We start from the raw sequence: 113,035 nt of genomic DNA, 5'->3' as shown, positions 1-113,035 counted from the left end.
AGAGCTCCTGCTTTAGTAAATAAACATCTCACCCACCATGCAAAGACAACATTTTTCAAATTGAGTTACTTTTTAATGTAAAGCTTTAGCCAGATTATTTTATGCCTTCATAAATATAAATATTTTTTCCAAAAGTATTTTTAAAAATAAAATATCACTCCTTATTGTTCAATAGTGCATGTTAATGTAAATTGTTAAGAAGAAGGACCTTATTGCAAACATCCTTGAATATTATTGGTGGTATTGTACTGATACTTAATATATATTATATCATTTATTTTTTCATTAATAATACACTTCTTTATGTTTACTTTATAGATGAAGGTTCAGAAAATATACTTTCCAAGCCAATTTTGTTTTATTGTCTCAGATGTGAAACATGTACAAAACTTTAAATATATATACATAATTACATAATATATAATCATATAATTATAACAATATGATTATGCAATACAATAACAATATAATGCAATAATTATTATAATTATAATTTATATATAATTATGTAATATTAATATTAATCAGTATAATAATATAAGCTCTAGGTTATGATTTCCAACCTTTTTTTTGGTACTGGGGAGTGAACTCAGGGGCAGTTAACCACTGAGCCATATCCCCAGCCTTTTTTATTTTTGATTTTGAGACATGGTCTTGCTAAATTGCTTAGGGCCTACCTAAATTTTTGAGGCTGGCTTTGAAGTTGAGCCGCTGGGATTACTGGTGTTCACCTATTTTAATGCACCCATGTCAATTTCATTGAAATAATCACAGACTTGAAAACTTCAAATTTAGTCAGGCTCAGTGGTGCATGCCTGTAGTTCCAGAGACTCAGGAGGCTGAGACAGGAGGATCAGGAGTTCAAAGCCAGCTTCAGCAAGGGTGAGGCGCTAAGCAACTCAGTGAGACCTTGTCTCTAAATAAAATACAAAGTAGGGCTGGGACAAGGCTCAGTGGTTGAGTGCCCCTGAGTTCAATTCCTGGTACAAACAAAACAAAATAAAACAAAACAAAAAACCTTGGAATTTACTGGATTAACAGCATACAGTTAAACACATGGCAGAGCTGGAATCTGAACCTAGATATATTTGACTAGAAACCAAAACACTATCCTGTCCCTGTATATGGTCCACAGAAACCCCAAACATAACATGTCCAAAGTCAAACTCATTTCTCCGAAATCCCACCTGACTGATGTTTTCCCTACTAGGTTCTCTTATTTAAGGGCACTACTGTGTACCAAATTGCTGAAGCCAAGTATCTTGGAATAATCTTAGACTTTCTCTCATCACCTCCTTTTCCCCTACCTCCACCAACCTCTCTCTTCCAATCCCCACTTTCTTTTAAAAAATCCATCCCATCTTCCTACTATGGCTTTAGGTTAGCCTGACAGCACTTCCTTGCTATATTATTATAATGGCTTCCCAACTCGTCCATCTGCTTCCATTCTTGTTTTTTGATTTATCTAAGCCAAATGTTTATGGGCCCAGTGCCCATGTGGAGATGAATAACACCTCATTTATCCAGAGGTCAGTCTTTCAGTTGATTCCGTCTTTTATTTATTTTGGAACTGGGGATTGAACCCAGAGGAGATTTACCACTGAGCCACATCCCCATCCCTTTTTATTTATTTATTTTTTATTTTGAGACAGGGTCTTGCTAGGTTGCTTAGGGCCTCATTAATTTGTTGAGGCTGGCTTTGAACTTGAAATTCTCTTCCCCCAGCTTCTCAAACTGCTGGGATTACAGACATGTGCCACTGCATCCAGCTCAATCACCTATGAGGAAAGGTGTAAGGAAACCCCAAATATCAATTCCAAACCCATATTAGGCTGAGTTTGTCATTTGGTGGTTTATTGGCTTCCTATTTAAAATGAAGTTCGCTAGCTTAGTTTATGATTTTTTTAATAGTCTGCAGCAGATTCAGAAGCAGTAAACTTCAGTGCTTAAGTACTGCTAGTGAATAGCCATTCAAAGCTTCACTAAGAATCTTAAAGCAGCAACATCTGATCACCAAGTAGCTAATGCAAAATCCAGAATCACAAACCCTGTGCAAGACCTGCTGAATCAAAATGTACATTTTATAAGGTCCTTAGGTAATTTGTAGGAACACTAAAGTTTTAGATGCACTGAGTTAAAGCAAATTAGAAAATCAAGCTCCAACAAATTGTGGGTAATAATCATGTTTCCAATAAGACCCACATAGGCATTGTAAAAAATAAGCTGTTAAGAAATTTTAGATGACTGAATTGCTTTTTTAAAAAAGTTGTATCAGGAAATGTTCATGAAAGTTCTACAATGCGTTGGTTATGACCTGGGATATCAGTTGGAAACAGCTAGAAAGGGAAATTGACACTAAACATCCATACCAAATCCTGTTTATAATATTCTCTAGCTATTAAAATTCATAGGTGTACCTATGGGTGTCTCACATTCATGAGATTGGTTTACATAGAAAAAAGTTGAGAACTAGTAAGTGTTTCTTGACCTTTTAACCAAATTAACTGTGATATTAGGGGCTAATGAATATCTCTGGAGGTCAAAGTACCCACCATAATAATGAATTTTTTACTCTCATGCTGTATATTAATATAAATTTTAGCTGGGCATTGCAGAGCACAACTGTAATCCCAGCTGTCTGGCGGGCTGAAGCAGGAGGGTTCCAAGTTTGAGGCTAGCCTGGGCAGCTTAGTGAGACAATATCAAAATAAAAATTAAAAATAAAAGGGTTGGAGATGTAGCTTAATGGTAGGGTTCTTTGCCTAGAATATGAGAGGTCCTGGGTTTAATCCCTAGTACCACAAAAAAATTTATATTGTTTAATGTGTTTAAAATACTAAAAAGTTACTTCACATAGAAGCAATAGGCAGGGTAAAAAACTAAAAAAAAATTATATCTTTTTAAGTTCTTTAAGATCCTTTAAGTTCTTTAAAATATTTCATAAATGAATAAAAACTAGATGTAGGTGGAATAAGGAATGCTCAAAGCATTCCAGTTGTCTCTATAAAGATACTTTTACTGTATGACCTGGAAACCATGTGTGTTTTTAAGATAACAAAACCTGAGTGAGTTCCATTAAACATACAGCTAATCAAAAAAACCCTTTCTTTTTTTTCCTTATCATGTCCAACCGCAAGAATTGTATCCTAATTAGAAAAATTAATACTCCATGTATGCATAATATGTCAAAATTTACTCTACTGTCATGTATATTTAAAACGAACAAATAAAAAACCCCATCTTTCTTAAATTGGCAATTCTCTATACAGAAAAATATTATCTAATGCCACAGGTAAAAGAATCAGCTAATACTTGGATTATTATGTGACAGTATATAATAAAAAGTCTGATGGTCAAGCTAAAGTATATCAAATGATAAAAGAGAGGTAGTAAGAAAATCCAAGGTGGCATGGATTTCTTCTACTTGCTATATACCCAAGAGAATCCAAAACACATATGCACACAAAGACTTGTATGTGGATGTGCATAGTAGCAATATGTATAATGATCAGAAAGTTGGAATAATCTAACGGTTCATTTCATTAACTGATGAGTGGATAACCAAATGTGGTAAATCCATGTAATGGAAGATTATTCAGCAATGAAAACAAACATATTACTGATATATGCTACAACATGGAGGAACCTCAAAACCATTATGCCAATGGGATGCCAGTCACAAAAGGCCACATATTGTATGATTCTATTTATATGAAATGTCCAGAATAGGCAAATCTATTGAGAACAGAAGTCTCTCATGAGTCACAGAATTGGTGATTGATTGTGTGGGGCTCCAGCCTGGGAGCAGGTATTGACTGCAAATAGGCATTTTGGAACTTGGGACAATGGAATCTTTAAAAACTGGATTGTGATAAGAGTTGTATAACTCTGTGCATTTGCTAAACACATTTATAATGAGTACATTGTTATGTAGATTACATATCAATACAGCTGTTAAAATTTCAACAAGGGCAAAAATGCTCCCCCCAAAGAACCCTTATGAAACTTGAAATAAAATGAACTCTAAGTATATAGGCACACATATGCCTCTCTGGCATATTTTCATGTAAGATGTGTACATTTGGTTTGATAATCATGGTTCTGAGGTATTCCAAGCACTTATGTATTCTTCACATGTTTGACAAAAGAAAGAGATACACTTAACTCATTAACAACATCCTAATGATCACACAAAGAAAAGTTTGCAGGAAAAATTTTAAGTTACTAAAAGATTCTTGTCATGGGTAGTATAAATTAGGATTGGTATCAAGATCTTTTTTTAACATCAAATTACTATTAACTTCATTATTGACTTTGCTAATGTCTAAAAATTCATTGTTAGTTCAGTGATATTATAATTACAGCACTTACTTTCTATGTAATAAAATATGTAAATATACATTATAAGTTTTAGTTTTGGGCCATTTACATTCAACAAATTCTTCCAAAACGCAGGCATATTATATATGAAAAGTTAGTATATGATAGCTAAATTAAATACCAGACACAAACTTTTATTGGAATATTTTATTTACATTTTATATTTAAAGAGAATCAATACAAATTGGGATATATTTACAGCATTTCAAATCAGTGTACAAGAATGCAATGTTTTCATTCTACATTCAGCAAACAAAAATACATGTCTATTCTATTTTTGTCTAAATTATGCTGGAATTTGCACTGGAAACAAAACGAAAAGAAAAGACAAGCCACACAGAATACAAATAAAGTGCATTTTTAAATAGCTCTATTTAACTTTGGTGGATGAAGCTTCAAACTTTGTATTAAGGCACCTGGAAGTCTCCCCCCCATCAATTCTTTTTCAAACACCAAGAATTCACAAAAATTATAGCTACATGTACAGAATTTTTGTTTAATGTAATTTTAGCCCATTAGGCCAAATGTAAACTCAATTGTCAAAGTTAACGTTGTTTGGAAAACATTTTCTATAGATTAATTTTACAGACATTTTCTGTAGACTAATTCATGCACAAGTCAATCAACAATTTTTGTGTGACTTACTGTCATTAACATTTTCAAATAGTATGGTGGTTTACATACTGTGCTTTTGAAAATGCTATAAGTTTGAGAAATAGTTATGCAATATTTCTGTAAGAAACCTCTATAATCTTGTGCCAATTGGTGTCACAATATATCAATCAATCAATCAACCAATTCAATCCACATTCTCTGATAAACTATGCTTGATACTCTCATGAAGTACATTTAGCTTAATTTTAAAAAGAAGTAAAAGTTAAAATAAATATTTTGCTTTAATTTTGCTCTATCAACTTAATGATTTTAAATAGATATTTCATGAAGTACTAGCCTAAATTTGCATTGCTTTTTACATTAAAATTCCAGATCAATATAAGCACCTGGAGGAAAAACCCTGACACATATAGCCCAAGCTAAAGTAGTATTATTTTAATTAAGATGCTATCATAAAATAAAGTGATTATAGCTACTCCACATTTTAAAAGCAATATATTTTTATAAGAAAAATTGTTATAAATGAAAAACATGATTACTTGAAGACAGGTTTGAATGTTTAAAAATGTTGCTATCATTATTTTAGTGAGAGGAAACTTGCCTATGAAAAACATTATAATGAGTTTGTGGAAAAAAGTTAATAGGTTAAATATTTTAAGCCATTTAACTATAGTATAATATTAGTCATCTCAGCACTTTCAATATCATTTTTACTTTATTAGGTTTATCCAGTTCATTTATAGTAAACTAAGTCCTGATTGGCAGTCCTGTTATTACTAAATGTTCAAATTTTCTATTTACACAGATTTTATGATTTAATCTCTCGCACAGCAGTTTCTTGATCGGGAGTTTCATCTTCTTCAAAGGTTGGGTTGTCAACATGAGGAACTACATCCACTGCCACAGAACTTGCTTCATGGTTTACCAGCTGTAGATTTTCATCTTTGAAAAGAAATGATATTTTAGGACAACATCACCCTTCTATTAAGACAAAATTAAACATTCTTTTCCAAGGAACCTTTCTTATTTAATTCAATTATACTTTGGTTGTTACACTCGCTCTCTGCTCCTCTAGTGATTATTGATTAATGCTATGTTCTACATAAAGCATGTATATAGCATTATTATGTTGACTTATAATTATTTATTTTGATTCGTGTATCTGTGCTTAATTTATATCTAGATTATAGCCTCCTTAAGAGGAAAAGTTACATCTTTTATTTCTTTTCTACACTAAACACAACAGTTCTTAAACCTGATTGCATATTGTTAGCAATTAGGCACTACTAAAAATTATTGAATCTTTTTTTTTTTTTTGGTGGTGATAGTGTAAATCAATCCCATTAGCTCACACATATTAGGTAAGATATTTACCACTGAACTATACCCACCAGGCATGGTGATGTACACCTGTAATCCTAGCAATTTGGGAGGCTGAAGCAGGAGGATCTCAAGTTCAAGGATGGCCTTAGCAACTTAGCAGATAAGCCTAAATTGATGGACATTCTGCAAAAAAACTGATAGGTAGTCTTTGAAAGTGTCAATGCATGAAAGACAAAAACAAGGAACCATTACAGACTGGAGATTAAGGAGGTAGGAGATTAAATGTAATATAGGATCTTGGGACAGAAAAAGGACATTTATGGGTCTGTTGAAATTTGAGTAAGGTTGGTCTGTATTTTAGGTAATAATATTTCATCCATTAACTTTCTGGATTGGATGACTATATACACTTATGTAAGATGTTAACATGTGGGGAAACTGGGCATATGAGTATTCTTCAAATGATGTTTCAAACTTTTTTTCTGTCAGCTAATCTAAAATTATTTCAAAATTAAAATAAAAAATACTTGTACTTTGGCCCCATTCTTTATAGATTCTGATTTAACTGCTCTGAGGTAGAAACTAGGCATCAGTAATGTTTAAAATATCTCCAAGTGATTCCTATGTGTAGCCAGGGTTGGCAACTAGGAGTCTTACTCCATCATTCCCAAAGTGTGATCCCCGGACCAGCAGTATCAGTATCATTTGGAAACTTATTAGAAATTCACTGTCAAATACTATCCCAGGCCCACTGAGTCAGAAATTCTGGTGGTGGGCTCTTTGTTTTTAACAAGCCCTCCAGGTGACTTGATGAGTACTTAAATTTGAAGAGCAGTATTATTTGTTTGTTTGGAAATGGGGATTGAACCCAGAGGTACTTAACTACTGAACTACATCCTTAGCCCTTTATAATTTTTATTTTGAAACAAGGTCTCACTAAGTTGCTTAGGGTCTTGCTATGGAAACAGATAGTAGGGCCTTGCATACAAACCAAATTTATTGGGAGAGGAGTAGCAGGGATGGGCAAAGATAATGGCTCAAACTCTGTGGAATTAAGGTTGGAAATTCAGGAAAAGAATCAAGAAAAAGGATACTGAATCAATAGGAATGGACAGCAGGAAGAATCTAGGGTATCCTCAATTTCTTGTTTGGGACACCTGCATGGTTGTTACCATTATTCATTCAGGAAAGGATTATAGGAGGAACATGGATCATTATTTCATTTGCTTTTCAAATTCTCTGCAAAAGCAGTTCAACCCATTCCCCACCCCACCCCCACAAGAACAGAACAGAACACACAAGGAGCTTGGAAATTTTTTTGAACCTCAGCATAGGTGGAATTATCGTGTTCACTCTCTTTTATCTTCACTGAATTCTGTTACCACACAATTATAGGAACACAACATCATCTGGACAAATAGACTGTAGTTCTCTATTATAGCTAGAGTAATCAATAGATTATTAAGATTCTTATGACTTATACTCAAAAATGGCTGAAGACTAGATTACAAGAAATATACGCTTTGCTTTTGCATGGTAGTATCCCTCATGACTTCTTCAGAAATGATATGTATGGCACTGATAAGCCTACAGAGGGCAAAGGTTTTTGTCAGAGGAAGCTGAAATTTTCACAAGCCATCTTTTTCTTCTATATTTATGCTAAAATTAGATTATCTCAAAATAATAATTGTGGAAAATCTTTTTTTTTTTTTTTTTTTGTATCAGGGATTGCACTCAGGGGCACTCAACCACTGAGCCATATCCCCAGCCCTATTTTGTATTTTATTTAGAGACAGGGTATCATGGAGTTGCTTAGCACCTCACCATTGCTGAGGCTGGCTTTGAACTCACGATCCTCCTTTCTCAGCCTCCTGAGCCACTGGGATTACAGGTGTGTGTCACTGTGCCCAGCTGGAAAAACTTTTTTTTTTTTTAAGATATTTTTTAGTTGTAGATGGACACAATATTTTTATTTTATTAACTTACTTTATGTGGTGCTGAGGATTGAACCCAGTGCCTCACACATGTGAGGCAAGTGCACTACCACTGAGCTACAACCCCAGCCCTGGAAAAACTTTCAAACCAACAGAAAACAAGAAAAAGTTTGAGTTTAAACAAGGGGAAATAGTTCTTATAGGTATCTTTTCTCTTTATAGGGAAAAAAGTAACAAAATTCTCTAAATTTTCTCCATTGGTATATAAAACTGCTAAGTTACAATACCAGTTCACATGAATTCCGAATATAATAATCAAATTTAGTTTCTAAGTTTATTCATTTCACGGTACACAGTCAACAGGTGGCAGCACATACCATCTTAAACATAGTTCCTATCTACAAAAGATGGTTTCTGAGAAGTTGGATATAAATTGAGCTTCAGTAAATCAGATTCCATTTTATCATTTCAGGATTCCTTTATCATACTTTCTGATTTATCTGTAATAAGCAATGGCTTCTAGTTTTATTTTTGATACCTGGGATCAAACCCCCAGAACCTTAACTACTGAGCCACATCCCCAGCCCTTTTTATTTTATTTTATTTTATTTTAGAGACAAGAGTGTCACTAAGTTGCTTACAGTATTGCTAAGATACTGAGGCAGGCCTCCCAACTTGTAAGCCTCCTGCCTCAGCCTCCCAAGTTGTTGCCACAATGCCTGACAAACAATGCCTTCTAAAATTTAAAGTTAAAATGAACTCCTTAGCCTCAGTAAGTAGTTAATAAGTACATATTTCAATGGGTCAGAGGGATGTTTCCCTTTTTTTGTGAATAATACTCATTCCTGATGCATTTCATCTATTTCAGGGGCTTTTGAATTTGTATATACATTAATTAAGGCAGGAGTACATTCTTCCTTGCATCATTTTAAGAAGAAAAAAACCTGAAATTTGTTAATGGGTGAATGAAAAAAATGTTAAAATGTAGGAGCACTCAGATGAACATATGATCCAAAGTGGATCATCTGTGAGTCATTTGTTGCCTTTCAGTATGGTGCTTACTTGCTGACTGCACATGTTCCTCCAGGGGTGGTTCATCTGTTCCTTGAACTGAAGCATATCCAGATGACGCAGTCTCACTACGATTATCCTCTTCATGGGGAGAGGCACTATTGGATGCGTCATTGGATACAGGGACTTGTAAGGAAACTGATCCATCTTCAACATCCACCTTTGTAAAGCATTTGAACAAGTTAAGATTATCAGAGTACATACTTTTCTTCATACGTCATTATAAAATTTCTTCATAAGTGATTCATTAGAACAATATTTCATAACCTTTTAACCTATAATATCTTTTGATAATTGTTATGGTTTGAGTGTGAGGCATCCCCCAAAAGCTCACATGTGAGACAATGTGAGCGGATTCAAAGGAGAAATGATCAGGTTGTGAGAGCTTTATCAGCAAACTAATCCCTGATTGGATTAACTTAGTAACTGAAGGCAGGTGGGGTGTGGCTAAAGGAGTTGGGGCATTAGGGGCATGGCTTTGGGGTTTATATTTGTATTTGGCAAATAATATAATGGAGAGCTCTCTCTGCTTCCAGACCATCATGTAAGCTGTTTCCCTCTGCCACATTCTTCTACCATGTTGTTCTGCCTCACCTAGAGACCTGAGGAACAAAGCCTGCTGTCTATGGAGTGAGACCTCTGAAACCATGAGCCCTCAAATAAACTTTTCCTCCTTTACAGTTGTTCTGGTTGGGTCCTTTTAGTTATAGCAACAACAACAACAAACACCGAACTAAAACAATAATTATAAGAAAAATCCCCCTCTTGCTGGCCCCAGTCAGAGCAGTAATTGGGTCCACCAATGGGCTGCACATCTGATGTTCATTTGAATGATCCCATCACCTCATAACATAATGCCTGATACCACATGGGCACTTAAAAATACCTATGTAACTGTATCTATATACGTATCATGCTATCCCCTAATAGAAATGAGGAGTGCTGTTATCCATGTATCTCTACAAGTTATGAAGATTTTATTGAGCTTGATTTTTATTTTACCTTAAAAAGTTTTTTCACTTACCAAATATGAAATTATAATTTACTATCTATTACATATTTTTTTCAAATTACACATGCTCATTTAACAAATTTGGTCACTATGCAATAATATAATGGAAGCAGAAAGGAGGATGACAAGTTGTTAGTTTATATGATCATCACTTCAAATTCTGACTAAATGATAAGTCCATTTGAGTAGAGGGAGGAAGAAGGAAAATGGAGATGGTCAAAGATGCAACCTCACTCACTATCTCTATGATATAAATATGTATAGTTTCAGGTGTAAACTATATGTCTAAAAATAATATTGTTATTTTCCTGAATGCTCATGCACATAAATAACATACTGCTTAAGTTCCTTAATATAAATAGTAAAGAGTGATGTTTACCTCAATTCCCAAAGCTTTGAGAATGTCACATTTGCACATGGGGCAAGTCCTATGTTCTAACAGCCATGGGTCAACACATGTCTTATGGAAAATATGGCTAATAAGGGAGAAAATGCATAATTTAGTTATAAGATGTAACACAACAACACTTTGCCTAACATTTATTAGCAGGCTGTAGCACAACTTTACTTAGTCTTTGAATGGATGCTTTTTTCTTTTAAAAATGCACTATTAATACAAAGAACAAGCCACAGAAATAAAAATTGAAATTTCTTAATATAGTACTTTTAAATATAAACCATATTATTTTAGTTTCAAAAAACTATTTTCAGTACACATTACTTGAAAATGCCTAACAACCTGAGTTAAGACTGTTCAAATGTTACACAATTGAAATTGTAAATTCTTTAATTGTAAAATGGTATAGTCGTTCTCAACAACACAGTACAAAATACTGTGTACAACATGATACTGAAGCTTTAACCAATATAATATGTTCCAAGAACACTTCTATTCAACAGCTAAAAGAAAGAGTGGTAAGAGTCTTAAGAGCAATCTTCAGGAAAGGATAATTAAAAAAAAAAAAAACCTTGAGTGAAGACTTCTAAATTGGTGCTTATAAATCTATTTTATTTTTTATCAATGGAATTATTATAATGCATTTAAAACCAAATAATCTAGTATTGCCTTTGTGTGTGTGCATGTATGTGTGTGTAAGTGTGTGTGTGTGTATGTATGTGTGTGTGTTCTGCTGACTAATTCTCAGTTGTGTATGAAATCAGTTCAGAATAAATTGTATTGGATTGTGGAAAGCATACAATTTGACTTCTACCAATTTCAGTGTTATTTTTTTTTGTGGTACTGGCAATTGAACCCAGGATTGCTCTTTCACTGAATTGCATCCTCATCCCTTTATTTTATTTTGTATTTTGAGTCAGGGTCTTGCTAAATTGTCTGATGAGCCTCAAATTTATGATCCTCCCACTGAGTAGGTATGATTAGAGTGTCATTAATTAAAAAAACTCCTTTATATTTAATTGAAGATACACACTTTCTCTGCACCAGTTAGGAAACATTCAAAATAGTTTTCCCCATCACAATCATTTTGTGAGTCAGCAATTTTTTATTGATGTTATAAAAGAACGTCAAACTTACTTGCAGGTTAAGATGCGCACCAAATCATTTGGTTTATATAATTCAATACACACAGCACAACTATCTCCATCAGGACCAATTTCCTATGAACAAATAGTTATTGTTACTCTGGTAGATAAGAGAAAATGAGTTAAACTTTGGAGTAAGATTGGACTGTCCATATAACTAGCATAACTTCTTATAAATGTAGAAGCATCTTATCACTAAGTGACTATGTAAAGTTTCAACAGGTGATTTAAATTTATTTGGGCTTAAAAAGGTAAAAAGGATAAAGTCAACAAAAAAGGGGAACAGAACAAATAAGGTCATATACATTGATTTAGACTCTTTTTCCTGATTTTGGACTTCATAAAACATCATTTGCATAAGTTCTATAGCTGTTTTCCCATTTTTAAAAATTAAGGTATAGTAATTCACATACAGTCTTTTAGTATACAGTTCTGCAAGTTTTGACAAACATACACAGTCACTTACTCCCCACCACAATCAAAGTAAGAATAGTGCCATTACTCTAGCAAATTCCTCCATACCTCTTAGTAATTAATACTTTCTCTCACTTTTAGCTCCTGGAAACCACTTTCCAGTTTCTACACTTTGGGCTTTTACAGAATATCATATAAATAGAATCATGTACTATCTAGTCTTTGAGTCTTGTTTCTTTCACTTCACATAATACTTTTGAGATTATCCATGTAGCTGTATATATCCATAGGGTTCCTACATTCGTTTTATTGCAAAATGGTATTCCATGACATAGGTATGCCAAGTTTATCCATTCACCATTTGAAGGACATTCAGGTTCTTTTTAGTTTGGGGAAATTACAAAAAAAGCTGCTATGAGCAATTGTGTATAGGATTTTATGTGAAAATAGGGGTTTCTCTCCCCCTTTTTCAGTAAATATCTAGTATGGTTTAAAAAAAAAAAGCCGCTTGCATTCCTTGACTTATGGCCTCTTTCTCACATCTCTCCAGTGTCTTGCTTCCACTGTCACTTGTTCTACTGTGCTATAATAAAATCCTTCTCTTCCTCTATCTTATAAGGACACTGTGATAATATTTAGGACATTTTCATATAATGTAAAATAATATCCCTGTCTTTATTTCCTTGAGTTAATCATATCTGCAAAATCATATCTGCCACATAAGGTAACATTCACAGGTTCCAGGTATTAGGACTTAGATATCTTTGGTGGACATTATTCAGCATCAAACAACTTTTTAAAAAGCCAATACGGTTCATAAAAGGCAAAGAAAATATATTGGAAGAACCTTTTGTTTGAACAATGGTTTGCTAGTATTGCTTTAAAACAAACAGCATTTTAAAATAATAAATGCACCTTGTCTCCTTGTTTCAGTGTACGTAGTTGAAGCCTTCCAATAGCTTTTTTAGCATCTGCCTTTAATTGTCTCTGTAATAAAAAAATCAGATATTAGAAAAAGTAATTTTAAAGATGCATGGTTTAAAAAGGTGGAGTGTATTAATTAACATTTATCAGGTGAATGTCAATGAACAAATGAATTTTAAAAGATAAAATTTAATTAACCATAATAAATGCCTCATTTATCTGTTATCAAGCAGCATTTTTCAAATTATTGAAACTATTTTACTTATTACATTTTCCTATTTTCTTAAATAGTGTCTTTGGGATGGTGATGATAAAGCTACATGTCCCTATTCCAAATGGATTCAGATGCTATAAATTTCCAAATCATTTTTCATGTTTTAAAGTGCAGAGTACCTTAAAGTAAATATTTTCCAATTTTTCCCTCATTTTTTTTTTTTTTTGGTACCGAAGATTGAACCCAGGGGTGCTCAACCACTGAGCCATATCCCCAACCCTTTTTGATATTTTATTTAGAGACAGGGTCTCATTGAGTTGCTAAGTGCCTTGCTAATTTTCTGAGGCTGGATTTGAACTGGCAATCCTCCTGCCTAAGCCTCCTGAGCCACTGGGATTACAGGTGTGTGCCACCATGCCTGGCTCCACATTTTTATTGGTACATTATAGTTGTACATAATGGTGGGATTTGTTGTTACATATTCCTACATGCACACAATAGCTGTGGATCAAGGACAGCTGGTGCAGAGATACAATGTTCATGCAAATCCCAGTGATCCTGCTCAGGTATAGGTCAAGGTTCTGTTCCTCAAGTGATCCCTTTCTTTTTTTCCCACATTTTATTGGTACATTGTATAGTAGTGGATTCATTGTTACATAACATTACATTATATGCACATAATACAATTTGGCCAGTATCATTCCCTAGTATGTCTCCTTTCCCTCCTCACCTCCCACTGCTGTTCCCTTTCCTCTACAGATCTCCCTTTGATTTTGATGAGATTCCTGCCCTCCCTTTCTTTTCCTTTTTCTCTGTAGTTTCCACATATGAGAGAAAACATACAACCCTTGACCTTCTGAGTTTGGCTTATTTTGCTTAACATAATGTTCTCAATTCCTAGCCATTTTTCTGCAAATGACATAATTTCATTTTTATTTATGCCTGAATAAAACTCCATTGTGGATTTTTTGTTTGTTTAAGTACTGGGGATTTAGCCCAGAGGTGATTTACCATTGAATTACATCTCCAGCCATTTTTATTTTTTGAGACAGGGTCTCACTAAGTTGCTTAGGGCCTAAGTTGCTGAGGCTGGCTTTGAACTTGCAATCCTCCTGCCTTAGCCTCCTGAGTCACTGGGATTACAGGCATGCACTGCCATGCTCAATTCTACTCTGTGTATATACCACATTTTGTCTCTCCATTCATTCATTCAACTTCAGCTGGTTCATAGTTTGGCTAATGTGAATTGTGCTGTTATAAACATGGTTATACATGTGTCACTATAGTATGATGACTTTAATTCTTTAGGATAAGTACTGAGGAGTGGTATAGCTGGGTCATGTGGTGGTTCTATGCCTAGTCTTTTGAGGAAACTCTATGCTGATTTGCATAATGTTTGTACTAATTTACAATCCCACTGACAGTGTAAAAGTGTTCCTTTTTCTCCACATCTCCTCCAGAATTTATTTCCGGGTCCTTTTTTGAAATGCGACATATTTGGTGGAAAGTGCATAGGAATTTAATTCAAATGGACCTTGATTAAAAATCTGATTTTGTCACTTACTCAATGAGTAATTCTAGACATTTCACTTAATACTTTCACCTTATTTACTTGAAAATATTTGGTTTAAGGGGAAAATGCTGTTTATAACCTCTATTGCCTAGTAAGGAGGATGGATTCTGAGAATAGCCACCTTTGTTTCACTGGGCACAAATCTAGAAACATTTGGAAATTCAAAGTCAAGTCCAAGGCTCACTTAGAGAACTCACACTAAAAATTATGCATCATTGAATCAGAAGTGAATTTGGGGTATGGGAGGAATAAAAAAGGTGAGGAAAATATTATGAATAGAGAGGAATCATTGAGAGATTGTCATATGTGGGGTAAACTGTCCAAATGAAAAAAAATATCCCAGGTAATATAAGATAATTAGTATTAATATGGTGTACTGTTGCAAAGAAATCCTTCCCTTCCTTTCCTAAAATCTACTGTATACAAAAATGCCTCAAGTGAATATATGTGTAAACTGAACTAGAGCTTAGGCTTCACAGCTGGGTGGATGCTGTGTGGAATATAAAAATAGTATGTTCAGAATGGCAAGATGATAAGCAATCTTTCTATTTTAAACTGTAAAAAGAAAAAAAAAACTTAACAGAAATTTAGCAAAAAGTAAGTGCTCAGAACCAGAGGTCATTGTAAGAATGTAAGCTTCTTCCTTATGCCCCTGTAAAAATCCCCCTCCCTACCAGGGTCACCAACTGACATCTAGGTTACATGAAAATTAGAGGTAATGCAAGTAGAGTATCTAATATAATGCCTATGATATAGCAGATGTTCAATAAAATGTTTATTAAATGAAAATATAAGCTACCATTCATAAGTAAGCATTAATGGGTACTTGTAATATGTCTATACATATTTTTAGCAATCATATTTTGGAAGGGGATCGTCCATAGTCCAGGTAGATAAGGAAACTCCTTAATGCCCAAACCTGTCTCCTATATAATATATATCATTTTGTGAAAGGTATTTGGCTTAAAGCTAAGGAAATTACTAGCCAAACTATTTCCTTACTGTCACAGGAATAGCAGCAACCTCTTAAATTGTTACCTGAGCAGCAAGTAGAGCTAGGTTCTAAGTAGAAAAGAGGTGCTAATGAAAGCCCTTTCACTCCCATTTTGGGACTTCATTGTGAGTTTAAAAGGGGTTTCTATGATGGGTCTTTTTTTGGCACAAGTATCTTCCGTTCTGTTTTTGTTGCTTGCATTATAAATAAATAATAGAGGAATGGTGAATGGAGGACACTTAGGATCTTCAGATCACCTAGGAAACATTTATTGTGACAGATAAGAAAACTTAAGCCTAAAGGGGAAAAATGTCTTGATTAAAATATCAGAGTTGGTGGGGCTGGAATTGTGGCTCAGTGGTAGAGCACTCACCTAGCATGTGTGAGGCACTGGGTTCGATCCTTAGCACCACATATAAATAAAGGTATTGTGTGCAACTACAACTAAAAAATAAATAAATATTTAATAAAATAAAATAAAATATGAGAGTTGGTTACTGTCAGCCCCACTGAAGCTGAGAGTTACATAAAGGAACCCACCTGTGGCTTGGTGTAGGAAGCTACTACTTCTAATACTTCCTTATATTTATACAGTTGATATTTTAAAATCATTTTTATATCCATTACTTCATTTATTCCTTATGACAATCCCCTAAAGGAGGTAAGAATCTCATTTAAAGATAAGCAACTAGGCTGGATGTGGTGGTGTACACCTGTAATCCCAGTGGCTCAGGAGGCTGAGGCAGGAGGACTGCAAGTTCAAGGCCAGACTCAGCAATTTAGTGAGCCCTAAGCAACTAAGTGAAACCCCATTTCAAAATAAAAAGGGCTGGGGATATAGCTCAGTGCTTAAGTGCCCCTAGGTTCAATCCCTGGTGCGCGCGCGCGCACACACACACACACACACACACACACACACACACGCAGCAACTAGAAGCTTGGAAAAGTAAAATAACTTGTCCAAAAGGGCATGTAGTGATAAAGTAAGGATGGTCCAAAATACACAAATCAATAAATGTAATACATCACATAAATAGAACCAAGGACAAAAATCATATGACCATCTCAATATACGTAGTAAAGATCCTCAACAAAATTCAACACCCCTTAATGATGAACACCCTGAAGAAAATATGAATAGAAGGAACTTACCTCAACATCATAAAGTCTTTATATGACAAACCCCAAACCAACACCAAACTGAATAAGGAAAACCTGAAAGTATTTCCTCTAATCAGGATCAAGGAAAGGATGTCTACTCTCACCACTCCTATTCAATGTAGTTCTTGAAACTAGCCAGAGCAATCAGGCAAGAGAAGGACAGGAAAAGGGATATAAACAGAAAAACAAGTCATCTTTGTTTGCTAATTACATGACCCTATATCTAAAATACCCCAAATACTCCACCAGAAGACTTTTAGAGCTGATAAACAAATTCAGCAAAGTAAAAAGATTCAAGACAAACATATAAAAATCAATAATTTACCTACACTACAATAATGAATCTACTGAGAAAGAAATCAGGAAAACTATCCCATTCTCAATAACCTCAAAAAACGAAATACTTGGATGTTAACCAATGGGGTAAAAGACCTCTATAATGAAAATTACAGAACTCTGAAGAAAGAAATTGTAGAAGACACTAGAATGTTGAAAGACATCCCACACTCTTGGATACGCAGAATTAATACTGTTAAAATTGCCATATTATCAAAAGCGTTCTACAGAGTCAATGTAATGCCCACCAATATAGGTATTCTACACAGAAGTAGAAAAAACAATCTTAAAATTTATGTGGAAGAACCAAATATGCAGAATAGCAAAAGCAATGTTGAGCTAAAAGAGCAATGCTTAATCACAGCATCTGATTTCAAATTATAGTACAGGGCTTGGGTAGGGACTCAGAGGTAGAGCGTTTGCCTAGCATGTTTGAGGTAGTGGGTTCGATCCTCAGCACCACATAAACATAAAATAAAAATATTGGGTCCACCTATAATTAAAAAGTAAATATTTTAAAAAAATTATAGTACAGAGCCATAGGAACAACGACAACAACAACAACAAAAAAAGAGCAAGGTACTGGCAAACAAACAAACAAACAAACAAAAAAACCCCCCAAAAAACAGACAAATAGACCAATAGAACAGAATAAAAACAAATCTCCATAGCTATAATGATCCGATTGTTGATAAAGCTGCCAAAAACACATTGGAGAAAAGACAGCCTCTTTAACAAATGGTGCTGGAAAACCACATGTAGAAAATCCCTATCTCTTACTCTGCATAAAAGTCAACTCAAAATGGATCAAAGATCTAAGTACAAAACTGGAAACGTTGCAACTGTTAGAAAAATAGGGTAAACACTTCAACATATAGGCATAGCTAACCACTTCCTCAATAAGATTCCTATAGCTCAGGAGATAAAATAATCAACAAATGAGATAATGAGAGGTCATCAAATTAAATAGCTTCTGCATAACAAAGGAAACAATTAACAGTGAGGAGACAACAGATAGAATGGGAAAAAATACTTTTTTTTTTTTGTACTGGGGAATGAACCCAGGATCACTTTCCCACTGAGTTATATCCTCAATCCTTTCTATTTTTTCTTTTGAGACAGGGTCTTATTAAGTTGCTGAGGCTGGCCTTGAACTTGCTATCCACCTGCCTCAGCCTCCTGAGCCAGAGGGATTACAGAAATGCACCAATGCATCCAGCAGAGAGAAAAATCTTTGTCAGCTTCCAACAAAGGATTAAAAACCAGGATGTATAAAGAAATCAAAGAGCTCAACATTATAAAAGCAAGTAACACAATCAATAAATGGGAAAAAGAACTCAACAGATAGTTCTCTAAAGGGGAAATACAAATAGCCAACAATTATATGAAAAATGTATGACTTTCTTAGCAATCAGGGAAATGCAAATAAAAACTACACTGAGATTTCATCTCATTCTTGTTAGAATGACAGTTATCAAGAATATAAATAAAAACACATGCTGGTGAGGATGCAGGAAAAAAGGAACTCTTATATACTGTTTAAGGGAATGTAAATCAGTAGAACCACTATGAAAATTGGTATGGAGATTTCTCTAAAAGTTGAAAAAAATAGATCTACCCTATGATCAAGCTATACCATTCTTTGGTATTTGTCCAAGAGAAATGTCAGCATACTTTAGAGATACATGCATACCCACAATTATTGCAGCACAGTTCACAATGATCAAATTGTTCAATCAGCCAAGCCGTCCATCAACAGCTGAATGCATAAAGAAAATGTGAGATAGATACATATAGATATGTAATGGAATTTTATTCAGCCATAAAGAAGAATGAAATTATGACATTTGGAGGAAAATGGATGTAACTGGAGACCATAATTTTGAACTAAGTAAGTTAGACTCAGAAAAGTATCATCTCTTTTTTCTCATATGTAAAAGCAGAACAAAAAAAATCAAGAACAAAAAGAAACTCCAAGATATCAAAAGGAAGAACAGTAGGATAGAGGGAGAAGAATAGGGTAGGAAAGATACTGGGGAGTGAAACTGATCAAATTATGTTTTGTTTTTTCTAGTACTGGGATTGAACCCAGTGGTACTTTACCATGAGCTACATCCCCAGCCTTATTTATTTATTTATTTATTTATTTATGTTACCAGGGATTGAACCCAGGGGTGCTGATCCACATCCCCAGCCCTTTTAAAAAAATATTTTGTTTACAGACAGGGTCTCACTAAGTTGCTTATGGCCTCACTAAACTGCTGAAGCTGGCTTTGAACTCATAATCCTCCTGCCTCAGCCTGCTGACCTGCTGGAATTACAAACATGCACCACTGCACCTGGCTTTGTTTTTTTTTTGTTTGTTTGTTTGTTTGTTTTGTTTTGAGACAGGGTCTTGTTAAGTTGCTTAGGGCTTTACTAAGTTGCTGAGGCTGGCATCAATCTTAAAATTCTCTTGCCTCAGCTTCCAAAGTTACTAGGTTTATAGGCATAAGACATTATACCCAGCTCAAATTGTTTTTATCCATTACAAATATGCCTCAATGAAGTCCACTATTCTGTACAATTAATATGCACCAATAATAGGAAAAAACCTAATAATTAAAAAGGGCATGCAGACTTTAAATGATATAACTGGTAGTGGAACTCTGATCTTTATATTCTAAGAGTCCATTACAATCTAACTATCCAAAATTCAGCTATCTTTTGATGTTTTACCAGTTTTTTTTGGGGGGGGGGGTACCAAGGATTGAACTCAGGGGCACTCAACCACTGAGCCACATCCCCAGCCCTATTTTGTATTTTATTTAGAGATAGGATGTCACTGAGTTGCTTAATGCGTTGCTGTTGCTGAGGCTGGCTTTGAATTCACTATTCTCTTGTCTCAGCCTCTGGAACTGCTGAGATTACAGGCATATGTCACCGTACCTGGATACCAGTTTCTTGATTCTGTGGTCTGTCAAACTGTGACAATCCTTTCAATGAACCACCAGTCCTGGCCTGGCCTAGATTTCCAAACTTCACTACTTTCTTTTTACATAGATCATGAATTATTTAGACATTGAGAAGAGAAAAAGCAAATGAGAAAAAAAAAAGTAGAGCCACTAAGAGAAAATGGATGTGTGTTATGGGGAGGCAGTAGTGTATGCGATAATATGTCTCTGATAATCATTTTGCACTTTGTCTTCAAAGCACTTCAGATTTAGGTTTAAGCAACAAGTTCTGTAACCCAATTGGGGAAACATCTGGTAATGAAGTGATGCCTCTCCAGGGGTATTGACTTGATTAAGTCTATACAGTCTGATTTCTCAATCCAAAATATTTAATTCAACACAATATAAATGCCTGAGTCTCCAGTGCTAACACTTATCAATTTATTAGGAATGAATGTCAAATATATAACTTACTTAATTATACCTAATATTTTAATGCAAATTAATTTGAGGTGCAGGATCAAAGGCAAACTCAAAAATGTCTGAGTCTACTCCCAGAATAACAGTAAAACTTAAATTAGACCAGTGCTAAAAAAAAAAAAAAAAAAGGTGGTGGTGGAAGAAGGGAGAATACCAAAAACCTATAGGGCAAAATCCAAGATGCCAGAAGATGTTAAACAAGAGATTTGTTTAATCATTAAAACAATCTCAAGAGAATTTGCAGCATAGCACAAAACAATATTTAATGAAGTGTCCTTTAAATAAAACTTTAACAGGAAATTTTGGAATTCATTGTGGTATATTCATACACGCACACAGCATAATTTGGTCAGTTTCATTCTGTATTTCCTCCCCTTTCCCATCCTTCCTACTTACCCCCTTGATCCTCCTCCTCTATTCCACTGTTCTCCCTTTCATTTCATGAGATTCCCCTTATTTCTAATTCCATATTTCTCTATGGTTTCCATATATGTGAGAAACCATATGGTTTCCATATATGTGAGAAACCATTTGACCCCTGACTTTCTTAGTCTGGCTTATTTCACTTAGCATGTTCTCTAGTTCCATTCATTTACCAGAAAAATACATAATTTCATTCTTCTTTATTGCTGAGTAATATTTCATTGTGTATACATGCCACATTTTCATTATCCATTCATCTGTTGATGGGCATCTAGGCTGGTTCCATAATTTGTGTATTGTGAATTGTGCTGCTATAATCATTGGTATGCACATGTAACTGTGGTAAGCTGAACTTCAGTTCTTTATGCTATGTGCATGTATGAATATATCACAATGAATTCTACTTTTATGCATAACTATAATATACCAATTAGAAAAACAATAAATAAATAGAAGGAAAATCAGTAGAGAAGGAGAATGGGAGAAGGAAGAGGGGAGGGAATGAGGAAGTACTAGAGATTAAAATGGAGAAAATTAAGTTCTATGCATTTATATATATTTTAAATGAATCCCATTATTATGTATAATTATAATGCTCTAAGAAAACCATTTTCAAAAAATGAAATTTGGATATTTTCAATATCTTCTGTTGAGTTTATATAAAGAAAAGTCATTTCCTTTAAATATGGATGTGAGACAAGTGATTTTGGTGAAATGAGCTTCAATGAAGGTTACTCATAAAATTGCCATTGGTACTCAAAATATTTCACTCTCACACTGATAGCAACACTTCCAAGATACAATCCTCCCTCTAAAACACCAAAATATGACAACAACATTAGGATCAAATAGTTTATATATTAAATATGATATATTATCTGCACAATATCATTTAACATTTGAGTGCCCAATTATTCCTCCACATTTAGAGAGAATATTTAGCAATGCAAATGGTAATTTATCTTATTCCTTAAAAATCAGAACTTCAAGAACATTTCTACCTTATTATACAAATTAGACACTTACCCAGTGCTTTGCCAACATATCAGAATTCCCTTCTACCCTATACATTTCAGTAGCCCATGGTTTCCACCTCTTATCATATTCTATAATTGCATTATTTATTTGTCTTTTCCCCCTCCTAGATTGTGAGTAGCTAGAGGACTGGATCTTAGTATTTTAAAACAATTCCCATAGTGGATAGTAATTGCTCAAATAATATTTTCTAAATTTAGAAAATATAAACAGATTTTCAGGGTTTTCTTGTTCTTCCTTTTTGTTCAAACAAGACTCCTCTCCATTTTACTTATTTGCTTTTCTTTTTCTGGTACTGGGGACTGAATTCAGGGACACTCCACCACTGTTCTATCGCCAGCCCTTTTTATTTTGAGACAGTTGCTGAGGTTGGCCTCAAACTTGTAATCCTCCTGTCTCAGCCTCCTAAATTACTAGGATTACAGGCAGGCACCACCAATCCTGGCCAATTTTGCTCATTTAAATCCTCAAATCCACTGAATTTGGGAAAGAAGGGTTTAGAGGGAATTTATTGGGCTCCTACCATGTGTCAGTTTCAACTCTATGATTTTTACATGTGTCATTGTGTGTAATTATTAACAACCTTGTAAATAGGTATTTTAATGTACAAATTTTATAGGCAAGAAAAGTAAGCTTATGAAGCTTGAATAAAGTCCAGGCAGATGGTTAGTTGCAGAGCTGTGATTCAATTCAAGCACAGGTTCTATCTGGCTTTAAAACCCATGATCTCTCCACTATAGTACACTGCTTCCATTGTGCAACAGCAAAGAAGCCTTTAAAAGGCTTCACATTCCATGAGAAGATAAATGAGAGAAATAGGAGGGAAAAAACCCTCAAAGTTAGCTATTACCCAATCTTAAAATTCTTTGTAAATTGGCTACTCACTATAATTTCTGAAAAATTTTAAAATAAGTATATTATACCAACAGCCTCTCTCCTACTTCTCAATCTTAAAAAAATACCTGGTGTCAGAAGATTTGGCAGTTGAGTTGAAAACTAAAACTAAGCTGGTTGTTGGCCAATTTTCCTAACAGAAGCTTAATGTGACTACTCTGACTAGTCAAAAGCTTTGAAGGCTCTAGCCAATTTTTTTGTGTATATATATATATATATATATATATATATATATATATATATATATATAGTTTTCATTTTGTTTTGCTTTTGCTTATGAGTGGGAGTTCAGTGGGGCTGAAAATGAAAAATGAAACCAATTCTTATTCTTTATTATAATGTTAAATTTTAAAATTGTAGTAAATGCAAAAGTATTCTACTTAGTTCATTTGTGTATTTATATCCAATTAGGTAAAATATATGCTTTAGTCTGGTGATTTGCCAGCCTGATTCTTGGTCACAGGGCATTTATCTTTCAGCTTAAATGAAATTCTCACGAATAACATTAGTTATGCAGGCAAACCTAATTATTTTATAGAGGCAGGGTATGCAAAAGCAAGAAAAGAGGGTAAATACAAGCAAACTAGATTTTCCTGCACGTAAATCACCTCATTTTAAAAATAAACATTTTCATAAATTTGGCTCAGAGTTTGTAAAGCAAGCTATTTAAAATCAAGAATTATAGTAAGAAGATTCTTTTCTTCTTTTTTTCCTCCGAAGGTGCTGGAAATGAAACCCAGGGGTATCTACTACTGACCTACATCTCCAATCCTTTTTTATTTTTTGAAACAAGGTCTCTCTAAGTTGCTGAGGTTGTCCTCAAATTTGTAATCCTCCTGCCTCAGCTTTGGGAGTCACTGAGATTATAGGTGTGTACTACTGCACCTGAATTCCTCAAATATATTCTTGAGAATTAACTTGAGGTCTGAGCTATGTGGTAGTTGGTGTATATGAAAAATTAAAGAAATTTGTTCTGTACAAGAAAACCTATGTATAATACTTGAATAAAAGTATTCCTACAGGAAAGAAGAGGTGCAGGCTATTAAACAGCTTCCCACAAATCTGTGGAACCTCAGAGAGAGATACATAGGAGTATAGACCATTCCCATAAAGATAAGCACTATGAGCAGTGTACAGAAATGCACTGTGAGGAAAAGTTGGGGAGAAAGGGAGAATTTGACTCAGTAAATAGGTTATTTCTCAGATTATAGCCTTTTATGAAGAGAGACAATCAACACCTTTAGAATTAGCAATATAATTGCAAGCTGGTACACTCTGACCAAACTTAGTCCTTGACAATCCCTTTTTCCCCACCCTCAGCCTCTGAAAACTACATTTCTGTTCTATGCTTCTATGAATTCAACATTTTATGAAGACAATTAAGTTCTGAGGATCTGATGTTTTACTTGAAATTTGCTAAGAGTAGATCTTAAGTGTCCTCACAACACACACACACACACACACACACACACACACGTAATTATGTATAACTGTATGGTGATGAATGTGTTAATTTGATTGTGGTAATAACTTCACAGTGTATAATGTATGTCAAATTATCATTTTGTATACCTTGAAAAGATACAATTTTCATTTGTTAATTACACTGCAATAAAGTTGCAGGGGGGCAGGGAATTAGTGATATAAGCCAGGCATGGTAGGGTGAGCTGTAGACCCAGCCCTCTGGAGGCTGAGGCAGTAGGATCACTTTACCCAAGAACTTTAAGACCAACCATGGTAACTGTTCTGGTTTGAATCTTAAGTGTCCCTCAAAGGATCATGTAGTAAAGGTTAGGTTGCCAGCCTATGGCACCACAGGTAGAATCTTTAGGAGGTGAAGCCTAGTGAAGGAAGTTAGATCATTGAGGGTGTGTCCTTGAAGAAGATATTAGGATGTCAACCTCTTCCCTTTTTCTTGGCTTCCTGGTCAAAAGTGAATAGCTCTGCGTCACCACATGTTTCACGCCATGATGTTCTTTCTACCTTGCTACAAGCCCCAAAGTGACAGGGGCCAAATGACCATACACTGAAACTTCTGAAACCATGGGCCAAAATTGACCTCTCTTCTTTTAAGATATTTATCTCAGGTATTTTCTCACAGTGACAGAAAGAGGACTAACACAGTAACCTAGTGAGAAAGAAGTCTCAAAAAAGAAATAGTGATATAAATGAAGAATTAAATAAGTAAATCTATAAAAATTGGGACCCATTTTTAGTCTCCTTTTGATTGATGAGAAAGTCAGAAAAAAGATTGTAAAACTAGATCTCACTTATACAAGTGTTTATTTAACCTGCTCTATATAAGAGCCACAATTCTCATGGTCTTGTAAAAGGCCCTGAAAAATTCTCAAATTTAGGCAGGAACAGATACATACATGCAAACACACCAACCACATATTTGTATATGTTGAGAATAGTATAGTATGCAGATATCTGATGAATCTCCCAGTTAATTTCATGTACTACTGGAATAGAGAAAACTAAATGTAATTGGGAATATTTCAGATAATTTTAATAATGCTTAAAGTTCAAGAATAATTTTCAAGATATTAATGTATCCTAGCCCATCCTCATCTAGAAATGAATAGTAGTAGTGTTATTCTCTTATATCAAACTATATGGACATGGGTGGCCCAAACAAACAGTTTGAGTATCAGGATGAGAGATTTGGATTTGTGGGCTGGTTACTATGGGTTTCTTATTAGCAACCATCCATGTTACCTGAAACTCAGGTCCCCAACACTGACTTGTGCATAGCATCAGTATGAATTGTTGTACAAAGCAAACTTGACAAACTGGTACAACATGGTCCACTGCCTCAGGTGTATATAACATTATCATCAATCACTATCATACGGATCACTTTGAGGGCCACATTCCCATGGCTAAGATCCAATCAAGGCTACCTTTAGGGACATGCAAGGAGTAAGCAGATAGTTCTGCTGTTATTTCTTTTTTTTGCAATCTACAAAGCAATCAGTGCAGTGTCAATATAGTATTTATATAAATACTATATTTTATATAACATTTATTTACTATAATTAGCATTTATATGTGCAACAGTATACATACATTATATATAAATATATTTATATATAAATATTTCTTACTTATACACTATTTATATATACATGTTATACTTCTACTATTATAGTACAGTATTATATTTATATAGTATAGTATTTGTATAACATATATATGTATATAGGTTGAACAACATTATATAAACCTAATACTTGTAGAAGCATTCAAGTGGTAGAAACAACTCCCAAAGGTACAATTTCTCCAGTCCATAAGACCATCACAAATATCTTTATATTGTTGTACTAATTTAGTTATCCATTTACTCCCCTGATCTATGGCCACTTGAAATTTGTGATAAACTTGTGCAGAGCTATTTAATAATATAAGAAACTAAGTCATTTTAATTCTTCCTTCAGCTACTCACTCTCCATTGGTATCACATCCTGAGGAGGTTTTAGTTCAATTAACTAATCCATTTGATTACCACATGATTGATTTATATAAGGTAGATGAATTTTACCATCAATACCAGTATTATAGCATATCACAGCATGGTTATGAAACAGTTTGGTTTAGCTACAAAATAAATCAGGAAGTATCAGAGAAGTGTTTATTAAACCTTCCTAGAATAATTGGCCTTTGTTCATATACCAAATATTAATATGGACAAGTGTTGTCACCAGTAGCAATGATTCTGTCATTTCTAAGTTCCATGTTAGCTGGGGACACATTTTCTATGACATGTCAAGTCATTACCTCTGGGGACTTATTTGAGCACTTAGTCATCAAAACTTATGGTTATACATTTATCAGTTTCCCTGAAATTATATATCATGTATCATAATATTTAGAAGGAAGAGATTCCTGAATACGTTATTTTTCCTAATATTCTAATGCAAGTTTCCATAACTCACTTCAACACCATTTCTAACAGTAAATGTAGATAATGGAGTTAAATGTTAAATGATAGTTGTAACCATCATGTATATCAAGCTCTGTTTTTAAAAATAAATCAAGGGTCATGAAAATTAAATATATAAATGATAATGTAGAACTTTCAAATATTTATAAGTAAAAGAATAATCAGCCATATATTTAATTCTTTTGTCCACAAATGATAAATTGATACAATCCATTAAGTAGTAAAAGATGCCCTTTCAAAAGCCTTCTATAATAGAAGTTTCAATGCTATTCTTGACCAAGCCTACAGAGGTTAATTTTTCATAAATACATTACAAACTATGAAAATTTCTTAAATGAATGATGAGGTCAGGGCTACATGTTCAATGAAGCTTCTGCAACACCAAAGATTTTTTATAAACTTATTACTTGCTGACTGATTCAATATAATAGCAGTTACAGTACCAAAACACATAACCTACAGTAAACATAGAGAAACCAAACCCTCTTGTCATTGTTACTGTTGAATAGTTAGTCATACAGGATAGCAATTTCTTTCCCACTTCAGAGATAAAAAACAGTATAACATACAAATGTGAAATATTAACTCAATGTGAAGCTATTAAGTAGCCTAGCAAAGGAATTTGAAACATGCTTTTGACCATAGCTAGTAACAGGCTGAACCTGCCACCAATGTGATAAGTGACTTCTGTGAGAAGGACAGAAGTCAAATAACTTTAAACACTGAGATAATCATCACTTTTAAAAAAACCATATATAATATCTAATCTTTATGAAGTTTTTTAAATTAAATTTCAATTTCTCATCTGTTCTTAGACTCAACATTCTTCCTATTAGAAATCCTCATTGATCCTCCCACCCTTGGTTGTTCTTTGCTTTTCAGAAAGAGTGCTTGGAGTGGACAGAAATTCACTGCCTTTGGAGAAACTTCTCAGTACATATAAAACTGTATTCTGTTCAATCTACTGAAAGAGCATCTGAAAGGCCATCAAACATTCTGGAGAAGTAGCACACCATTCTGCCATTGTGTTGAGAATATCTGAAGGGAAGAGGAGTAAGCAATGATGGTGGTATGGACTGGAGCAAGTGTAAGATGTAATTCTGGATATATAATGGAGGTGGAACCAATGGAGATTATGTGGGAAGTGAGAAAAAAAAGAAGTAAAAATAACCTAAGGTTTCTGGTCTGGGATCAAGAAAAAATTCTTTTGAAAATAGGAGCATAATAGTATGTTTTTGTGTTGATGGGAAAGATCCAGAGGAAACACTGTTAGTGGTAGGACAGTGACACAGAACAACTGCTGGAGTAATGTTCTTTAGTATACAAAAGACTAAAAGGATCTTGTGCATGAGGGAAAGTGGACCTTTTCAAGGGAACAGTTCATCCACAGTAACAGAAGATAGAGCAAAGCAATAGGACAAAGACTTAAATGCACTTAGATGGGTAGATGTGGAAGTACTTTTTTTAAAAATATATATTTTTAGTTGTAGTTGGACACAATACCTTTATTTAATTTATTTATTTTTATGTATTGGTAAGGATCAAACCCAGTGTCTCACACATGCTAGGCAAGTGCTCTACTGCTGAGCCACAACCCCAGCCTGGAACTTATTTTTTGATTGCTTCAATTTTTATCAATGGAACAGTGAGAATAAAATTGTTGGATGCTTAAGGAGAAAGAAAAAAGTAAGATTACTCGCCTAGGAAAGTAGGAGAGTAAATGGCTAAGAAAAACATAATATGATTAATGGGCAGCATTAACGGTCATAAATTTGAAGTCAGATCAGTCAGTATAGCTGTAAATGTTTTTCTGCTACTTTAGCTATGCAAGGTGCAGACAGTGTAGGTGGCAAGTAGGATTTAAGAAGGGTTGGATTTTGCTGGCAAGTACAGACAGCCCTCTATAACCATGAGTTCTGCATGCTTGAATCAACCAAGCTTGGATTGAAAATAATCAGAATAAAAAATTGTGTCTCTAATGAACATGTACAGATGATTTCTTGCCACTATTTCTTACAAAATACAATACAACTATTTACATAGCGCTTACATTGTATTAGGTATTAAAAGTAATTTAGAGATGATTTAAAGTATATGGAAGGATATATACAGGTTCTCTACAAATACTACACCATTTTATATAATGTAACGGATTGCCTATGTGCAGATTTTGGTATCCATCTGAAGGTCCTGGAACCAATCCCTCATGAAGACCAAAGAGAAGACTGTGTAACAGAGAGTATGGCCAAGGGAACTGAAGATGTATGCTTGGGAGTGGTCATGCATACATCTGAATAAGGCTGTATGAAAAAGGACAGAATGAGGATATCAGGGGGGTAAGAAATAGTTTATAGGTGCCAGGATCAAAACCACAGAATCATGGGCACTTCCTTGTTCCATAATACTTTGGTATTTTGGCTCTATTGTTTCTATATTTTGTACCTTTTATGTAATAATGTTACACTATGCTAGATATTATGAATATGTCATGGTTTGGAGCACAACTAGATCTTTAAACCTGCCTTCTCATGAAAGCCAGCCTAGTGTCTTTCTTCAGCCTCACTGTCACATGCAAAGGCACATATATATGTAAAATAACAGTGGTTATCTTTGGGCAGAGATTACAGATATTTTGATATGTTGGATTTTGGGAAGGATTTTTCCTTTTTACCTTCTAATGTCTAAATTTTCTTTATTGAATATGAAGGCTGTTATAATAAAAAATATTTATTTAAAAGGACATATGTATTTACACCCATTTATAATTAAATTCTGGCTGCTTCCTTAATGAGGTGTTAAAGACTTAATCAGGCAGGATTAAATTCCTTGACAAATTAAAAAAATAAATGAAGATGGAGGCTGACATAAATTTTAAACTACTATATTTTATAAAACATATATATAGAGATCTTTGTCTAGCAAGGGAAATATATTAAAATGCAAACGGGAAGAGAGGAGCATTACAAACCTGCTTCCTGCTTTGAGCTCTTGCATTCCGTAATCTTCGAGCAGAATAAAAGATAAAATAGCCCACAGTTGCTGCGGTAATGATAAAAAAGGACACAGAAACAAAGAAAATTGAATAGTGATTCACCCAAGGGCCATGTTTTTTTCCTACTTCAATGACCATTGTTACTTGTATGCCTTTTTGAATAGACTGTAGAATTTTTGTTCCTTTCAGATTGCCAATCATGATTGCAACAATGTCTCCTGCACCTGTAAGTAAAAGAAAAGAAATTCAGTTTTATTGTTTGACACTCTTAATACAAAATCCAACTGCTAAAATTATTTAAAATGAGACACAATGAGACAAAACAAGTTTACTTATTCATTCAATTAACATTTATCAATCAACTACTATATACATAAAAGTTGTAGGGGATATAAACATTCATGAGGCTTGGGTACTGATTCTAAGGTCCTCACAGTTTAGTAAGGAAGCTATTGTATATAGCAGGTAGCTCCCCTCTCCTCAGATTAATAACCCATAATTTAAGAGTATTGTCTTTTGGGCCCAATTTGCATTTTATATGAAGATTTCTTTAATGACAAATAGACCCCTAGCTCATAGACAATAGGACTTATGTTCCAGAGAATTTGAGATTTGGGAAATATAAAAATATTCAGCTATGCATCTCTCAATTTGCAGGGTGATAGATTATCATATGTATTCACTAGTAACATATATAAGGATTTACATGTCAGGATAGTAATGTGAGACACATAATGTATGTAAACCAAAATGTACAACTTATTTATGTCCATGATATGTCATTTTTCTATATCCTTAACAGCAATATAAAATTTGTCCAAGGTATTTAAGGTTTTACATTGACGTGATCTGGTTAGCAATGAAGATTACACGTAGAACTGATGGAAATGTTTCTATTCAGGCTAATTAAGGACATATGAGAGTTGCTAACACTACTGTTTTAAGTGCCAGATATTCCACTATTTATTCCTCATGATTCCTTCCATATGTCTATATTGAATTGGCTTGCTTATTAATAAAACAATTTTTTTGCTTCAAAAAAAGGACATATGAAGTTAAATTAAATTTATTGCTAATGATAATTTCTGTAAAAATGCCCTTTCTAATCCCAAATATTTTTTTTTCTAGAAAAAAGACAAGCGGTTTTTTCCTATATTCCAAGAATGTCAGATTGCTCAGCCATTCCAATGTTTTTCAAGGTTTATATTCCTTCTAGTTTATATGATCTTAGAACAATAATCTTAAGCAAAAGAAGAGTTCTTTGAATGTTAAGGTATTACCGACCAGTGAAACCTCCCACTGATGTCAGCTTAAGGCACTAATTAAGGTTAATAATAAAACTCCAATCTGGAATAAACAACCACACAAAAACAAGAATCTAAAAGGACCTTTAGACAAAAGTTTAAACATATAATTACAATATTATAATAATATTCACACATTCAATGATCAAATTAAGAGTACAAACCCTAAAAGACAATGTGAATTGTAGAATCCCCCCCCCCCCCGCAATAATCCCTTAAATTTATAGGTCCAATAGCCAAAGACTTCAAAAGATCAGGCCAAACAGAAATACCTCACACTACACACTAGGATCCTCTCCTTGTTTGAAGTTATTAAATTAAAAAAAAACATATTCAAAGAGTATCATTCATTATAGATCTTAAATTTTCAAAAGACTATTCTTTTTTGTATATGAAAGCCATTTAGTTAAACCCTTTCATAATTCTACTGACCATGGATGGTGGAAGGAGACCCTCATCGTTATATAAAATACATGTATGAAGATATGAGAAAAAAAAAAGAATAGCATTACCATAGATTAGGTAGAGAGAAGTTATGGGAGGGGAGGGGACGGGAAGGGGGGAAAGGAAGGACAGTAGAATGAAATAGACATTATTATTGCTGTGTGTATATACGTGACTGTATGACCAATGTGATTCTGCAACCTGTATACTCAGAAAAATGAGAAATTATATCCCACCTGATTCAAATGTATGATATGTCAAGGTCATTGTACTGTCATATGTAACTAATTAAAACAAATAAAAAATAAAAAAAATAATTCTACTGACCAATATGTGATCAGTCAGTTTGATAGAGTTTAATGACTCACTCCATTCTCACTTACATGGGAGAAAATCTCAAAAGTAACTGGGAGTGGAGGAGTCTGAAATGTAGAAACCTTCTGGTGTATCTTCCAATGTGAATATATGACCAAAAAATTCTTTATGCATATGGAGAATTGGTAGTTTTGTGAGTAAGTGGCTCTTTTTGTCATTTATTTGGGAACTTTACATTTCTAAGTAGGACTCTAAAAGCACAAACATTATTTATCTTTTCTCTATAAGCCATGTCTCAATAAAATGACTGGCTATACTGTTTTTATTATTTATATAATCTAGCATTTATTTCTGATATTGTAACCTGCAGAATAAGACTTTGGAATGTATTATAATTTTAAAGATTTCCTTTAAAATCACTGATTGGGCCTTCTAATAAGCTTTTTTGACTAACAGAAATAAGTTTTTATTCTTTTAGAAGATATGAGGTGGGTGGCAGGGGTGGATGCTCAGGAACATACTGGCTATTGTGGTCAGTTGGAGATTAAAAAACAAAGATACTCAAGAAATGTACATTGTCTACATATCAGGAACAATGCTGTATTTCAATCCTCACAATCCATATTCATACAGGCTATATATAATCTAACAATAAAAAATCTACTGAATTCACTTTCTAATCATATAAAAGATTTATTTCTAAGCATTAGGATATACCTCCTTTTTTCCATACTCTTACAGTTATCTGAAAATGTCTCCCCCTCCAGTGTTCCCAATCATAACTAATGGCATCTCAACCTTTCTGGCAAGCTAGTTTAAACCACAGAATCATGTTTGAATGTGTACTGCTCATCTAGTTAGTCCTGTATATCCTACTAACTTCCTTTTTGTCTCCCATGATCAAATCCTTCTTTTCATTTCTGCTGCCTTTATGTAGGTCTTCATAATTTCCTTGCCTAAACTATTTCAGTAACCTCCTAACTGGTTGTGCTATATTCAGTATCCCTCTGTTCTTAAAGTTTTATCAGAGTTTACCTTCCTTTTTTTTTTTTTTTTTGCCATTGTTAGTTTGGATCATGTCTCTTCCCTTCCTGCTCAGAAGTTTTCAGTGATTATTTGTTACTGGCTAAAGTCTGACTCCTTGGCATAGTATGTAAAACCTTATGTGATATGGTCTCAACTGACTTTTCCAGTTTGATATTTTTAGGAGGAGGGATCCAGGGATTGAAGTCAGGGGCACTCAACCATTGAGCCCCATCCCCAGCCCTATTTTGTATTTTATTTAGAGACAGGATCTCACTAAGTTGCTTAGTGCCTTGCTTTTGCTGAGTATGGCTTTGAACTCGAGATCCTCCTGCCTCAGCCTCCAGAGCTACTGGGATTACAGGTGTGCACCACTGTGCCCCAGTTTGATATATTTTTATTACATCCCCATCTCATGAAAATTCAGATTCAGCTACATGGGACTGTATATTTTCATTCAATTTTTATAACTCTTGTTTCTGCTCCCTCAGTCTAAAATGCCCTATGACTGTTCTGACACTTCCCATCATTTGTTTTTTGTTTTGTTTTGTATTTTTGTTTTTGGTACCAGGTATTGAACCCAGGGGTGTTTAATCACTGAGCTACATCCCCAGATCTTTTTTATATTTTATTTAGAGACAGGTTCTCACTGAGTTGCTCAGGGCCTCAGTAAGTTGCTGAGGCTGGCTTTGAACTCTTGTTCCTCCTGCCTCAGGCTCCATTGCCACTGGGATTACAGGTGTGTGTTATAGCACCTGGCCATCACTTGGTTTTAATCCCTATTTAGTACTTATTTTTGTTTGCATCTCAATTTCTATGCCTTACTCCCCTCTTTAAATTAAGAACATTTTAGGGCAGAGAGAATTTCTTAATTATGGGGATGATTTCCCTGTATTGTTAGGAAATTAGATGTTCAACATAAATAAAATTTACAGGTAACAAATACCTTTACACATATACTTAATTTTAACTATTTCTTAGACAGTTAAATTTTTATTAACAAAGGTACTGTTTTTCTTCTTCTTCTTCTTCTTCTTCTTCTTCTTCTTCTTCTTCTTCTTTGTGTATGGTGCTGGGGATTGAACCCCGGGTCTTATGCACTCGAGGCAAGCACTCTACCCACTGAGCTATATCTACAGCCCAAGATATTGTTTTTAACATGTTCAAATATACCTGGTCAGGTCATATTTTAAAAACATAGGTATATAGCTCATAAGTATAATAAACTTTTTATAGAACAATCCACAGATTAACAAAAACAAAAATTGAGCACTGGAATTAAAAATATTCAAAGAGAATCTCTAAGCAGCATTTTATTTCTGCAGAAGAGACATATATCTCATAATAAGTATCTGAAAGAGCTTTTCTTTTACAAAACTCATAATATTCCCAAGAGACTTCATTATTAATGACCCGATAATTCTTTAATTTCAATTTGAATGATTTATAAACTAAATCTTACAACTAGTAAAGTTTTTTCTTTGTATTAACATGTTACCATTTTGATAAAAATAATTAAAATATATTTCAAGTGAAAATTAGCAATGGAACTTCATAATATATTCTGTGACAGTTTTATTGATTGTGAGGGATACTTTCTAAAACTGATGATCACTGTCATGTTACCCAGATGCAAGAAAGCAGAGAAACACCAGTACAAGATCTTGTGTAACACAACCTCAAAAGGACACATTATTTATTTTCTTTCCACGTTTTTATTGGTATAGTATAGTTGTACATAATGGTGGAATTTGTTATCCATTAGATTTTCAATGTATTTATTTACTTATTTTGAGACAGAACCTTGCTAAGTTGCTGAGGGCTATGAAAAATTGCTGAGACTGGCCTCAAGTTGCAGTTTTCTTGCCTCAGCCTCCCAAATCATTGGGATTATGGTCTGTGCCACTGTATCCATCTAATGCATAGAATAATAGCTCCAATGGACTGCTATGAAATATATAGATAAGCAAATTAATGTTTAGTACATCTATGGTACCCAGAAATATTTCATCTTCATTTGTAATAGAATATTTTTTTTATTCTATGACATTCTATAATTAACCATTTTGAACAGACATCTTTTTAAAATTCTTTTTAGTTATAGGTGGACACAATACCTTTATTTACTTATTTGTTTTTATGTGGTGCTGAGGATCAAACCCTCTGCCTCACAGATGCCACACAAGTGCCCTACCACAGAGCCCCAGCCCCAGTTCTTGAACAGACATCTTAAAAAGTAATCTGATATGGTCCCATTTTATTATTGACACTGGATCATGTTTGTGAGCCATTATTTAATGTAGTATTATTTTCCCCAAACTATTATGTTTTTTACCCAATTCATACATTTTTGGAGCAAGAATGGACCTTGGAGTTCACCCAGTCTCACTTTTTTTTGGAGGGGGTGGGTACTGGGTATTGAACTCATGGGCACTCGACCACTGAACCACATCCCCAGCCCTATTTTGTATTTTATTTGGAGACAGGGTCTCACTGAGTTGCTCAGTACCTCACTTATGCTGAGGCTGGCTTTGAACGGCTGATCCTCCTGCCTCAGCCTCCCAAGCCACTGGGATTACAAGCATGTGACAGTCTCACTTATTCTTTTTTTTTTTATTATATATTGTTTTTCAGTCATCGATAGAGCTTTAATTTAATTTATTTATTTAGATGTGGTTCTGAGAATCGAACCCAGTGCCTCACACATGCCAGGCAAGTGTGGTACCACTGAGCCCAAGCCCCAGCGCTGGTCTCACTTATTCTTAAATTCTCACATCCATCAATGTTTCTTGAAGGACTAAGATTCTTACTCAACTTGTGGCTTCTAGCAGCAGCACTACTCTCTAATCTTATGTTTCTAATCTTCTGTTGGCTCAGAAAAGACAATCAAGCTTGGTTCTGCAGAAAGAGTAAGTAAACCAGGCTTTCAGAAAGAGTTTGGGAGAGCTTCCAATGCAAGTACTCTCTGGCATTTATATTGGTTGCTCAGACATTTTTGTTTACTTCCTGAATCCTGGCTATGTTCTGCAGAATTGAGGTTGTTAGATAAGATTTAACTATAAGCTCGGCCCTTAACATATTTAATCATCACATCAACCCTACAAGGTAGACATTGCTATTGTCCCAATTAAAGATAAAATTGGCTAAATTGTTTAGGATAATACAAGCTAGTCAATGCAGGAGTGATATTTGAACCCCAAACAGTTTTGCTTTAGTATTTCTGCTTTTCAACTCTATTCTACATTAGCTCTGTATTTTTAATGAAACCTAAAGTTATTATTTGATTTTAAAAAATGAAAATCAAGCCAGGCATGGTGGCACACACCTGTAATCTGAATGGCTCAGGAGGCTGAGGCAGGAGAATAGTGAGTTCAAAGCCAGCCTCAGCAATGGAGAGGCGCTAAGCCACTCAGTGAGACCCTGTCTCTAATTGAAAAAAAAAAAAAATAAGGGTTGGGATGTAGCTCTGTGGTCAAGTGCTCCTGAGTTCAATCCCTGGTATGCCCCCCCCCAAATGAAAATCAATTAGATACATTCAGGGATATAGTGGTAAAAGTTTAACAATTAGCTTTCAGGGTTACAGGAAGCCCTGATTTGTAGTGTTCACCACAATCTATGGTGTAAATATTTCCACCATGGCCACATGAAAGTGGAGCTGGGAAGAAGTAGTACAACTGAGATCAAGCTGGCTCCAGCTCACCATTGGATATTATAGTCAAAACTTATGTATAATAGTACACAATTCAATTTAACTTGTAACAAATTTACTTTGCTTATTCTTTTTATTTTTTTCACAGCTACTTTTAAAGCCAGTCTATGTACAATTTGAAGTTAAGTTTTTCTACTTGCTACACTGTTGAAAATCACAAAATAAGATAGGTGCCATGAAACTACAAAGAAGAATAGATTTCTTTTTGTAGAACAGGAAATTTTTTTTTTTCTGATAGTTCGGTTTCTGTTGCTAAAAGCAGGCCTTGCTGAGGTTTGTTATTAAGTTTTTCTATGCCAACGAAATATTGGAAATAGGCTGTTATTTCAAGTGATTATTTCAAATGGTTTGAATTAAAATTAATGACTTTAGGAGTGATTTTTTTTCATGGTATTAGGAATGGAACTAGAACCTCATGCATGCTGGGCAAGCACTCGACCACTGAGCTCTACCCTGAGTCCTATAAGTGACTTTTAAAAGGATTACAAACATTCTGTACAGATCATTAGCCATTTATTATATGTAAAAAATAAAGTGAGGGGGATACTTAAAATATGAGCAGAGAGGCTAGAAGATCTTTTTCATTTTAAACAAAATTTGGAAAATGTAAATAATGGCATTTTTTCAAAGGGATGATCAAAAATACAATCTTTTACCTGTTTGAAAGAGTGAGATACTGATATTCCTTTCCTAGAAAGAAAATCAAAGTAATTCTTCAATGTTCATGAAAACTGATCCTCTTTGAAGAGAGGAGTCTAGACCCTCAAGAAGATAAGTCCAATTAACTAAACTTATATCATTAAATCTATGTCATTTATGTTGAAGAATTTTACATATCTGTATTCTCTCACTCACGGTAGAACCACATATTAAATGAATACTTTTATCACAGTCTATAAAATTATTGCTACTTCCTCGAAACATTCTTATAGTTAACCGTTAAAATTAAGGCTGGGCTGGGGATATAGATCAGTTGGTAGAGTGCTTGCCTCACATGCACAAGGCCCTGGGTTCAATCCCCAGCAACACACACACACACACACACACACACACACACACAATCAAGTCTGATGTATTAATTTATACACTGTAGTACAAATTCAGAAGTAATCTACTTTTCAGTGCAAAATTTCACTGAAACAACTATCTCCTTTGAAAAGTGTCAAGTTTTGTCAACTGACTAAACAGTGTTAGTCAACTTTTTGTTATTGTGACCAAAATACGTGACCAGAACAACTTAGAGTAAGAAAGTTTATTTTGGGATCACAGTTTCAGAGGTTCAATCCATTGTGGGCCAAATTCATTGATCTGGGCCTGAGGCGAGGCAGAGTATCATGCTGGAAGGATTCAGTAGAGGAAAACTGCTTGCCTCAGGTTGCCAGGAAGCAGAGAGAGGGACCAAGGTGCTAGGGATAAAATACAACCCACAAAGACATGTACCCAGTAACCTACCTTCTCAGCTACATCCTACCTGCCTAGAGTTACCATTCAGTAATCTATTCAATTATTTCTCCATCACATCGATTAATCCACCGATGAGGTTACAGCTCTCATAATCTTATCAGTTCACCATCTGCATTAACATAGGCGCTTTGGGGGAACATCTCATATTCAAATTACAACAGTGCCAATCAGATTAAGATTAATACTAAGGTTCAATTAACCTTCTTATAGACCAGACCAGCTATACAGAATATAGACAATATGCTAACCTCATCCATTAAGTGTTTTTTTTTTTTTTTTTTTTTTTTTGGTACTCAGTTGATTAACCATTGAGCCACATCCCCAGATCTGTTTATTTATTATTTTTTAAATTTTGAGACAAGATCTCACTAAGTCCTTAGGGCCTCACTAATTTGCTGATGTTGTTCTTGAACTTGCAATCTTCCTGCCTCAGCCTCCCAAGTCACTGGTATTACAGGTATGCCCCACCACACCCAGTTGATTAAAGTATTTTTTTTAATATTTATTTTTTAGTTTTCAGTGGACATAACATCTTTATTTTATTTGTATGTGGTGCTGAGGATAGAACCCAGCACTCTGCGCATGCCAGGCGAGTGCGTTACTGCTTGAGCCACATCCTAAAGTATTTTTTGAGTATCAACATACATGCTAGACACTTTGCTATGCTGTGGTGCTACAAAAGGAATAAAATATAATCCCTGCCCTGTAGGCACTTGCAAATATATTGTATAGATTAGTCAATCACCATTAGGAAGAATATGATCTTAGTGAAATGAATTTTGCATAACTATTATGGTAGTACTAGAAAAAATAATTTCCAAATCACATTCCCAACTGATACTAGGTTAGTTAAATATCCTTCATCATAAAAAAATTATTTTCCTTCAATGTCCAATATTTGTAGAAATAACACATTACTTTACGATTGTTCTGATATTCCTCAACTTGGTAATACTCTTTACTTAAAACCAGGTACCCATCAACAGATGAATGGATGTTGGTAAATGGATGGAACTGGAGAACATCATACTAAGTGAAATAAACCAGTCTCAGGAAGTCACAAGTTAAAAGTTTTCTCTCATATGTGGAAGTTAGAGCAAAATAAGGAGAACAGGGGAGGGGGTCCCATGAAAATAGATGAGTTATCAGTGGAGTAGAGGAAGAGGATTGAGGGGTCAGAGAGATGGGTAAAGGAAAGGAACTGTGGAATAAAATTGAACAAATTATGCTATGTATATGTAGAAATTCCATCATTGTGTATATCTATAAAGCACCAATTAAAATAAATAAATGGAAGAAAGGCTAATAGAATACAAGAAGGAGAATGGGGTCAGTGGGGGGAGAAGAGGGGAGAGAAAAAAGGGAGTACTGAGGACTGAAGCGGAGCAAATTATATTCTAAGCATGTATAAACATATCAAAATGAACCCCAATGTTATTTATGATAATAATACACAAAGAAAACCTTGTTAACAATCTGAAAAGGGAAGCAGCAATTTGTAGCAAAAAGAACACTGAACTCAGGGAATCAGAAGACTGGGCTGCAGTTTCTGCCTGAAGGAGGTAGGGTTGTACTAGGTTTCTAAAGATCTGAAATCAAATCTGTCAAAAGAACACGACTACATTTTTATTATCTTTATGGAATCTTCAAATCAACTATTAATTTCATCCTAGTTTTCTAAAAAAAATAGCACCCATCTCTAAAGAAAATAAAAAATCTTAAATTTGTTGACAGTGTCTGATGAAGAAAACTGACCACTAACTGGACAACAATGGTCATAGAACAGTTCTCATTTCAGGATTTCATCTCTCTAAATATGCACTTTATTTCAAAGGTGATTATGAGACCATTTACACCATTTTATTTCCTGTACCACTGGGCAAATTCATGAAGACACACTACAAAAATTATAAGTTAAATGTCTTTCTGATTTGTAGAGATAAACTAGTAAATTATTTATTAGTGTTAATGTGTTATTGCTAATAAATATATTTTCAGAGTTGAACAGCAGAAAAAGCTGTTATTTTTTTACAATACAGTGTATTTATACTATTTTGTATTTGAAAATTTAATTTTGAAGAACAGCTAATCTGGATACTAATTGCTTAAATATAAATTTGTGGGTCCATTATGACTTAAATGACACTTTCTTGAGATTACATTTGTATGCAGTGTTACAGATTCCAATTCTATAAGGAATCCTTAAGCTTCCTAATTCAAAGTCATTAATAAGAGGTGGCTTAAGTTTTATTACATGTTCACACAGCTATCTAAAGTATTTTAGAAGGAACACATTAGAAATAAATAGCAACAAATGCCAAATGTTTTCTCTGATATAAGAAGGCTGACTCATAGTGGGGTAGGGAGGGGGAGCATGGGAGGAATAGATGAATTCTAGATAGGGAAGAGGGGAGGGAGGGGAAGGGAGGGGGCAGGGGATTAGCAAGGATGGTGGAATGTGATGGTCATCATTATCCAAAGTACATGTATGAAGACATGAATTGGTGTCAACATACTTTATACATAATCAGAGATTTGAAAAATTGTGGTATATATGTGTAATAAGAATTGTAATGCAAAAAAACCCAAAGTACATGTATAAAGACATGAATTGGCATGAACACACTTTATATACAAAGATATGAAAAATTGTGGTATATATGTGTAATATGAATTGTAATGCACTGTGCTGTTGTGTATTTAAAAAAATAAAATCAATTAAATAAAAAAAGAAATAAGTAGCAAATAAGCAGCAGAAGAAATATAAACTCCAATTTCAAATGTTCAACAATGAAAAACAGGTTTGATATGTCCCTACCTTGGGATCAAAGTTAATGAAATAGGCTGTAGCAACTATTGTTACTATTACTAAATAGTAATAGGCATTTATTTTCATCCTTGCTAATTACTTTCATCCTTGCTAATCCCCTGCCCCCTCCCTTCCCCTCCCTCCCCTCTTCCCTATCTTCCCTATCATTCCATTAAAATATTAATAAAAGTATCTATCCTAAGCTTTATGAGGGAATTTTCTAGCTAGCAATCACAATGTATAGAATTTTAACCTAAGATCATGCTAGTGGTCAACCCCTTTCATTTCTTCTAAAACATTAATGATATTATAGTTTTGATCTAGTCTTAATTATTTATTTTTAAGGACAAATTCATTGAACAAATATTTATTAAGTACAATCTATACAGTACATTCTGTACTTCTGAGTCTTTCCCCCATATATTTAATGTTAACATGTCAAAATCTTCACAAGATATAAAACATTCCAAGCATGGTGATAGCATACTTACACACTTCCCTTGACATTCACACACAAAAGAGAAGAACATGAGGAAAGCAGTGCTAGTATCTCTTTCAACCAATATTCTACTTTTAATATTAGAAAAGAATATTCACAATGAGTGCTACAAGTAATAAGGGCAACTGAAGGCCAAAGTAGTTATTCTAAAACTAAGTTCATATTCAGTTTTGCCCAGACATCCTGATAGTATAATGAAGTCAGCACTTTGGAATTCACTGATATCTAGAATGAACAAGATCTGAGTGTGAAGAGTTTCAACATAACAAATGTTTCCTCCATTAGAAAAATCTGGAACCAATTCAAGTGGACTTCTGAATATTCATTTTGTCCACAGTAGCCTTCAAAAGCTGTTTTTCCCTCTACAGCCCAAATTCTTTGGAACATTGGGAAAGACCAACTATTTCAAAGAGGGATACCAAAGCGCAAAAGACCAAGAATCCCTAGTGATGTTTTTATAAAACAGAAAACAGATTACCTAAACATTTAAGCCAAACTGGTTTTTCCTTCTTGAAAGTCCTGTTCTGTGGCATTTTTTTGTTTTCTCTTGATTATTGCCAGTCAAGATGAACCAAAATTAAGTTCCTTACATTTACTGCTTCACAGAAGTTCTCTTGATTAAAATAATAGACACATCATCAAGGAAGCAAATATAAAAATGGTTTCTTTTTTTTTTCTTAAAATATCTGGAAATGTATGTCTGTGGCTCACTAGGAAAGACTAAATCAGTACTGTATGCTCCTTTAAGATGTCATTATGTTTCTAACTAGCCTTTAAAGTTAAAACCTAGTCTGTTTTAGAATAGACAGTACTGGTAAGCTGTTTTTTAAATCAATGGTTCTAAACATTTTGTGTTTCTACAAATCGTATTTTGTGGGGAATGGTGGTGGCGAGGAGATGACCAAAACCACATTTTACCATTATCATTTTATAAGCCAATAAAAGAAATGCAAGCATATAATCAGGTACAGTAAATTGCATTTCTTCTCTGCACTACCAAATATTTCAGTTGTAGGCCCCCCACCCTGATACAAAGGATTAAACCCAGGGCACTCTACCATTGAGCTACATCCCCAGCCCTTTTCATTTGTTTATTTATTTTTATTTTGAAACATGGTCTTGCTAAATTGCTGAAGCTGTCCTCAAACTTTCAATCCTCCTGCCTTAGCCTCCCAGTCTCTGGGATTAAGGTGTGCACCAGAGTGCCCTGCCTGGCTTTGAAGACAAACTTCATCAGGGAATGGATGACTGACTTGCTAACAGTATATACAAAATATCTTTGGCAAATGGAGTCCCCAGGAAAATTAAACACACTAAGGAAATAGTGTTCAAATGGTCACAGATGAATAATTTGTCCATGACATGTCATACTTACAGGTTAGCAATTTTTAGAATTTTTATAAAAAATACCTAGTGTTACCTGAACTATTCTGACATCCACTTGTGATTATGTTTAGTATATCATTAAGAAACCAAGAGCTAGACCAGCAATTCTCCAATTTTCTGGTCTCAGGAACCCTTTATGCTCTTTAAAGTTATTGAGGGCCTCAATGTTTGCTTATGTAGATTATTTCTATTGATACCAGATTAGAATTTAACAGTGTGCAATTTAAAAAAATATTAATCAATTCATTAAAAATATCATAGACACACACCAATATAATTAACATAATTTTATTAAAAATTAATATATTTTCCAAAAAGTACAATAAACAAGAGTGGCATTATCGTTTGGGCAGTTCTTTTTTATGGGGGGGGGGACAGGGCAGATGGGGGGATTGAACCCAGTGGTGCTCAACCACTGAGTCATGTCCCCAGCCCTTTTTATTTTTTTTATATTTTGAGACAGGTTGCCTTGCCTAACAAGTTGCCTTTCTAAGTTACTGAGACTGGCTTTGAACTTGCAGTCCTTCTGCCTCAGCCTCCCAAAGGTGCTGAGATTACAGGCATGTGCCACTACCCATGGCCAGGCAATCCTTTTTAATATCACACATAATAGAAGACAGGTAAATAAGGCTGGGTGTTCATATCTGCCTTTGCTTTAGTTCTACTGTGTTATTTTATTTGAGGCATATGAAGTAAATTTTTATTCACATATATAATACAATTGGAAAATTGAGTGGTGTCTTAAAAGAATTTTCATTAGCTGTAAATATTCTTTGATACTACATTAAAACTCAATGGTTTCTCTAAACATTAGTTTCAAAGTAGAATTTGAAGCCATATCAATGAACTCTTCTTAGTTAAATGAAAACCTATTGGTCTAACTTGTAGGCTGAATGGATCCTTTATTCATCCATAATTTTGTAATATTATGCTTGGTCATTTGGAAAATATTGGTTCACTGAGTAATGTAGATCTTCTAAGTGGTGACTCATTTCTAGACTATATGATATCAAAAAATAAATTGGTTATTAATATCACCATTGATCTCATCAGAAAAGTCTAAGCATTAGGAAATTATCAAGTCACATGGTGGGTTAAAGTTTTCAAAATTTTCTAATTTTTGTTTGAAAACTGATGTCATGAACAACAAACACAGTCAGTTGTTTTTCTTGAAATGACAGGTTCATTTTTCATTTTTACAAAAGGTCTTCCAAATACATAAGTCTGAATAGCTGTTGTTTGCCAGCAGGTCTTCAAGTTAAAAGAAGTTGTTTGAAGAAAGCAGCTAGTTCAGCTGACAACTGTGTCACACAAGTGCTTTTTCTTGAGAAATATCATACTTTGGTGTGCTGTGGAAGTGCATTAGGCCTACTTCCCATTTCATCACACAAAAATATACCTATATGTAAGTTGTACAGGGTAGAGATTTATTAAAATTAACTATTCTTACTGATTCATCAAGGACATTCTTATGTAAAAGTGGCATTTTCTTTTTCCTATAAGTGCATGGGGGTAGAGACTATAATTAATAGTCTGGTGTCCCATATTAATTGGTTTTAAGATGACAGCAGTGTTACTCACCATTGCTTTTACATAATCTATGTAAATATCAACATAGTGAATAAAGTAAATAATGGCCAAATATTATTACAAAAGTAGTTTTAATATCATGGACCCTTGAGAGAATCTCAGAGACCAGAAGTTCTTAGATCACAATTTAAGAACTTTTGGGCTGGATTAATTATCCTCAAACTTTAATTTGAATGAGAATTTCCTGGAAAACTTGTTAAAATATTGAGCTTCCTGGGACCTATTCTCTGTTTCAGTATGTCTTGGGTGGGGCATGGAAATTTATAGGTTAACAGGTTCTGTGAGTTACTTTGCTACATGTGGCCTGTGGACAATACTTTGAGAAATATCGGGGTGATGCATGCACAAGGCCCTGGGTTCTAATCCTCAGCACCACAAAAGAAAACAAGAACTTTTAAAGGGCTGGGAATATAGCTCAGTTGCTCAGTTGGTAGACTGCTTGCCTTGCATGCACAAGTCCCTTGGTTGTAATCCCCAGCACCACAAAAAAGGAGAGAGAGAGAGAGAGAGAGAGAGAGAGAGAGAGAGAGAGAGAGAGAGAGAGAGAGAGAATATATTGGATTGAAGTTTAATTATAGTTTGATTTTATAGTCATGGAATTTCAAGATGGTTGTCCAGTTACTTTGTCCAGACCAATGCCAATCCTTTATCATGCATAGAAAAACTCTTGACAATAGAATTATTTTGGTTTATCAATATGTAATGAACTTCACATAGAGAGATTTGAAAATTAGCCATACCTATGTTTGAAAGTCACATCATAAATAGTCTTATTCTTTTCCTGTTCTAATAAATTTCTATTGTCATTAATATCTCTTGCCTAAATGTCCATTAATGAACTTCTATTGGGCTCCAAGCTACTAGTCTTAGCCCTCTAATTCATTCTCTTTGTGGCCATCAGAGAAATTTTTCCAAGAGGGGAAAATACTCATATTATTATTGTGCTAAAGGCTCTTTAAAAGTTCCATTTCATCTACAGAATAAAATTCAACCTCCTTTTATAAGTTCTTGACCCATCTGGTTTAATTATTCCACTTTTATACTGTCTAATACAGGCTTCCCTTGCAGTTATCTGGTTTATTTGTCCTTCACTAACCCCTGAACTTCTTCAAGTTAAGGACTGTGTCTTTCATCACTGTATCCACAACATCTAGCAGAGTAAGTGGAATGTAACATAAAAATATTTGTCAAATAAATGTTTGATGAATGTAATTTTAAATACAGTAGTCCCACCTTACCCATGGCTTCACTTTCTGCAGTTTCATCTACCATCAGTCCAAAAATATTACATGGAAAACCCCAGAAATAAATGATAAATTTTAAATAACTTTTATTATAATTATTGTGATAATTTTTCTCTTACTATTAGTTATTGCTGTTAATATCTTACTATGTCTAATTTATAAGTTAAATTTTATCATGGGTAATGTATATACAGGAAAAAACATACTATATATAGGGTTCAATATTATCTGAGGTTTAAGGCATAAATGCAACATCTTAGAACATATCCTTCAAGGATGGGGGGGAACCTATAGTATGCTATATTTCATATAATTCGAATTAATTCAAACTGAAAAACAAATGTATACTTTAAAGATAATTGTAATGAACAGAGTCCAAGGTGCACCTCCTCCCTACATAGAAGGATGGCATATCTGGACAGGATATGTCCTACTACAGCAAGGAAATATGATATATACAGATAAAAAGTTATATACTCATCCTTCTCTATAGATATTGTTTAGTGTGATGCTTACTGCCACAGTGCTGAATCTGTTAAACTGACCCACCTCAGTTTCAGATTTAGGTTCAGATGCTAGGACATATGGTGTTTTAGTTCTAAGTTCAAATTAGAACAGAGTCATTCTGGTTCTCTAGGAGACTGATGGCATTTGGGCACTTAGGGGAAGGGCAGCTGGAACAGGTTGAGTATCTATAAAACTTTAAATTGTGTTGATACTGAAAAAAAGAAAATAATAAGGCACTCCATTGTAAGAAGTTATAGAATATATGTCATTTAATTAATAATAGGATATTCTGTAAATACATTACAATTTTTTTGCTAACATTTTCTACCTTTCTTTTGTTTTAGCAGTACTGGAAAATGAACCCAGGGGTGCTCTACCATTGAGCTATATCCTCAGCACGTTTTAGTTTTTATTTTGAGATGGGGTCTCACTAAGTTGCTGAGGCTAGCCTAGAACTTGTGATCCAACTGCTTCAGCCTCCCTGAGTAGGGGGGTTACAAGCATGTGACCACACCCTTCTTATGCTAATGTTTTCTATTGTAGTTTTGTTTTGTGGTGGTAAGGGTCCTAGAAACTAAATCCATCATTTGCTGTTGCTACTTGTTAATGTTTTCTGGAGGAATTATAGTAAACTCTATATCATCAACATATTCAATCCCTTGGGATAATAAATTTTGCAATATCCAGAGCTCTTCAGAATCTGATAATAATATCTGATGGTGCAAGATGAAGCAACTGCTGACTAACAAGATAAATACAACAGACTAAAATAATTCAAAAGATATTATTTGTTGGGCAGTAAAAATAAGGTAAAGGGAAGACTTATGGATTTCAGGAAAAGAAAACTTAAACAATGAATATTTGGAATTTGGTGATGTTTTTGTCTTGTATTCACAGTTTCTGTTTTCCTATATTGTAAAGCCTTGGGAAGAAGAATTCCACTGAATAAATTGTTGCTCTATCAAGGGAAAAACATACAGGCACAGAATTAGGTCATAGTCTAGACTTATAATGAAACTGGGACGTGGCCTCCACCATTTGCCCCTTTATTCTCAACCTTTTAGCCCGGGTAGAACTAGTATAAGAATGCACAGAAGATACATGCACTCTGTACCTTAAATGTTGTCCAACTCTATACAGTGCCATTTTTGTGTAGATTTGAGAACCCTACCTGAATTGCTATTTGAGTGCCAGGACTTGTGTTAGCGTGCTTTTGTGTCACTGTGACAAAATACCTGTGATAAACAACTTAAAAGGAGGAATGATTCATATTGGCTTATGGTTCCAGAGGGTTTAGTCCATGACTGTTTGGCCCCATTGTTTTGAGGCCTGGGGCAAGGCAGAATATGAGGGCAGGGAGTGGTGGTGGGGGAGGCTTCTCACCTCATGTAGGCCATGAAGCAGAGAGAGACAGGAAGGGGCTGAGGTCCCAAAATTCCCTTCAAGTGACCTCACTTTCTTCTATTCATTCTTACCTCTGAATAATGACATAGGCTGGTGACTAAGCCTTGAGTGATGGTCTTTCTGGGGGACATTTGAGATCCAAATCATAACATACACTAAAATGTCATTATTACAAAAAATACAATAGAGACTGAAAATGCAGGCTCTTTGGAAGGAGAGGACTATATTATCTTTCTTTACCTATTTGCTCAGTCCTTTCCTCCTAACAATATCTAGCAGAGTATTAGTCATAAATGGGAGTTGAAACTTTTTGTTAATTCTGGAATCTCATTTTGTACACATCCTCTTCAGAAATAGTTTGTAATAGGGAGATTAGATTGAAAATTCCATTTACTATTAAAGTTAGAAAGAATATTCTGTTGAGAGATAAGGTATTCATTTTGTCCTGGCCCACAGGTGCAGAAGTTACCATAATCTAATTAGTAAGTATTACATTAGGTATCCATAGAGAAAATAAGAACTTAGTGTGACTTTCTTCACAACTTTTGGTATCATACAGGTACCAAAAAAAAGTAAGAAAGAATTATTATTGCCAGGTGTGGTGGCATACAGCTATAATCCCAATAACTTGGAAGACTAAGGCAGTAAGATCACAAGTTCTAGGCCAGCCTGGTCAATTTTGGGAGACTCTATCTTAAAATGAAATGAAATGAAAGAGAGAGAGAGAGAGAGAGAGAGAGAGAGAGAGAAAGGAAGGGAGGGAGGGAGGGAGGGGCTGGAGACGTAGCTCTGTGGTAGAGGGCCCCTGGGTTCAATTTATAGTACCAGGGAAAAAAGAATATTCTACTACTTGAGTATATTACATTTCTTTCTGTATGAAATATAAAAGCTAGTTTCTGCACTCCAGCCCACACACTAATAATAAAAGCAAACACAAACTTATCTCACCTGTGTTTTTATTTTTTTTCATTAAATTGTCTCTGAAAGTCAATAAAGAGAATAAACTCAACTGTAGATCTATGCTTTGAAGTTTTATTAACCTGACATAAAATGTACAAAGAAATATAAATGTTTGTCATCACAGTTGAAAACATTACATTCTGTTCTTATCATAGTTGAGGAAACTCTATTGGTTTAGTCACTCCCTGACACTGACAAATCTTTGATACTATTAAAATATGAGGCCAGCCTAAATACACAACAAAATGAAACAAAAAACAAAATATAAAAGGAAGAAAGTGTCAAGTGCATGGTAGTCAGTACTTCCTAATTATATTTCAAATGCTAAGTATTTGGAGATAAAAATTGTTCTATAGATAAATAAGTTCAGAAAATAAAGCATTCCATAAAGTTATATCTGGTTTCTTTAGCATTTTAGAGGCTTCCAGAAATACTACAATGATATGCATTGCCAAGACTGGTCTATAGATGAGGGTAGGAGGAAGGTAAGCTATTCTCTACTGTTATGGTTTGAATATGTGGTATCCCTCAACAGGTCATATATGAAACAATGCAAGAATGTTCAGAGGTGAAATGATCAAATTATGAGAGCTGTAACCTAATTGGTGGATTAATCCACTTGATTGGATTAACTGGGTAGTAAGTGTAGGTAGGTAGGGTGTGGTTGGAGGAGGTAGGTAACAGGGGTATGACTTTGGGGTTTGTATTTTGTCCCTGGTAAGGAAAGCTATGCTTCTTGGTTGACATATTGGGCAAGAGCTATGAAGTTGGCTGTCTGTGGACTGAACCTCTGAAATAAGTCAAATGAGTCAAAATAAACTTTTCCTCCCATAAGTTGTTCTTATTAGGTCTTTTGGTCACAGTGATGGAAAACTGACTAAAACATCTATGTACCAGCATGTGTACTAAGTGCTTTCTCTATATTATCTAATTTAGCTCTCATCATAACCCCATAAGGCAGATGCAATTATCATTCTCCATTCTACCTGGGAAAAGACTTGAGTTTTAAAGAGATTAATTTGGCAAGGGTCACAAAGCTATTACATGATGCAGTTGAGATTCATATTAAACTTCATCTGAGTTCTATGTTACTTCTCTACTACCATGCTAACAAGAGGGTCATGGTCATCTGCCATTTCTATTGTTGGAGTATAAAATCTTAATTTTAAAGTTTTGCCATTGCTTAAAATGGAAATACACAGGAGAGAAGAAAGATAAGATAGTTGTTTCCATTTCTTGATTGTGTGATTTATCTCTACATTTCTCAGGAACTTCTGAGAAAAAAAAATAGCAATATGGATATCACAGTTCTTTTCTACTTCTGCATATAAAACTATTACATATTTCAAAGTGTGGTGGTGAATAGCTATAATAGCCAAAGGGGAATTATTATGTTTAGTAGCAAAACTATTGGAGGCAAAAAGTTCAAGAGAACTAACATTGACTAATTGCTCACAAAAGGCCAAATGCTTTATTTCTAACATCATGGAAAGTAGGTATTATTATGCCACTTTTTATGAACAAGATAAATGAAGTACAGGTTAATAACCTGACCAAGATCATATATTTATTTACTTGGTAGTGCTAGAATTCAAGTTAAGCAGTGTGACTCAAGGACACTATACTCCCATTGTGATATGACATCTACCAATTGCAAATGGAACACAATTGCCTTTGGTACAATAGACAGAAATAAAAATAGAGCAATCATGTAGCTTTCTTTAACTTCAAATGATAATTTTTTGGCCTTTAATCATATTACTTGAGATAAATCAATTTCCTTGTCTTGTCCGCCACTTCAACCAAAAGGCATTAGCTAGAGAGGGACAGCACAAAGGGAGGGATTTGGGGGTTGGGGCAAGAGTGATTTTACATTGGTCAGTTTCCATCTCTTTCACATATCTTGCTTGTCCTGTTGTCAAAATGAAATGGTGGTGGTGGAGGAGGTAAAAAAGAATTTGATGGAAACACCCTTATTAAAACTTCTTTACAACAGAGTTAAATAGAGATTGCTCATGGGTCTGTGAATGAAAACTTCACACAAATATTCTTCTAGCCTTCATCCAAGTGGCTGCTGAAATTCTCTAAAATGAGAAAAGATGTACTTGAAAATTTACTGATGGCTAACTAACCACAAATCAAAGTTAAGATATATTTGTAAAACTTTTAAGAAAATTACAAATGTTATAAAATAAATAATGTCTTCTGAAACCATCATAGATTAGGAAAACAAAATGCAGAGTCCTTAAGGTGAAATACATGGAAAATGTGAGGTGGGACATTGGTCAACATTGACAAAGAGATTGAATAACTAGAGAAAACTACACCAGTGTGGTTGGGAAGAATATAATGAACTATACTTCATAGGGCTATCATAATGGACAATAACCAGAATGGAAATTCTAATGGGCAGTGTTTCAGGAATTTATTTTTAAGCTAGTAGTTTGGAACTAGAGACAATACATTTTGCCATAGTAAAGTTGCTAAACTGTTTGGGTTTCCAAAGAGCCCACACATTATTGCGTGTGAAAATACTTTGAGGACTGAAATTGCAAAGCAAGTAGAAATTATTATTTAACTCAAATTTGTCATAAAAATTTTCAAAAAAAAATATCATTATAATCCAAAACAAACAAAAGCATTTAATATTTATCTTGAATACTGGAACATGAGAAAATGCATATTTAATCAGGAGGATTACATGGTTGACTGGAGGTTTTTGAGATTATGTGGCTGAGTTAGAGATATATTCAAGGTCATCAGATATTGAGAGCATTGGTTTGTCATATTGTTTAATTTCACTTCAAAAGAAGTAGGTACAGTGGTGCATGCCTGTAATCTCAGAACTTGGGGAGGCTGAGGCAGGAGGATCACAATTTTGAGACCAGACTCAGGAACTTAGCTAGACCCTGAGTCAAAATAAAAAAAAGAAAAAGGGCTGGGGATGTAGCGCAGTGATAGAGTGCCTCTAGGTTCAATCCCCAGTATCCCTCACCATCAAAAAAATGATATGAAATCACACCGAAGGGAGCACAACATTTTTGATGAAGAAAGGGCTCTGGCAGAGAGAAAAAGACAGAAACACACACACACACACACACACACAGAGAGAGAGAGAGAGAGAGAGAGAGAGAGAGAGAGAGAAAGAAAGAATTTGTGTGTATACACACATGCGTGTAAGAGTACCTAAGGTAGAATTTACCAAGTTGTGAAGCGCAGAGTAAGGGGGTAGAAGAGCAGGACACAAAATGCATCTTGAGACGAAAAGAAGTGGTACCAAAGCAACCCTTGAATCTGATAGTTGCTTATGTGAACGATCGACTGGTGGAGTTTCATATTAATTTCAAGGGAAATTAATGATTGATTCAATTTTAATGAGCTGATATGTTCAATATATCATTAATAAAGTAAAAATAAGAATATCATGAATCCTCTTGGTGCCCTCATTCTAGCCAAATTTCCTTCTTTTTTCCTAGAATGACAAAGGTACCATTACCAGGCAAATCCAGTGTCTCTTGAGAAAAAAATTACCAATATATTGAATTCTTTATACTAAATTGTTACATTTAGGATTAATCTGAAAATTATAAACTATAATGGATACTGACGGTTCTAGTGAGGTTAAATAGGCCTGTTCTAAGAAAGAAACAAAAATACAAAGAAAGGAGAGGTACATTTCTCTGTGTGTGAAGGAGAAAAAAATACAAATAATGATGCAATGGGTAAAGAAAAAAGAAATGCTCCAAATTAAAATAGGAAGAGTCAGTCCTTAAAATTCTTTATTGTTCAAGGCCCATTTTACATATGAAGAAACTAATTAGTGTTAACAAGAAAGGATCACACTAAACAATTATATGGGCTGCATATATTGAAAAGGTCAAAGCAATTCTTAACTGTTCATAATAGTTTGTAAATCATTTCTATTAGCAGATATGCTTTGTTCTTGTTGCTATAGTCACATTGTTAACACTTTCTTTGGGTTTGTCTATACTATTTGAGTATTTATGGATTTTTTAAAATAACTGATTTTTCTTATCATAACTGTAAAACATTCTAGGAAATTCAAAAAAATAATACTGAAGAGAAAAATAATCACCCATAATTTTACGAACAATGTTAACATTATGGTGTGTTTTCTTTTAAAAAACTAAAACATTAGTTGCAGGCATCATTTAACCAAATCATGCCAATATTTTGTCTGGAACGATAAGTTAATGTCTAGAGAGAATCAAAAACACATAAACAGGTAAATCCCAGTACTGTAATTCTTCAAAAAAGGTCAAAATGAATACAGTTAACTCAAAGTCACAGATTTGTACCTAACTTGATCATTCAAGTGTTAAAACCAAGTAATCCACAACCAGATTCTGAACCTAATAACCTCCACCAAGTCTTGTTTCCCACAATTCAGCATGAATCACCAAACTTTCTTTTCCAAAGAATGCAATACTGTAGTGAGCCTATTGGCAAATTCAAGCAGTAGCTACACACCGTGATGCATAGAAGGACATGCACACTGCTTGAAAAGAAAAGAACAGGAAATGGAATAATAACAAAGAGCCCTTGTGTACTGCTTTGCCTGTAGAGCTCCAAGGTGGGTGTTGTACAGCCATGTGTGGCAACTCTGAACTGGCTTAGTAACTGCCTCAAAAAAATGCACGTGCTCTATGCTTGATAATAACTCCCTACAGCATGCAGCTGCGGATCACCATTGTAACATAGCCCCAGTGCAGTGAAGTACACTGTTTCTGTGGGCAAATGGGCTTCTATCACAATGTTACAAGAGGTCATTCCCTCAGGAGACAAAGTTGGTAATTGTGCTGCATCAAAAATTCTTCACATTGGGGTGCAAGATTATCTTCTGGGCTTCAGAGTTTCTATTTCTTGAGTTGGGTGCTCATTATACAGGTGTTTTCACTTTGTGAAATCCATTGAGCTCTGAACTATTGATTTATGTACCTTTTTGCTGCATGTAATACTGCAAAAAATTATGTATGCAAAAATTATTCATTCTCAGAAAATGTGTAGTATCCTATCAAATAAACTTTGGGGAAAACCCTAAGAATAGTTTACAGTTCAGTGGCCATCATGACTTTTTAAAAAGACACTTTAGTTAATGAGGTGCTACTTAAGCAACAAGGAAACTGCTGGCAATCCTCAGTTCTGAAAAAGTTATCACTTATGGGAATATTGTGAGAAGAGAAAATAAAGCACAATTGGTAAACAAATATTTCAAAAGACCAATGCCACAAAGGCAATGCAAATGGGATTAGACCAGACCACATTTATGGCTAGTAAATATATATATTCTTTACTTTTTACTGGTTCTTTTTAGTTATCCACAACATTCATTTTGACAAAATTATAAAAGCATGGAATATAATTTGTTCTAATTCAGTCCCCAGTATTTCCTCTTCCTCTCCCCTCTCCCCTCCCCCTTTTCTCTTCTCTCTACTCCACTGATCTCTCTGTTATTTATATTGTTTTAACTAGTGTCTTTTGGACATACAAAGGTCAAATGTTTTCTCTGATATACAAAAGCTAATCCAAAATAAGGCGGCGGGAGGATAAAAATGGTATATTTTGATATAAACTTCTGTTGAACAACTTTTTGACTTATATGCCCCAAATCATACTCCTTCTCATCAGATTGTCATACTTCCTTTTTTGCTAGCTAATGGAAGAGAGGTTCAGTCCCTAGCCCTCAGTCAATGGCCATGAAAACCATTTTTCTATTTTTAATCACACAAGGAAGGCTTACAATCAAAAGCACTGGGTGTGATAATGGAGTGCAGTAGATAGAGTACATACAGTTCTTTAAATTATACACATACACAGAGAGAGAGAGAAAAAGATGACAATAAAATGCTAAAAAGTGGCCATAGCTACAGATTTGTAGGTCATCTTTTAATTTTTATGTATTTTCTTAATACTACATTAGTACTCATGAAAAATTCATCATCATGATAAAAGTAAAATACAAAGCTATACCTATGCGTGGAAAAAAGTTAAGAAGGAATATGAATAATGTTTGTCTCTGTGTTTTAGAGTTATGGGTAACTTTTAATTATACTTTTCTATATTTTCCAAGTTCTCTATAACAAGGATAATTACCTTTAAAATCAGAAGATAACTGAGAAAATGTCCTTGGTACTCCCCTCTCTTTACTCATTTGATTGGAAACAGACATTAAATGTAGCATTCTGTATTCTGAATGGGGGAAAAGTTCTTTATATACTTAGAAAACAATCTGGTGATCAAGCTATATTTTCCATTTTTAAAAATAAAAAGACGGTGTTCTCTTTTATGTTAATGAGGTTCAATGCTCATCAATGTGTTCAATGGAAGTATATTAACTGGAGACATAAATTGAAGGCTGTTGTAAATAGTTTCTTTTTTGGTGGATGCTAGGGATTGAACTCAGGGGCACTTGACCACTGAGCCACATCCCCCGCCCTGTTTTGTATTTTACTTTGAGACATGGTCTCATTGAGTTGCTTAGTGTCTTGCTTTTGCTGTGAGTTCAAAGCCATTTGAACTCACGGTCATCCTGCCTCAGCCTCCTGATCCGCTGGGATTACAGGTGTATGCCACTGTGCCCAGCTCTGTAAATAGTTTTTAAAACATCAAAAAGCATAGGGGGAGCTCCATTTAAAAACTCTAAAAACATATTTCACTATCTCCTTGTTGTCTAGGTCATTTTGTCATTAAATATCCATATAACTTGCCCATGACAATTGTTATGGTTTGGATGTGAGGTGTCCCCCAAAAGCTCATGTGTGTGACAATACAAGACGGTTCAGAGAAAAAATGATTGGGTTGTGAGAACCTTAACCTAATAAGTGAATTAGTCCCCTGACAGGGATTAACTGAGTGGTAAATGAAGACAGGTAGGATGTGGCTGGAGGAGGTGGGCACTGGGGGCATGTTTTTGGGTATATATTTTGTATCTGGTGTTGTGGATTCTCTCTCTCTGCTTCTTGATCATAATATAAGCCACTTCCCTGTACCACACACTTGCTGCCATGATGCTCTGGCTCACCTCAGCCCCCAAGGAATGAAGTTGGCTATCTATGGACTGAGACTCTGAAACCATGAGCCCCCAAATAAACTTTCCCTCCTCTAATTGTTCTTGCCAGGTTGTTTGGTCCTAGCAATGAAAAAGCTGACTAAAATAAAATAATGGTGGTCACTACAGAAATTAGGGAGCCCGTAATCTTGAAATATTTGTATACTTTTATTGTATGTTCTTCTTCTTCCTCCTCCTAGATTTTTCTACATTCCTAAATAGGGCAGGTACTTTACCTTCATTGTTTTGTATTATTCAAGCAGGAAGCACAATACACAGCAATCAGTAGATCCTTGATAAATAGTCAATGGTTTGAATTCTAATCCCTTTCCTTAGATACTTTTCTATTGAATCTTATGATCATCTAGCATTAGAATTCTTAGGTGTTTTAAGGCAACTCAACAACCATTTCTAGAATATATCCAAACAAAGATCCCTATGGGGAATCTGAAGATTAACCAAACATTAAAATGATTACAATCCAGTAAGAAGGTAAAATAATCCAGTAAGAAAGTAAAGAAGTTGGGCTGGGGATGTGGCTCAAGTGGTAGCGTGCTCGCCTGGCATGCGTGCGGCCCGGGTTCGATCCTCAGCACCACATACAAACAATGATGCAGTGTCCGCCGATAACTAAAAAATAAATATTAAAATTCTCTCTCTCTCTTTTTAAAAAAGAAGAAAATAAAGAAGTAACTATCAGCAAAATGCATAAAGTACACTAAGAGATGAAGTGCCATCATGATCAAAAAATCACTTTGTTTTGTGTGTGAGCTGTAGTGGGAAGAGAAAAAAAAAGAACTGTATAGAAACACCACATATTGCAACCTATAAATGTGTGTAAATTGTTATGTTTCAATTAAAATAAAACACAACTAAAATTTTTAAATTAAAAAAAAGGCTTCAAAGCCGAGGAAACTTTTGTTTTGAACTTTGAAGAATGGATGAATTTTTGAAAAGTACAACTGAAAGAAGGGATGTATAGGCAACAGCAGAAGTACAAGCAAAGTAATAATAATGGGAAAGGATAGAGAATGTTTAGGGAACAATATGAGAGAAGAGGGACATAAAGAGAGAAGTTTGTGACCAGATAATTAAGAGTCTTGTATGATAAGCTGAGCAATGTAGTCTAAACTTTGAGTAATGGTACCTATATGATCAGAGCTGTGTTCTGAGTGGCAATATGGAGGAAGAACTTTATACAAGGAGAAACTGACTGGAGCAAGGAGACCAAACAGGAATCTAAAAAATTTTCCCCCATGAGAAAACAAAGGAACTGAAAGTATGGTGATAACAGTTGCAAGGGAGAAGGGGACATGTGTGAGAATATTGAAAGTGAGAGAATCAACTGGATGTGGTAGCTAGCTACATTTTTAAGGGGGAAAATAATAGGGGTATGGAATGCAAAGGAGAAGTGTTAAATGAATGGTTTAATAAAATACCAGAAATGAAAAAAGAAAAAAAAGAAAGGCCACAGAAGGAAGAAACTGCTTGGGAGAGTTTCAAAGGAGTGGCCAATAATTTTAAATACAGTACTGCAGAGATACCAAGAAGAATACATCTGGAAATGGATTTGGGAATGTTATTTGACATGAGTGAATCATCACCACCCAATCCCTTTTGATCCTCTTGTAAGCCTCTTACTATAGTAAAAAACGTTCTGTTCTAAGTCAATGTCCTAGAATAAAAGCTAAATGTAAGAGTTGAGAAGAGACTCAGATAGTGATAAAGAAATGTAATGTTCTTTGTGAGTGGAAAGAAAATTGGTCACTTAAGGAAAAGCAGTTGTATAAGAAAATAATGACAAACCTAGAAGGGCCCCCCTCCAAATTTTTTCTTTATAAAAATTCAGTCTATTCAACCTGTTTCTAAAGGGTCCACATTATGACTTTGAGGAATGTGGATTTTAAAGTACTCCAGGTATTTATTTTCAAATTATGTTCTGATGTAGGATGCAATTTTCATTTTTCTGAAATACATTTAACTATTTTAACTGTGATTAAAAATAGTATCTTCCTATATGACAGATACTGCACTGACACTTTATCTACATTATCTCATTTAATTCTAGCAACCTTATGAGGCAAATTTATTATTGTGCCCATATTATATATTAGAAAACTGAGAAGGAAAATCATTGGCCTATAAATTTAAAAATACTAAACCCTTATTATATATATTAGCCCAATTCCTTAACTAATCTGCTCTACTATCTTTCAACAATGCAAATAAGTAACTTTTTTTTTGGTTTGGTTTTTCTTTTTCTTTTTTTTTTCATAAGTAACTTTTATATATAAAACTGTATCTCATTGGAGGCCGCCAAATCATTAAATTACACTGTTGGTTCATTCACTTTTTTTTTAAACAGCCCTTAGGAATAACACTTCTCTGGCTACCCCTTTGCATATGTTTCAAATTCTTGTAAATGTGTCATGGATTATAAAGGCTGTATCTTGCATGGGTCTTTCAATAAATTCATGCCTGCACATGTTGACTCAAGGAAAATTGTACAAGCAAGTACACACACCACTTCAACCCCGAGGCTGTGTTCAATTAGACAGCAGGCAAGGCTCAGGCCCATCTGCTCAGAGTAAGAACAGTTAGTTGCGCAACAACAAGAGCATGCTTAATGTGTCTGATCATGACCATCTACATTTTAGATGGCTTTAGTGCTTACTCTAAGTTTTGGCTGCTTTTTATCTGATTTTCATATTTAAGATAAGAACTTTGAATAATAATTAAACTTTGAAACTAAATTTCCTTCCAGGTTTCTGGATCCATTTGACTGAAAAAGTGTATATCCAGAGATTCCAAGGCAAACTGTTAATGAATATCTATCATTTGTAATTATCTGTATGAAGCAAGAGTTGCTGAATACATTGCCATCAAAATGAAACACAGAAATTCCATGGGTGGATGCTACATCACAACTACCTTTTATGAAACTTTGGTATACATAAAAACAGCCTTGTTTTCCAAATTGATTGACCTTACACAGTGGAGTTTCTCTCTACTAAACAAAAAATGTAGAGCAACTGTTCTAAATCAGTTAGTTCTATTGCTTCAAACAAATGTATCTTCATGATCAAAGGATTGTGATAAGTGAGAGTGTGGATACTCAGCACAAACTGGAACAAAGGACAAACAATTCAAGTGCAGGCCCCTGTGAGAGTAGGTAAAGATTGATTCTGTAAACAAAAAAGACAGCAATGGCTTCTCCACATTTGGTGACCCCTGTGTAATTTGCAACAATATATCTCGAGTTAATACTTAAACCTCAGTCTTACCTCTCTGCCACTACAATCCAAGACAAATTATTTTTGACCAGACATTAAAAGGAACCCCTAGGTTTACTCTTAGGAGTGAATAAATAATATAGCACTTTGCAAACAAATATTCAATAACACAAGTGGAGGAAATGCAAAGTAATTTCCCCCCACCCATGTTGAAAAGTAGTTTCTCCAGGAGTTCAAGGGAGAAATGTGATTCTAAACCCCAAGTAATTTGCCAGTTTTTTGGTTAGTTGGCTTAATGGCAATATTTGCTATCACCATCATCTTAGATAATAATAAGTTTTTAAAGTATCAAAATACCTTTGTGAATGGAGTTAAGCAATCAGTATTTAGGGCTTTATTCATACATGATATCCCGAAACACAATAGGCATAATTAGGTTTCCAGTGCTTATGTTTTTCCTACTACACCATACTGCCTTTCAATAAAGTGTAAAATATATGTATAATGTCTAGCACATAGTAGAAGCTCAACAAAAGGTAATTTTATTGCCTCCTGAAACTATCAGATAAATGTCCTTAACAGAAGTGGAATAAAAATAGTCGAAGTGGGAACTCTCTAATAAAAGAATACGCTTCAATTACAAATCATTCATGCAAATGAATCTCATTTGGAGAAGACAAAGTCAAACCCTTGTGTTTTAGACAGCAAACTGAAATGTAAAGCATTTAAAATTTAATAAATCTTATTATTCACTTTTACTGGAATTAAAAAAGTAATTTCATTCTAATTGTTGGATTACCAACCAAAGAAATATAGTTTGCTCCCATAATCAACATGCTAAATCTAAGAATCACAGCTTTTTAGAGCTAGAAGGGATCTTAGAGTTCATTTAGTTCACTTTTATCTCTGCACACTCTGCCAAACTGGCCTCAACCCTTTACACCTCTATGTTTCCATCTGACACGTGAGTAACTTGTACAAGGTCATGAAGCTGAGAGAGGCAAAGAGGGGGCTAAAGGAACTCAATCTTCTCAGTTCCAGTTTAGTGCTGTTTCCATTATACCACCTAGCCACTCAATAAGTACTTTCCAGGCAAATCCTATCATACTGCTTTTAGAAAAACACAAATCCTCTAGCTGTTAAATAAGCAGATTTATCTCTTCAGTGACTCCTAGAAGGCTAATCCATATCAGCTAACCTTTACTGAGAGTGAATAATCTGTTATACTGTCTTAGACTCAAGTTTTATTTCATTTTATTCTCAAGGCAAACCTGTAGATAAGTTTTTCCTTATTAATCATTCCCATTCGAATGATGAGTGCATCCAGACTCAAAGACTTCAAATAAGTTGCCCAAGGTCAGAAGACTAGTAAGCAATGAGCAGAAATTTGAATCAAGGTCTGATCTGCGGCCCAGCTTTTAACCAGCACCATATACTGCTATTGCACGTCTCTTCCTTTTTCTCCTTCAATATTTTTTAATCTGTCCTTTGGGGTCTAGGATCACTATATACATATAGGATATTTGTGATTAGGTATTGTTACCTAATCACAAATAGGGAAGTTTCTGGAAGGATAACTGAAGGGGAAAAACAATAACCTACACCAGCTCCACCAATTTAAGAACTATCTGGACTACTTTACAAAGTCTAGGCCCTTGCTATCCTCATGAATAATAAACCTCTTTCTTTCTCAGTAACTTTAATCACCTGTTTTGGAACTCAATAACTGAAATCAGATTTTTCAAAGACAAATAAAAGCACTGATACCAACAATCTCTTTGGGATCTAAGACCACGGGGCAGAGAACCCAAGAGCTAAGCAAAGTTTCCACCAAAATTTCAATGGGGTTAACAGGGCACAGTAACACAACCTTGTACCTGATACCTAGGGAAACAAGGAGAGAAAAATAAGAAGAGAGGCGAGGAAATCTGTCGTACAGCAAAAAGTGGGGAAGAGATTTCCAGATGATCTTCTCCATAGTAGTTTAAAAGCCAGTGCCCACCGCCACTTAATCCAAGGCAAGGCAGCCTTGTGAAACAACAGGAAAAGGCGATGCGAAGAGAGCAAACAGTCCTCAATTCGCCTGCCTCCGCACCTCATTTGTCTTACCCTTTTCCACCAGAGAGGCAAATTCTAAAGGATTTTTTTCCGCCCAACCCCCACGCCTGGTGAATCTCGGGGAGGACCCTGCCCCACTCAGCGGGGGCAAAGGGGGCACCCATTTTCCTTCAGAGCAAGGGGATAGGGAAAGGAGGGCACTGAGGAAAATAGGAGAAACTGGCCATGGCAAAGGTTTGAAGGGGTGCAATTTAGTAGCTGCACTCACCAGGGTGAGACATGGGGATGACCTCATTGCGGGTCCCAGGGAAGTTAAAGATGACAGCTCCAGACGCCCCTCTCTCATAAGCCAGATGGATCTTGTCTGCGAAGGTGCAGCCCCCACCACGTTGGATGAGGGCCAACCAAGAGACTTGAACGGTGCTTCCCCAAACCGTGGGCACCGTGAAATTCGTGTGCGGGTTACAGGCGTTGAGCGCCCCGGGCCCATCAGGAGGTACCAGGACCCCAGCCACAGGCTCCAGCGGCGAGTCCTGGCCGTACACGCCCTCCTCGCTCAGCTCCCACACGGTGCGGTTCACTCCAGTGTGCGGAACCCGCCAGGACACGTTGAGGTACGCGGTCCACACAGCTTCGGCCCCCCGGGAGCCGGGGGCACGCGGACTCAGAGCCAGTAGGAGGCACCATGCCAGCAATCTGGAAGAGCCGCAGCCACCATGGCAGGAGACCCCGGCCCCGGGTGGCGGCCCCATGGCGCGCGCGCGCTTCACGGTTCCCTAGGGCCCCTTGCACGCACTCTCTGGGCACTTGGCAGGACCCTGGCCTTGACCAGGTGCGATCCAGGTGGGGGACGGGTAAAGTGGGACTGATGCACCGAGAGCTAGGTCGGAGCCCAGAGGCACGTAGCGTCCATAAAGAGGTTGCAGCAGACGCAGCTCTTGGAAGCTCCAGTTCTCGCTACTGCTGCGGCCGCTTCGGGCTCTGGGGCTTTTGCATGAAGCTCCGCCCAGCCGACTGGGGGTAGAGGTGGCTGGGAGGGAGGAAAGGACACTGCGGGATCCGCCTCTTAAAAGGGTAACAGGATAGGAAGGCATTACAGTGGGCTCTGAGCTTGTGTGGCCAGGTGTGTCGCGTCGTTTTATGAAAAATGGACAGGCGAGGGACTCTAGAATCTGCAAACATTCAATCTTTCTGATAGGATTCGAGTCAGTTTTGAACTGCAGGAATACCTCTTTCCCTCCAAACATTTGCTAAAGGGCATTTTGAGATTACGGAGCCTGAATGTGAAAGTACTACTAAAAAGAAGCAGATCCCATGGGTCTGAGTTGTAGTCAAGACAATTTGGGTAGGTGGGTGGTGCTGGAGAGGACAGGGTTTGCCGATTCCCTAGGGAAAGGCCAGAAAGAGCCAGTTCTTGTTACCCAATTTTACTGGCCTCAAATGGCACCTTTCTCCTTTCCTTCTCCTAACAGGCGTCATACGTATGTACTTCCTTCCTATCCTTACCCCAGACTAAATGTACTGCATCAAATACCTCTTCTAAAAGTAAAATTGGTCTTCACAAAAGAATTACTGTTTTCACATACCTCAAAACCAATCCTTTTTTCTTCCCCATCCATAAATCAAGTTTACCCCAATGATTATCCCTGCAGCATTCATGACCTTAACTACATCATCCTTTCTCCTTTTCCCACTAACAGAAAGGAGTCTGACCCACCTAGGCAATTCACCTATGTCATTATTGCATTATGATTTATCCCTACTTAAGTGTACAATTTCTATTTACTGTGTCAATTATTACATTTACTAGGCAATCAATAATATGCACTAAAGCTGAATTAATACATCTTGTGTCTGGCCACTATGAATAACTTCTGATTCTGGGGAACTTAGTTCTTTGTGCCTCAATTCCCTCATCATCTGTAAAATGGGAATAATAATGACCTAATTTATACAGTGGTTCAAATAATTGAGTTCATACATGTAAAGCATTTAGAATAGTGCTTAGCACAATGTAAAATGCTATGTTAAAAACTATTACTATCAAACAGGTTTAGGGACACAGTACATCTAAAATAAAGTTGTTACATTGAGGCAATAATCAGAGAAAATTATTTTTAGAATATTCAGTCTTAGCCACTTTTTTAGTTTAAGGAAATATAAAATTCTTAACCTACCCCAACATTTGTTAAATTCCCAATGAATCACTTCCCTCAATCCCTGACCCAGCCTTTACTTAATTAATATTATTCCCAAAGGTTAAGCATGAGACAATTCTACACTTGATATTCTTATGACTTTGGAGAAAGCTAGAGGAAAAGTACCACCATACACCAAACAGCAACTAGAATATAAATAAATGGGCAATTTTGTGAAATATGAACCATGACGGTTGAAAGGGACTTTGGAGGTCAAGAGAGGGTAGGTAGCAGAGTACCCCTAATTATGGATGACATTAACATCTGAGATTAAAATGAACTAGAAGAAAAGAAATTAGTAAAATAAACCATCTCTAAGAAATGGTACAATTCCAGAAATTATCTGAATTTGTTGATGAAAAACATTGAAAATTAAATCAAGCAATATTACTTGGATGACAATCAACTACATTGTATTTTGAAGAAACAATGTATTCAAAAGAAAAGAAGTATTTTATAAAGTAATATATAAAACGAAATTTGAAAAAAATATTTATTAATGTGCATCCATTCATTATTTTCTTAAACAAATATGTATTGCATATCTGTTATGTCCTAGGGGCTAAACATTGGGATACAAAATCAAATAAGTGCTCTCATAAAGCTCTTAGATTAGTTTGGATGAAAAAGACAAGTAAAATGATAATTGTATGCATATAATGTAAACATTATGATAGATGTATGCATAGGGCAGTAGTGGGAAATAGAGAAGAGTCACTTAACCCAGACTGGGAAATAAGGGAAAGCATCCCAGAGGAGGTTACATCTGTACTGCAAGGGTCAGTCTTTCTAGGCAGAGAACAACACAAGGAAAGACACTGAGACATGAAACAGAAAATGTTGGGAAAGTACAATTACAATAAGCCTTGTAATTGTAAAATGGTTGGAACCTAGACTACAAGAGGAAGGATGGTAAGAGATAAAGTTGGAGAGGTCATAAGGTCCAGTTTTGGACAGTCCTTTGGGTAAAGCTAGAAATTTGAACTTTATACTGAACCAAAATGTAATATAATCAGGGACACACACATATGAATATATATATATAATTCATATGTTGACAATTGATTGGAGGGGACACAAGTAGCAGAAGTAAGCCCAGATAGAAGATTGTTGGCTATGCTCCTGGTGGGAGATGAAGGTGGCCTGGACTAAATAGGTAATAGAGATGAAGAAAAGTGGAATATTGGAGATAAAGTCAACAGGAGTTGGTTTGGGGGAAGAAAGAGATGGAAGAATTAGGGAGTACTCTGAGGTCTTTAGCTCTGAAGACTAGATGGCATTCAGTCCAGGTATTTGGGGTGGTTAAATGTATAAAGTGGGTAGGAAGAGAGATGCGTTTACTTTAGGCATGTTAATCTGGGGGTGCCTATGATGTGACTGGGTAAAACTGTGTGTTAGGCAGTTGGATACTCTAATTACTGAACACCTACTAAGTGCAAAGCACTGTAGAGGCATGGACACAAAGGAACCAGTATTTGCTCTCAGTGAGTTCACACTTTAGAGAGACAGAGGTAATGAAACAATAACAGTACAGAGTAATAAATGTTATTATGATTGAGAAAAGCAGAGAATGTTATGGCAACACAGATGTGACTGAGTCTTTAGAAACAAGAAGGGTTATCAAAACAAAGAGAGTAAAGATATTTGGGCATAAGCAATAGTATATTATATGAGAATACCAGAGAACATTCAGGGAACTGACTTTCAGTGGTGAGGTATGGCAGGGATGTAAGTTGCCAAAGGGGAACCAAGAAAAGTGAAGCTATTCAAGTAGGCTGGCCCAGAGCACAAAGAGTTTAGAAACTATTAAAACTGTTGAGTCACATGTAAACACACATACTTAAAGCAAATATGGCAAAATTTAACTATTGGATTTTTTAATTTTTTAGTACTGGGGATTGAACTCAGAGGTGTTCAACCATTGAGCCACATCCCCAGCCCTTTTGTATATTTTATTTAGAGACAGGTCTCCATGAGTTGCTTAGGACCTCACTAAGTTGCTGAGACTGGCTTTGAATTCATGATCCTCCTGCCTCAGCCTCATGAGTTGCTGGGATTACAGATGTGCGCCACCATGCCTGGCTGATTGTTGGATCTTGGTGGTGGATACATGGATGCTTATTGTATTAGTTTTCAACTTTTCTGTATATTTTACAATTTTGTAATAATGAGTTTGAAATTATATTTTTTTTATTGAAGCCACCAAAGCAAATGAATATTATGATCAGATCTGGGCTTATATAGATAATTCAGATTACATGAGAACAAGACTGGTGACAAAGAGACTAATGGAGAGGCTAGCATCCCCAGATCTATTCTGGAGGTCTAGCCCAATTGTGGAATCAGACTATCTTAGCTTGATGATGCAAACCATTAAAACCATCCTGTGAACTCCCCCTGCTCTGAGTCCATTCTCACCAGGCAGCCTTCTTATTATCATTTAGCTCCTCTTGTAAATATGCCTACTGGGAGATAATGCACTGATCAGCAAACACTAGTATCTGGTTCATTTGGAAGTTATACTTCTCATTATAAATTAATCAATTGGCATTCTGGCTCATATATTGGTCTCTTGTGAATTTGGTTAACTATGAGTCAGTTCCCAGGAGCCCAGACTCTGGTTATGCTACCAATCAAATTTCAAAGCTGAGGACCAGATTGTAGATCATGATTGCATCAAAGTCTTTCCACTCTGCGTAATTCACTGGCTTTACCCACCATATCCTTCTGAGTCACTGTGAGTTGTTTTCAAACTACAACAGTAGCCTTGCTACTGAGCATGAGGTTGTTGACCAGGAGCATCACCATTATCAGGCAACTGGTTAGAAATGCAGAATCGCAGGTCCCAAACCAGTCCAACTGAATCAGAATCTGCATTTTAACAAGATCCCCAGGTGATTTTTATGTACATGTACGTTGGAGAATCCCTGGAATAGACTAGACTACTCTTGATAGGTAGTTAGCATCTAGCCTCTGCTTGAATGCTTCCAGTGTAAAAGCTCACTACTTCATGAAGCATCACACTCTGAATATGAGGACTACAATTTGCCTGTCAGAATGTTCATGTGTATGTAGTTTGACCTTGCTTCCCTCCATTCTCTTTCTCCTTTCAACTCTAGACCGTCAGAGTTTGCATGCTACTCTCTAGCTGTATCCTCAGTCCACCAAAGCCTTTTCTCTGAGCCCTGCTCCTGTACCAGACCTCACTTGGTTCTTGACAAACCAAATGTACTAGTTCCACATATATTCCCTCAGGGCCCTTCTCCATAAGGCTAATACCAGCTGCTGTTCATTGAGCATTTACTATGTGCTTTACATCCTTATTCATTTATTCCTCACAGCCATCTATTATTAACTCCATTTTTTTTTGAAGAATAGAAAACAGGCTCAGTGAGAATTAGCAACCTGCCTAAGCTCATAGCTAGGAACAGAAGCAGAATTCCAATGTAGTTCCGACTCTAAATATTAATAGCTGATAATGATTCAGTGTCTTCTCTCTGGAGAGTGGCATTCACAATTTAACATTGCTTTATATCAAAGAAAAAAGTTCAAGTGAAATGTTTCTTGTGTGCATTTCAGGCACTGTGAGCATTGAGGGAGATATATTTGGGCCAGGAGCCTTTTTAAATTCCTCAAATCCTACCACAAAGACTAACCCTGCCAAATATTCGTATCAGCAATACCAAACTGAAAGCTGCCCTGAGCAGTGCACTATCTAATGATGAACTGATAAACAGAGCAACATCCTGCAGGAGCAACAGCAGGGCACCATTGTGGCAGATTAAGTTTCCCATCACACTGAATTTCTGCAGAGATGTAGAGATGGTTGATAATGTTCAGCCTTTAATATGTCTGCAAAAAAATGAGACATCACCTCTGGCTTCTCACCATTAAATAAATGACAAAGCACAGTCTGGGACAACTAGTGCCCTGGCATCTCAGTGATGCTATGGCTACACAGCTTAACAACATAGGTGTATAGAATGTATAGAGAAAGGATGGCAACAAATCTCAACTCTAGGTGCTGCTGTGAGTAGGAAGAAGAAACGGTAGGGGTGTGGAGAGAGTCAGCCAAACAAAACAAAATAAAACACCAAAATGTGATGCCTCAGCATATTTCCAAATGATATGATATCACTTGCAAATGTAGATAAACTTCAGTTGGCTCACATTGGTATACAATGATTAGAAAACGTGGGATTTTTTTTTAAAAGAGAGGCCTCATGCACACAAAATTTCAGAGGTCTTGCAGAGAGTAGGTGTGCTAAATCCGAAACTAAGAACAGTCTACTTACATCCAGCATTATTAGCTACAATTGAAAGTCTACTATGGCCAAGCCCGTTATACCTATAAGTATTACATGCTACGTCTTACAGAAGAATCTCAGACTCAGGTCAAGTAAGTTGTTGAGGTCACTCATGATAACCAAATGACAGAATTATAATTTGACCACATGTGTGAGTGTAAAACTACACTCTTCCTATTATATCACTTTCTGCCCTATATAACACTGCCTTCATAAATAAAGGTAGGAAAATTCTTATATTTATTGAAAACCTATCATGTTTCAGACACTTAAAAAGAATTAATTTTATCTTTTGGTTCTCACAATAGATAATATCCCATTATAATTCTCATTTTTCAAATGAGGGAAATGAAATGCAGAAAGGTGAAGTATTTTGCTAATAGTTACACAGCTAGTACGTGCTAGTTGGAATTCATACAGGGGTATGTATGACTCCCAGTTACATGCATTATCAGTCCACTATACCTCTTCACATACATAGAGATAATATCATTATAATATGGAAAGAATGAATGTATCCAGTAGCACATTCAGCATACCATTTGACCAGAATATCTTGATGTCCTGCTTATCAGCCCCGGAAATCTTAAATAATAAAGATTACAAGAGTGCATCTAGTCAAGTCTCCATAATTATTTATAAATATCTACATATTCATGTGTACATGTTCACTCACATGAATCTATGGAGAAGAGTGCCTGAACATGTTTTGAAAGGGTGTTTTGCACCCACTGATGAAAACTGGAACAGAAAGGATGTTTTGGTGAACGATACTAGAGGAAACTTCAGCCATTGTGTCTACTTGATTGTCACTGGGGGATCAGATTAGCTATGTTAAGTTTATGGAGGTGATTAAGAGGATCACAGATAGTAGAAAAGAGATTAAGAGTGAGAAAGGGATCAAGGCATGGGGGGAGGAGTGGCCTCTGGGGAAAGTTGGACAGAAGAGGTGCTGAAGTAACTGTGGAGATGAGGGGTCTTTCCTGTCCACTGTGATATCAAGCTAACCTACTTGGGAAACTCATCTGGTCTCATACAGTCTCCTATTTTTCTTTTTCAGGTTTCCAATAAAGTGAAGATTACATAAGAATTAAATCTGTGACCATTAGAGGATTTGAATATATGTTATCGAAAAGAAAGGACAATTATCTGGGAAAAAATGGGAGAAGAAATGTTTTTGATGAATTGTGCCCTACAAAAATGACCACGTATTTGAGGTTTATTGCTGGTCCATTCATCAGATTTCAATAAACTACTCTGTAGCCTAGATCCACAAAAACTTACTCCAGTCATTCTCTTTATTTTAACTTTGTTGTTAATTGTTTATATGACATCAAGTAAATCTCCATTTCCTCTTTTTCAGCTACAAAATAGTGATACTAATAATGAGAAATTGAATAAATATATCCTGACTCATTAATATTTCATTAGATTAAAGCCTAACAAATCAGGAAGTAGGATCATATGTTGCTTGACTATAGTGATATATTCAGAGAAACACATTGTTCGGTGATTTTATCATTGTGTAGTCATCACAGAGTGTACTTTCACAAACCCAGATGGTATGAGACTACTCCATACCTGGGCTATATGGTATGAACTATTGCACCTAGACTACAAACCTGTACTGAATTCACCACAAACCTATAGTTAATACTGTAGAAAATTATAAACAAATGGTAAACCCTTGTGTATCTAAACCTATCTAAACAGAAAAAGTACAGTAAAAATAAAGTAAAAAATGGCATATCTGTATGAAAAACTCACCATGGAGCATGCAGGACTAGAAGTTATTCTGGATAAGTCAGTCAGTGGGGGCTGGTGAATGAATGTGAAGGCCTACACATTACCATAGACTTTAAAAACATTGGTACACTGAGTTTATAAAAATATTTTCTTCAATTATAAATTAACCTTGGCTTATTGTACCATTTTTCTTATAAACTTTAATTTTTAAAAACTTTTTGACTTTGTGTAATAAGAGGTTAAAATACAAGTACATTATATAGCTCTACAAAATATTCTTTCTTTATATCCTTTTCTATAAATTTTATTTCTATTTTTAAGCCTTTTTTTTTTTTTAGTTTTTAATCTTTTTTTCTCAAAAACAAAAAAAAGACACACATGCATTAGCCTAGGCCTACCTAGGGTCAAGATCACCAATATCACCATCTTGTCCTCCTGGAAGGGCTTAAGGGGCAAAAACATGTATAGAGCTGTCATCTTTGATGATAACAATGGGTTCTTCTGGAATTCCTCTTGAAGGAACTCAGGCTTTTCTTGAAGAGATGTCACTGTTTGCAAAAATATGTCTATAGTAGTTTGCTTGGTTTGTTTCATTTTATTACTTTTTTCATCCTAGATTTGCTTGTAAACAAATATTACAGCATGAACATTCTTCTCTTTTAATGAGAACTGTTCAGTGTTAAGGTCCATGTTTCACACTCTTTAAAAATATTTTTAGTTGTAGATGTATACAATACCTTTATTCTATTTATTTTTATGTGGTGCTGAGGATTGAACCCAGTGCTTCACACATGCTAGGAAATCACTCTACCACTGATCCACAACCCCAGCCCTCAAAACTCTTAAAGGAGCTTTTTGAGGCCTGCAAAATTTCTGCTAACCCTTTTTTTGTGGGGCTCTTTTTCTTCTTCAGTTTCTTTTTAACTCACCTCTTCTTCAGCTAGGCATTCACTAGATGATAGGAATTTTGTAGCTCCACTATAATCTTATGGGAACACCATCATAAAGGTGATCTGTCATTGACCTAAACATTATATGGCACATGACTGTTTATTTAAATATTTGTGACCTTGCTACTGAACAGGACAAATGACAGAAAGCCTTTGAAGGGATTTGACTTGGCAGGCATAGATAGGTCTAGTTTAGTAAATTATGAAGGAGTTAAGCTCTTAAAAATGCATATGAGCAATAAATACTTTTAGTCTATAAATGGAATGTGATTGTTTTTCAATAGTAACCTCCTTTATTAATTCCTTGTAAGATTTGGGCTTCTGAAAACAATTTGAGAATAAATACCAAGGCTGGGGATATAGTTCAATTGTAGAGCTCTTGCCTAGCATGTATGAGGCTCTAGGTTCAGTTGCCAATACTTCAAAAACAAACAAACAAACAAACAAAACATAAACATCCCTTCATTCCCTATGATCAAGTGTGATTTATCCCTGGGATGCAAGAAAGTTTCAACTTACACTTATTAATAAGTGTGATATAGCATGTTAACAGAATAAAGTAAAAAACTGTAGTTGTCTCAATAGATGCATAAAAAGCATTTGACAAAATTCAACATCCTCTCATAATAAAAATTCTCAATAAATTAGGTAAAGGACTAGAATGTAATTCAGTGGTAGAACCCTTGCTTAGCATGTGCGAGGCCCTGGATTCCCAGTACTGCAAAAATGTTCAAATTACTTATAGAAGGAATGTTCCTCAATAAAATAAAGGTCACACATGATGAGCCCTCAGCTAATTTAATAATCAGTGGTGAAAAGTTGAAAGCTTTTCTTCTGAGATCAGGAACAAGACAAAACTACCCACTATAACCACTTATGTGTGACAGTACTAGAAGTCCTAGTCAAATCAATTATGTAAGAAGAAAAAAAGTATTCAAATAGGAAAAGAAGATGGGAACATGACAATACAAAAGAAAGTTTACTGACAACATAATCCCATATGTAGAAAACCCTACAATATCCAGAAAAAAATCTTTTAGAATAGATAAATGAATTCAGTAGGGTTGCAGGATACAAATCAACTTTAATATCAGTAGTATTTCTTTTCTTTCTTTCTTTCTTTTTCTTTTCTTTTTTTTTTTTTGGTACCAGGGATTGAACTCAGGAGCACTCGACCACTGAGCCACGTCCCCAGCCCTGTTTTGTATTTTATTTAGAGACAAGGTGTCACTGAGTTGCTTAGCACCTTGCCATTGCTGAGGCTGACTTTGAACTCTCCATCCTCCTGCCTCAGCTTCCTGAGCCACTGGGATTACGGGTGTGTGCCAACACGCCCGGCTCAGTAGTGTTTCTATACACTAATAAAATAGTATCTGAAAAAGAAATTAAGACAATCATTTCACTTACAATAACACCAAAAAGTAAATTAAACAGGAGTAAATTTAGCTACGGAGGTGAAATATCCCTACACTGAAAGCTACAAAAAAATTTGATGAAACAAATTGAAAACAATACAAATAAAATGGAAAATTCTTCTGTGTTCCTGAATAGGAAGAATATTGTTTAAAAGTCCATCATAATACTCAAAGTGATCTACAGATTCAATGCAACCCCTATAAAAATTCTAATGCCATCTTTCAATGAAATAGAAAAAAACAATTCTAAAATTTGTATGGAATGAACTATAAAGGGCCCAAAACTGGCAAAGATATTTTGAAAGAAAAATAATGAACAAAGTTGAAGACATCACATAAATGGATTTTAAAATACATTACAATGCTATTATAATTAAAACAACATGATACTGGCATTAAAACATACACAATGATCAAGGAATAAAATTGAGAGTCCAGAAACCAACCTACACAACTATGGTCAATTGATTTTTGAAAAGGTGCCAAGAACACACACCAGGGAAAGGACAGTCTTTTTTATAAATGATGCTGGTAAAAGTGGATATTCACATGCATTAGAATTAAAATGGATCTGTATCTTACCACTTATTAGAGAATCAACTCAAATTGGATTAAAGATTTAAGTGTAAGAGCTGAACCTGTAAAACTTCTAGAAGCAAACATAGTAAAAATTTCCATGACATTAGCATGGGAAAATGTTCTTGCATAGAATGTTAAAAACACAGACAATGAAAGCAAAAATAGACATTAAGGATTGCATAAAGCTGAACAGCTTCTGCACAGCAAAGGAAACTATGAGTTGGAGAGCTAACACACAGAGTGGAAGAAAATATTTGCAAATCGTACCTCATATAAGGGGCTAATATCCCAAATATGCAAGAAACTCAAGCATCAAGGAAACAAACAACCCCATTAAAATGGAAAAAAGGATCTGAATAGCCATTCCTCAAAAGAAGTTAGATAGGGGCTGGGGTTGTGGCTCCGTGGTAGAGTGCTCGTCTAGCATGTGTGAGGCCCTGGGTTCTTCCTAAGCACAACATAAAAATAAATAAGTAAAATAAAGGTATTAAAAAGAGAAGATAGACAAGAAATAAATGAAAAAATGCTCAATACCTCTAATCATCAGAGAAATGCAAATCAAAACCACAATGAGCTATCACTTAACATATGTTAAATTGGCTATTTTCAAAAAGAAAACAGGCAAATTTACAAAGATAGTGAAAAGAGAACCTTTCTACACTGTTGATGGGAATGTAAATTAACATAGCCATTATAGAAAACACAATATGAGATTGTCATACAATTAATAACTGAACTACTATATGATCCAGCAATTACTCCACTAGACATATACTTGAAGAACATGAAATCAAAATGTTGAAAAGATGGCTGTTCATTCCAGTACTACTCACAATAACCAATATATGAAAACAACTGAAGTGCTCATCAATGTATGCTTGGGTCAAGAAAATGTGGTACATATATCCAATGGAATACAAGTCAGTCGTTAAAAAGCCAAAAATTCATCTGGGCATGGTGGCACACACCTATAATTCCAGTGGATCAAGAGGCTGAGGCAGGAGGATCACAAGTTTAAACCAAGCCTCATCAGCTCAGTGAGGCCTGCAGCAACTCCTGAGATGCTGTCTATAAATAAAAAGGGGCTTGGGGTTGTGCTCAGTGTTTAAGCACCCCTAGGTTCAATCCCCAGTACCAACAAAAAAATAAAGTTTTTTTTTTAAAGTAAACAATTCTGTCATTTTTTTTGCAAAAGATGAATCAAAAGGACATTATGATATGTGAAATAAGCTAAGCATAGACAAATCACATGATCTCATGTATATTTGGAATATTAAAAGTCAAACTAAGAGAAATAGAGAGGAGAATGGTGATTTTCAGAGGCTGGGGTGGGGCAGTATAGATGGGGATAGAAGGAGATGGTCAAAGGGTATAAAGTTTCAGTTGGACAGGAAGAATAGTTTCTGCTGACCTATTACACAACAGGGTGATTACAGTTAAACATAGTGTATATTTCAAAATAAGTGAAGGAATGAACTATAAATGTTCTTATCACAAAGAAACGATAAGTATTCAAGGTGATGTTTATGTTTACTAGGCTGATTGGATCATTCCACAATATAAGCAGGTATTGAAACATCACATTGTACTCCATAAATCTATATAATTATTATTTGTAAAATATAATATTGAACTTTAAATAGATATCCAATTTGGGGAGTAATAAAATCTTCAAAAACAAATAAAAATATAAAATATCCTATAGTAGTGCATAATCACAATCATCTATTGAGGCTAAGACTTGCCCTTTAGAAGGGCAAGTCTGCATGAGTGTGGGCAAAGGCAGCTTTTGTATTCCAAGGGGCAAAGTCACAAATTCACAGCTGCCAACTATATGCATTAGGATTAGCTGCAGCTGCCCAAGGCTCAAAATTGATCAATAACTTGGAGTAAACAAGTATCTGGCAATAAGTGACTAGGCTCTAGCACATAGTTGAAACAACTGAAATTGGCTAGCTTGCCACTCTTATCCACACAGTAATTAAGTTTTGTCACCCCAGAATTGAATAAATGTTATATGTATGTTGGTAGCAGGAAACAGGCAATGGAGAAGCAGGTCTTCAACAAAAAGTCATTTTATAGTTATAATGTTAGTTTTTATTTCACCACAAATTATATGATACAAAGTATAGGAACTTTTATGGGAAAAATACTGACAGGAATATCAAAAGGAAAATATTCCTAGATATATTGAGCCATAGCACACTGTGGTAACTATGAAATCACTTCTCCAATTCCTGATAATCTTCCAATTAGCAGAGGGGTAGATACATTTTTTTGAAGTTCTCTTTGTAACTTTAGGTGCTGATAGTATATAATATTTTATATTCTTTAAAGCAAACTAATTCAGACACGGAAATCAGTGACTGCTTAATATTCTGTGTGTTGTCATCTCTAGAGCCACAGAAAACCTTTTACCAGAGGCAGTGAAGTGGTTCAGCAATGTTTGCTTTAGGTGGAAAAAAAGAGAGGGTAGAAATTGAAAACTCAAAGCACTTGCTTGTTTGAAGAAGAGTCTCATCAAGTTTACCTTCAATGATTCCACCAGTTCATTAAACATCTTAGTTTTCCTTAGGTGAAGGCTGAAGTATTTACAGACCTGATGAAAACACATGCTTGAGCTCTGCACAGGGTTTAGGGCACAACAGGGCTGGTGTGCAGGCCTTCTATTTGGTGAGATTCAGGACAAAATGAAACTTCAGCACAGACATTGTAGGAAGCAGGCTAACTGCTTTCAACATGCCCCGCATTTGGTATTTTAGGCAAAGGTTTCCAAGTTTCAAGACAGAAGCAACTGTCAATTGCTTCACAGTAGTATACCTGAGAGTGGAATTAAACTGCTTGCTGTTTTCCAGTTTTCTTTGCAACAGAATCTTTCCCTTGTCACTCACTGAAAATTGTGTTAGATAGCAATGGAATAAGCGAAAAACAAGCAGGCTTTCAATTAAAAAATATTGCTAGGAAAAAGTGTGCTAAACTTATCCCACCTGTCACTGCAGTCAGTTTACAAATCTAGAAAAAATATATATATATATACATATATATTTACCAACCTTGAACCTCTGGAATGTCTGAGATATAAAATTAAATATAATAATCATCTTTGGCCATACAGGAATTATAATTTTCTATTTTAGAGTTTCAATGATATAAAAGAAATTTCACCCACTCTCTAACTTTTCATTAGAATAATAAACATTTTTAAAGCTTCTACTGTCTACAGAGTCCCCTGATAGTTACTGGGGAAGATAAAAAGACGAATGTAACAAGCCCCCCCCCCCCATTAAATATCTCAGTCTACAGGGGGTAAATTGTATCAAAAAAAATTGTGGGCCTTCCCTTTGTTTTAGACTACATGCATCTTAGATTAACAACAATACATGCTTTCACTGGAAGCACAGTCTAATGTCAATTTTCTACTAATGGAGAACTTGTGTATATTTTTGGCAATAGCCTTCTAATTGATCTTGTCTTTAGTCTCTCCTCCATTCCAAATCATTCTTTATATTACAGCAGGATTACAACTTCTAAAACCTAAATGTGACTATAAAATAAAACATAACTTGTGATTATATAGTCATTTTTTATTATATATTAAATAAGATATAAATATCTTAACATGGAAATCTACGTCCTCAATCTGGGACCAAGGTTGCTAGGTTGTTCTGACCACTGCCTCTTCTACATCTGCACTATATGTTATTTTCTTTTTCTTTTGTGATGTGAGGGATTGAGCCTATGGCTTCTTGCATGCTAGGCAAATTCTACCACTGAGTCAAATACTCGTGCTATATATGTAGCATTTTCGTATTATGCTGTATTTGTTTACTTATATATTTATCTCTTTATTCAGTGACATTTCCTTAAGAGTGGGACCATAATGCTTCCCTGCTTGTATCCAGGTCTTACCCTAGCACATGAACATATATTTAAAGGGCAAATTAGTGGATGACAACAAGTCAAGGGCAGGCTGTCTAATTTACTGCCTAAGTGGTATGAAGTTTTTTCCCACTGGTTTTGTTAACATATAATTTACATGATGTAAAATTCACCCTATTTAGTGTACAGTTCTACACATATGACAAACATGGACAATCTCATAACCACCACCACAATTAATATGGTTTTATTACCCCAAACTCACTTATGCTATGCCTTTATTATCCAACCCCCTCCCACTCCTAAATCCTGGCAACCACTCATCTGTTTTCTTTCCCTATGGTTTTGCCTTTTTCCAGAAGGTCATATAAATGGAATCATTCAGTATGTAGCCTTTTGTGTCTGACTTCTTTCACTTAGCAAAATGCATTTGAGATTTGTCCATGTTATTGCGTTGGCATGGCATTTGAACAAAAGAGTAGTCAGAGAGATGAGTGCTGTGAGGGTGTACACAGTCCTGTGTGAGTATAGAGGCAGGAATGTTTGCCTCTGACTCAAGGAATAAGGGTGTTTCATGGAGAAAGTAACATCTGAGCAGGGCCTAAAGGATAGGTGGGGTTCTGATAGGCACACAAGTTAAGGGAAGGTGTTTTTGTAAAGAATACAGCAGGAACAAAAGCTTAGAGTCAGTATTTCACTTTGGCTAGAGAGGAGGAGGAGGAGGAGGAGGAGGAGGAGGAGGAGGAGGAGGAGGAGGAGGAGGAGGAGGAGCTTGGAGAAGAAATGTAAGTTTGGACTTTGTAGCCCTTCAGTTATATATTTAGGAGTTGGTCTTGATCCTTTAGGCAGTAGAAAGCCTTTGCAAGTTTTTATTCAAACTCTTTTGTGAGGACAGTAAGTAATAGTTTTGCCTGCAGGTGATTCAACTGCCCTTCCTGAGCTGAAGTAGCCTGTTCTCTATCCAAGCCAGTATACAACTGTCTCTCTTCAAACAAGGAAACAAACTACATCTAAATATATCCTAAAGAGTACTGGACTTAAACTATCTGCACTACAGGTACTTGCTAGAAAGTGCATTCATGAAATGATTCAATCTAATACCTGCCAAGGACTCTCTTTTTTCTCCATTCATTTGCATTCTCTCAATTATCACAGCAGTCAAGTAAGCCAAGTATTTTTCCTGGATCCTATTTTCTTAATTTTCTGTGAAACATCTTCACTGGGGCAAGAGTTAATGTTAGAATATCTGTCTTAGCAGACAGCTGTTGTAAAAATCCCAGTTAAACAACATTCCTTTCTTTTGAAAAAAAAAAAACTTATTACCAAGTGATATTACTCAAATTCCTATGTAAAAGAACTCATTCCTTTTTCGGATGCCTTTTTTTTTTTTTTCAGATTATATGACTTAAATAGACATTTTGCCAAGGAGGATATATAGATGGCAAATCATTAGCCATTTGGGAAATGCAAATTAAAACCACAATGTGATACCACTACACACCTACCACAATGGCTAAAATTAACCAAAACAAGAAAAAAATGGGGGGCTGGGGATGTGGCTCAAGTGGTAGCGCACTCGCCTAGCATGCGTGAGGCACTGGGTTCGATTTTCAGCACCACATAAAAACAAAATAAAAATATTAAAAATAAATAAATAAAGGTCCATTGACAACTAAAGAAATATTAAAAAAAGAAAAGAATGGCAAACAAAATAATGTTGAGGATTGAAAAAACAAAACCATATAGACATTTTTGTGGGAATGTAAAAATGGCACATCTAATTTGGAAAACAACCTGACAGTTTCTTATAAAACTAAACATGAAACTAACATGCAACTCAGCAATTTCAGTCATGGACCTTTATCTCAAATAAATGAAAAATGACATTTGCAAGAAAACCCTTTACAAATTTTCACAGAAGATTTATTCATAATTACCCAAAACTCAAAACTCAAAAGCCCTTCAATGAGTGAATGATAAAACAAATGGTGGAATATCTGTACCACAGAATACCATTCAATGATAAAAAGAAAAGAACTATTAGTATATATGACACTCTGGATGAATCTCCAGAGAATCATAGAGACTATAAAAGCCAATCCCAAAAGTTCATATACTATGATTGCATGTATGTACCATTTTGGAATGACAAAATTATACTAACAGAGAACAGATTAATATTTTTCAGAGTTAAGAACTGGTTGTGGAGTGGAGGATAATGTGGCTATAAAAATACAACAACAGGGAACTCTGTGGCAATGGAATCATTCTGCATCTGGAACATGATGGTAGTCAATGAACCTACAGACGTGATGAACATTTCATAGAACATGCAAATGAGTGCATGTAAAATTAGTGAAATCCGAGTAAGGTGGGTGGATTGTATCAGTATCGATTTCCTGGTTATGATATTATATTTATGCAAGGTGAGCGTTGGGCAAAATTGGGTGAAGAGTATAAGGATCTATTACTTGTAACTACATGTGAATCTATAGTTTTCTCAAAATAAAAACTTACAAAAGAAGAAAACGTGTTGGTTATAAAAGATATATTGTATTATTTGAATTTAACCTTAGGAAATTATTTTTATTATCTTAGATTGGGAATTTAGATGTTGTTAATGACATAAAAAGGACAGACAATAAAATTCACTGTTTCTAGTTTTAACTTTGTTGTAAGGAAACTGAAAGCCCAAATGGGCAACCACTTCTGTTTCTGTAATGGTTCCTCACCTTTCTGAGGTTAGAGTTACTATGAAAATTTGATAAAACCTATGTAAAGAATAAATAAACACACAATTTTGTGCACAATTTCAATGAGTTCTATGGACCTCCTGAACTTATGCAAAGGTCCCATGTTAACATTCATCTACTGCTACAGTGTTCATCATGGTACTCAATGACTACATTTGGCAATTTAGATTAAATACAATTAAAAATTCAGTTCTCCAGTCCCACTAGCCACATTTCAAGCCAGGAGGCTTCTGGCTACATATTAGCCACAGAAATAAAATATTTTACCATTGCAAAGTGTTCTGTTGAACTGCATTGCTCTAAAACATTTAGGATAAGATTTTTTTTAATTTAAAAAAAATCAACTCCATGTACTTATAATTTCAATAATAATTTAATTGTATAAAGACTGCACATGGCCCGTCTACATTTTCCCAAGGACACCTAAGAACCTCTCTTCAGATGACTGTATTTTTAACCATGAATGGTCTTATTTTGTGTTGAGTTTAACCAAGGGATTAACTTAAATCTTCTTTGAATGAGGTAGGCTACAGATCCCAAATTTTTATACTTTCAGTATAGAATGACAGAAGAATACAAGGGCACTTTCAAATAGGAAGAATTATTTCAAGTACATATTTTTTGACAACCTAGATACTTAATAGAAATGGGGAGATAGTTGAGAGTCAGGCTTATCTAAATAACACATAAATGATTGGTTTTAAAATGGAGCATCCAGTTGTTTTTTAAATTGGTATCTTTTACTTATTTTAGTGGCATGAAAACATGTATGATATTAATGGTGGCAAAGGGTAATTAAGATAGAAGGAAGGAGAAGAGAAAGATTTTAAATGCTACAATATAAAAATAAATAGCCTAGTTGAATAAGATTTTAGATGTGTGGGCAGGAAAAAAGGTGGAGAAAATGTAAGGGAACTTATGTTTTGCAATAAGTAGCTTTCTGGTTCATTGCAGTTTCTGGTTCACTGTAGTTTGTCAAATGTTTAAGAAGGGAAAGCATTCATGCTTAAAGTGGTAGTCATTTACCTAAGCTCTGATGATCTTTCTGTTAGAGGAATCATTGTCTTAAACCATAAATAATATATTTGACTTTTTGGGTTTTTCCTTCAGTTTTGAAATCAATATTTTTTCTTTTTTGAATTGAATTTTATTTCTACCTAAAACAAGGTGTAGTTCTCTGAGTCACTGTTTATTTATCCCTTAAAAAGGAATTTGAGTCAGATCTCAATTATAGATACCAGTAGATGGGAAACACTGATATACATAATACAAAAAGCAGATAATCAAAAAGACATTTGGAGTTGGCTTTGAAATGCATTTTTCAGCACATTTTCATCTTAGATTCTATGCAGGCATTCCCTTCAGACCCATAAGGTGACTCTTAAGTATGCTGAGTGATCAAAGTTAGCCTAAGATTTTTTTTTTTGTACTAGGGATTGAACTCAGGGGCACTTTATGGTTGAGCCACATACCCAGTCCCTTTAAATTATTTATTTATTTTTCCATATTTTATTGGTGCATTATAGTTGTATATAATGACCGGATTCATTGTTACATATTTGTACATGTACCCAATATAATAATGTAATTTGGCCAATATCCTTTTCAATTTTTATTTTGAAACAGGGTCTCAGTAAATTGCTGAGGGAGGGCTTGAACTTGTGATCCTCTGGCCTCAGCCTCCCAAGTCGCTGAGATTATAGGCGAGTGCCACCACACAGAGCTAGCCAAAGATTTAAACATTGCCACCAGACCAGCCTCATTCAGATACTTAAAACAATAGCATAAGTTAGCATATTTATATTCGGTATATCACCTTCCTCCAATAAATATGTAACTTCAAAAGAGAGTCTATGTACTCATTGCTCTTACTTATTCTGGGAAATTATTTGCATCAAGATTCCTGGCTTGAATATAATCAATTAGATTGATTTTTGTTTTATTCAAACCTTTTTGGCTGACCTTGGCTAAATGTCTTGGTGTTCTCTTAATCAAAGGATTTGCCATATGGTGTCAGAAGACATTGGAAATTTCACTTCAGATGCCAAACTGACAAGTTACCATTTAAATATGCTTGAGACAAGCTGTGGGGTTTGGCATTTGCATTGGCTATAAAAAAGCTCAACATGCCCTCTGCTGGGCCTTTCTTTAATAAGGTTGGAACAAAAAAAGTGCTGTGTCATTCTGTTGTACATAGATTGAGAAAGAAATTCCAGTATAACTATATGATGGATGGATAAACTCAAACATGAATTACAAATCTTTCTGGCACATTTAAGTCTGGCTTATTTAGCTGGTTTCAGAAGGAACATTTAAAATGCCATCTATGTTGAAATCAATGAAAATTTTGTTATGCACTTAGGAACTTCCCTGTGTTTTATGAAACAAGATGATCTTATTGTCAGGTAAACACTCCATTAATATGTAAACCAATTAAATATTTCTGCCATCTATAAGAGGATATCTATGAAGGGGTGGATGGGTGGACATTAATTCAAGATTTTTGCAGGTGTTGCAAAGATGCATTTCTGTTCCTATGCCCCTCCCTTATTGGGGGTCAGTATGTGAGATATTTTGACTCTAAATTAAGTGGGTATTTGCTTATGGAAGAAAATGAGGAATTAGAATAAGCGTTGTTGTTGTATTTTTTTTTTAGCAAAACTAATTTACATATTTGTCATGGATCTAAATATTTTTCAACATTCTGTATGGTAAAGTATCAAATATCCAAAAAGTATCTTTCCAACAACTTCCTTCACAGTCAAATGGAATTTTTTTTTTTTTTTTTTTTTTTTCAAATTAACATACTTCTTTTTTTTTTTTTTTTTTTTTTAATTTTTTATTGTTAGACTGTGGAACCAACCTAGATGCCCTTCAAATGGAATTTTATATAGTTCAGTTTAGAAATTTTCACACCAGGCACATTTTACTTGACCACATATTCCTGTTTAATGCTTCAGAAGAGCCAATTCATGAAGCTAGACTGAATCTGGAGAGACTACTGTTTCTATGCTCCCCAGTGCCAACTTATTCAAAAAATAATATTGGTCAAAATGTAGTTGGCTATTTTCTTATGAATTTCTCCCAAAGGCACCCAGATGAGCTTTTTTATACCCCCAAGAGTTAAAAGAGTTTTAATTTTACCAAATTTTTGGACTCATTTGAACAAATTCCCTCAATTAAATCAGGTCTCTTCATTTCCAAAAGCATCATTCTCAATCACTTATGACATTTTATTGACTCTAAATAAATAATAGCAGATGCAAATGCAGTATTTAGAACACTAGAAATTTGCCTTTTGTTGTGTATTAATCATTGCTGCTTTCCCTTGGATATGAATGTTAGTGCACGTCAAAGATTTGGATGAAACTGACTCAGGAACAGGGAAAATAGCCATATTAAAGAAATTGGGATTATCTATTTTTCATATTTCAATAGAACATGGTACTTTACTGTTTAGCTTCTTGGAAATCAGAATACAATTTTTGTAGTAATTAAATTTATCTGAAAGTAATTTTAGGACAGTAGGATTTTTCTTTGCCATTTTATTTGGCAGTAGGCTAAAGGCTTGAGTTACCTTCTATTCTGAGTAATATTTCTCTAAAGTACAAATAAGCTGTGTTATGGTTTGGATCTTAAGAGTCCCCCAAAGGCCTGTGTGTAAGAGGCTTGGTCTCCTTCTTGGTGCTACTGTGCAGTAGTGGAAACTGTAAGAGGCAGGGCCTAGTGTGTGGGGGAGGTCTTTGGTCATGGGGGAATACCCTCAAAGGGGATTGTGGGACCCTAGACTCTTCCAATTCCTCTCTTTTGCTTCCAGGCAATGTGGTCATAGACTGAAATCTCTGACACCATGAGCCAAAATAAAACTTTTCTCTTTATAAGTTATTTTCTCAGACATTTCTTATAGTAATGGAAAGCTGACTAACAGCATATGTGATCTTAGAAGACTTTTAAAGAACTACATTATCTCCAAGATCTTATCACCATATTTTAAAAATGTAATTATAGGTTAAGGGCACAGTTCAGTTAAGTGGAAGCTTTAAGTAGCATATTTATAAAGTATGACTGCTTGACAGAGACAAGTCTTATCAACATCTACCACTGTACCAATATTTTACACTTCACAGAATAAATATTAATGGGCTGTGGATATCTACTTCTTCAGAGAAGCATTTGTAGGATATTCAATAATTTGAGTTATTTCTACAAGTGAGCAATGGGGACATTCTTTCAGATTTAATTATTTCCATTGTCCAAGCATATCAAATAAAAAATAGAGCTCTACTTTCACTATGAAATTATTTTTAAAATGGAGTAAAATTTTTACTAAGTCAGAGTTGCTTGAAGTTGGCAAGTTCTATAATTGGAACTACAGAATATAGTAATATTTCATTATTTTGGAGAGAGGCTAGGACTCATTTCATGATGAAATTTATATTATATGTAAGTGCTTCACCGAGAACAGTTACCTTGTACAAGAAAACAAAATTTTCTAGTGCTTTAGGATGTATTCATTTGCATGATAGCAATTGGACAATCAAATTCAAATAACTTACATTGTTCTTTGAAGCAGATTTCTATATTTCATTAGCTTGGTTAACTTACTGTATGTATCTGAAAATATATATATATATATATATATATATATATATATATATATATATATATATATATATATATATATATATATTTTAAAATATATTTAAACATCGACCATAATCCTGAAGTCTGCAGTTGGATAGGCCTTCCTCTAAGATCTTTAACAAAAGACAAAATGCAGTATTGTTATTTTCAAGTAATACAACGACACAAATGAGTTGCTTCTAAAACTGTGCCAAAGAGAAGCACTGTTGGAGCTGCTCTAATGAATAAGCAAAGATTGTTGGCAGGAAACAGTTGCTTCTATATACTGCTTAGAAGAAGTTTCTGTCACAGAAGGTACTTAATCATCTTCTCAGTCCTTTAAGTGCTAACCTCCCAATTTAAACTTAAACACTGATGAGAATTAATGAGGTTTTGTAATACACTACCCAAATTCATGTATGATACAGTTCACTGCATCAGCAATAGCTTACCTAAATAAGTGGAAGGCTAACATTAACTCTACAATTTCATGCAGTGAAACAAGATCTGAACTGCAATCTGCTTCCTTCATTCCATGACCCTGTGTGGGTGCAAGCAGTCTACATAGCTGTGTGAATCACTGGTGGTAATCTAGGCAGTTCCTATTGCCAGAGCTTTATATAGAAGCAGCCTAACAAAGAAGTCATGTCCTGAACTGCCAGCTAAAGATGAGACACCAAGTAGCTGTAAGGAGATCAGATAGAGATAAAAAGAACACTCTGTTAATAGCCAGGAAAGCATCATTAAATTGAGGAACCCTCAAACTTTCTTGTGTTACAGCACTCAAATATCTACACATAGAATTGTGAGGTAGGTAGAGTTGGGGTGGGAAAACACTCCCTCTCTTGCCCCCTCATTCATTCTTGTTTTATTTTGTTTGTTTGTTTTGCTGGTGCTGGTAATCAAACTCTGAACCTCCCACATGCTAGGCAAGTGCTCCTGCTCTCACTGAGTTACATCCCCAGCCCCTCATTTGTTCATTTGCAAAGTCTCATTTATTCATTCATCAGTGCGGGCCAACTCTGAGTTAGTCACTGAGCTAGATATACTGAGATGGCTGAAACAAGGTCTTTGCATCTCCAGCAGTGGAATACAGTTTCCAGGTCACTCCTCATCCAATCTGTTTTTATACTTGAATTGCTATCAGTGAATTAATCCCTGATGTGGTATCAATTGGTATAGTTAGAAAGGTATCTTTCCCCCATGTGCCTTTTAAACAGGGACTAAAAGACTCCATAGCTTTTAAAACCCATAGGATTTTATGAACCTATCAGTCTATGATAATTAGTAATCCAGGAACACTGTAAATGAATAACTGAAAATATATAAAAATAGGCAGAAAAGCAAATTAACATGACCTAAACTATGTATATAAGCGTTGAATAGGTGACAAATACAAGAGAGACCAGAATAAATGGTTAGTCAAAAATGACTTCTCATAGGATATTAATTTTGCCCAAGATTTTAAAGGTGAAATAGATACAGATAGGCATAGATAACAGAGGAAGAATAATTTAAGAAGGTATATGACTTCATCAGCATCATCTTACTGCTACCATATTTTTAGTTTACACTATTGAATAGATTATGTGAAGCACTTTTCCCCTCCTTTTTTTCTTTTTTTGACAACATTCCCTATAATTTAATTAATATTAACAGTAGCAGTAATCAGAATGTATGACCTGCATGGAATAGAAACTTACAAAGGATTCATTTGACTTTGACTCAATCATTCAAGTGGTGGTTTACTATGTTAGAAATGTTTCCAGTCAATATCAGAGTGCTCTGGAGTGACTGATTCCACCTACTCATAGGCTTGTGTTCCATGGCTCAAACCAGTGTGGCTGTGTGGATTATTACAATATTGAAATACTTACACACTAGTTGGTGAAGAGTCCTGAATGGGTCCCCTCCTTTTTTCACTGCTGGGGAACAAAACCAGGGCCTTGCCCATGCTAAGCACATATTCTGTCATGAGCTACACCCCTAGCCCCATGAAGTGTTTATAGAGATTAAATTTCACAACCACTCTATAAAGTAGTACAACCAGTATGACTGAGATGAGAAGACTGAAATTTAGAGGGGTTAAGTAACTTTTCCAAGACCACACAGCTATAAAACTTAGTCACTACTATATTCCTCTGCTCCTGGTAGAAACCATGCTGCATGCTAGTGAGCTCAGAGACAGAACTATGAGATGCATAACTTGGGAAAGCAGTATTTGACAAATCACTAAATATTTGTTGAGTGAATAAGCAAACCTTTGCTTTTTAGATTAAAAAAAATACAGTTTTGTCTTCTAGTCCCGCATTAGAAAACTCAATTGTGAGCCAGAACTTGCTCTCCCTAAGAGAATTCCTCCTAGCCACCCTTGGACCAGTCTATGGATAGGTAAACAAGAATGAAGGGCACCCCAGGGCTTTGCCCTCCAGGGTTTATCTTCACTTCTTAGTCTCCCAGTTGGGATATGTATCTGTGGTAATATGCATCAGGTTAGAGCCTTAGGATTCCTCTTTAGACCTTCTTTATATTGCCCTTCTGGAGGCAATCAATGGATTGTAGCTTTCAGGTTAGAAAGAATGTGTTCATTGTGAAATGGCCCAACCTCACATCTTCCTTTAACCAAAGTGTGACTTGTTCCTCTCTCCACCTGAATTCAGTTCCAAAAAGTTCTTACAAGGCTTTCTGGTAAATATAGCCTTTTTGTATATCCTGGCTTTTTGAGGACTAATTTACTAAGAATATTTGCCTGCTTGAATAGTTAAAATGGTATTGAATTTCTTAGAATTAATCACTGTGGCCTCCACCTGCAACTAATGTTGATCCACATACATTAGTGAACATTTAGGTACTGGCTGCATCCAATATGAGACTAAAAATCAGTTGAAAATTTGTTTCTGAAAAATGGTTATTTGGTTCATGCTGACATTTCTAGAGTTAAAATAATTTTAAACATTCTATTTGACTGATTCTATACTCCTTCTCCTCTGCTGAATAGACTGCTTTGAGAAGAACTCAATTTACATTTCCATTTAAAAGCTAAAAATACACACAAGTAAATGTAGATTGGATTTAATTCAATTCTGGTATGCAGGGTGTCCAGGCATTTAATGATTGCAATTTTGACATTCTACAGTCTTGACTAAGTTTCTACCAATTTTTACTAAAATCCTATTCTCCTCATTGCAGAGATAGGTAATTACCATTAGTCATAACAAACACTATCATTTCCCAGAATATTTGATTTATTAAATTGACTTGAATTTTGTCATGCACTCATTCTTTATAATCATTTCCTATTCTTTTTTTTAAAAAATATTTATTCTAATTTGTTATATATGACAGCAGAATGCATTACAATTCATAGTACACATATAAAGCACAATTTTTCATATCTCTGGTTGTATACAAAGTATAGTCACACCATTTGTGTCTTCATACAGGTACTTAGGGTAATGATTTCCTATTCTTATGTAACATCCTCCACATAGCCAGGTAGCACTCAAGTCAAGGCCGGACTTGTACCTAGATCAAGGTTTTAAAGCAGTTCCATTTGGAACCTGGGGGCAGGTTAGTTTCATATTCAGGTCATTCGGCGCATGCTGCCCTCCATTATACCCTCCCTCTTGCCCACATTAACATGCTTCTCCTTCATCCCTATGATCTATGATCACAGCTCTAGGAATAACCCTTCTGATTTAAATTCTTTTATATTTTCATCTCTAACCTGTTTGGTTCTGCCCTTCTCGGCTCCTTCAAGAGTGCCTGCTCTCTTGTGACTAATTCTCTTATGTTTTATATACACTGCAAGGCTATTACACTGACAAGCCAAGTCTTGCACTTGCCTGAGACAACTTTATTCCAGAATTTCTTTAGAAATCTTTATCCTGATGCTATCTGGTCTCACGTTCATTTCATCCTTGGTTACAGCCCCAAATGGAGGCTAATTTGCTTACTATTCTGAAATACTCCCCTTTCCACACTGCTTATTACTTTCTTCTGTGATTCTACCCAACCCTTACAAATAAAACCGCTGCTTCTTGGAGCATGGTGACATTTGGTTTTCCTACCCTCTATTGCTTTCCCCCCTGTTCATTCATAGACCAACCTCCCATTCTCCCACCTCAAGTTCTTCCATCCTCCAAGATTCTGGCCTCAGTGTGATTCAACTTCAGGGATTTTGCCTACATTCTATTTGAGTCACCCCGCTGCTTTGGCCATACCCTGGACATTATCCTGAGATGCTCAAAGTCTGAAATCTTTTTTTAAAATTTCTTACATACATGACAATAGTAGAGTGCATTAAATTCATAATTATCCATTCACAGCACAATTTTTCATAACTCTGTATATATAGTATGTTCACGGCAAATTATGCCATTATACATAAACTCTCTTTTTTTGCATCACAATTATTATTTTTTTTTTTTTTTTTAGATTCAAACAGCAACTCTTTATTCCCGAACTCACACCAGCCGTCTACAATCACGTTCTGGGGAAATCCACGTTCTCTGCCCAAATCCACGTTCTCTGCCCAAATTCACCTCCACTGGGCTTCTATCTCCAAAATATACTGTCTGAATCCCGTGAGAACTCAAGGGGAACTCAGGCAGCAGGATACACCCTATTCCCAGGAGTCACAATTCTTAATACACTTTTATAATACAATTTATCATATCTCTGTTTGTATATAAGGTATGTTGATGCCAAACCGAAGCATTCCACTTTCTAATTCCCTATCTATCTCACTTTCATATCACCAAGACTGGTCTTTTTTATTTTTTAAAATATTTTAATTTTTTTTGTAGTTGTAGATGGACAGAATGCTTATATTTGGTGCTCTGCCACTGAGCTACAGCCCCAGCCCACCAGGACTGATCTTTGACTTCACTACTATCATCTGTAATATACATTCATGTGGACACAACCCTTCCAACACTCTGACCTCCCGATTTCTTAATCTCTTTAGTTCCCCATATCTTAACACCTATATTATAGACCTTTTCAAATTCTTCCCTCTAGAAGTTTTGTAAATATCAGTCTCCCCTACTACATTTTCCTTCTTAAGGGCAAAGATAATATTTTTGTACCATTTTTTTTATAGTGCCTTGCACGGAACATGCTCATTAGAGAGGTAGTATTGTGTACTGATTAGAAGCATAGACTCTGGAGTCAGGATATTAGTTTTCAAACCTTAGCTTTGAAATTTACTAGCTCTGTAACCATAAGGAAGTTAACTAACCTTTCTGTGCTTCAATTTCCTTACATACAAAATGGGAATATTAATATTGTGTATTTCGTGGAGTTGTTGAGATTGTTACATTTAGAAGAATGTTTGGCACAGAGTTCACATAGTACTCAGTATTAACAATTACCTTCACCAGGGGGAAGGAAAAACATATTTTCACTGGTGTAATACTGAAAGAAATTAAGAGCTCCAATTATTATGAGTAATGATACTGAAAGACAGTTATTTAAAATATTAATGGAGGGCTGGGGTTGTGGCTCAGTGGGAGAGCACTTGCCTAGCATGTGTGAGGCACTGGGTTTGATCCTCAGCACCACATGAAAATTAAATAAAATAAAGGTATTGTGTCAATCTACAGCTAAAAAATTTCAAAAAATATAAATGCAAAGCAAGTGAATTTTAAAGGGAATTTTTTCATTTCCTTATGATTTTTTTTCCTACCAAGATGTCAATGTATTGATTATTGCTAGAGACTAGTTTATTGGATCACATTGTTTTACTATCATTGTATAGTGATGTCATTAGATAGGTCATAATGAGAATATATATTATTAAAAATGTGGATAAAATATGGCATACATATAAAAATCTTAAAAGTTATCATTAGTACTTTATTGTTGGGCTGGGATTGTGGCTCAGTGGCAGAGTGCTTGCCTTGCACGTGTGAGGTACTGGGTTCAATCCTCAGCACTACATAAAAATAAATAATTAAAAAAAGGTATTGTGTCCATCTACAACTAAAAAAAGTTTTTAAAAATATCACTTTATTGTTAAACATTTATGTGCTCAAACTAGGTCCTGAGCACAGGTAGACTAAATTGTTGTTTATATGATACAATGAGGAATGCTATGAAATATTATTGCCCCAAATATACTCTTCCACCATCTGTCAAAGGTCTTGATATTATCACCAGTTTAAAAATTTGTTTTCTTCCTTTAAGGCATATTCTTTCCAGGTGCTACAATTAAAATACAAACCTATATCTGGGCTGCTTTATTACAATAGCACTTATATATCTTAAGAAGTTATGGTATAGGATTTGCAAGTTTAGATGAAAATGGATATAATATATTTATGCAAAGTCCTTGCTGCCCAGGGTAGGTAAAGTTGAAGGATGAAAGAAGGGTATCTGGGGTGAGGACACTTGGGAACCAACAGTTACTGAAAAGAGAGGGATAGAATACTTAAGAGCAACTAGCCTACTTTGTACAATCTTGTTCAGGCATTTGTTTTGTGTGTATTTACACGTGCACACACATACACATACATGCACACATTCTTTCCTATTAATTATCAGTAATTATTGGAGAAATCAATGTTCTAGCAGCAAATGATAATATAACAAAAGAAGCAATAAAAGTTTAGGAGAGCTGGGCAAAGTGGCACATGCCTGTAATCTCAGCTGCTCGGGAGGCTGAGGCAGAAGGATTGTAAATTCAAAGCCAGTCTCAGCAACTTTTTGAGGCCCTAATAACTTAGTGAGACCCTTTCTCAAAGTAAAAAATAAAAAGGCCTGGGGATGTGGCTCAGTGGTTAAGCATCTCTGAGTTCAATCCCTGGTACTAAACAAACAAAAAATTAGGATGAAGAGAGACCAAGAGTTAAGCAAGAATATATTAATGAACAAAAACCACATGATTAGACTCTTTCAAAATATTTCTTGATTTGTTGATTTTAAAGTGGAATAAAAGAAGATAAAATATACTTAGGAACTCAGATTCAGTTTACTCATTTTTTTTTCTGGAAATCAGTGTCAAGAAGTCTGTATCTTTATTTCTTGATAAATACATACATTTTTATGCATTTATGTTTCTATGTGCCTGTACATAAGTGAGGTGGGGAGCACTTCAGCACTTGTGTGAAAGTATGAGAAGGGTACTAAAATCTTGTTATTGTAAGCCAGGTTATATAAAGGCTTATGAATTTTACAGAGATTCATGAATTCCAGGTATAGCTATTTCTTATATCTAACATGTTAGGTACTTGCTAGTATATCCCATGGTCACATCAGCTTTTTAAAATGATTGTTCTGGTTTATTTAACTTGTGGGTACAATGCGATTGTCAAATAATTTGCTTGTAAACTTGTGGGTTTTCTTGCCCATGATTTTCTATTTTATATTTGTGTCCACATTTATTACTTTTTACTATCCGCTAAGGTACTCAATCTTGTTTTTAATAAACATTTTTTCTAATTGTCAAGATGTTTTTAAATTTTGTTTATGTCTTACAACTTGACACTTAATTTGATATGAAAATCAATAAAATATTTTCAGTTCATTTATATGGAACATCAATAAAATGATATTTGAAAAACAAAAGTATCCCTTTTATCTGTTGTTTCTATATACAATTTTATTTTTCCCCAAGCTGACAGTTAACTATTGGATTTCTCCTTTGGGTCATATCCCACAATGGTGAATATATTTAATATCCATATTTATTGACATGTATATATGCATATATTCATATTCTAGTTTACTGATAATAACAATATTTAAAAATCTTACTGAAACTTGATAAAGAATATCTCACTGAAACTTCTATGAACAGCATATTTAATCCTAGCACTTTTTTTATCCAGGAAAACTCAAGGATGTATATTATCACTGCTATTGTAGCCCTGGAATTTCCCTTTAGAAAGAATTAAGTGATATAATTAGTATAAAAGAAGAGGCAAGGGATCCAACATGGCGGCCGGCAAGGAAGCAGCACTTTCAGTATCTCCACATTAACCGGATCAGAAACACCCATTAAAACAGCTACATTCTACCTACTGAGGAACTTCTAGCAAAATTCCGCTGAAAGGAGACCTGCCAGGAATTAGTAAGTTTATTAGAGGTGACAGTTTGCCCCAGACAAGTGAATCTTGGCCGGCCACGCGGGCGCAGAGGTCCAATCCCAAAGCCACCGCCCGACCGGCTCTGCAAGCGGCCCCCGGCGGCCCGGGGCAGCGAGAAGGGTCCCCGCCTGGCCCGGCAGACGGCCCCCGCCATCCTGGCTCTCCTGGCGGCCCCGCTCGCTCTGTGATCGGCCACCCCGCCCGCCCGGCTCTTAGCCAGGAGGCCGCTGCCTACCCGGTTTTACAAGCGGGGGCCGGAGCGGCGAGAAGGGTCCCCGCCTGGCCTGGCAAACGGCTTGCGCCCTCCTGGCTCTGCTAATGGCCCCGCCCACCCGGCAAATGGTCCCCCTGCCCTCCCGGCTCTGCTGGTGGCCCCGCCCCCGGCCAGCGCAGGGCCCTGCAGACGGCCTGTGCCCTCCTGGCTCTGCTAATGCCCCGCCCGCATGGCTAACGGCCCCCTGCCCGCCGGGCTCTGCCAAGGGCCCTCCCACCCGGCAAACGGCCCCCCGCCCTCTGGGCTCTGCTGGCGCCCCGCCCGCGGCCAGCACCGGCCCGGCTCTGCAGGCGGCCCCCGGCGGCCCTGCGCAGTGAGAAGGGTCCCCGCCTGGCCCGGCAGACGGCCCGTGCCCTCCTGGCTCTGCTAACGGCCCCGCCCCCACTGTGAACGGCCCCGCCCACCCGGCAAACGGCTCCCCCCCGAGACGACGTGAAGGGAATCTAACCAAGCCTTTATGAAATAGCAAACTGGGAACTAAAACCAGAGATTGTGTCAGACCAGAGACAAGCCAGTTCCACCCCTCCCTTCGGACACTCCAGCAAGGAGGCAGGGGCCCGCCATAGCAGAGAGGGGAAGTCACCAAAGTTTGGCCAAAGAGATTCCTTCCCAGCGGAATCTACTTTAGCAGGTGTGTGACTCCCACCCGCATCAGATACAAACAACCGGGAAACTTCAAAATCTCTCCGTGGGCGTGACCGTAAGGGCCAAAGGACTCTCGACCCCCAACTCCCAATACTGCCAGTGACGTGGGCGTGACTGTAGGGGCGGAGGGAAGCAGAGAAGACTCCCCACCCCCAACTCCCCCAACCGCCAACTGAGAGGGCATGACAGTAGGGGCGGAGGGAAACAGAGGACACTCCAGACCCCCAACTCCTCCTACCGTCAGCGGAGTGGTCGTGATTGTAGGGGCTGAGGGAAGCAGAGGGGATCCTCGATCCCCAACTCCCATTACCACCAGTGGCGACACCAATGGTCTTAGCCGCCAGATTCTGAAGGTGTGCCCACCAAAGGGGTCCAGAAAAATTAAACTATTGACTCCCAGAACACAGCTCCACAGCACTGGGGCTTAGATGAATGACAGAGAGAGTGCTCAGTCGTTAGGGAAATAGAGCACCCAGAGGGGCTGAAAGTGTAACCAAATCCTTGGAGAACCTCCTCTGGTGCACAGGACCTGGCTGGCTGGCAGGAGGAAGGGGAGGAGGGGCCTTAGAAGTGAAACAGCTCTGGACCAACAGGATTGAGAGGCTCCCAGGAGCCGCCTTACAGGGATTGCTGTTGACACTTTGAGGGCAAATCTCAGCCCGGAGGGCACAGCTTTGCCTACGGGAAGAGAAGAAAATGGATCTCTAAGACCTAATTTTATTTCTTATTTTATTTTATTTTTTCTCTCCCCTTTTCCCTCTTTCTCTCCCCTTCCAAGTTTTATTGTTCTTTCCATTCTCCTCTATGCTATCTAACTCCCCCTCCTTCTTTCTTTTCAAGAGCACCTTCCTTCCCCTTCCCCCCAACTTTCATCCCAAGCATTACGTCCTCCATTTCGTGTAACTGTCTAAATGCAAACAGGTGAATGTTTCGAGGCCGTCTATAGTGCTCCTAAATACCTAGCTACTACCAACACCCTGATCCAATTGACAGTTAGCATCCCCCTTCAGTAGAGCAATCTTCTAAAGTAGTCAAGACATACTAACCCTTATACCTTCATAGCACCTAAACTAAAGTCCTAAGAACAAAAAACAAATCACTATATGCATACAAAATCTGGAAGCCCTTTATAAATTGAATGAATCAGCTCTAAAGTACAATAAAGCCCAACATCTATAGGCATAATCTCCCACCACAAAGGAGAGACAACAGAGATAAACAAAGCCAAAACAAATGTATAGGAGAAAGCAGTTACAAAGCAGTCAAACAGAGCTGGAAAGTAACGTGAACAACATGAAAAAACCAGGGAAAAAAGGAGTACAGATAATGCAGGACAACTTAAATCTACAGGAGGACCTAGAAGCATCAGAAACATGGACAGGGAAAGAAATCAAGGCATACCTAACTCAGATGGAACGGGATTTTAGAGAAGACATGAGACAGCAAATCCAAGAATTGAAAGTATATTTTGAAAACCAACTAAACAAACAAATTCAAACTGCAAAGAACGAGCTTTACCAGGAGATAGAGATCTTAAAAAACAAACAAACAGTGATTTTAGAAATGCAAGAAACCATAAACCAGATTAAAAATGCTAATGAGAATATTACAAATAGACTAGATCAAGTAGAAGTCAGAACATCAGATAATGAAGACAAAGTTTATCAACTTGAAAAGAATATAGTCAATACTGAAAAGATGCTTAAATCTCACGAGCAATCTATCCAAGAGATATGGGATCTCATCAAAAAACCAAATTTGAGAGTCATTGGGATAGAAGAAGGCACAGAGGTTCAAGCCAAAGGAATGGACAACCTATTGAATGAAATAATCCTAGAAAACTTCCCAGAGATGAAAGATGGAATGGATTGCCAAATCCTGGAAGCCTACAGGACCCCAAACATCCAAAACTGTAATAGGCCAACTCCAAGACATATGATTATGAAGATAGCCAACATACAGAACAAGGAGAGAATATTAAAAGCTACGCGGAAAAGGAGGCAGATTACATTCACGGGTAAACCAATTAGGTTAACGGCTGATTTTTCATCACAGACTTTGAAAGCGAGAAGATCCTGGAACAATGTATTTCAAATGCTGAAAAATAATGGATTCCAACCAAGAATACTGTATCCAGCAAAATTAAGCTTCAGATTTGACAATGAAATTAAAATCTTTCACGATAAACAAAAGCTAAAAGATTTCGCAGCCAGAAAACCAGCACTGCAAAGCGTTTTGGGCAAAATTCTACAAGAAGAGGAATGGAAAAACAGTGCCCAAAACCAACAGTGGGAGGTATCTCAGTAAAGGGGGAGGAAAACAACCAAAAAGTAAAAACTAGCCAAACTAAAATAAATAAATAAATAAACATGACTGGAAGTACAAATCATATTTTAATTGTAACCTTAAATGTTAATGGACTAAACTCACCAATCAAGAGACACAGGCTGGTAACCTGGATCAAAAAAACAAATCCAACAATATGCTGCCTTCAGGAGACTCATATGATAGGAAAAGACATACACAGGCTGAAGGTGAAAGGTTGGGAAAAATCATACCACTCACATGGCCCTTGGAAGCAAGCAGGAGTGGCCATACTCATATCGAATAAAATCAACTTCAAACCTAAGTTAATCAAAAGGGATAAAGAAGGACACTATATCCTGTTAAAAGGAACTATTCACCAACAAGACATAACAATTATCAATTTATATGCACCAAATAATGGTGCAGCAACGTTCATAAAACAAACTCTCCTCAAGTTCAAGAGTCAAATTGACCACAATACAATAATTATGGGTGAATTCAACACACCGCTCTCGCCATTAGACAGATCATCCAGACAAAAGCTGAATAAAGAAACTATAGAACTCAATGACACAATCAATAACCTAGACTTAACCGACATATATAGAATATATCAACCATCATCAAGTGGATACACGTTCTTCTCAGCAGCACATGGATCTTACTCAAAGATAGATCATATATTATGCCATAGGGCAACTCTTAGTAAATATAAAGGAGTGGAGATAATACCATGCACCATATCTGATCATAATGGAATGAAACTGGAAATCAATGAAAAAAGAAGGAAGGAAAAATCCTGCATCACATGGAAAATAAACAATATGTTACTGAATGATCAATGGGTCACAGAAGACATAAAGGAGGAAATCAAAAAATTCTTAGAGATAAACGACAATTCAGACACAACATACCGGAATCTATGGGACACAATGAAAGCAGTTTTAAGAGGGAAATTCATTTCCTGGAGTTCATTCCTCAAAAAAAGAAAAAAACAACAAATAAACGAACTCACACTATATCTCAAAACCCTAGAAAAGGAAGAGCAAAACAACAGCAAATATAGCAGAAGACAAGAAATAATTAAAATCAGAGCGGAAATCAACGAAATTGAAACAAAAAAACCATTGAAAAAATTGATAAAACTAAAAGTTGGTTCTTTGAAAAAATAAATAAGATTGACAGACCCTTAGCCATGCTAACGAAGAGAAGAAGAGAGAAAACTCAAATCACTAACATACGGGATGAAAAAGGCAATATCACAACAGACACTACAGAAATAGAGAAGATAATTAGAAAGTATTTTGAAACCCTATATTCTAATAAAATAGAAGACAGTGAAGACATCGATAAATTTCTTAAGTCATATGAGCTGCCCAGATTGAGTCAGGAAGACACACACAATTTAAACAGACCAATAACAAAGGAAGAAATAGAAGAAGCCATCAAAAGACTACCAACCAAGAAAAGCCCTGGACCAGATGGGTATACAGCGGAGTTTTACAAAACCTTCAAAGAAGAATTAATACCAATACTTTTCAAGCTATTTCAAGAAATAGAAAAAGAAGGAGCTCTTCCAAATTCATTCTATGAGGCCAACATCACCCTGATCCCGAAACCAGACAAAGACACTTCAAAGAAAGAAAACTACAGACCAATATCTCTAATGAACATAGATGCAAAAATTCTCAATAAAATCCTGGCGAATCGAACACAAAAGCATATCAAAAAAATTGTGCACCATGATCAAGTAGGATTCATCCCTGGGATGCAAGTTTGGTTCAATATACGGAAATCAATAAATATTATTCACCACATCAATAGACTTAAAGATAAGAACCATATGATCGTCTCGATAGATGCAGAAAAAGCATTCGACAAAGTACAGCATCCTTTTATGTTCAAAACACTAGAAAAACTGGGGATAACAGGAACTTACCTCAACATTGTAAAAGCTATATATGCTAAGCCTCAGGCTAGCATCATTCTAAATGGAGAAAAACTGAAGGCATTCCCTCTAAAATCTGGAACAAGACAGGGATGCCCTCTCTCACCACTTCTATTTAATTTAGTCCTTGAAATACTAGCCAGAGCAATTAGACAGACAAAAGAAATTAAAGGCATAAAAATAGGAAAAGAAGAACTTAAAATATCACTATTTGCGGACGATATGATCCTATACTTAGAAGACCCAAAAGGGTCTACAAAGAAACTACTAGAACTAATAAATGAATTCAGCAAAGTGGCAGGATATAAAATCAACACGCATAAATCAAAGGCATTCCTGTATATCAGCAACAAAACTTCTGAAATGGAAATGAGGAAAACCACCCCATTCACAATATCCTCAAAAAAAATAAAATACTTGGGAATCAACCTAACAAAAGAGGTGAAAGATTTATACAATGAAAACTACAGAACCCTAAAGAGAGAGATAGAAGAAGATCTTAGAAGATGGAAAAATGTACCCTGTTCATGGATAGGCAGAACCAACATCATCAAAATGGCGATATTACCCAAAGTTCTCTACAGGTTCAACGCAATGCCAATCAAAATCCCAACGGCATTTCTGGTAGAAATAGATAAAGCTATCATGAAATTCATATGGAAAAACAAAAGACCCAGAATAGCAAAAGCAATTCTAAGCAGGAAGTGTGAATCGGGAGGTATAGCGATACCAGATTTCAAACTGTACTACAGAGCAATAGTAACAAAAACAGCATGGTACTGGTACCAAAACAGGCAGGTGGACCAATGTTACAGAATAGAGGACACAGAGACCAATCCACAAAATTACAACTTTCTTATATTTGATAAAGGCGCTAAAAACATGCAATGGAGAAAGGATAGCATCTTCAACAAATGGTGCTGGGAAAACTGGAAATCCATGTGCAACAAAATGAAGCTGAACCCCTTTCTCTCGCCATGCACAAAAGTTAATTCAAAATGGATCAAGGAGCTAGATATCAAATCAGAGACTCTGCACCTGATAGAAGAAAAAGTTGGCTCCGATCTACACATTGTGGGGTCGGGCTCCAAATTCCTTAATAGGACGCCCATAGCACAAAAGTTAATAACTAGAATCAACAAATGGGACTTACTCAAACTAAAAAGTTTTTTCTCAGCAAGAGAAACAATAAGAGAGGTAAATAGGGAACCTACATCCTGGGAACAAATTTTTACTCCTCACACTTCAGATAGAGCCCTAATATCCAGAATATACAAAGAACTCAAAAAATTAAACAACAAGATAACAAACAACCCTATCAACAAATGGGCCAAGGACCTGAACAGACACTTCTCAGAGGAGGACATACAATCTATCAATAAGTACATGAAAAAATGCTCACCATCTCTAGCAGTCAGAGAAATGCAAATCAAAACCACCCTAAGATACCATCTCACTCCAGTAAGATTGGCAGCCATTATGAAGTCAAACAACAATAAGTGCTGGCGAGGATGTGGGGAAAAGGGTACACTTGTACATTGCTGGTGGAACTGCGAACTGGTGCGGCCAATATGGAAAGCAGTATGGAGATTCCTAGGAAAGCTGGGAATGGAACCACCATTTGACCCAGCTATCGCCCTTCTTGGTCTATTCCCTGAGGACCTTAAAAGAGCATACTATAGGGATACTGCCACATCAATGATCATGGCAGCACAATTCACAATAGCTAGACTTTGGAATCAACCTAGATGCCCTTCAATAGATGAATGGATTAAAAAACGGTGGCATTTATACACAATGGAGTATTACGCAGCACTAAAAAATGACAAAATCATGGATTTTGCAGGGAAATGGATGGCATTAGAGCAGATTATGCTAAGTGAAGCTAGCCAATCCTTAAAAAACAAATGCCAAATGTCTTCTTTGATATAAAGAGAGCAACTAAGATCAGAACAGGGAAGAAGAGCATGAGGAAAAGATTAACATTAAACAGAGACGAGTGGGGGGAGAGAAAGGGAGAGAGAAGGGAAACTATGGAAATGGAAGGAGACCCTCATTGTTACACAAAATTACATATAAGAGTTTGTGAGGGGAAAGGGGAAAAAAAAAACAAGGGAGAGAATTAAACAACAGCAGGTGGGGTAGAGAGGGAAGATGAGAGGGAAGGGGAGGGGGGATAGTAGGGGATAGGAAAGGTAGCAGAATACAACAGTCATTAATATGGTATTATGTAAAAATGTGGATGTGTAACCGATGTGATTCTGCAACTTGTACTTGGGGTAAAAAATGGGAGTTCATAACCCACTTGAATCAAATGTATGGAAGATGATATATCATGAGCTTTGTAATGTTTTGAACAACCAATAGAAAAAAAGAAGAGGCAAAACTTTGTAGAGAAAATGATCATTTATCTTAAAAATTTTAAAGAATCAATGGCAAACTACTAAAATTAATAGGAATTCAACAAGGTGCTGAAATACAAGATTCATATTAATAGTTTTCTCATGTGTCAGCAATAATTGTGTTAATTGAAGCACTGTTTTTAAAATAGCAGCACTGAAAACAAATCAAATGTTCATTAACAGAGGTATGGTTAGGTAAATTGTGTGTGTGTGTGTGTGTGTGTGTGTGTGTGTGTGTGTGGTGTACCATGGAATATCATGCAATAGTTAAGAATAAATTAGAATGTGATATAAATTTACTGGTATTGAAAAAACTCCAATTCTTATAATGAGTGGCTCAAGGAGGTACAGAACAACTTCATTAATGTTAATATAAGACCCAAAAGATTGTTTTCTATAGGTTTACATGTAACAATGAATAGAAAATGTCTGAAAGGTTACAATAATGAATGAAAAACAATAGTTATCTCTTGGAAGGGAACTAGGATTATGGTTGGTAGTCAAGCAGGGACTTTAAATGTATCTTTAGTAATTCTGATCAGGAGAAAGTATTCATTTATTACTTGTATCACTAAAAGTAAAAACAATTTCAAAATGCAACTGTTTGATGGATTCACCTAATCAACTTTAACTTGTCTATCTTTTCATATATAAAAGGGAACTGCTTTCCAGTTTCTTAAACTTTTGTTTTTTGAGCAACTAGAGAAGACCATGTAGTATGTTCTGTAAGATGAATACAATGGCAAGTAAGACAGACATGGTCTCTATTCTTCTGGAACTTACAATCTAGTGGGAGTGACAGATAATAAGCAAACAACAAATTAATTATATTTTATAAGACATTTAAATAGAAATGAACACACCACAGTGAATCTCATCTTTATTTATATCCACGAGGTACTAATTAAAAAATATAAATAAACAGCAGAAAGATGAGTAGACTAGAGGGAAGGGAACAGGGGGAGGGAGAAGGGGAAGGTAAAGAGGATTGAATTAGAGCAAATTACATTCCATGCATATATGAATATGTGAAAATGAACCCTAATGAAATGTATAACCAAAAGAACTAATTAATAAAGAGAAATGAACAATATATATATATATATATTTTTTTTGTGTGTGTGTGGTACTTGAGGTTAAACCCAGGACCTCAGAATGCTAAGTGAGCTCTCTACCACTGAGCTACATCCCCAGCTCAGGTAGCACGTTTTGATGGGAAATAATGTGGGTATGGTTGAGGGAGACCTCTTAGAAAAAGAGACATCATTTAAACTGGAATTTGGAGTGGTGGTAGTTATAAGGAGAAAAACAAGCAAATCAAATCTCATGCAGTAAAAGCTTCATGTGTTGGAGAAATCATTAGGTCAGAGTGATTGAAGGATTGTGAGGGTCAGGGAGAGTGGATGGCTAGGGTGGAGAGGTAGGCAGAGGTAAGTCAGGCAAGTTCTTGGAGGCATGTTTTTATTGAAAAAAAACATGAAAAGTCACTGGGAGGCTTTGAGAAGATAAGTGATGTGATTAACTCATAGTTTTTAAAGATCACTCTGGCTGTGGTGCAGAGGATATATTGTGGTGCACAGAATAGCGAGTATTGAAAGAGGGAATCCAGTTTGGAGGCTATATGTAGTAATCAGTGTGAGAGATATAGTATCCTGAATTAGACTAGTGGTAGCAGACATTTTGAAGGCAGCATTTTAAGAAAAAAGGAAATATAAATAACTCAGACCGTGGAAATAGAGAGTGCGAAAGCTTTAATATATTTCCCTTGGTTAAGAAACAGAAAAAACTAGCTATAGTGGCACATACCTATAATCCCAGTGACTTAGGAGGCTGAGGCAGGAGGATCACAAGTTCCAGGCCAGCCTTAGCAAATACCCTGTCTCCAAAAAAAAAAAAAAAGAAAAAGAAAGAAAAAGGACTAGGGATGTAACTGTGTGGTAAAGTACCCCTGAGATCAATCCCCATCCCCAGTACAAAAAAAAAAAAAAAAAGACCAGAGTGGCTGAGACTTGGTAATGTGGGAGAGAAAGGCATGGGATGAGTTCTCATCATGTAGTGCCCTTTAGGCCAGGGCACTAAGCCTGGATTTTGTTCTAATTGGGGCTGAATTACATTTTTTACAGCATCTGTCTAGCTCTCTATAGAAGACAGACTCTATAGAAGGGTGAGAGTAGCAGGGAGAGCAGCTGGGAGGGTGTGTAGTGGTCCAGGTGAGAGATGAGGATGACCTAGGTTTGAATTAAAGCAGCAGAGATGGAAAAAGAAAATGGACTTAAGAAATGCTTGGAGATGGAATCAACAGGAATTTATGTTTATTGAGATGTGGGAGTTAAGATAAGGAAGGTATCAAGGATTACTTTCAGGCTGTAGGGCAGGGGAGAATTTACAGCTCATGCTCCAAGAGTGGTGGAGGGAACAATGGGAGGAGATCAGATCAGAGTGATCAGCAGGGATCAGGTGATTCTGAGCTGGATAAAGACATGGAAAGACATTTGAAATTACTCTTGAGTATTGTGGGAAGCCACAGGACGATTGTAAATAGTGTGAAATTTATCTTTTCTAAAAAGTCACTTTGGCTGCAGTGTGGGCATTGGGCTTGGAAGAGGACAATATTTGAAGGGAGATCAGCTAGAAAGCTATTGTGGAGGCCTAAAAGAACAACATGATGTCTTGATGCACTGAACTAGACAAATTTGAGGTTTGTTTGAAGTGAAACTGATTAGTTTTATTATGCATATATCTGAGTCCAAGTCTTATTGGAGTGTTTTTATTATCCTTTCACTTCATTTTTATAGTATCTCCTTATTTAGATTCTAGGAGAACATTTTTATAAAGCACGTGAGTTTGCCACTCTGATTAAACTGTTCCTTTCCATGTATTTAGCTGCTCTGGAATTGGTGAGTGTTGTGGATTTGGAAATGCTGCAAGCCTCATCCCATAATCCATTTTGTTAGTCACAGTCAAAATATAAAAAAAAATATGAACTATTCTATCCATCCCAAGTTATTGACTTTGCTGACGTAAACTACATTCAAATATAAGCATTTCATAAGGCAATTTACCTGTAAATAGCATATTTAACTTTCAAAAACTGTTCAGCAAGAAAGAACTTAAATGTTCTGAATTTTCTGCTTGGATAGCTTAGGAGTCCTGACTTTTCTTTCACATCTGGGATAGAATTTGATCAAATTCTTTGCAGCGTTTAGAAAGTGTTGGGGAAAAGGGGGGTCAAGGAATCCTATGAAAATGAAAGAGAAATCAGTGGAGAAGAGGAAGGGAATTGAGGGTGAAGGAGGAGGGATAGGAGAAGGGAGGAACAGTGGAATGAAATTGACCAAACTATCCTGTGTACATATATGAATATACCACAGTGAATTTCATAATTGTGTGTATCTCTAAAGCATTAATTAAAAGTACTATAAATAAATATAAGGAAGACCAGTAAAGTAGAGGAAGGGGAACAGTGAGAGGGAGGAGGGGAGGAAAAGAGGAAGTATGGGGACTGAAGTGGAGCAAGTCATATTCCATGTTTGTATAATTATGTCAAAATTAACCCCAATATTATGTATAAATATAATGCACCAATAAAAATATGAAATGTTAAAAATAAAAATATCCACAAGATGTCAATAACAATTTCAATTAAAAATAAATTGTTTTATTGACCAAAAAGAAGTTGCTTACTTATTTAAGGGCATGAGAAGCATATACTTTTATTTCCAACCACATCAAAATGCCAAATCAAAACACATACCAGATTGGGAAAATTTGAAATTTTACCGCTAAGTATTAGACTATAATACACTATTCTTCTTCAGGGCAGCTGTCTTCAGACTGCAGCTATTGCCTTCAGAAAAATAATAGCTACTAGTAAGAAAGCTGTAAATAGAGTGGGTACAGGAGGAAGGAATTTCTGTATGTACATCATGAAACCATGAGAAAAAGGGATATGCAGAAGCATCCTTTAGGCTTATTAGGGCCTTTAGAAGCAACCTAGAGTGGACAGGAAAGCACAGAAATGCACTAAGGTATAGGAGGAGAAACTGTATTTGCATACCAGTAAGGGAGAGGGCAAAGTGGATTGTCATTGAGAAGGAAACAAGTAGGCCCTGATATCCAGAATCTGGTCTGGCACTATCAGTTGGACCTTGGTGTTTACTTGTTCAATGTAAACCACGTCACAGAACATCAGCATTAGTGAAGGTCATTCTATGACCATTATGGATCAAGACAGAAACAAGCGACTCTGTAATCATGTCTGAACACAGACAAAATACAAACAGTTCAAAGTCACAAAAATGACCAAATATCTCCCTATCCTGGCAACTATGACTACTGCTTCTTTACTGTACCTGTAGCCTTAGGCAAGTCTTAACCATGTATAAAAATTATTTAGGAGCAATCACATAATTTCCCTACTTCCTGACAGCATCCAAAACCAGAACAAAGCCAGTTTACACAGGAACTTCCTCGTTTAGAAATGAAAGTCCCTAGTCCAGGAAAACCCCTCAATCTCAAACAAAGTAGGATAGTTGGTCAAGAGCCTGTTTCCTTAAACCCTCCCTCAAACCACCTAAACCTTACTGACATGCCTGGTGGTTTCCCAAGGGTGGCATTCTCCCTTGGCTAAAACAAGTAATAAATCCACCTTTTCTAATCACATACTTATTGCTAATGGTCTTTGGTTTGAGGACATTGAAATCAGCAAGAAGTAAAGACACACAAAAATGCGGAAGGGCTAGTAAGGCCTACCAGAGGATAATGGGAGTGAAGGCATGAAGACACAGGGGAAGCAAGGGAAAAGTGAAAGACTGTGTGTGCCTGAGAGGGGTACACTGTGGTTTTCTGACAATGTGCTTTTTTAGGGGTGGTAAAAGATGAGGTGATAGAAGGTGAAGTCATGAGCTTTAGGTGAATGAGTTTTTGTCCCCATTCTTTGTGTCAACAAAACAAAACACTGATGAAAAGACAGCAACAGAAAACACAATTTTGGCTTGTGTTATAGTGATTTGGTCTTTTTATGATCTAGAGGCTGATCATATAGTTTTCATATCCACACTTACTTCATTATATTTGTCACTTGCATCACAGAAAAGAGTTTCTAAATAAAGGAAATCCCTGGGAAGAAATAAATCCAATGATTCACTAGCTGATAGTACTAGGAACTGCAAAACTCTAAAGTTAAAACTTCAATTCTTTGGAGATGAGATCATTCGATGTAAAGAACAGTATTCATTAAATAAAACAAAGGTCCTAGAATAGTGCCTGATCTATAATAAATCAAATGAATGTTAACTATTATAGTCATTATCATTATGCTTTCTTTTCTTTAATTCAAATTAAATTTTAACTGATACATAAAAATGTAAACATTATACATATTAATGGGATACCAATGTGATGTTCTGGTACTTGTTTACATTGCACTGTTTAAATCAGGGTAAACATATCAATCTCCTCAAATATTTATCATTTATTTAGGTGAAAACATACACTTTTTAAATTTTAAAAATTTGTTCTTTGTAATTATATATGACAGTAGGATCTTTTTTGATACATTTTTACAAACATGGAATATATTGCACTCTGTTTAGGGACCCAGTCTTGTGGATATACACAATGCTGTGATCCACTGTGGTGTATTAATATATATATATATATATATATATATATATATATATATATATATATATATGAAAATTATGTCAGATTCATTCTACTGTCTTTCCTATTCCTATTCCTCTCCCTTCTCTTCAACCCCTTTTGAAATATATATAGTAGCTTATTGTTATCTCTAGTCACCCCATTGGGCAATAGCATACCAGAATTTCTTACTCTGACTTAACTTTAATTTAGTACCCATTGATCAACATTTCTCCATCCCTATCTCCCCTCTACCTGGCTCAACGTGCTTATTTATTTATTTATTTATTTATTTATTTATTTATTTGGTACTGGGGATTGAATCCAGGGATGCTTTACCACTGATCCATATCCCCAGTTCTTCTTATTTTATTTTATTTTATTTTGAGATAGGGTCTTTCTGAGTTGCTTAGGGCCTTGCAAAGTTGATGAGGCTGGCTTTGAACTTGAGATCCTCCTGTCTCAGCCTCCCCAGCCACTGGGATTATTAAAGGCATGCACCATCACACCTGGTCTACTGTGCTTATTTTAAAACAGGGGCAATGCTATAGTTTTTTAAAAATGATTTTGCTTACCTGCCTTTGATTATATTGGAGGTATACATCGAATGATAAGTCTAACTATCTTCTTCTTAAAATTGTGGTCAGGGTTATATATTCAAATGATGGTTCACATACCTTTTGGAGACATTTACCGTGAGTGATCTTTTGTAAATATTTAAAATTCAGCAATGGAGTGCCTACATTCCAATAGATGTTGACCCTTACTGCAGGTTGCAAGTCAAGGTTTGAAAACAGGACTACTAATTAGTTTGATACTGTTTATACTTTAAAAATAGCAGGAGAGCAACTATGTAGAATATGATTGTGCATGCAAAAAGAAACCTAAAGCACTTAGTATCTCTGCATAGGAAGGGAGTAGTTTCTTTAAGATAGATTTAATTTCCATTTGCCACCAGAAAGTTACATTGCTTTTTTCTACAAATATAAAAGCCACTTGTGAAATCAGGAACATTCAGGGAATGCTTGTGAAAAGTTTTTAGTTTGAAAATAAAAAAAAATGTGACTATCTGAGCTCTGGTGACATCCAGAATGTGTTATAAAAATTAGCAAGTAGAGTTTTTGTACATTTACAATAAGCTTGTACTGCTGAAAGACCATACCCGGCTTTTCAGAGAAACAATAAATTGTTTTTCAAACATTAGTACTAAAGTGTCATCTTATATGTATATAACTTGGAATATTCCAAGTACTCTCTTATTGTTAACACAAATTCAATTTTCTCCTTTTCACAATTCTGAAATGTGTTTAATTTGCATTAATGTTCTTGCAGGTCAAATTTGATGGTATTGACACCAATTATCAAAATATTATATTCATTTACATCATCCCTTATTTGAAATTATTGCCATTGTTTGAAATTATTCCCCCATATTCCCTTATGCTAAATCTGGAGTAAAAGATATACATGTCCATCCTTGAAAACTTGGGGCAGAAGTTTACTTCAGTGGTTTAAAAAAAACATTTATCCAGAAAATGACATTTTTTTCTACAAAATAAAATAGAATAAAAAATAGTAATTTTCAAAACCAAATTCCTTTACTGTTAATAAATTAGATGATTAGATTGTTTACTTAAGAAGTCATTTCTAAGGGAAATCTTTATTTTTCACGTGAGTTACATTGCTACCCTATTTCTGCCATACTTTTTAAAATGGATAACATTTCTTGCATAGTAGTTTTGTATATATAAGTCCCACTAATGTTTAAGTTTTACATGCATACAGAATAATCTAATTCTCATTTCTGTAACATTTTACACATTTACAGTATGCTATTCTTTATTCATAATAATCAGTTTTGCAGTTTAATATACTTGAATATATACAATCTTTTTTTGGGGAGAAAATGAATCAAACTGAAAAACACAGCTATTAATCAAAATATTATATTTCAATGTTTAGAGGTAAAGATAGGACTTATTAAAAAGTAATTATGCAATGCAGGCTGAAAAATTTGTAGAACTAAGAAAAATTGAAAGGAAATAGGAACTACTTCATGGACTGCTATTGTTCTTGGGACAAATTAATTAAAGATAATTCCAAGTAATGTCCTGGTAAGTATAAAGTAAGATTGTTTTATAACTTCATTGCCAGATCCTAGAGTAATTCTAGATGGAAATGTCACTGTAAGATATACAAAGAGATTAACTTTCTTTGGGAATCAATTCTTACTTACCAAAATTTCCCATCTGTATCCTCTGGTTGCCAGTCTCTGGAGCATTGTAAATCACAACAGCATCAGCATTTCTTCTACCCGCTGTTTGAATTTTTTCAGAATATGAACAATTACCTCTTTCTATCAGTGCAATCCAGGGCTTCTTAGTATTAGTAAATTCAGTGTTGAAGTCACAAGCTTGGTAGTTATTGTTCTTAGGGATGCCTACCACCCCCATAGCATTAGCCACTGGTGAGGCTAATCCATAAACACCACATTCACATGCCTCTGTTGTAGTGTAGTTGCTGGTTTCATTATAATAAGTCACAGTCACATAGGCATTCAGTGAAAAAGTTGCTGTATTTTTAAGTAAAAGAGTAAAAATTACCAGGAGCCAGGAAAAACTGGACTTATTCTCCTGGTTCATTGCTCATTCATTTGAGCACAAAACTTAAGATGTCTGCTGTTATTTCCAACTATCAGTCACCATTGTCCACTCATTTCCCTGCTAAACAGAAGTTTGAAATTTCAGTTGCAGGCAGGTAACTGATCTTGCCTCTAGCAACATAAGCTCTGAATACATCAGCTCTTTTTTTCACTTTAGTTATCTACGTTCACCTTTGCCTGTCCCTCCTCCAACACACATATACAACCCTTATCCAGACTACCTTCGTACTAAATAACACCATCAACTTTATTCTACATGTCAACTTATCAGAATTGGATGACTTCCTGCAGTGCGTTTTTTTTTTTTTTTTTCTTCTTACTGTTCCAGCTAATGCACTTTCATAAACACGGAGTGGATTGGAATGAGGAACTGGACTCTTGGGAATCACATGTGACAAGGCTGAAAGTCACCTCTCAGAATATCTACAGTACTAAACTGGTTTTCCAAGCTCTGCTGAAATATGTTATCAACCAGTTCAGCCAGAGTAAGTTAAGATCCATAATTTTAATTGCTCTGGCATTAGTAGAAAGGATTTTACTACTTTTTTATCCTCTAATTTCTTTGTGGATTTTTTTCTTAGCAGGCTCCCCAAGGAATATGATCTGCTACCTTGTTTGTTAGAAACCAAACATAATCCAGCGGTTAGAGATCTTTTCACATACAGTGCCTTGCCCATGGTAGGCACTCAAATATTTGTTGATTGATACCTATGAGTTGCTGCATTCCATTAATTTTCCCCCATGTGTTATACTCTAAAAGGATTGTTCAAGGTTTAACTTTTAACATTTAGAGTTTGTAATTTTCATTCTTCCAAAAGCATAAATAGGTTTTAAAAATTGCTTTATGTACTTAAAGCTCTATTTTAAGTCAGGTGTACACTGGATCCTAGCAGCAGTTGGACTTACATTGCTAGAGGATCATCTTGTGTGGGCAATTTTCTGGGATGGGGATATTGCTATGTGTGGTAAGGGCTGCTGAAGGAATAGATGAAAAGACAAGAAGATAAACAGAAAACAGAGATAACAGGAGTCTCATTGGGTCAAGAGTCAGCAATCCAGACTAACAAGAATGAGGCTGTCAGAGAAGCAGAAAGCCACCAGGTCAAAAGGAAGGCAGACACAGTGATAGTTAAAAGTCCAAGGCAAAGAGTCTGGAATCAGGAAAACTACCACAATCAAGGGTGAGAATTGACAATCAATACCACCCAGCAGAGGAAAGGAGTTATGGGAATGACCTGTAGAACCTGCTGAATAAATTCCAACAGGTGAATAATACAAATATTAACCTTTCTATTATATCATAGCTGCCAATGACTCATTTTGCTATCACACTATTTTTTGATGTGTTAAAGACAAACATAATCAGACTGAAAACAAATATTATTATGAAAATATTATTGTCAAAACACTAGTTTGATTGCTGATGATCAGTCATTTGTGATAAATTCAACACCAGAATCCAGCATGCAAGTAATTAGTGAAGTCCCAGAAGTTTGATAAAATCCTTTCAATCATTCATTACATTGCTCCTAAATGAAAAACCACTCATGAAAACTGTTTAAAAACAGATCAGTGAGAAGTTAGCTAAATACAATAAAAGCTAGATTTTGTTAAATAATCTTAAAATACTAGTTTCAAATATTCACACTATATTATTGCAAATGTTGCATCATTATGTACCTTAAAAATGAAAACTTTCCCACAACACTCTGTGGCAGTGTTGGAATGTTAATGAGAACTTCACTGAAATTTTAGGTTAAATTACTCTGGAGGTTGAAGTGCGTTGACTTCATATGGTAGCCAGCATTGTATAACTTGTACATGTGTTATGTTTTCCTTTTACAGAGTTTAGAGTCATTATATCCAAAGATACTTTTAAATTGCCTTTAAATATCTGCAATTAAGTAAAACTAACTCACTGGTGTAATTTTCTTTTATCCTTAAAGTAGTTTACTGGAGGGTGAGTTGTCTAAGTGCTTATTCAGTATTTTTAAAGTTTTGTCTCTGAAGCACCTACATTATAATCCCTTAGAGGCTTATTAAAATGAAGGTTCCTGGCTCCCACTCTCCATCACCATGAATCAGAATCTAAGGAAAATCTTGGAATTCTCATTTAAAATAAGATCTCTAGGTAATTCCTATACACTGACAGTTCAAGAACTTTAGATCTCTCACCCTGCACAAAACTCAGAGTGGATCAAAGATTTAAGCATTAGAGCAAAGAACCTGTGCTTAATAGAAGAAAACATAGGCCCAAATCTACATCATGTCGTCTTAGGAACTGACTTCTGTAATAAGACTCATAAAGTGCAAAAAGTAAAATCAAGAATCAATTAACGGGATGGAATAAAACTTAAAAAGCTTCTTCACACAAAGGAAACAATCAAGAACGTGAAAAGAGAGCCTACAGAACGAGAGAAAATTGTTGCCACCTGCACATTTTCATGATATATACAGAATTCAAAAGACTTGGGCTGGAGTTGTGCTCAGTGGTAGAGTGCTTGTCTAGTATGTGTGAAGCACTGGGTTCTATCCTCAGTGCCATGTAAAAATAAATAAATAAATAAAATAAACGTATTGTGTTCATCTACAACTAAAAACAAAATGGAAAAAAAAAACCTCAAAAAACTTAACACACACACACACACAAACAAACAAAAACAACCCTAGGGCTGGGGTTGTGACTCAGTGGTAGAGTGCACACCTTGCAGGTGGGAGGCCCTGGGTTCCATCCTCAGCACCACATAAAAGTAAATAAATAAAATAAAGATGTTGTGCCCAACTACAACTAAAAAATAAATCTATAAAAAAATCAACCCGAATAACCCAATCAATAAATGGTCTAAGGAACTGAACAGACATTTCATAGAAGACAGACAATTGGTCAACAAATACATGAAAAAATGTTCAATATCTCTAGCAATTAGAGAAATGCAAATTAAAACTACACTGAGATTTCATTTCACTCCAGCCAGAATGGCAATTATCAAGAATACAAGTAACATAAATGTTGGTGAGGATGTGGGGGGGAAATGTACACTCATACATTGTTGGTGGGACTGCAAATTGGTGCAACCACTATGGAAAGCAGTATGGAGATTACTCAGAAAACATGGATTAGATCCACCATTTGACCCAGTTATCCCACTCCTTGGTCTATGCGCAAAGGACTTAAAATCAGCATATTATGGTGATGTATCCACATCAATGCTTATAGCAGTTCAATTCACAATAGCTAAACTATGGAACCAATCTAGCTAGCTTTCAACAGATGAATGGATAAAGAAAATGTGGTATATACACACAATGGAATATGGCTCAGCCATAAAGAATAATGAAATTATGGCATTTGCAGGTAAATGGATGGAACTGGAGAATGTCATGCTAAGTCAAATAAGTGAATCCCCCAAAACCAAAGGCTGAATGTTTTCTCTGATACGTGGGTGCTAATTCACAATAAATTGGGGGCTGTGGGAAAATAGAAGTACTTTGGATTAGACAAAGGGAAATGAAGGTAAGGTAGGGGGAATGAGAATAGGAAAGACAGCACAATGAATATTACTACCCTACATGCATATATGATTACATGACCAATGTAATTCTACATCATGTACAACCAGAAGAATGAGAAGTTATACTCCATATGTGTATAATATGTCAAAATACATTCTACTATCATGTATAACTAATTAGGACAAATAAAAAAAGAACTTTAGATCATTCAAATTGTATAGTAACTGGATATAATCTGGTTTTGACAGATTAGTTGCTGTCTATTTTATTCAGTGTGATTTAACTTCCAGCCTATAAAGGTTTGGTGTTTATTTGCACTTTAGATGGTACTCTGAACATTTATGAAGTATCTTGAAAACCAGAAATTTCCACAAGTGATACTTGTGGGTCTTACTAAGTTGCTTAGGTCCTCCCTAAGTTATTGAGACTGGCTTTGAATTCGTGATCCTCCTGCCTGAGACTCCTGAACCACTGGGATTATAGGTGTGCACCATCACACCTGGCTCACATTTTCTTTATACAGTAATCTGTTGAAGGGCACCTAGGTTTGTTCCATAGCTTGGCTATTGTGAATTGTGCTGTTACAAATGTTGATGTGGCTGCATCATTGTAGCATGCTGATTATAAATCTTTTGGAAATACTGAGGAGTTGAGTAGCTGGGTCATAGGGTGGTTTGATGTTAATTTTATTGAGGAATATACTGACTTACAGATTGATTATGCTAATTTTCAGCCCCACCAACAATGTATTAGTGTATATTATCCCCCACATCCTCACTCCATTTATTTATTGTTACCTGTATTCTTGATAATTGCCATTCTGACTGGAGTGAGATGAAATCTCAATGTAGTTTTAAATAAGGCAGTAATATTCAGAATATACAAAGAACTCTAAAAACTTAATACCAAATAAATAAATAAATATATAAAGAAGTCAATAAATGGGCAAAAGAACTAAACAGACACTTCTCAAAAGAAATACAAATGGTCAACAAATAAACAAAAAAAAAATGTTCAGGGCTGGGGTTGTGGCTCAGTGGCAGAGCACTTGCCTGGAATATGTGAGGCAATGGGTTTGATCCTCAGCATTACATAAAAATAAATAAACAAAATAAAGATATTGTGCCAATGTATAACTAAAAAACATATTTAAAATATGTTCATAACATTGGCTCATTCTTTTATGAGTTTCAGGGTTGAGTTTATCTCACAATGACCTAAAATATTGATATTTTATTGTTATTCAAACATTTTATTTTGTGCTCAAATTACAGTTTAAAGAAAAAAAGATTTCAGAGTATAAACCTTATCTCCATCTACAATATAGATATTAACACCTCATTAGAGGCACCTTCTAGAACAGAAGGTAATAGGAGTCAAAAACAGTAACCTTCAAATAACATCAGAAATAAGTTCTTTAAAAAATGTTTGATTTTTCACTGCAAATGTACACATCACTTTTAAATGCTGAAATATTTTAGATTTCTGCTATATATATATATATATATACACACACACACATATATATACATATACACAGATATGTAAAAATAACACATTAAATTAGGAAAAAACAGTAGCAATTAAAAAACTAGGATTAAACAATTTCAATGTTTGGTTTTTGGTTGCAGTGAAGTTTTAAGAGAACTTTAAAATGTTCTTAATAGAAAACCTTGTTCCATGAAAATAATTAAAAGGCATTTTCAGCTCTCTAATAACTATAATAATAGACCAAAAGAATCATAGAACTGGATGAGACTATTTGCAAATTTACAAATAATTAAACTGAGGCCAACCAATTTAAATGGCTTTTCTTAAGATCCTACAGGGATTTAGGGACAGAGCTGTGGCTAGCTTTAAATCTGTATGTTTCTACTCACACATAAG

General features: G+C 35.5%; 1 protein-coding gene across 2 annotated transcripts; it reads right to left on the bottom strand.

The window, feature by feature from the left end:
* Window positions 1-4,569: 4,569 nt before the first annotated feature.
* Rnf128 (ring finger protein 128) lies at window positions 4,570-107,615 on the bottom strand. 2 transcript variants are annotated; one of them, XM_027932779.2, is made up of 7 exons: window positions 107,210-107,615; window positions 30,173-30,420; window positions 13,207-13,278; window positions 11,870-11,952; window positions 10,715-10,811; window positions 9,315-9,483; window positions 4,570-5,937 (listed from the first exon to the last, which is right to left on the bottom strand). In XM_027932779.2, the coding sequence occupies exons 1-7, from the start codon at window positions 107,613-107,615 to the stop codon at window positions 5,804-5,806; spliced, it is 1,209 nt and encodes a 402-aa protein (XP_027788580.1). In that variant the 3' UTR covers window positions 4,570-5,803. The 2 variants fall into 2 exon arrangements, with proteins under 2 accessions (XP_027788580.1, XP_027788578.2); XM_027932777.2 differs by lacking the exon at window positions 107,210-107,615 and adding an exon at window positions 61,483-62,192.
* Between the last annotated feature and the right edge of the window lie 5,420 nt (window positions 107,616-113,035).

This window comes from Marmota flaviventris, chromosome X (genome assembly GCF_047511675.1).
Source record: "Marmota flaviventris isolate mMarFla1 chromosome X, mMarFla1.hap1, whole genome shotgun sequence".
In the NCBI taxonomy this organism is placed as follows: domain Eukaryota; kingdom Metazoa; phylum Chordata; class Mammalia; order Rodentia; family Sciuridae; genus Marmota; species Marmota flaviventris.
The sequence above is the reverse complement of the archived record's forward strand: the minus strand, read 5'-3'. Positions and strand labels throughout refer to the sequence as shown.

Bases quoted from the DNA above. Each gene is read 5' to 3' on its own strand.
- Rnf128 (XM_027932777.2), bottom strand. From the start codon at position 61,966: ATGGGGCCGCCACCCGGGGCCGGGGTCTCCTGCCATGGTGGCTGCGGC. The intron at 10,812-11,869 runs GTAAGTTTGACG...CTCCCTTATTAG, and splicing joins GTGCGCATCTTAACCTGCAA to CCATATTTTCCATAAGACAT. The intron at 9,484-10,714 runs GTAAACATCACT...TGCTTTACAAAG, and splicing joins TCAAAGCTTTGGGAATTGAG to GTGGATGTTGAAGATGGATC.